The 144,179-nt window shown below is 43.5% G+C and overlaps 1 protein-coding gene across 4 annotated transcripts; it reads left to right on the top strand.

Moving 5' to 3' along the window:
- The first annotated feature begins 44,959 nt into the window (after positions 1 to 44,959).
- On the top strand, positions 44,960 to 95,990 carry N4BP1 (NEDD4 binding protein 1). 4 transcript variants are annotated; one of them, XR_012906713.1, is made up of 7 exons: positions 44,960 to 45,334; positions 56,138 to 57,921; positions 77,722 to 77,852; positions 83,901 to 83,997; positions 86,570 to 86,677; positions 91,368 to 91,552; positions 91,723 to 92,470. XR_012906713.1 is itself a non-coding variant. In XM_075940227.1 (7 exons), exons 1-7 carry the CDS (start codon positions 45,107 to 45,109, stop codon positions 94,441 to 94,443), a joined length of 2,799 nt encoding a protein of 932 aa, XP_075796342.1. In that variant the 5' UTR covers positions 44,966 to 45,106; the 3' UTR covers positions 94,444 to 95,990. The 4 variants fall into 4 exon arrangements, 2 of the variants coding, with proteins under 2 accessions (XP_075796343.1, XP_075796342.1); XR_012906712.1 differs by having other exon boundaries at positions 91,341 to 91,552; XM_075940227.1 differs by lacking the exon at positions 91,368 to 91,552 and adding an exon at positions 94,101 to 95,990 and having other exon boundaries at positions 44,966 to 45,334; positions 92,432 to 92,539.
- The last annotated feature ends 48,189 nt before the right edge of the window (positions 95,991 to 144,179 follow it).

The raw sequence follows: 144,179 nt of genomic DNA, 5'->3' as shown, positions 1-144,179 counted from the left end.
AATGCAGCAACTATTAGACACTCAGCAAAAGTTCACACACAAATTTGGGCACTGGAACTTATTAAAAGGACAACTGGCCAGCAGAATGGGGTTTATTCCCTTTCCCTTCCTGAAAAAGATCTATACAGTTTTTATTCACATCAGAAGTGGGCAAGACTCTCATTTCCTCTCACAACATAGATTGTATTACCAAGTGTCATCATTAATTTGTTTCTTTCCTTTCTCATAACATAATGCTGAAACAAACAATGGGACAATAATACTACACCAGATGAGATCTTAGGTGTAGCCTTACAGAAACCCTACATATAATTATCAATATGAACCAAACTGTGAGCCAGAGTAGGCCAGGCTAACCAAGCAAACATATTCCTGAACAAAGTGGATGGTATAGAAACACCCACGTAACTATGTAAACAAACTTCCAAGAGGTGGTACAGGGACACACCAACCCCTTTATAAAATAAGGATAGGATGACTGGATAATGGATGAGGATATTTTGTGCTAATTAGCAGATACAAGGGGTAAGGATGGTAACTAACACCTAGAGTGTAATACATAACTTGTGTGTACTGATATATAAAAAGAGAAGTAATAAGAGGGGACATCTTTGCACTGGCCTAAGGGACAGCATTCAGATATATTGACTGAACAGGTACCTTGTCACAGGCATACATGTTTTAGCGTACCTGTTGCTCGTATATGGCATTAGTACTTTGCTTTGATGACAATAAACTTGGCCAAGCACATTCAGCACTGAACCAAGCCTGTGTTCTTCCTTTATGAACAACACTCTATGGTAGTGCAGCTAACACCAGAGCTTCATAAACAGCAGCACTAGTAGCACTGACAACTCTAGAACCCTAACAACATGAACAACAGGCCTGAAACACTCTCACTCTGGGACTTGACTGCCTCTCACAGGTATACCTAGGGTTTTACTCCAAGCCTGAAACATTGCTTTGGAATCTTTCTCGTGAAGCTTTAAAAACCAAGGCTCTGTCATTTCTGCATGGACATTAAAGATCTGTAGCTAGGCATTTGTGGGGCCCAAGGCAGCACACTATGGTTGGCTGTGTCACATGGCCAGGTAGCTCCCATCCAGGACAGCGAGTGAGCGTCCAAGCCCTGAAGGTGCAGGGCCCAAGGCAACTGCCTTGCTTGCTTTGCCAAAAAGCCGGACCTGTCCATAGCAGTTTTCCTACTAGAGGGAGTCAGTGGTCAAAATTTTCCTTCCCTTCTAGGCTGTAGAGCATGCTATGTTGCCTGGCACAGCAGAGATTCATTGAAAATAAATGTGTTAGAGGAAAGATTAATATCTTTAACAAACAGCACTATAAAGTATTAAGAACTGTTCCCACTCCACACTTCAAGGGAACATCTGCCCATCTCTAGGCACTGATCCTGCAAACTTCTTAAGCACATGCTTGATTTTAAGCATGGAAGTAATCACATTGAATTCTGGGGCTATATCTTCCACTTAGAGGTTAGGGAAAAAACAAATACATTTTAAAAAATACTAACCTACCCCTACCCACACCCCCACCCCCACCCACAATCTTACCCTGGTAGCATTTTTAATCACACAAGGAAGAAATGCCAGAAGTTCTATGAATCCCCTAGGGAGTTTGCTATTGCTACCAATTTTATAAGGATGATGGTCAGAAATTACAGTGGTGGCAGTATAAAATACTAAGGCTTACAGAAAAGTCAGGCCTTGCTCAAGAAAACAGCAAGCAGCAGCATCTGGAGGCCTTAACAAAGCTTATTGAATAAACAGGCAGCTGTGAACTGTGGGACTCTGATTCCATTGTGAGGGAGGGGAGGGTCTTGGTGAATTGTAAACCATGGAAAAGAAGTTTGGGTGGCTTGCAGAACCTCTCAATAGAATTAAAGCCCCAGAATGTGTACACATTAAAAATAAATGTTAAAAGTTCTTGTTTAACGTAACACACAACTGATTAGTTCTGGACCTTGCATGTCCTAGCTTCCCTCTGCTCAGTTTCCCTCTGGCTGTGTCCAGACTCAGGGGTTTTTTCGAAAAAAAAGCCTTTTTTCGAAAAAACTTCACCTGCGTCCAGACTCAAGCCGCGTTCTTTCGAAATTAAATCGAAAGAACGCGGCTTTTCTTTCGACGGCGGTACACCTAATTCTACGAGGAAAAACGCCTTTTTCGACGGAGATCCGTCGAAAGTAAGTGAGTGTGGATGGGGGGAGGCCCTTTTTTCGAAAATATTGGCCTCCAGGAAGAAGCCCTGGTGGACAATCTGGGGCATGGGTTGCATGTCTGTGGTTCCTGTCTACAGCCATTCCTTAAAGGGACAGGCACCCTCACAGCCACTTGTTGCAGAGAAGGAGCCAGAGCACACGGCTACTTTGCTGCAGCATGTCCCAGCCCCAAGACCATCCTGGCCCTTCCACAGAGCCTTCTGGGGACCCAGCCAAGGGCTCCAAACGCCGGGCACCATCCTGGTCTGGCCCAGAGCTCAAGAGCCTGCTGGAGCTCTGGGGAGAGGAGGAGGCCTTACAGGCCCTCAAAAGCCGGCGGCGAAATGCCGATATTTATGGCCGCATGGCTGAAGCCCTGGCCCAGAAGGGCCACTACCCCCGCACCCAGGACCAGGTGCGCTCCAAAGTGAAGGAGCTGCGCCAGGGCTACGTCAAGGCCAGGGAGGAGAGCTCCCGTTCTGGGGCAGCCCCCTACTACTGCCCTTATTACACCGAGCTGGACCAGATCCTGGGTGGCAGTGGCAAAGCACGCACACCACGGCGGTTCGTCCAGTCTGGATTGGCAGACCCCGTGGTGGACGCTCCCGAGCAGGACCCAGAGCAGTCTGGAGACGGGGACATGGTGCCAGAGGAGGAGGACAGTGAGGAGACGGCGACCCTCACCCTGGAGCCAGTCACCCAGACCCCAGAGGCCTCCCAGGCATCATCTGGCGCAGGAGAGGAAGCAGCAGGTGAGTACAGTGAGGTTGTGTAACACCCGGGGGCGGGGAGGTAGGTGGGTGCACAGTGGGTGATGCACAAGGGAAACCAGTGCGGCTGCTTGACAGAGGAGCCCCTCGTACCTCTGGTCTGGGAGCAGCTGGGGAAGTAGCCTCATGACTGTGTCATGCAGATGCAGCAACAGCTGCAGTATGGTGGTGTGGGGCCACCGCCTGCCCAGGGGCAGCTCTGGCTCCATGCCACAAAAATGGGTCTAAACCAGAAAAACCTCCAGAGAAAAAAGCTGCTGGGGTGTCCCAGGAAGCTGAGCACTCCAAACCAGCACTGCAATGCCTTGCTTACTTCCTCGAGGGACAGCAAAGGCAGCTGCAGGAGCAGAGCAACGGGTGTTCAGGAGTGTCCCTTTAACCATGCGTCTCTGCAAAGGGCAGGCAGGCAGCATCCGGAAGGAAATGCTGCCCCCATGCCCTGGCAGAAGCAGTTCCGGGTGGCTTTGAATTTCGAAAGAGCATGCAGCAGTCAGGACGCTCTTTTTCGAAAAAGCAGATCGATTTTCCAATCCGCGTATTGTAGTCTAGACGCGCTCTTTCGAAAGAGGCTCTTTCGAAAGTATCTTTCGAAAGCGCCTCTTTCGAAAAAAGCTTGCAGTCTAGACATAGCCCCAGTGTCCGCCCCATCCCCCATCTGCTTGCACAAACCACTTTACCTGCTCTCTTTCCCACTTTGCACTCCACTTGGTTTGGCTCCTCTTTATTTCCTGTTCCCGTTGCCCTTTCTTACTGGAGACACTGTGCTTGCCAATCCCAGCAGTCTCACCTCCAGTGCAGTTGGGGAGGCAATGGTTTCCTAGTGCTGGATGAAATTCCTAATGAAGTACAGGCAGTCCCCGGGTTACGTACAAGATAGGGACTGTAGGTTTGTTCTTAAGTTGAATCTGTATGTAAGTCGGAACTGGCATCCAGATTCAGCCGCTGCTGAAACTGACCGCCAGTTCTGACTTACATACAGATTCAACTTAAGAACCCCAGGCATCCCCAAGTCAGCTGCTGCTGAAACTGATCAGCGGCTGATTCCAGGAAGCCCGGGGCAGGGGCTTCCTGTAGTCAGCCACTGGTCAGTTTCAGCAGCGGCTGACTTGGGGACGCCTGGGGCGGAGCAGCTGGGGTGCTGCTGGGTTGGTCCAGTAGCGCCGCCGCTCCTCGGCGCTACTGGACCAACCCAGCAGCACCCAAGCTGCTCTGCCCCAGGCGTCCTGATTCAGCCGCTGCTGAATCTGACCAGCAGTGGCTGAATCAGGACGCCTGGGGCAGAACAGCTGGGGTGCTGCCCGGTTGGTCCAGTAGCGCCCAGAGCGGCGCTACGGGACCAACTGGCAGCGCCCCAGCTGCTGTACCACAGGTGTCTGGAGCAAAGCCACGGAGCACGGGGGCAGCGGGACAGCCCAGACGCGCCGTGGCTGTCCGCTGCCCGCGTGCTCCGCAGCTTTGCTCTGCTTTGCCCCCCCCCCCGCCCCCCTGGTCTGCAGACCAGGGGGATGGGGGGGGCAAAGCAGAGCCAAGCCCTGGAGCGCCCGGCCAGCTGACAGCCCAGACGCGTCTGGGCTGTCAGCTGATCGCGCGCTCCGCAGCTTGGCTCTGCTTTGCTCTGCTTTGCCCCCCCCCCCGTCCCCCTGGTCTGCAGACCGGGGGGACGGGGGGCAAAGCAGAGCCAAGCAGAGCCAAGCCGCGGAGCGTGCGATCAGCTGACAGCCCAGACGCGTCTGGGCTGTCAGCTGGCCGGGCGCTCCGCGGCTTGGCTCTGCTTTGCCCCCCCCCCCATCCCCCTGGTCTGCAGACCAGGGGGACGGGGGGGGGGGGGCAAAGCAGAGCCAAGCCTCGGAGCACGTGGGCAGCGGACAGCCCTGTCCGCTGCCCACGTGTTCCGCCGCTTTGCTTCCTCTCCCTGGTCTGCTGGAGACCAGGGAGAGGAAACCCGTTCATAACTGCGGATCCGACATAAGTCGGATCCGCGTAACTCGGGGACTGCCTGTACAAGAATTCTGTTGCACAGAATGCAGCAAGTTGAACATTGCAATCTCTATGTATCTATGTCCACTCCAGTGTTTAGTGAAATTAACATTACCTTAAACAGTGTATCCACTGAAGTTATTCCAAAGCACCTTATTCTTAGGTGCTGTGGGAATCTTTCAAGTTATTTTACTGCTGGAAGCTTTTTAACCAGTTACTAGATAACTTCATTAGAAGCAGCTACTAAACTTAATTACTTAGTTTTCCCTGAAGTTTTAAACTGAGGGCAGTTTTAAAATGAGGGTGGTGTCTATTAAATAAATTTTAATTACTGTCTCCTGTGTCTTTAGCCTGAAAGATGGTATTTCTGACCAAGGACACACTACTTCTCCATAGAGGTCAGCGATAAATCACCCTTGGACTTATATTCAAATATATTTGGCATTCACCATTTTTTTTTACAACAATTAGTTACTTTGTTGAAAGTCACGACAAATACTAGTAGGAAATGATGGGTGAAAGAAATGTGTCTGGCATCTATGTTTTCAGCTATTTCCACCTTTGTAGAACTACTATTATAAAATGAAGGCAGATAATCTATCAGTGACCAGCCCGATCCCCAGTTGTTGAAAATTCTGTGTAGCAGATTGGTGCTAATGCTGAAGAAAAGAGGATAATGAAATTATTCTCTCAGGCTTGATTTTCTTTTTCCACTGGTTTGCACCTAAATCCCTCCAATGTGCTTCTAAACACACCAATGATTTTCCTTACTCTGGCTGCAGGAAAATCCCAGAATGCACATTTACTGTAAATCTTGTTTTATCTAAAATGGAGACCATCAAAGTCTGATTTCAAAATTCATCCCCAGAGACTGTCTCAATAACAAAATAATTTCCTACATACCAATTTCAAGTCTTTGAGGCTAAAAAACAAATCAGAGATTTCAGTAACATCACGCAGGAAGAGAATTGTGTACAAAAATCTCTCAGGCCCAGGACTCTTTAAACACGGCTGTATACTTAGAAGCATGACAGTAGCAAAGAAGATTGAGACAGACTGGTGACTCTTTAAACGCTTTGGGCTAGCGATGAGGGAAACAGATCTTCACTCTGTTTAGTTTAGTGGTTTAATACAGAGGAAACAGGAGTCTAACTTCAGTCATCATTAAGTCTGACTGAATTGTCACGCCTCCCTCCTGTGGAAGAAAGAAAAATCAAGTCTGAGGAGCTCAGGCCCTTTACATATAATTGGTTGAAGAAAAGGAGCTATCTTCAGCCTTTGCCTATGCAGGTGTCTATCAACATACCATAATCCCAACCTGTAACACTCCATTGCCACCTTGGGCCGCTACTAAGCAAAGACTACCAGTCTCACTGCATTGCTAACCATAATATGCTGCTCTTATAATTTAGACTATCAGACTTTTCACTGCTGATTTGAGATGCATTCTTTGAATCCCAGTTTCTAGAAAGAAGAATGCAACAACAATTCTATGTATTTGTTCTTATTGGCTTTTAAAAGGTCTGCATCTTTTTGTCTGAAATAAATAGCAACATGTAAAGGACAGTGAAAAAGCAGAGTGAAATATGCCCAGAAGAAAAAAATCATCCAACAGGGGGGAAGGTAAAGGAGAGGAGCAGAAAGGGGTGCAATAATCAGTACTGCCAAAACAGGAGGCAAAAAGAGCAGTTGCTCTGAGTTTTGGAGATTCAAAAGGGCTTCAGGGTCCCGGACACTGTGGCAGCGGAAACAGCCAAAGCCCTGTGCCCTTTAAAATCACCACAGGGGTGCTGTATGGAGTACTCTGGGCAGCGCTAAGGGCTGACTAAGGAAAAGGGGATGCAGCACTCTCTGTGCAGTGCTGAGGGCTGACTGCCCACAGCCAGACCCCTCCCAGGAGCATGGAGCCTGAGGGACCCACCAACGCCATCAGCACCCCCTAGCAACAATAAAAAGAAGATAGGGAAACACGTCCTACTTTTATTATCATTAAAGATCCCAATCCTGCCAACAAAGAAAAGGAGGGGATTTTATAAAAGGGAAAGATGTTCTAGAGACTAAGGGCAGATACAGTATCCACCTTTTTCGCCACTTTGTAGAATCTCTAACCAGTATTTCTCAAAGTCATCCGCAGACCCACTCTATGGGTATGTATACACCTCAGAGTTTTGTCGTAAAAATGGCCATTTTTCCGACAAAACTTGAACATCCACTCTGCAATTGCATTCTTCCGCAAGAAAATCGAAAGAACAGAGGGGGTTTTCCGGCATTGGTAATCCTCATTGTACAAGGAAGAAGCCATGTTGCGAAAGAGCTCTTTCACAAAAAGGCGTATGTGGACGAGAAGAGGTAGTTCTTTCAGAAGAAGAGGAAAGAGGAAAAAGCACAGGTGCCCTGGTGGACATTCCGTTTACAGCAATCACAGCTTACATGTGAGAGAGCATCCATTTAGTCTGGACGCTCTCTTTTGAAAAAGCAGATCACTTTTTCGATTCACTTTTGCAGTGTGGACTCTCTCTTTCGGAAGAAGTTTTTCCAAAAGATCTCTTCTGGAAAAAGCTTCTTCTGAAAGAAGCCTGTAGTCTAGACACCGTCTAAGAAAGCTGCTACTGGGCCGCTCCAGTTTGTTACTTCCCAGCTCTGCAGCCAGGGAGACTTGCAGCCAAGGGGAGCTGTAGGAAGCAGTGTGACCAGGGCTGCTGTCCTTGGCCCCATGGCTGTGGAGCTGGTAGGTAAACAAACTGGAGCAGCCTGGTAGCAGCTTTCTCAGAGTGGGTCCATGGACCACTTTGAGAAACACTGTTCTAAACCACTGCTGCAATTGGGGGAAGTAAAAAGGATAGGTTAAGCAGAGAAACAGGCTAAAAATAAACTGACTCAAATTTGGGATGTACTTCATATATCTATGAAGCTGAGTTATCTTTGTTTGCAAGGTAGCATGCCCTTACATTTCTAAAACCTCTTTGCAGAGACGGTAGCCATTTTGTTCTCAGTTTGAGAGCAATATTTTTTTTAAAAATTGAAAAGAGGAGACCATTTCTTGAGGGACTAAAAATAAGATTTTTCCAAAGCACTGAGAGTTGAGGACTGGATTATGCAATTGCTGTGGTCAGGACTGGCCTGCAACCCAGAATTTTGAGATCCCTGATGTAGACTCTGCTAGTGTTCATTAAAGGTTTCTGAGTGAGCTTTAACAGAATGCTGTAAGAAACAGAACTACCTGAAAGTGCAGAGGGGAAGCTTTAGTGTTCACCAGCAGAATCTGCATGGACGGATAACGACCTTTATTTTCAAAAGTGACTTAGGCTCATGTATTTAATTGAGAGTCAACAATATCTATGCTCCTATGTGCCTAACTCACTTTTGTGACTTGGATTTGGGTTCTTGACTCAATTGGGTGCTTTTGAAACTTTTTGCCTAAGTAAAAACTTAGCAATCTTTAGGCTGCTGTATTGGTTTTTTGTTTGTTTTGTATTATATTTTAAACCTTTTCATTAAGTGGTATACAATTTTTAAAATAATTTGGACAGTGACAGTTTTCAAACTGTTCCAGATGTGGTTGATGTCTTTTTTGAGCCTATTATCATATAGGTGTGGTTTGGAATTCTAGAATTCCCACTTCAGTGGGAGCCTGATCAAACCCAAAAATATGAAATATCTTCTGATGTTAAGGAGCCAAATATCTACAGTCTCATTCAAAGGCCACTGCAGTTATGTTACAATATCAGCCATGATGCTCTTTAAGAACATATTTAGAAAGATGCAAATGGTCTAAAATTCTAAACTAGTATGACCAAACCACAAGAACAAGGGCCAAACCCTAACCCTTATTTATAAACAAAATATAAATATAAAAATATATTATATCATGAGCTTTTCTGAGGTAAAACCATGAAAATACCTATGCTAGCTTGAGATATGTTTGTTAGTCTGACACTATGTCTAGACTGCAGTTTTTCGCAAAAACAGCCATTTTTGCGCAAAAACTCACGGAGCGTCCACACCTCAAGTGTGTTTTTGTGCAAGTAAATCAACAGAATGGAGGGGGTTTTGTGCAATAGTTAATCCCCTTCCACAAGCTCTTGTGCAAAAAGGTGGGTGTGGATGGGGAACTACCTCTTTTTTCACACAAAAAAAAACTATCAAAAAAAGCACAGGTGCCATGGTGGCTATTCTGTGAATAGCCATCAGCGCTTTCTTTCATGAGAGAATGTCTATGTAGTCTGGACGCCTTCTTGCGCAAAAGTGCATTGCTTTTTCTATACGCTTTTGCAGTATGGATGCTCTCTTGTGCAAGACGTTTTTGCGGAAGATCTCGTCTGCAAAAAGCTTCTTGTACCAGATGCCTGTAATCTAGACATAGCCTAAGATGCCATAGGACTGCTCATTGTTTTTAAAGTTACAGACTAACACAACTACCTCTCTGAGATCTTATTTATAAGTGACTACTATCTATCCATCAATTCCGTTCACCTACCGGCACATTCATTGAACATTTAACTCATATTTAAAGTTCATTCCTCTGGTAAGTTATAAGCAGCCTGAATGTTTCAAAGAGTCTCACAGAGATTCATGAAGGCTGACAACTGCTCAGATCAGATATCGTTAGGAGAAGATTAAACTTTGTCATACTTTAAATATCACCAGAAAGAATATTACACTAAATTCAGTGGCTAATTAGAATCTAGGTGCAGTATATCTTAAAAGTACAACGAACTTTGGATATGTAGTCATCCTAGGATTACCAATAAGAGCCTTAAAATAAATAAACACACATATCATAGTGTTACTGTTGCTCCAAACAACATAATTAGAGGTCTCTAAACAGCATCTAGCAATAGAGAACATTGCCTTATGGAGAAAAGATGCTGAGCTATGACAAGTGGAGGTTCTGCAGCCTGTTACATGTCTAACAAGCCACCAATTGTCTCTCAAACATAGATGCCCTAGTAGCCTATATGGTAACTTCAGAACACCTAAGAAAGGGTAAAAGCTTTACATTAATAATTCATTCTGAGTAATCTATGTTGTCATGCAGCATGTATCAAGGTGATATTATGTATAATATAAACTTAAAATGTCAGCTTTAAAAAAAAAAGCAAGCAAAAGCTGGTTTTGTTTTAGGTGTGAGCCCTTGAATAATTTATTCATGATACCACAATAAGCTGTCAGCTATACTGACAGCTGAAAATGAAATGTGCTGCGCATCTTTGAAATATCCAGAATTTTTTTATGCTTAAAAAAAGAGGGGGCACGTTCAGAGACAAAGACAACGCACTGAAACCCACTGCCAGACTCTGGATATGGACATAGAAACTTCATTCAGAAGCTACAGTATTAGGATCTGGAACTCTTAATTCAAAACAACCTATCAGAAAAAATAACCTGAAGTGATCTTAGCCTAGCCAAAAATGTTCAACTGTCCTTTTGAAGCCGTGATTTGAGTATTTAAACTCAGAGAAATGTCTTGGTGGAAGATACAAGGGAAAGATCATGTTAGTGGAAAAGAAACTGCTTTAATTGGGTGGTTAAGAGTATTTGATAGGATAATAAAAAGGCAGAACTGTCAGAGTGCAATTCTTCCCTTGGCTGCTGGCCAAACCAATGGAGGCTTTTTTGAGGGGAAAATAAATAACCAAAATGAGAACAACAGCCTCACAGGTCAGTTTGAAAGTAGTTCTCAGTATTTCAGTTTAATTTGCATGCTAACTAGTTTTCACTTACTTTACAATTTTCTTCTGTTTTATTTCAGCCCATATGCCTCTCCATTCAAGACATTTTGGTTACAGCCACTTGAAGACACCTACACCAGTGCAAACTCCTAGTGCAGACACACAGAGCTTCAATTTGCACCAATACATGTTATCCTTGTTTAGAATCAAAATAAATTCCACTTTGAAATCAGGTTACATTCCAGCAATGCAACAACAGCTTTACCCTCTGCACTAGGAACTGCATCAGTTCAACTACATCCCTGTTTCATCTATATTAAGAGCTAATTCCCAGCATAGACAAAACCGTAGAATCAATATACCATGGCAGCTTTGCCTGTCCAAGTTCTTATCTTCTCCCTTGGACCATTACTTTGTCTATTCTCCACCGTAACTCAAGATATTTAAAAGCAATTAATTTCCCTGAGGTGCAAATGTTTGGAATAAGTTAGGGAGTAGATAACCAGTCAGGGAAGATAGAATGTATTTACTCACTCCATTCAGTCCAAACCCCTTCCTTCAGGGCTAGCATTATTTTCACAGGAGTTCCAAAAGAAGAGCAAATAAACTCAAAGCTGAGTGTGGCTACATCTGCACTGCAACGCTATTTCAGCACACCAGAGTATACCAAAATAGCTATCCCATGTCTTCACAGAAAGCCCATTATTTAGGGCTCGCTATTCCACTGCCCCTGTAAACCTCATTCCATGAGGAGTAAGGGATGTTTTGGAATGGCACTTTATTTTGAAATTTGGTGCTGTATAGACAGCACCAAATGACGAAATATCTATTTTGAAATAGCATTGAAATAAGATGCAGTTTGTGTAGTTCAAATTGCATATCTTATTTTGAGTTACGGTGCAGTATAGAGGATGTCCAAAGTTTTCCTTGCTTCTATCAGATCAGCAGGAAGAGGACGTATCCTTCACCTTGTAGGAGCCTTTCTTAGCTATCATGGAGAAAGCCATATTAGAACTTCCCTCAGACCCATACTGAGGAATTTCTCTGAAGGGTGGTGCTTTTTTGTAAATATGGACCACAAGGGTGCAAACTCACCTCCCCGTGGTTCCCCAGATAAGCGTGCTCCAGCCAGCTGGGAGAAGGCAGGAATGGAGGAAGAAAGCCTCCCTCCCCCATGTATTAATATAATTCTAGGATACATCAGACATGATACTTCCAGCAGTGAAAGGTAGGTGTTATTAATATTATACAATGGACCTCATCTGGAATACTATGTGCAGTTCTGATCTCCCATGTTTAAACATTCAAACTGGAACAGACACAGAGAAAGGCTACTAAGCTGATCAGAGGAATGGAAAACCTGCCTTACTAGAGAGCTAAGCTTGTTTAGCCTAACAAAAATAAGACTGCACGGATATGTGGTTGCTCTTTATAAAAATATATCAAAGGGATAAATACCAGAGAAGCAGAGGAGTTATTTAAATGACACACCAACGTTGGCAATGTTGTTTTTACTTGATATGAACAAAGGGATATAAATTGGCCATCAGCAAGTTTTGGCTTGAAATTAGATCATGGTTTTTGTCATAGTAGTGAAGTTCTGGAACAGCTTTCCAAGGAGAGCAGTGAGAGCAAAAAACCTGACTGGTTTCAAGACTGAGATTTGATATATTTATGGAGAGGACAGTGTGATGAAATTGCCTACAATGTGATGGGACACTAGGTGTGGGGAGGGTTCTGAGTTACTACAGTGAATTCTTTACCAGGTCTCTGGCTGGTGGATCCTGCCAACATGCTTATGGTCTAACTCAGCAATTCTCAAACTTTTGTACTGATGACCCCTTTCACATAGCAAACCTCTGAGTGCAGCCCCCACCTCTTATACATTAAAAATATCTAACACCATAATAACTGCTGGAGGCAAAGTGGGGCTTGGAGTGGAGGCTGCCAGTTTGTGACATCTCACCCTCATGTAATAACCTTGCGACCCCCTTTCAGCAAGAGACACTAGTTTCTGGGTTTGAATGAGAGCATTCTAGGTGTAAGGGAAATTCAGTCCGAAAGGACTATTACATGGCTCTTACTTCCAATGGCTATGCTGTAGTATAGATGGGTTATAACTAAATCTGTCCTTTAAATCCACAGCGAAATGATAGTCAAACACAAGTGCAGAAAAATTTATAACTTTCAAAGAAATCATATTTAATAAGCTGCAAGAAAAACCCAAGGGGATGAAATTTAAAGAAAATACACTAATACTTTATAAGCAAATAACTGCAGTTATAATAATACATTTAAAGACCATTGTTAAATGGACTTTAAATTGACTAAATTGTGAAATCTGGCATTAACTTGAAAAAACTCCATTTGTGAGTTACACAGCGAGTAAATTATTACAGATGAATGGCTACTTCCCATGCTATAATTTTCTTCTATTTGCTGGAAGATATTAGGATTACTCTTTTTTTAAATTAAAAGTTTGCCAAATATTGAAATGCTAGGAGGTTTTTTTTTGGTTTTTTTTGTTTTTGCTTCTAAGGGCAGAATGTTCTGCACAGTACTAAAACTGACTTATAGTTCAAGAGTTCTTTAAACATACATGTGGGCTTTTTAATATATATTCATTTCAGAGGATAAAAAACTAAAATTCTAATGTACTTATTTTCTTTATGTTTTGCAAGTGCCGATCACTGATATCAAGTGTTCGCTTGTCTCAATTTATCTTAAACAGAAGTGAGGGTAATGGGACCTACAAAAGAGTCTAGAAATGATAAATTACATCTTATTGTATGAAGTCAAAGGTTAAACTTATTATTGCTCACCACAGGCCAACCTTAACCTCAGGATTAATGCCATAAACAAAAAAGAAAATTCAGTTTGCACACATAATGCATTGGGATAATGTCTCAGAAGAATTACAAAGGTGATATGATGCCCCCTACTGTTCTTAGAAATGTTCTTAGATAAATAGCATTTTTTGGATCTAGGAAAGGAAATTATCATGTAAAACCAATAAACATGTATTTTCAAACTAACTAGTATTCATTAGCACGAGACACAGCAAAGATGATACTTTTCTTTTCCCCCTTTTAATTAAAACACATGAGGAACAGTACCTTACAGAGCAAATTACCCGTAATGTATAAAGATTGGGTGAATGTTAAATCTTTACATTTGTCAGAAATGTTTGGACAAAGAAACCATGCAATTTTGTGAGTAATTTTTCATTTAAAATGTAATACATTGAGTTTTAATTTAGCCTTCATGTGATAATTATATTTTTCAAATAATAGAAATTATAAGATTGATTTTTCTATCAGTAGTAGCAAGGTGATACAATTCACTAATAACTAACAGAGAGCATCTAATGCCTTTGAGTTCTGGATGGACACAGTTCAAATCCCAGCTCTGTTGTTTCGGTCTCAGACCATCACAGCTACTGTTGTAATGAGTTTCTTGATGGGAAGGGAAGGAGAAGGATTATTATTCGAAATACTTTTCAGAAGAAAGAGAAACTCAAATATTGTAGAGCTAGCGTCTGATGCTCGTCTCACTTATTCCAGTTTTATGACAGTGTAGTTCTATTGACATCCCTAAACATAACTCCTGATTTACACATGCTAAGTGAAAAAAGAATCACCACCTTTGTCTTAGTGACTTAGCACTTTTGTAACAGAGGTTGAAATAATTAGAAAGGTCATTCTGGAAAAAACTGAAAGTTGCTGCCACCTGTCCCTGCTTAATGGATAAAAAAGGATGTGGCAGTAAAAGCCCACAGTTTAAAAGTGTTTATGGGAAAATAGAAACAAAATTAAGACACAACAAATACACCAACTTCAGTAAAATCAGGCAAGATACTGTTTATTACAAAGCTTTAAAAGCTTTGTCTGTTTTGGTGGTATTTTAATATATATATATATATTACTACTATCTTGTATCTTTAACTTTTCAACTCAAAGGAGCCTGACATACACACCAGACTTCACAACTGTTGGGCCAGAGTCTGCCTGGAACTTATATGAGCCCTTTCGCAAGGGGAAGGGAGGACATAAAGGGTCTTCCTCACATTTGTGCAAAATAAAGACAGGCCCAATTGCAGCACCTTTCCCCTGGAGAACACAAGGGTTGCACCATTTCTGTTCCTATCAGGGCACAGTTTCCAAAAAAGGCAGGGAGAGGGCATCCTCTTTCCCAAGTCCATGCACTGGCCAGCCACATGGGACAGAGGGAGTAAACTGCATACAGTATGGCTACGTCTACACTGGCCCCTTTTCCGGAAAAAAGCGTCTACACTGGCCCCGATCCTCCGGAAAAAGCGCCCTTTTCCGGAGGCTCTTATTCCTACTTTGAAGGAATTTTTATTTAAATGCCGCGGGGGATATTTAAATCCCCCGCGGATTTCCCTACTACGATAGTTGAAATTAACATGCCCCTTCCGTAAAGGGGCCAGTGTAGACGTAGCCTAGGTGTTTAGTTGCAGGTATTGCCTCTGGAACTGAATGCATCAGCTACTTAATGATGCTTAGGACCAGTGTGTATCTTAAAGCAGGAGAAAGCATGACGAACAATACCATAACCTATTGACACTGCAAGAGGAATTTAGATGCCGACAAGCAGAATGTAATTACCCAAGTACAGAAATGTTAGGTGTCCTTAAGATGGATTAAATAAAAGCAAGCCTGAATGTCAGGACACTTTCTCTAATGGGGAACAAATATCCTGATTCTTTCATGTTTATGTGCACTCGGACCCTGTAATCTTAGAGATGTCACCTCTAATAGCACAATAATCCCTTCCACCATGCTAGGGTTTCATATTGACTTAGGCCCTAGTGATGAAATCAATAGAGTCTACACAAGTATAGGATCAGGGCCTTAGAAATCTGGCATTCATGACTGAGTAGATAACAATTACTTCTTCTAGCAACTGGAATTTCCTTCATGGCTTCCTTTCCAAGTATTGGCTAGAACAATCCCACCTGATTTATGAGATTTTACAAGATCTCAACTCTGCTAATATTATGTTAAAAGCCTAACAATCATACATGCTATTGATTATATCTGATAGTCACATACATTACTGTGTTTCTCCTAAGGCCAAATATATGTGCGACTCGGCGGTAGTGGTCCCCCACTGCCAGGGTCATAGCCCCCGCCTGGATAGGGGCTCGCACACCCGGGCGAGATAGTGCCCACCACCTTTTTGTGAGATGTCACTCTAGGCGTGAGGTTAATCCCTTGGGTTTATAACTGATTGCCTCACCAGCACCCCTGGCTGAGGGGAAGGGATAGGAGGGCTCGGGCCCACCCCCACTCTGAGCCCCAACCCAGGGCGCTAAAAACTGGAGGAATCCCTTTCCTACGGTTCAGTTGGTGGGGGTAACTATCTGCAATGCACCAACCCACAGGCAGTCCTCTGCTGTGCCCTGGGTCACTTCCTACCTCCCTGAGTTGGTCACCTTCTCCATGCTCGGAAACCCTCCTTTGTCCTGGAGAGCTTCTTCCTCGCTCTCTCCCTCTTCCTGCCGGTGACGCCCTTTTGAAGCGTCCCGCTCGCTCAGCATCTGATGAGGGAGGGGTGGGGCAGCCTCGCGTCCAGCTCCAGGCCATTGCTGCACGTGCACGTTCAAGGCGGGCGGGTGCAGACGGGCCATTCCCCGCCTTCCCTACGTCAGTGGGACCCTCCCAGTGCAACCTGCCAGCTCAGCGTCCTGTGCAGTGGGGGGTGGGGCATCTGGCGCTCTGCACTGGATGACCTTGGCACAGGCACGGCAGAGCCAGGGACGCAGCCGGAGAGCAGTCTCGCCCCATTATGCCGGGGGTGGCGCAGCTCCGTAGTGGGGCACTGGAGTGTCCCCGTTACAATATGGCATAGGATAAAATCAGATTTCTAGTCTTAACTTGAAATATTCTGTCCACTGACATTTTGCACTACAGTATTAGTCTATGATCACGCAAGCCAATCTACACAGAAGTAAACATATGTAAGGGGACTGTTACCCCTTACTAAAACTCTGTGGGAGTTTTTTGGTTTACCAGCTTCAGAAGGGGAAGGGTTCATGAGACTGACAGACCCCAGAGACAATGGAAAGCAGCCAACACTCCAGCTCAGCCTGACTGACAGGTTGTAAGTGGGGATTCTTCTGGCTCTCTCTGAGCAAACAGGGAGCTGAAAGAGCAGAGCGAGCTGTGTGCAGAAGAGGTCCTGCAAAGACAGAGAGCTGAAAGAGGAGTACAAGAAGAAGTCCTGCAGCGACAGAACCAGACACAGACAGGCCAAGCAGTGCAGACCCTGTGTTGAGCAGCAGACTGGCAGTGCTCAGAGAGCCAAAAGGAACAGAGAAGCAACACAAGGAGCTGGAACTGGCCAAGCAGCACAGCCTGCAGCTGGATGTGGTGAGCAACTGGGACCTGCAAAGTGTGGGGAAAGGCTCTGGACTGGGAGAGGGGTCTGGCCACTTAGAGACTGAGGCTGTGTGGTCACTGCCAGTGCAAGCGTGTCCAGCCTGCAGCCCCTTGCAGCACATCCAGGGCTTCTAAGGAAGAGACTGTGAACTGTCCTTACACTCTGCAGACTGCTGTGTTGATGTCCCTGTGCTACAGAGCAGGGCTGTGTGTTCTCATTTAACCATTCTCATTGTTTCTTATTCTATTCTCTTTAATCAGCTGATGTTTAATAAATTGTATTTGCTTTGAACCTTATGAAGTGATCACTGGGCCAAGAAGGCCTGCAGTGTAAAGAGAGCACCTCGGAGTGGGGACACCCTAACTCCTGCCCCTAGTGACTACAAGGTCAGGGATTAAGCCCCAGGAAACCTGGGCCCAGCCTTGTTAGGGTTTCAAGGGCTCTGCTACTCAGGAGAGTGAAGGGGGAGCCCTCAGGATCAGGGAGCCATGGGGTAAAGGAAGTGGGAGCGGGGACTCAGATCCTTTCGCTGGTTCATTTCACCGGGGTGGTATAGAAGCCAGGAAAGTTCCCCACAATAGCGGGATCATTCCCCCGCTTACACATACAGCATGTGGATCAGTTTGGAAGATTTGTGCTTTAGTGGGAAAAATTCTACCCATTTGACTACTTTGAGATTATCTGGTGAAAATCATTCAGTGAGCTTCTCAGATAGTGAACATAAGTGTGGTCCCACTGAAGTCAACAGTGCTACACTGATATAAACAAATTGAGGGTCTAGCCTACTATTAGGCAAGTTCTATTTTTTTTAAATCACAGCACAGGTTGATTTGTTAAAAAGCATTAAAACAGTAGATGCTAGATGTATAAATAATTCTGATTAGCCACATTGTCATGTGATTCCTCAATAACATTTAACTCTGTTCAAATATTAACAGATAGATACAGTTTTAGAGATCATTTCTGAGTTCCTGGCATTTGTACGTTCATAATGATCCAACTATACTAATATTTTAGGATGCTCCATTATTTCCTATATAATAAATTAGAAATAACACTAGGAATTAACATTCATTAGTATGGGAGAGCAGATTAAATAACAATTGGAAGTGGAAATGTCATCCCTTTAGTAAAACAGTATAAAAGAAAGTACCTCCAAGTTCTCTCTTTCTTGAATCTGGTCACAGTATTCTTCAATGCCAAAACACACTCCTTATTGTGGACTGCCTTTCCAGTATTCCTATTGGAAGAGACTAGAATGGGATCATAGCATTCTGGTGATTTTTTTTCTTTCTGTTTTTACTTTTGTGAAAACAAGCATGCATAGCAAGGCACTCTAGTTCTATAAATATGCTTTTCTAAATGTTAAAGGGTTAGAGCAATTTCCAAAGGTCTCTTCCTAGAAAGAGCCCTCATCTGATATTTAATTGCACGGCGTTTGCTTAAGGCATGCAGGAAAATACAGTGGAATCAGTATAAATGCATGTTTTATTTTTATGTATAAGTGCAGCACTTAATTCAGTTTTCATGTATACCAGTTTTACACCAGCATAACTTGAACCAGATCCTCAACTTGTATAAATTAGCAAAACTCAAGTGAAGTGTGCTGATTTACACCAACTGAAGATCTAGCCTGAATACTTCAGAAGGGTCCTCCTGATCAAGATCTGTCTGCTAGTTTGATTGAAAACCTGTGGGCTTGATTCTCCAATACTTTGGTCCATGTGTTATCATGTACACCTGTGAAAAGTGGCTGCAAATCACTACTAAATGAGAATGAAAGCACCATGTACTTACTTTGTGCAAGTGTAAATGACTATACAAGGTGAAATGCAGGGGGATTGTCTGTTAAAATACAGAAAGTACTCAGTGGAACAAAGGGAGATACAGAGCACAGCATACTTATTAGACAGAAACTGTCTTCATTAATTAAAAAAACCCTACCTCTTTCTTAACTAAGAATATAAATGAAATGGAATCACTTTGCTTGGATGCTTTAAAAAGTTCAAATTTAGGGCCAGATCTCTCAGAATCTTTCTTCTGAAATTAATCTGTATTCATGCCTACAGTCCCACTGGCAGCAATGACATTACTCACAATAATATGACTATGCATGATTTCATAATTATTTTTTATACTTTTGTGTTAATAGATTATCTAAAGACTTGACATGATTAATTCAGTCACTTTTTCTGTCTCTCTTTGTTACTGCTCAGGCTTCTATATTTAATTACAGCAGAACTATATATCTGGTCCTTTAGAGAGTACTTATTGTTTGTTAACATCAATGTTCACACCTGGCCCCAAAACAGGCGGTCAAATTCTACAACCCTTTATTCATAGAGACTATTATTTACTCATGTCAGCTGTCTAAATCCAGGGAGATTACCCCAAGAGTAAACAATACTCAAATAATGAGACTAAATCTTCCCTCCCTTAACCTTGTGTAGTAGGTGGCCAACAGACTTACTGAAGCTCTACATAATGTGAGAAGGTGGGGGGGGGAACATCTTAGTCCTGGAAGGGGTGGCCCCCCCAGACCTAGGCAGCCTGGAGAGCTGCCCAGAGAGCATTGTGTGGTGCTCTAGCAACAATGTAAAGGGCTGGGGTTCCCACTATCGCTATTGCTGCAGTGGCAGTGGTAGCGGCCGGGAACCCCAAGCCCTTTCAAATCTCCAGGCCCTGGGGTAGTTGCTCACTTTACTCCCCCATTCCACTCCCATCGCCAGACCTGTTGTGTAGTAATTTGCTCCTGGGCTAAGTGAGGTCAAACTACTACATTCTGACATGGTAGTGTTTACATCCATTCTGTGCACTATTTGTACAAGTGTAAATGACAGCACAAGATGTAAAGCAGCAGACATCCAGGGCCAGTGTCACAGCTACAGAATCTTGCCCTTTATTCTGTCCTTGTCAATCATGCATGTGATCATAGTCTTGTCAATCTTTTATTGTGCAACATTTAGTCAGAAGTTGTTTTCTAAAGAGTTTCCACCTTTAAACCTACCATAGAAAGAGCAAGCCACTATCCTCTTATGTGGTCAAGTGCTTGTGATTTGAGAAAGCAAGGAGTGAGACTTTGCTTTAAAATATATATCTGTATATCGATATATCAGGTGCGTCAGTTTCCAGTTGTCTACTTAAATAATTCAAGTTCCAGCATAAGCATGGAAGATGCATAATTATTCCTTGCTATGGTGCAGCCAGTGAAGATTCTGATGAAGACAGGGAGAATTCTACGATCAACACAGCTCTCTTCCTTCAACTATCTCAAATCCCATCCTCCCTTTCCTCAGCATCTTTTGCTACTGTTGATAATCTGAGTGGAGCATGGAAAAACACCATTGGTCCCATTAATCTGGATATTTTAAATGCCAGTGGCAAGCACCTTTTACAGTTGACTGTTTCTCGTGATCTTATCATTACAACCATGTTTCACAGGAAGCAAATTCCCTAATTCACTTGGCTGAGTAATGATGGCTGAACAAAGAAGATGATTGATTACATTATAATCGCTTGTCATTGGAAATCATCCATCAGCAACCACAGAAGTTTACTCCACTGAGCTTGATAACACTGAACACAATTTAGTCTCTGCAAATTTCCATCTTAGATTAAAAAGCACAAGCAAACTACCAGTTGAATTAACAAAAATCTGAACTATCTACACTACAAATCGACAGCATTTGAAACTTCTATGCAGTTGAAATCTTTAAAATATTTGAGAGCTTGCTGGAGTATGTTAAGATATAGATATTCAGGCCTGACTATAAAAGCCTATACTTTAAGAATTTAGGTATATTTGTAACCCATACTCCTACTGGGTATAGTTATAGTTCACTGTCCCATGTAGTGGCATTTAGACCGCTTACAGAGAGAATAAATGAGTTTGCTGTAGAAGCTTAGCTAAGGGCTTTTAGCTCCTGCTGTAAAGGATAATGCACTAAACTCCAGGGCTCTCAGGTTCGGTTCCACCTGTCGGCATTATATAGTCTTACCATTTTGTTAATGGTAAGAACAAAAAAAGCAGAATCAAAGCAGTGTGTGATGGTCTGAGGCCTTGTTCTTAAGTTAGTAAGGCTTTTGGCTAAGCAGCAGGAGCAGCCATAATGCAGTCATATCTTGGCACATTCCAAACCAGTCATATTGAAAGAAGGCAATTTGGGGCTGTGGAAAGGTGATCCAATCTAACACCTCCAAATAAAGGGAGATATAAAGAAAACTTAGGTTGATAGCTTTCTGTCTGGCAAAGACCCACTAAGCTGGGAGGGGTTGTGACTAATCTGGAGGATAGGGTCATAATTCAAAATGACCTGGACAAATTGTAGAAATGGTCTGAGGTAAATAGGATGAAGTTTAATAAAGACAAATGCAAAGGGCTCCACTTAGGAAAGAACAATCAGTTTCATACATACAGAATGGGAAGTGACTGTCCGGGAAGGAGTATGGCAGAAAGAGATCTAGGGATTATAGTGGACCACAAGTTGAATATGAGTCAGCAGTGTGATGCTGTTGCAAAGAAAGCAAACATGATTCTGGGATGCATTAACAGGTGTGTTGTGAGCAAGACATGAGAAGTCATTCTTCCGCTCTACTCTGCGCTGGTTAGGCTCAGTTGGAGTATTGTGTACAGTTCTGGGAACCGCATTTCAAGGAAGATGTGGAGAAATTGGAGAGGGTTCAGAGAAGAGCAACGAGAATGATTAAAGGTCTAGAGAACATGACCTATGAGGGAAGGCTGAAGGAATTGGGTTTGTTTAGTTTAGAAAAGAGAAGATTGAGGGGGGACATGATAGCAGTTTTCAGATATCTAAAAGAGTGTCATAAGGAGGAGGGAGAAAACTTGTTCATCTTGGCCTCTGGGGATAGAACAAGAAGCAATAGGCTTAAACTGCAGCAAGGGAGGTTTAGGTTGGACATTAGGAAAAAGTTCCTAACTGTCAGGGTAGCCAAACACTGGAATAAATTGCCCAGGGAGGTTGTGGAATCTCCATCTGTGGAGATATTTAAGAATAGGTTACATAAATGTCTATCAGGGATGGTCTAGACAGTATTTGGTCCTGCCATGAGGGCACGGGACTGGACTCGATGACCTCTCGAGGTCCCTTCCAGTTCTAGTAGTCTATGATTCTATGAATAGTTGGAGTTTTTTTTATTATGCTCCCCATCTTTCTATTGTTTATCAATATAATTAATTTTGCTGGGTGTAAGCCAACTAAGGTGGTGGGATATAATTGTTTAGATAATCATGTTGCAATATTAGATTGGTTAGTTAAATTTCAGTAAAATGATTAGTTAAGGTATATCTGAAAATAATACTATATATATCAGCAGGACTCGCCAAGCGGTGGCGAGCCTTGCTTGCCAGCCGCGTGCTACCACATGCTGTGCATGTGCAGACCACGCTGCACATGTGCTGTCCACATTGCATGGCTGCGCCGGGCTAAAATCTATTTGCCACGGGCGAGTAGATCATGTTAATTGTCGAGCTCTGTATATTAGGGACAAACAGGAAGAGGGTGGGAAAAGACAAAGGAAAAAGCAAAAGAAACTGGATCCATGCTTGCTGGAAGCTAACTCAAAAAATATTGAATTGTTTGCATCTCCGGACTTCAGGTATTGTTGTTCTCTGTTCATATGAGAAGGACCAGGGAAGTGGGCAGCTAAAGGGCAGAGTATACTGGATCCCCCGGACAAACTTCAGATACAAAAAATAATGGTGTTATGATCATCACTGATCCTAAATAAAGAGCTAAGAAGACTGGATCTCCATTAATACCCTAACTATTATTGGACAGCATCACTTATGTATCAAACTAAATGACACTCATTATAGAGCGATATACATTGACCACAAAGCTTCTATGGAAGCTAAAGCCATCGTGCTTGAGGAAGCTTCTGCCAGAAACAATATCACCTCTTTGTATAAACCCTTGTATGACCTCAATGATGAGAGATCATTCATTCGGTGGGTTCTACACAAGTTCTGATTAGATAAACAATACAGAAAAAGTGAATATTTCAGCCAGTTGCTGATCGCATCCACTGATCACACCAGCAGTTTCTTTAGACTCTGGCATTAAGACCACAGCTAAGTGCACCAGGCCAAATTCACCTACTCTGCACAAAATGATCCTGACCATTTTACTAACAAAATCCACAGAGATGAAAGATATGTAGTGGAAATAAGGCAGCAGGAATTTGTGGAAATCCTGAGGAACTATTAAAAAGTGCTGGACCAATTACTGTTTTTAACTGCACATGCTGATCCGTATCATATGGGGAACAGAGTTGGTTCTGCCTGACTGGAAAAAAAAATACTATAGGAAACATAAGATATCAAACAAGACTGTTGGAACTATTGCAGCATTTTTCTTTTCTCCATTCAGGATAATCTTTTCTTTTTGTCTTGCTGACCTAATATCTTAAGGAGCAAGACAACAATAACAAATTTACTTCATTCTTCAAATCTTCACAATGTGACAGCTTATTAAAAATGCACAAGAATTCACATGCCCTGATCACGTTAAATGTATGGATATCATGGCCACATGTGATTCTACTGACATGGAATCACTTGGGGGGATTATGAAACTCATGGGCTTCTCTTGCAAACTTTGTAGAATTCTTCATCTCCTACGTGATGCCTCCTGAGACTGAGTTCTTGTAAATGGGTAAAGAATCTTCTTCTTCTGAACTGAATTGGGCATTTGACCAGGATACCTTGCTCCCCTAGAACTTTTTAATATTGTCATAGACTATATATTTGATAGACCACGGATGGGCAACCTAGATTAGTGACCGGTCCTCCTTCATCACAGTGGGCCACAAGATTGTCATAACCAAGACAGTCTCCTGGGATAGGGTAGTTTTGCTAACTGTGCTTACATACCTAGAATTTGTGAGCATGCTGACTGAACCATAGTAATGCTTTAATTGGATGCAGAAAGAGCGCCTGGCTCTCATCATCATTGTTGTGTACAGTCAGCACGCACCTCACTTCACATGCTCTTAGCTAAATTGGTGGAAAAGCCCTTTCCATTACAGTAGCAGCAAGCATCTACTCTGTGGCATAACAGAGGCATAACTGCAGCTCTGTAGCTCTGCCACGGTAATACGTATAGTGTAGATGTGACATAAGCAGATAACTTTTAGACATATGCCTGGCAGGAATCAGGGTTGGAGTGTATCAGGGGCTCAGGGCAGGGGTTAGGAGTGTGTGAGAAGTGCAGGAGGCAAGGCAGAGAACTGGGGGTGGGAAGTAGACTATGTGGGGGTGGCTGATCAAGAATTGCACCAATGTCAATTCATCTGGTAAATCAATTGATGAACTTGTTGTGGTACTTAAAGTTCTAGAAAACCAAGTGGCAAATGTTAGCCTGAAAATTAATTGGGGTGAAACCATAATTCTTCAGGTTGGTGATTTTGAACAACATGGCATGCCATAGAACAGGGGTCAGCAGCCTATAGCTCTTGAGCCAAATATGGCTCTCTTGTCGTTCCCAAAATACATGCAACTTTTTTAATTAAAATGAAAAATTAAAAATTGTAAAAATGTGTAATTACTCATGTCAATATGGTCTTTTTTTTGGGGGGGGGGGGGGGGAGGAGAGGGTCTATTTTACTTTTAACCAGAGCTGAAAGTAAGGTGGTCCATCCCAGTAAGAACTGGCAGCACTCCAGCAACAGCCAGCTGGGGCATTCTGCTTGTTTAAAGGACCAGATGTGGGCATGCCATAGGGGATGTGTACATGCTCCCAAGCTGAGATAGTGAGAGGGCCCCAGCTGCAACAACCCTCTGGCCCCCATCTGGCCACAGCGTCCTGTCTCCAGCCCCAGTTCTGGGGCAGGGTCTATGGTCCAGACCCATCTGGCTACAGGAAGGACTGGTGACAGCCCCCCTCCTGCTGCGGCATGAGTAGGAGGGGAGGCCACAATCTGACTGTGGTGACTCTGGCCTGGCCCTCTTCCAACCATTCCTGCCCGGATGCAGCAGCCCCGCCCCAGCCAGATAAAGTAATCTGGCCACAGGGCCTCCCCTCCCCACATACTCTACTTCCCAATCCCAGTGCCCTGCCCTCCTTCCTGCACCTCCCACATACTCCTACCCCCTGCCCGGAGCCCCTCACACACCCCACCCTGACACCTCCACCCTCATATCCACAAACTGCACCCCAGAAATCCCATGAAAAAGTCTGTGAGTACAATGTTTCATTTATGCGATTATTAATCATTATGCCAATTATCAATAATATTACGTTGTATATTTTCAGTCATGCAAATAGGCATTCTTATACTGATTCTTTGTTGACCACTTGTTCTGAATGTTGAAATAGTTTGGCTCTTTGGTTTGAAAAGGTTGCCGACCCCTGCTCTAGCATGTTACTCGGCAACCATGCACAGTGGTTTCTCTTGCATTCTCAGCTGTTGATATCATGAGCAGCATCAAGAAAAAACTTGAAGCCTTCACTGCAAAAGTGTTGTGAGTCATGGAGTACCTCATCAAGAACATCTTTCACAAACTCAACATCCTGGTAAGTAGAGATACAAAACTGAAGTTATATAATGTATTGTCAATATTGTAACCTATAATCCTGAAATATGGTCTCTCACTGTCAAGTTTGAAAAACAGTTGGACACTATTGAGATGAAGTATCTCTGACTGATTGAAGCTATCAAATGGTATGAATTCAAGTTAAATGAAAAGTTCTGTTTTCTAACTAAAAATATCCTGATCTCCAAATCAGTTGCTTAATGCTCTCTAAAGTGGCATGGTAATCTGCTTGGAATGCCTTCCAACTTCCCTGTAAGAATGATCTTTGACTTTGACCCAATGAAAACAGGATGCAAGAGACCTGCTGTGATAATTGGGCCTATAAATTTACCCTAATTATGAGCTTAACTGTAAAAAGTGAGTGAACATTTATAAAAGGTCACAGTAACCTTTAATAACAAAAGTTGCTGGGAAAAAGTCTGAAAGGGATTCAGAAAAACTGAACAAAAAGGTCTAATGATATAATTCAGACATTGTGATACAATCGGGCTTAGTAAAGAACAGTGTAAAAGTAAAAAAAAATCAATAAATCAAAATTGCTGTGTCAGATACTAGGCCTCATTGGTAGGTAGAATCATGAGGAGACAGGTTAGTCTGCCCATTGCTCCCTTTTGGTGTCCATAGTGAAGAGATCGCGGGGGGAAAAATTGCTACTGCAGTGAGCTTCACTATCATGGCTGCTATCTCCATCATCTCCTAGACCCTCGGCCTTTGTCATCCTAATCCTAAGAGACATCTCGACCAGACTGGGTCAGAGAGAGGGATGCAGATGATAGCACCAGCTCTACCCGAGTCCTTAATACCACTTGACATGTGAGACTTTGTCTGTCTCTATCCCCGTGTAGTCTTTTCTTTCTCCACTTTGTTTCTTCTTTTTCCTATCTTTCTCCTTTTTTTTCTTTCTGTCTAATAAGAGTCTGGCTTAGCCAGCCATGACTGCATATTTTCCAACACTGCTGTAAGCCTGTAACCAGAAAGAGATTGCTAAAACCAGTGCCTTGAACAGCCCGATGATGGTGTCACCATGTCTCAGGGAATATCAGATGAGAATATCAGATTCAGGACAAAATACTGAGAAATAAGGCAAACACTCCCCCAAACTGTGGATGTCATATACCTAGACTTTAGTAAGGCATTTGATACGGTCTCGCATGATAGTCTTATTGATAAACTAGGCAAATATAACTTAGATAGGGCCACGATAAGGTGGGTGCATAATTGGCTGGATAACCGTAGTCAGAGAGTTGTTGTTAACGGTTCTAAATCCTGCTGGAAAGGGATAACAAGTGGAGTTCCTCAAGGGTCTGTTTTGGGACCCGTACTGTTCAATATCTTCATCAATGATGTAGATATTGGGATAGAGAGTACGCTTATTAAGTTTGCAGATGATACCAAACTGGGTGGGGTTGCAACTTCTTTGGAGGATAAGGACATAATTCAAAATGACCTTAGCAAGTTAGAGAAATGGTCAGAGGTAAACAGGATGAGGTTTAATAAAGAGAAATGCAAAGTGCTCCACTTAGGAAGGAACAATCAGTTCCATACATACAAGATGGGAAGCGACTGTCTAGGAAGGAGCATGGCGGAAAGGGATCTCGGGGTCATAGTGGACCACAAGTTGAATATGAGTCAACAGTGTGATGCTGCAAAAAAAAAGCAAATATGATTCTAGGTTGTATCAACAGGTGTGTTGTAAGCAAAACTCGTGAAGTCATTCTGCCGCTCTACTCTGCACTAGTTAGGCCTCAGCTGGAGTACTGTGTCCAGTTCTGGGCGCCACATTTCAAGAAAGATGTGGAGATATTGGAAAGGGTACAGAGAGGAGCGACAAGAATGATTAAAGGTTTAGAGAACATGACCTATGAAGCCAGGCTTCATGAACTGGGCTTGTTTAGTTTAGAAAAAAGAAGATTAAGGGGGGACATGATAGCGGTTTTCAAATATCTAAAAGGGTGTCACAAGGAGGAAGGAGAAAATTTGTTCCTCTTGGTTTCTGAGGACAGGACAAGGAGTAATGGGCTTAAAGTGCAGCAGGGGAGGTTTAGATTGGACATTAGGAAAAAATTCCTAACTGTCAGAGTGGTCAAATATTGGAATGAATTGCCAAGGGAGGTGGTGGAATCTCCCTCTCTGGAGATATTTAAGAACAGGTTAGATAGACATCTGTCAGGGATGATGTAGACGGAGCTTGGTCCTGCCTTGAGGGCGGGGGGCTGGACTCGATGACCTCTTGAGGTCCCTTCCAGTCCTATTATTCTATGATTCTATGAAACTGGTAGTTATTCTATCATAAGATATAGCAAGCTAGTAACAAATGTAAATGTCTGTCTCGCCACTCTGGGTAATAAGAAGTAAAAAATGCAGTCTCTTTAGACATTCCAGCACTCACTTTACCCTCCATACACTAATATTAAGATGAGTAATTATTTTAAACCAATTTAATCAAACAAAGGATCCTTCTAATCCCAAGAGATCAGCCACACAGGTCAATATATAACTCAGATCTTACCCAGTAATCACACTATTGCCAATCCTTTCATATCTAATATCTAAAGGGTTATTTACAGGGCTCGACAAATAATACAATCTACTCGCCCGTGGCGAGTAGATTGCAACCCGGAAGAGCCGAGTTTGGGCGATCTGCGCATGCGCAGAACGATCTGCACATGCGCAGATCGCCAGACAGCGCAGCTGGTGAGCAGGGCTCGCTGCGGTTCGGTGAGCCCGGGTTATTTATAATAGAGAACACAAAAAAGGGAATGTTAAAATGGTGAAAGAAATAATGCACATACTTTACAGGGAAGGTTTGGTAATCAAGAACACATGTATGCCATTTTGTAAAAGTCCAAACAACAACATGGACTCCATCTTAGCCACCTTTCTCCCTCTTCCACTCAAGGCATTTTCCTGCTCTTTTGGTGTTTTGGTGGGAAAACTAGGCAGACACAACCTAGGTTCTGCCCAGCAACAGCAGCTTATTTAAGGGCTGCCTCCAGAGTTCCAAGGAGCCAGTGCTTCTATATCCTGGGAAATTTCCCGAATTCTGGGAATTTGAGTAAAATGTGTCAGACACAAAAATAATGCAAGCATACAAATAGGATAATCATACTCAGCCAATCATAACACCTGACATGACAGACGTGTACAAGATTTCTTGTGATTCTCTAACAGTGGCAATATTAATAATACAGATGGTCATGTTTCATTTCTACAGCACCACAGCTAGTCTGAGTTTCCAAATCTCAAGGTGACTGATAAGACTGTGTGCTGGGCCTGTATTTTTCAGTAGTGAGGCTGCAAGTGAAAATTAACACCAGAGATAGAAGCTGCATTTTTTTTTCTTTTACTGTTCTTTGGTGTGTGTGTTTGGTGTGTTTTGCCTCTTGGAAATGGGATCAGATTTTAACAGCAACAGCTTCAGATCATCTGCTAACTTCTTGTTTCCTGAAAGGACGATTATTACTGTTTTTAATACCACCTAAGGCAGCAGTGACTGCTGGAGAAAAACACACGGGGCACTGGCCATATGATCGACCCTCCCCCCCCCCCCCCCATGCATGCTCCACATAGCACTCCAGCCCAGGGAAGGGCCCTCTTTAGGAGGGTGCAGAGCCCAGGACAACCCCCATATGCTCCAAACCCTGCCTCTTCCCATGCCTGCTCCATCCCCACTCCACTCCTCCCCCAAGTCCACTTCCCACCATCAGTGAATATGGTTGTGGGCACAACCCCTGCTGCCAGCACCAGGTCCCCTGCTAGTCTTCCAAGACACCCTGGGCCCGGCGGAGCCCTCCAAAGTGAGAGGTCTGCAATAGTTGCCTCAGGATAAGATGGCTCTGCTGGCTGTTGGCGTCTTGCCCTTCCTCCCAAAGACATTTGGGGGGCACAAGTCTGTTCATGCCCCCTCACATGTCGCTCCTGACCTAAGATACTGTTACACAGCAGGGTTTTACTTCTAAAAGCCTTCTCCAGTTAAAAGGAAAGGGGGAAAGGAATGTTGTTAAAATGGAGACCTTATTTAATACGTTATATTTTAAATGCTTTAACTGTTTTTCCTTCTTTTCTTCCTCTTTTAATAAATATTTAAAAAGAATGCTGTGCTTGCCACTTACTAAGCAGGCTAAACTCTCTGTATATCAAACCCCAGATCTTGATGAACCCTGTTTAATGTTCAACCATGACTGATTTATATTAACACTCTTAGCCCGTATATTCCATCTAAATTAATACAACACACTTAACCCCCACCTCCTCAGAAGAACATGATGGCTAAACAGTGTTAACTGACACCTGTCCATCACAGAGACCTGTTTCATAATGTACCAGATTTGGCTCAGGACAGGACATCATGGAGCTACATTACATGCTCAATGAGATCTATGCTGTCCATGTGATAACATGAGAGCTCACCAATCAATCTTTTAATTGACTAAAATCTGAGCTGAATCAACATCCCAACTCCTATTCAACCACATTTTTTATTTGGAGCTATGTACTTCTTCCCTAACTACTGTCATGGCAGTGGAGCTCATGCTACTCTCTTTTCCCTCTTGCACAGTAGATTAAATTCATGAGACTTATATACATTGTGCCACACCATATTTCCACATAATGATGATTATATGGTCCAACTAAACTGCACATACTTCTGATCAAGGGTAAGTAGATAAAAAAAGCAGCATTTACTCCTTGGACCCTGGAGTTGCTGCATGTTGGGCCTGTTCATAGATAATTGCTTCTTATGACCCTAAAGTGCCAAAATCACAGCCAGAAATCAGTGTAGCATATAGTGTTCTGGTACAAATCTCTGTTTCCTCCAAACACACCCATTGCACCAGTTTACCTGTACTGGAATGATCCTCCAAGGCAGAATACTTCAGACCTAAGGTCAGATTCCATCAATACACCACTAAGGGTGTGTCTAAACTGCATGGCTCTGTCGATGGAGCCATGTAGATTAGGCTGATCGGCAGAGGGAAATGAAGCCGCGATTTAAATAATCGCGGATTCATTTAAATTTAAATGGCTGCCGCGCTCTGCCGACCAGCTGATGATCAGCTGTTTGTCAGCAGATCGGGGCAGTCTGGACGTGCCGCTGTCGACAAGGAAGCCTTTGTTGACCAGCGCAGGTATGCCTCATGAAACTAGGTATGCCTAGTTTAGACACACCCTAAGTGGCCACAATGCATCCAAGTATCTGGCCCAATAACTGCAGCCTAGAGTTTGCAAAGAGAAATTAATTCCTCACCTCTGCCCATTTGAAAAAAAAAATTCCAGTTGAACTGTGAAAATGGAAAAAACACAGTGTTTACTATTCTAAGTCTAGATTTGAATAAATTAGAAGCACAATAAAATCTAAGAATTTTGAACTTCCCACATTACATTTGGCAAGAATATTTCCTTCTCTAACATTCTCTGAAACTGCACCAAAGTGTAATCTTTTTAAACTCCTTTATAGTATAATAGTTAAATTCAAATACTTTTGAGCAACATTTCAGCTAAATTTGTCACAACTACTCCTAAAAATAAAAGATATTTGTCTGCTAGTGACAGCCCAAAAACATCGCTTGTCATTCTTGCAAGTAATTTAATCATGTTTATTTCTTCATAATGAAGATTATATTCCTCCATTATCATTTATTTGTCAACCATTCAAATGAAGCCAGAATATTTGAAAACACCACTGCACATAGACTCAATAGCGTTGAAAACTTTAAACTGGCTTATAATCATACAGTTAAATATTTACATTAAAAAACACTCTTCTGGAACACTTCCCAGTCTCACTAATAGTCTTTCCCAGTACACCTGCAGCTTTTTGTAACTAATTAAGGAACTCCAGCAAACACATTCAAAAATGCCTCAAATATAGATGCAGATGCCATTAATTAAAAAAAAGCTAACACCCAGCTTCAATCTCTGAGTCTGTAATTGGAAAAGTGCCTCTTTTTCTGCCTTTTTAAAAATTCAGTGATTTTCAAATGCTTTTTCCCAACTTCTGGGGAGAAGGGAAGAGGTAACAAATCAACTGCTTTTGAAAGGGAAGGGACAAACTCATCTTAGTCAAAAGAACTATTACTAAATCTTTGAATCATGGTGAATTATTTATATAAACTTGTGCTCTTGGAATCAAGTAACATCACTGTCTAGAGCGGAGCATATCATACATTACGGTCACTACAGTCTAACTTTAGTAATAAGCTCTATGCCGGCAATACCTCCTTGCCTCCAAACCAACAGGCTGAATATGAGCATACAGGTCTGTAGTGAGCTCAGCATGAACATAATTGGAAATATGAATGATGCAGGCTTCTTCATATAGCTCTGTGAGCCCACCACAGTCTTTTTTTTTTTCTTTTTACATTATTTTTTCTTTTAGCTGTTTATTTCTATAGCAATCTTCAATTAATATAAGTCCTTAGAACCTCCCATGGAGGACTTGACAGTGCTAATGGAAATGTGTATGGGTATGTCCACACTGCAATGTTTTGTCAATTAAACTAATGTCAACACACAAAAAACTGGCAAAAGTGAAGTCACAAAAAGGTGTTCACACATGTTCCCTCTGTTGACAAATCATCCATATTGGTAGATCCCACGTTGACTGTGTGAGCAATGCACTGTGGGTATATATCCCAGCGTGCTTAGCAACAGCATCTGTAGCTAGGCATTGTGAGAATGCAGAATGGAGCACTGTGCATCTTGGAACCATGCTAAATGTCCCATCAGGCACTGTTTGGTGTCTCAGCTCTTCAGTGGTTTCCCACTTCCTTTTGCACCATTTTTCCAATTGCCAATCTTCAAGTGGAAGAGAAAACCACCAACTCATTCCTCTTATTCCTCTCACATGTGTGCATGACAAGCAGTGGCTGGAGCTGCTGCTGAGCCCCATCTCCATGCAGGGTTTCCCGTCTTAGTGTACAATTAGGTTCTTCTGGCGGCAGTGGCTACTGGTCTGGGCACGTTATTGTAATGTGCTGTGCTTCTGCTAAGTTGCTCCTAAAAGCAGAAAGTGCCTCGTGTTAGCCTGGGGAGGACAGAGCTGGGGGGGTTTAGGGGAGGTGGTGGGAAAGGGGGAAGGAAGACAGCAGCCCAGGGAGGAGAAAGCGAACTCCTGGGCACTACATTTCTTCCCCTTTTCCCCTGCCTGCCCCACAAGCGGGTCGACAGAATTGCTGTGTCCCTGGGCAAGGTGTGGGAGGCCGACTCCATACTCCTGGAAGGGGTGGGGCCTCAGCAGAAAGTGGAGGGCCAGGGGCAGCCAGCCCTCAGTGCCACCCAAACTGTGTTGCCCCGGGGCTTGAGCTGCCACAGTAGTAACAACAGTGGCCAGTAGCCCAAGCAACTTTTGACTAGCCAGACCCAGGGGCAGTTGCCACCTTTGCCCCCCATTGGTGGGCTTGCTGCTCCAGCTCCTTGCAAGGTAGAGCAGAAGGCGCAGGAAGGCACTTGTCACATTTTTTCTTTCTTTTCTGCTTTTCCTCTCCCTTCCCCCCCCCCCCCCCCCTTTGATCAAGAGTGCCAGGTGAGTGCTGCTTTTCTGGGCACCTTGGCTGGGATATGGAGAGCAGGAGGAGAAGAGGCAGAGTGAGCTTGGCCCCCCACCCCACTTTCCCTAGGGACCCCCTTTTCCAGGACTCTTTCTCCCATCCCCCCTTCTTCCCCAACCCCTCCCCCCCCCACCCGCAGGGACTGCAGCCCCATCATGACTTACCTCCATGAGAAGGGCCCCAGTGGTAGACTTCCCCAAGCCGAACTGGTTGCCCATCGACCAGCAGCTGTCTGGGGTGGCGAGCTTCCAAATGGCGATTGTGACTCACTTCTCTAGGGGAATGGCGGGTCTCAGGTGGGTGTCGCATCATCGGAGGGCAGAGGTGAGCCAGGCACACAGCTCCAAAAAGGTGGCCTTCTGCATGTTTCACGAGGAGTAACGGTAGTTCGGAATAGGACCCTAGTCCGAACTACCTAGTTCGAGCCCCGTGTAGCCGCGCTACACGGGGTTCGAAGCAGCGGGGATTTAAAAATGGCGGCTCCCCGCTTATGCTAATGAAGCCCGGGAAATTCAAATCCCGGGCTTCATTAGCAAGTGCGGTATGCATACATTACCCCGCTAGTTCGAACTAGCGGGGTAGTGTAGACATACCCTAGGTTAGCCAGTCTGCATCCAAATACTCTCTTCCCCTTCCTCGAAAGGTGAACCTCCATCCCTGCTTAGCATTAGCAGTCCTTCTTGGAACAGCTTTCCATGGTCAAAGAATCCAAAGTCCTCCTGGGAACACCATCTTCACAGCCAGGCAGTCAGCTGCAGGTTGCACTTGTCTCTTCCTCGCCCCCTATCTTTAACAGGAAGGACCGAAGAGAACACTACCTGTGCTCAAAACTACTTCACCCATACTTCCAGAGTCCTGTAGTCACTCTTGATCCACTCAGTGTCACACCTTGCAATATCATTAGTGCCCACATGGATGAGTAGCATGGGGTAGTAGTCAGAGGGCAGGATAATCTTCGACAATGCCTCCATAATGTCTCGGATACAGGCCCCTGGCAGGCAGCATAGCTCCCAAGATGTCATGTCAGGGTCACAGATGGGTGCCTCCATCCTCCTCAGAAGAGCTCTCCAAACAACACTACCCTATGTTTCTTCCTCACAGTGGTGGCTGCAGACCTCCCAGCCTTGGATTCTCTTCTGCCTTGTCTCCTGTATCCAGAACAGCATAATGGTTCTCCAGAACCACAGGGGGAGGGATGGGAGCAGGGGTGGAGCATTGCCTGCTGCCAGAAGTGACCAGCTGCCAGTGTACCCCCTAAGACAGAGCCATCTCCTGCTCCACCAGTGATGTACCAGCAATGGTGTGTGTTACATTTAAGCAGTAAACTGGGATACTGTGGGTGGGTAGGAAATGGCAGTCCCCCGTCCAGGGCCCAGCTGGGCCTGATGCACCAGTGGCTGCTCTAGCCAGGGCAGGCTGAGCCCACTGTGCTGTGGCCAGGCCTGGCTTACCGCACCGAGGGTTGGGGGCTACTAGGCCCACCGTGCTACACTGCGAGTGGGGGTGGGGTGGCTACTCCAACCCAGCCAGACCTAACGCGTCGTGCCAGAGGTGAGGGGCTGCTCCAGTCCAGCCTGGCCACAGATTAACCACCTACCTGGTAAGCATCACCTAGTAAGAGTGATGTTTACCCAGAAATCAGTTAACCTTTTGCATCCCTAATTTTCAATGATTAGGGCCATGTTGTTTTAAAACTTTGTTTCGTGCTTGCATTGGCCTCAGTAGGAAGGCTCAGATCATTGTATGCTGCAATATACACGTCTAATATAATATTGATTGTTTTAAATTATAATGCAGGCTACTCAACACGTGGCCTGCAAGCCGTGTGTGGCCCACAGCCCTTTTTTTGTGGCCCATGGATGGGAGCCAAAACAAAAAAATAGTCAATATAATGATCTTGTGTTGATGTGTTTTAGTAGTTAAATTCTTGGACTGTTATGCTCATTAAAAGTGCTGTCATATGGATGGAAATAGGATAAATATTGCATTTTATTAATATCAGCAGAACTGACTTAAATGGGGCCTTTGTGTTGTATAGGCTTGCCTTAATCTTTGTATTCATGCCCGTAAGTGTGAACAAAGCTATTTTCATAGATTTGCGTATATATTTGCATGTACTGTATATGCAACCACACTTAAGTTGCGGCCCTCGGCATGTGCTGTGAGTATCACTGTGGACCCCGGGGCTTTGAAAGTTGAGTAAGCCTGGTATAATACATTGTACATTCAAACCTTGGACCAAGACTTTAAATGCAAAGTACTGAAAACCACAATATGAGAAGACATAGCACAAGGAAATAAATTAAGTCTCAAGAAGGGGCCACTTTATGAAACCTGTAATTCTTTGGTTGTGCTCAATTATCTACAAAATGTACAGCAGATTGCACAGTTAGATACCAAAACATTGTCTAATTCAGCTGCTTATAAATTCCTGTCCCTAATAGCTTTCTGCTTTCCACTTGTGAATATCAGAGCTTGCACTAGCTTCTTTGGAACAGCAGATGGCACCAATCATCTCAAGAAATCAGCCAGAGATGTATGAGGTATAGTCTAGATTAGTTACAAAAAGTAGCATCATGCAGGGCTGGCATTACCATGCAGTGAACTGAAGCAGCCGCCTCAGGTGCCAGACTGGGGGGGAGGGGCGCCACTAGGACCCAGAGTGTAAAAAATTGTATCTGCTGCTGGTGCATATGTATTCTCTCTGCTCTATATGCACAGAGATGGTGGAGTGCTGTGCTGGAGGAAGGAGGGCACAAGAGCTATATCAGGCAGGGGGAGGGATAGCTCAGTGGTTTGAGCATTGGCCTGCTAAAACCAGGGTTTTGAGCTCAATCCTTGAGGGGCCCATTCAGAAATCTGTCAAGGATGGTACTTGGTCCTGCCATGAGGGCAGGGGACTGGATTCAAGGTCCCTTCCAGTTCTATGAAATAGATATAGCTCCATATATAATATATATAAAGGTGAGAGAGAGAAGCCTCTCTAGCACCCCCAGGAGCCTGAACTGATTAACACCAGCTTCTCAGGGAACTTCCTGTTTCCTGCTGCTTCCGTGAACCCACTTGAGGAGAACAAGCAGTCAACTGAAGTAGTAGGAGCCAGTTAGACCCTTAAGATGCTGATATCTGCCCTCACTCGGGCCCTGCTATCAGCCTGCTTATTTGTCCCCTTCAACTGAGTGTTGAGAGCCACTATCGCTGGCACAGAACAGCAGTCATGATTGAAAGAAGAAAACACCCCTCTGGGGGCAGCATTCAGAAAAAGAAAGAAGCAAAGGAAGCTTTTCTATCTAAGCAGGAAGGTGCTCTCCTGAGACACACAGACACAAATGTTCACAGTGAGCCTTCTGGCCCCAGTGAGGATGTGAGTGGTGAGGAGATTCCTGATCTTCCAGTTAGTCAGAGTGCAGGTGACCTGGCACTTACTGCAGCATCCATATCTCCATCTCAAATGGATGTAACCATGCACATTCCTGAAGAAAAGTGTAAATCAGAGAACAGAAAAGAGTGTGGTAGAGGTGCAAGAAACAGCTGCCGCTGAATTTAGTTCCTTAAATCTAGATCATCAGGGACTGTGGCCCACTTGAGCAGTAGCCTGAGGGGACTTCCTTGTACTATATGGGCCACAGCAAGTGAAAAACTTCATGTTCCTCAAGGACAATGAAAATAGAAGTTTCCATCCAACACATTACTGGCATGAAATCCCCAATGGTGACAAAGTAGAGAGGCCATGGCTTATGTACTCAAAAACCCAGAATACTGCATACTGTTTTTGTTGCAAACTCATCAGTCTACTGTTCCAGCCACATTGAGTTCTACAGGAACAAAAAATCTGGCATGCCATGAGACAGCAGCAAATCACAAGAGAGCATTCCATAGGTGGAAAAAGTTTGAGATGAGACTAAGGTTAAAGGCCACCATAGATGATCAGCATCAAGAGAAGATTGCATCAGAGTCTCTTTACTGGCAAAATGTTCCGAAAAGGCTCATTGCCATTGTGAGAATGCTTGCTACCCAAAGCCTAGCACTGCGTGGCACTTCAGATCAGATGTATGTGCCAAACAATGGAAGCTTAAAATTGTGGAGCTGATGGCTGAGTTTGATGCTGTACTCCAGGAGCATGTAAGAAGAGTCACCACCCAAGAAATGTACACACACCACTACCTTCAAAAAACAATTCAAAATGAGATCATACAATTACTGGCAACAAAAGTCAAACAGAAGATTGTGGCAGATCTGAAGTCAGCAAGGTATTAGGCTGTTATTCTGGATTGCACACCTGACATCAGCCATACGGAACAAATGACTTTAATGGTGCATTTTGTAACAACAGAACCTAGTGAAAATGTCCCTACAATGGTGACTGTCAGAGAGAATTTTCTAGAATTTATTGACATTGATGATACTACAGGAGCTGGTATGACAAATGTGCTTCTTAAAAAGCTGAAAGATATGGGAATTGCGATAGCTGACATGAGAGGGCAGGTCTATTATAATGGTGCCAACATGAGAGGAAAGAACAGAGAAGTGCAGAAACAGATTCAAGAGTTAAACCCTCAAGCTTTTTTTGTCCCATGCTGTTCTCATTCATTGAACTTGGTGGTCAGTGATGCAGCATCAGCTTCTAGTGAGGCTGCTGAATTTTTTAATGTAATTCAAAGCATCTATGTATTTTTCTCTGCATCAACTCATCTATGGCAAATTTTGAAGCAACATCTGGGAACATCCTCTCTGACACTGAAACCACTGAGTGCCACATGATGGGAAAGTCGAGTGGAGGCGATAAAGCCTATCAAACACCAGATTGGGAAGATAGATGATGCCATAGTTGCCATTATGGAGGATAATGCTATGACAGGAACTGTTCGTGGGAGAACAGTGGCAGAGGTAAATGGAATCACCAGAAACATACATAATTTCAAATTTCTGTGTGGCTTAGTTTTGTGGCATGACATACTGTTTGAAATAAATCTTGTAAGCAAGAGACTCCAAAGCGTTGTCCTTAATATATCTGGAGCAATGGAACAACTGGACAAAGCAAAGTCATACCTACAGTCTTACCGGTCAGATGAGGGATTTCAAAACGTTCTGAAGAGTGCACATAAGTTGGCAGAGGAATGTCATACTGAAGCTATTTTCCCACCCATTCAAAAATACAAGAGTCACCAAAGAAGAAGACATTTTGATTTCGAGGCATGGGATAATCCCATAAGAGACCCCAAACAACAATTCAAAGTTGAATTCTTTAACTAGATGCTAGATAGTGCAATACAGTCAGTTGAAGAATGTTTCATGCAGTTCAAGGGACAGAACAGTATATTTGGGATGTTGTATGATATTCCAAAACTCCTCACTGTACCTGAAGACGACCTACACCAGCAATGCAGGGCATTAGAAACAGTGTTGACACATGGTGACATATACGATATTCATGAGAGTGATTTAGATGATGAATCACTCGCCCTTTCAAGATACATTTTAGCAAGATCAACTCCAAAAGGCTGTTCTGGAATATATGTGCACAAATAAGATGACTACCCTCTTTCCAAATGCTTTTGTTGCTCTGCGCATACTTCTAACACTTCCTGTAACAGTTGCCAGTGGAGAATGCAGCTTCTCCAAGCTGAAGTTAATAAAAACACATCTACGCTTCACAATGACACAGAAGAGGCTGGTTGGCCTTGCAACCATCTCAATAAAGCATGAGCTGGCCCAGACTGTGGACCTTCAGGAAGCAGTTAAAATCTTTGCAACAAGAAGGCACAGAAATCATCATTTTGATTATTCAAGCAGATAAAAATGCCAGTGTTTACTATGCAGACAAGAAAAGTCACATTTGCTGTTCAGGCGTTTGAAACTTAAGTGTTACTTACAATTTTTGAACAAGGCATTTTAAGTTGTTAGTTCTCCTTTACTGAGGCAGGTAACAGAGCAGTACCACGAGAGGAGTAGAACAGGAAGAAGGCAGAATAGAGATCTTTTTAAGTTTTGGCCCTGAAGCGAGTGGGCATGGGGGCATCATTTGATTTCCCTGCCTCAGGTGCCAAAATGGTGTGGGCCGGCTCTGGCATCATGATAGGAAAATAAAATGCAACCATGCAAGCTAACGGAGAATCCCTTTAGAAATAGCCTTTTTTAGGAGACTAGAATTTCATCTTTATCTGGGTCTATCTGCGTGGGGGTGCTACTACATTTATCTGTTCAAAGTTTGACAAAAAAGTGCTCATCTCTCTACCTGGTGTCACACTTTAAAATATCTATATTTTATATATATTTTTGCCAAGCCACGGGCCGTTGGTCAAAGAAACTTATACAGAGTTCTTCTGAAGAAACTTCCCTCTCTTACCAAACAAAGTTGGCCTAACAAAAGATATTACCTCATCCATCAGATCTCAAAAATCATGAGCACATTTACATATTCCAAGCATTTCTCTGTAACTATGAGACATAGACACTTATTTTTTTCTTAAATAAAAGCTGATATTCAGATGTAATAACATGACTTCAAGAACTAGGATTTTAAAAGGGGAGAAGGAAACCTGCCCAAATATAATGAGTTTCAGAATAAACTCAGGAAGTTGAAGACAATGAATACTTTTCCAGAAAAGGATCCCCTGCACGTGCACCCAATCTCCAGTGCTGACTAACCATTCTCCTTCGTATGTCAGTGCCATTCCTTTCACCAGCCTGCCATGGAGCAAAGCTATGCATCTACCTGTAGAGGGTTTTGGAGCGTGCCCCAGGAAGGAACTATTTCTCAAGTTGCTCTGAGCGAGCACTACTGAAGGGAAAAGCAAAGGCAGGGATGAGTGCCTATTGACATGGCAAGGGAATATTTGATGTAAACTAAGGCACACTACTAAGTTTTTTTGACAAACTTACATTGACACCCAAAAGATTACAAAACAAAAATTGCCAGAGGGTGTTCTCATTTGTTCCCTCTGTTGACAGATCCTGTCCACACAGGGTGCATCATTAACATAAGAACGGCCATAATAGGTCAGATCAACGTTCCATCTAGCCCAGTATTGTGTCTGCTGACAATTGCCAATACTAGATGCCCCAGAATGAGGGAACACAACAGGTAATCCTCACATGATCCCTCTCCTGTCACCCACCTCTAGAGAAACAGAGGCTAGGGATACCATTCCCACTCATCCTAGCTAATAGCCATTGATGGACCTAACCTCCATTAATTTATCTAGCTCTTTTTTGAACACTGTTAAAGTCCTAGCCTTCACCACATCTTCTGGCAAGGAGTTCCAGAGGTTGACTTTGTGCTGAGTGAAGAAAAACTTCCTTTTGTTGTTTTAAACCTGCTGCCTATTAATTTCATTTGGTGACCCCTAGTTCTTATATTGTGGGAATAAAAGTAAATAACTTTTCCTTATTCACTTTTTCCACACCAGTCATGGCTTTATAGACCTTTATCATATCCCTCCTTAGTCTCTTCTTTTCTAAGATGAGAAGTCCAAGTCTTTTTAATCTCTCTTCATATGGGACCTGTTCCAAACCCCTAATCATTGTTGTTGCCCTTTTCTGAACCTTTTCCAATGCTAATATATCTTTTTTGAGATGAGGTGACCACATCTGTACTCAGTAATCAAGATGTGGGTATACCGTGGTGTCGTGAGGTTCGATGTATTTTAGATCCAAGGGAAACCGGGACACTCCAGGTCTACTTAACCACTTTCTTATTTATTTCAAGCTTTAAGCAATCAATGCAGTTGTTTAAGTTTTACAAACCTTAAAAACAATTACTATGCAATTTAAACCTTAAATACTATAAATTCTAAAGCAATTAATACAGCACAAAGCAATGCAAAAGTAATTACTAGAAAATCTACTGTAATAGAATAATAAAGCCTAAGTCACTTGCATTTCACCTGTATGCTACCTCCAGTACCAGGCAGGAGGTTGTGGTTCCTTTTCTTCCCATGCAATGGAACACCATGCACTGGGTCGCCAGTGTGTAGGGACATGTGGGTCAATCCTGCTCATTCCCTCCCATCGATTGTTCTTACTAAGCCCATTTTATGACAAAGCGAGACTTGGTCATTCTAATAATATTTACCAATTGATTACGTAGTGTGTAGGATCTGTAAAATGCCCAGTGCCTCTATTTGGCATACATCTAAAACTATGTGAGTAGTTGACAGTGTCATGGCTTCATTTGTACTTTTGCTTATCACAAACAGAAGTACCAGTACAAGGTTGCTTGTCATCTGTTCTTGACATGGTCTCGCGTACCCTGCTTAATCTGCATTGTTATGCAAAACAATTCCTGACTCAATTCCTTGCCTGCGTGCTTTGGCGCACCAGACTTGAGACAGGCCAGAAATCTGCACTTTGAACAAGACAGACATCACCATTTATTGCCACGGCAGTGTAGTCTAGGCTCCCCTGCACTTGGTTTTACTTAGAGGCAATAAGATATTCTCGGTCTTATTCTCTATCCCTTTTTTAAATGATTCCTAACATTCTATTTGCTTTTTTGACTGCCACTGTACACTGAGTGGATGTTTTCAGTGAACTATCCACAATGATTCCAAAATCTCTCTCTTGAGTAGCTAAATTAGTCCCCATCATATTGTACGTATAGTTGGGATTATTTTTTCTAATGTGCTTTACTTTACATTTGTCAGCATTAAATTTCTTTTGCCATTTTGTTGCCGAAACACTTCTTTTGGTGAGATTTTAGAAGTTCTTCACAGTCTGCTTCAGTCTTAACTATCTTGAGCAGTTTGGTATCATCTGAAGATTTTGCCACCTCACTGTTTACCTCTTTCTCTAGATAATTTATAAATAAGTTGAACAAGATTGGTCCCAGGACAGACCCTTGAAGACCCCACTAGTTACCTCTCTCCATTTGGAAAACTTACCATTTATTCCTACCCTTTGTTTCTTGTCTTTTAATCAGTTATCAAACCATGAAAGGACCTTGATGGTGTGAGCAAAGCACTGTGTGTATCCTGCAGTGTTGCAGGAAGGCAGAGCTGACCTCCTCTTGGGATTCTTTCTGAGTTCTCTCACAGCTTCTTCAGCTGCTGGGAGCAGCATCATGAATAGCTCTGTAAACTCTTGGTGCTGAGGAATGTCAAAGCTGCTCAGCAGCCTGTCCCCCACACCCTGCAGCTGAAGTCTACCTACTGCTGTGTTCCTAGTACAGGGCAGAATGGGCAGAACATTTCAATTTTTTGTTCTTTGTTTGTTCCCTAAACAAAGCAGCTCACTCAAATGTCAAGATACTTCCCAGAATTGGAAAGGGGAGGGGTGGATGCCTGAAGGGCAGCAGAGATCAAAACACTGAGCAGAGCCACCAGGGCAAGCATTGTGGGATACTGGTAGAAGCCAATTCTGTTAACAAAACAAACAGCAGAAGCATCACTGGCTCTTTGTCAAAAATAAGGAGAGAGGAAAGAAAAAAATCTCTTGTAGGGGTAGATGGTTTTTGTCACTGAAACTAGGTGTTTTTCCAGAGAAAAGTCACATCGCAGTGCTTTGTCGCCAAAAGGCAGGTTTTGGCAACAAATCTTGGTAGTGTAGACAAGGATGGGGAAGGGCATTAGCCTTAGTAAACGTGGTTCATAATGATGCTGCGTAGATATGCTGAACATATGTCCCAGTTTTTTCCGGGACAGTCTGTAATTGAAATGCTCTGTCCCAGTGCCCCCACCAAGTAGGGAAATGTCCTGGAAAGCCCCGCCAGATCTGGCTAGAAATGGCACCGCCATTTCCCTCCTCCCCTGCCCACAGAACAGCTTTGCAGATGGTAGTTAGGGTTGCCAGGTGTCCAGTTTTGAACCAGTCAGTCCAAGTATTTGAGCTTTCTGTTCAGGAAACAAATTGAGAAAATATAAAGGAGCAAATATAAATGTCTGGTATTTTCTAAATAAGATGTAATGTAGATTGTAATGTAATCTCAAGTGTGTCCGGTATTTTGGTTTAAACCATCTGGCAACCCTAATGGTAGTGCAGCACAGCAGCAACTCCCTCCTCCCTCAGCAAGTAGGTGGCTCTCTGGGTGGTTTGCCAGCAGGCAACCAGGGCCACTTCTGGTAGGGCGCAGTTTCTGGGTTGGGTTGGAAGCTGGAGCCTTTCCAAGCTCTAGTGCAGTGTGCATCACTTCCTGGCTACCCCCTGCCAGCCTCCACCGCACTACTGCGCAGCCCCCTCCTTGCCTCCCTTCCCCCACGAGATGCCTCTGCCGTGCATGGCCCAATCCGGATATGCCGCCTCCTCCTCCATCCCCAGGCAGCCGCTTACTTTTTGTATAGCAGCCACTGCAGGAGGGTGCCTGGTGGGGCCAAGAGCGTGCCTCATGTGGCTGCCGCTTGACTCCAGCTGTAGCCAGGGCCACCCATGGTGCTATTTTTAATACCATGGTCCCACCTCCGGGAGCAGCTGGAGCCAGGATTGCAGGGGTCCAGGCTCCAGCCCCTGCAAACTGCTTCCCATTTTGAAGGGAGAAGGTGAGGAAAGGGGCGAGGGAGAACCAAGGGGAAGAGGTGAGGAGAGGAAGGGGCTTGTGCTGAGGGGAGAGGAGGGAACAGGGCAGGAGAAGAAAGGTGAAGGCACCAAGGGGCAGAGTGGAGGAAAGACAAATGCCATGGGGTCACAAGGAGACAATGAGGGGAAAGGGCAGAATGGAGGGAGGAGAGGGGAGAGAAGGTGGGGGTGGGAGAAAGGAGGGGACAGGGTGATGCTGGGAGAGGGGATGGACAATGGGGCCAAGAGGGAGGAAAAGGAGAGGGGAGGAGTGGGTGCCAGGAAAAGAGGGATTGAAAGGAGGGGTGGGCATGAGGAAGGCAGGGAAAGGAGCAAGTCACGTGTGAGGCACAGAGGGGCATGAGCAGAACTGGTCAGAGGGTGGTGAGTGGGGTGGGTAGCAGGGAGAAAGCAGACAAGGAGGGAAGGGGCAGTGAAGGAAGGGGGAGGCACCAGGAAGGCACAGGGATAAGGGAAGGTGCAGGTGCCAGGGATATTATGGGGGTAAAGCAGAAGGGCAGACAGGGGAGGGGACAGGCACCAGAAGAGGTGGGTAGAGGGAGATGTTAGGAGAGGGGAGGGTGAGGAGTAGCTACAGGTGATCAGAGTGGGGCTAGAAGTGGACACAGGAGGAAGAGAAGGGCTGGTGCAGGGGAGGAGGGGCAGGACCCCAAAAGGCTGAGGGGAGTGAGAAGGGCAAGAGCCAGCACAACAGAGGAGGGTGGGGGTAGGGCACAGTTGGCACCAGGGGAGCAGATGGGGCGAAATGAGGGTAGGAGAAATGGCAGCAGAGGGTAAAGGGAGAGGTTTATAGGATATTTATTAATAATTTGGGTGCCTCAGTGGCACTCATGTGAACAAGTGCACACGGACTCAATACTGTGCACAAGACAAAATTCCCCAGCCTCTCTGCCCTCACCCCCCCAACAGTTAATGCAATGCAAGCTGGGTTACTGCCATGGCAGGCTAGTAGCATAGGAGGGTGTCCTGTGTTCTTAGAAGGGTCACATGACACCCTTTACTTCTGGTCACATGCCCATCTTGTACTACCTCCAAGGGTGGATGTCTTCTATCAAAGGGCGTGGCTAATGGGTTCAGGGGGTGTGGCTAAGGGGACCAGGGGCGTGGCTAGCGTGTCCCTAATTTTGGTTCCGAAAATATGGTCACCACAAGCATAGGGCCGGGAGCTTGTTTTGACCTCAGTAAAGATGGCAGATAGACGGCTTGCCCACAACAAAAATGGCCGCCTCGCCTCTTTTTTTTTTTTTTTTTCCCCCTCGGGTCAGCGGGTCCCTTCCTAAGAACTTGATCGGCGGTTGAGTGGGTGGAGTCGGGGCCCGCGCCCTGATTTGCGTCCCAGGCGGATGACGTAGCTGTCCCGCGCTGATGATGGCATCCGGGTTTTCCCCGCTGGAGGTGTTGTTGTCGCTGGGGTCCGGAACGATGGGCGGCAATAGCGCAGGGCTCCCCGGCCGGCTCTGATGGCGGCGCTCGGGGCGGCCGACGGCCCCGTGCCGTTGCTGGACGAGTTCACGGCTCCGGCGGAGAAGAGCCGCTTCCTGGAGCGGAGCCGAGGCCGCATTCAGAGCCTGTTCCGGGTGCGGCTCGCCGTGCTGGGGGCGCCGGGGCAGCCCCCTGGCTCGGGCCCCGCCGCGGACAGGATCTGGCTGCGGCTCGCCGGGGACAAGGAGACAGTGCGCAGCGCCAAGGTAACGGGGGCGGGGCGGCTCCTCAGGTACAGCGGCCCCCTCAGCCCCCGCCTGCCAGCCCATCCCCTCCCCTCCCCTCCCCCCGCTTCCCCTGCCTTACCCCCGACGCCGCCCGGAGCAGGCAGGGCTGGCTCACAGCCGCGCTCGGGTAGGCGGGAGAGGCCCAGTACAGCGCTGAGCACGTTGTCGGCGTCTAACCGCGATGCTGCTTAGGTGGGTGAGTCTTTCTTGGCCACGCAGGGAGCCAGTTGTGTGTGGGATGGTTGCCAGAGCTTGGTTATTTTTACATGGGCCTCGAAACAAGGTAGTTGGGGTGTAATGTTTGTATAGGGGTATGGGGTGTGATATATGCGGGTAGTTGAGAACAACTACTTGATCACATACACACACCCTGGCCACTTTGCATTTTTAAAGGGACACAGGAGGAAGGTTGTCCTGAGACCCTGTAGGGGACCAGACACTGAGCCAGCATCTTTGTTTGCTGCCTCTGTCCCTTTAAGAGTGCCAAGCGGCATTGGGGGGGAGAGGAATTGGGGGAAGGAGGGCTCATGCTGAGACTCGGAAGTGAGCCTTTCTCTAACGACTAATTGATGGAAAGTCCATCAACTACTCAACTAGCAAATTAATCTCTACTTAATATCCCTAGCCTACATTTAAAATGTAGGATAACATTAGGGATGTTAATGTGTATATGTGCATGTGGTTAACCAATAAGCATGAGCTCATCGGTTAACCCTCATGGTTACATGCATCCTCTTCCCCACTGCCTCTGATACTGTGGTGTAGGGGGAGGAGGTGGGAGCTGGTGCTTGCCTCCCCCCCCCCCCCCCCCCCCCGCATGTAAATGTGCGATTGCTGAAATTTTCAGCAGTTACTTTAGGGAGGAGTGTAATAAGGATGTTAAATATCTGTTAATTGAGTAGTTGATTAGCCTCATGAATTCTTATAGGTTAGTTGACTATTCTATAGTCCCCGGGCAGCCCCTGTCCTGCGGGTGTAGGGGTCTGAGCTCCTGGACCTGGCACAAGCCAGAACTGAGCCAGGCTGCCTGCTTGCCTGGCTCCTAATACACTTTAAATGCAGAGCCGCAGTGGGAGTAGGTCCAGGATCCAGTGCAAACTGGGACTGAGCTGGGCTGCTGGCCAGCCTCCTAAAAAATTTACAGGTAAGGGGTGGAGGGGAAATGTGTGTAGTCTATAGCATTAACCTATAAGCTTTTGCGTATCAGTTAATCGACTATATTATTACATCCTTAGTGTGTAAAAAGTGTATTTTAATATCCCTAGTTAATATAGCTATGTGTGTTAGGGGTAATTCACACCCTGAATGCTGTAGTTATACTGACTTAACCTCAGTATAGATGGATACTCAGGTTAATTCCAGCTTACAGTGATGAAAGATTAGTGTGTTTGTCACTTTAGGATCACTACCTATGTGAATTATGGATGTGAATGGGTAACTGATTAATCGGTACCCAGGAGCAGTCCCCTACCCACATTCTGCCATGGGTAGAAGGCTTTTCCAGCTCAGCTGGGCCCCCACATGGTGCTGCCAAGAGTTGGCAGCTCCACATACCCTCCTCTACCCTAAGGTTGGAACGCCCAGCCCCCCACCGCAGGCAGCGGCTACTCCAGCTGAGCTGGAGTGGCCCCTGTGTGTGGTGGGAGAACAGCTTTAGTCCAGCCAGGCTGGAGCAGGAACCCCCACCCCTTTAATTGGTTAACTGGTTAATTGTAGTGGCTTGCACTATATTTAACCAGTTAAAAAATTAAACAGGATTTTACATCCCTATTGGGAATAAGGCCCTCTTTTTTTTTTTTTTTTTTTTTTTTTCAGTTTCAGTTTTCGGAATTAAATATTAGGTCAAGGCTACTCAACTTGGAAGCCCAAGGGGCCACAATGATATTCTCAGCACATGCCAAGGGCCGCAAGTTAAATGCGGTTGCATATAAATGCAAATATATATACAAATAGCTTCTTTCACACTGATGGGCATGAATACAAAGCACATCCCACAATGTCCCGGCACCACCTCCATGGGCTCTAGAAACGCCAACACCCTGTACCTGTCTGTTCCAGCCAGCCTGTCCGCTTGCGACTTTCGATGCTCACCCCGCCTGGGAGACGCCTCACTGTTGTGGTGTGTGTTTCCAGTGGAAGCCATGTTCAAGGGATCCCACTCATGAGCTGTGTGTTGAGCCCCATGTAAACTCAAACTGTGCCGTGGGCTGCATGCTGAGTAGCCCTGTATTAGGTGATAGGAGGACTGAGAAAAGCTATGGAGTAAAGAGTATTGAAAGTAAAAGAAGTTCAATGTTGTCACTGTACATTAACAGTGCATACACGTATGCACTAGGACTGTTAAAATGCGTGTAATTAACCATGTAACCGCTGGGAAAAAAATTCAGCGGTTACATGGTTATACATGGGGCAGCAGCCAGCTCTCTGGGAGCCGGTGTACACCAGGAGCCTTTAGCTGACCTCTGGCGCACGAGGTCTCACCTGCCACTTTGCTCTTAGGGAGCCTGCAGCTGCCTCATGCTCAGCAGATGGCTCCCTGGAAACCAGACCAGGAATTGCATTTAGCCATTTGGGTAATTGATAAGCTCATGCTTATTGATTATCCATTTAAATGGCTACATTTTTACTTTCCTAATATGTGCAAGTATGTGTTGCCTTCCTTTAACCGATAGCCTCATGTTTGCATCTAGACTAATGTATTAACGTAAATATTTCTACTCAATGTAGTGCATTGGATTTTCTTAATATATCAGTATTTTCATTAGGGATGTTAAATATTGGTTAATTGAATAGTTGATTAACTAATGAATTCTTATAAGTTATTCTATAGTTCTTGGGGCAGGGCTGGCAGCCAATGCGCTCCAGCCTCACTCCTGAGAAGCACCTTGCTACTCTGTGCTGCTGTCTCTGATACAGTGGCAGCAGCACAGGGTGCCAGGTGGGAGTTGATCTGTGAGGGGAGCCAGGTTAAAACCCAGCTCCCCTTGTGGACCTGTGCTGTTGCCCTATGCTGCTGCCTCTGAAAGAGGCAGCAGCGTAGGGTAGCAACAGCCCCTCTCTGTGGGGTGGTCTGAACTCCTGGATCCAGTGCAAGCCAGAACTGATCTGGGCTGCTGGCCAGCCTGCTAAAAAATTTACTGGCAAGTGCCGGGAGGTGTGGGGGGAGGGAATGCATGTAGTCTATAGCATAAACCGATAAGCAAAAGCTTATAGGTTAATCGACTGCACTATTATATACATGAAAATTAGGGATGTGTGTCTTCCAGTATTCAGACAAAAATCAATTGTCTGAATTACAAAAGCGATTAATTTTTAAACCTGGGCATTTTTCTGTAAAAACTTAACTCCATAGTTAACCTTGTTTTTATACTAGGCTGGCCTATAGTTATGGCAACATAGCTATGCCGCTGTAGTTTCCATAGTATTGACATAGCTTTACTGTATGTTGATATTGGCCTAACACATAATTAGCTATGAATCAGCCCTACCCTACCTCTGATAGCTGTAGATTGAGGATCGGTGTGTGAAGGGAGGAGAAGGAAGAGATTAAAATAAAATACATCTGTATAAAAAAAACTCCGACTCAGACATTGACCTGTCCTAACAAAGTTGATGTATTCATACTGCCAGTGAAATGGGTTTTGTGCCATTGTTTTATAAGTGAGAGAAATAAGGAACCAAAAAGTATGTCTCTGTCAACACTAAAGCATAGTCCTGCTGTCACAATTGTGAAACACGGTTGTGTCCTAAGCAGTTTATACCAATTGCTTCTTGACTGTGCAATGAGAAAAAACAAAACCAGAACTATATTCTAATCATGTTAAATGATGTTTTGGTCAGATGTTTTGCCTGCACCCTCTAGAAAAACTCTGTTATGAAGCGGTTATGCCTCAGCCATATTATACCAGGAATGTGACTGACTAGTTGTTTCCCCCCCCCCCCCCCCCCCCCGTTGCTGCCTCTATCAGAAAGAGGCAGCAATGGAGGGGCAAGAGGAGGGGTGCTTCAAAGTGGCAGCACTGCATGGAGCCTGGGGTCAGCTGGGGACTCTTCCACTGACCTCTGGCTCCATGTGGTGCTACCGCTTTGAAATGCCATGGGGAGCATGGGGCCAGCATGGGACAGTTTCTGTGCCCCGCTGGCCCCATGCTCCCTGCAGAGCTTTCACCTTTAAAGTATAGCAACAGTAGCAACTTCAAAGGCGGAGGTGCCCTTATCGACTAATGAAATAGTTGATGCAAATTGCCAGATAATCAAAATTTTACATCCCTATATTATACAATTATTTAAATATGTTTATTTTCATGACTTTTTTGTAACCCAGGGCTCTGTTTATCATTGTTAAAATGGTTCTTCCCAAAAGAATGCTAATAACTTGACATTGCTCTAATGCTGAAACCTAAATGGTTTCACCAGTTTAGTTCTTAGAATAGGTGACCATTTATCCAATTAAAAAGAAAAAAAAAACTTATGCTAAGCCAGGAAAAGGCAATCTAACCTTTCATGTTCTTACATCTATATTATATATTTAATTTTAGAGAGTTTGTACATTTTTTCTGTTCATCTGTCTGTTCAAGAACTCCTCAACAGCAAGAGCTAGGACCACCAAATTTAGTATGCAGCTTACACTTATCTTAACTTAAAGCAAGGTCAAGGTTTGGTTGTGCCAGGAAAATGGGGATCAGAATGTTTTCCACAACACACACAGAGAGGGGGCTGAGAGCAGGGACAGTTATGCTCCACAATGTGTGATCTGAGCACAGAGGACAGTTATGCTGCAGCTTGACCACAGGGGGTTGGCCTCACCAGAAAGAGAGTAGGGAGGTAAAATGTGGTTTAGAAATGTAACTGTGTAGCCGCTTAAAATCCTAGCGGTTACATGTGTTGCAAGCTTTGCCATATAAAACTTATATATAAGCTTTATACATTAGAGCCTGCAGTGAAGCTACTTCCTTCTCCCTCTCCCGTGAGTGGGCCAACAGCCCCTGCTAGCCTTATTCTTGGGGAAGCATATTGGTTAACATTTAAACTGTTACACTTTTGCATCCCTAGAGGAGAGTGGCCAGGTGGGGCCAGAGCTCTCCATATTACCAGCCATGGGTAAGTGGTCATCCCCCACCCCCAAAACCCTCCCCTGGCCTTCATCTCCAGTGCCAGATGGAGGGAGTGGGGGCTTAGTTGCTTACATCCCTAGTAGATGTACACCTACTGTTTTAGTATGTGGCACAAAGAACCACAAGAGATGCATTGAAGAGCCACTTGTGTCATTGCTCCAAATAAATTCTTGTCTTTTCTATGGAGACTGCAAAAAAAAAAAAAAGCCAGTTTTGATAGAGATGTTATTTGGAAGGTCCCCTTTTAACTCTAACTTTAACTGAGGCAACAAATTCGTCAGCATTTTAACCACAAAGTTGCCTAGACTTGCACTAGGCAGGGTTAAATGACAAACTTGTTAAGTCTTTTAGTTGGTGGATACTGATGATAGTACTTCCTTGGAATAAATTGAGATGCTTATGTGGACACAGCCACACAGGTGATTCTATTGATTTTCAGACTCTGGTTTTTTACTTTAGTTGTAACTATTGAAAATTAATTACCTCCTAGTTCATAGAATCCATGTAAGAGAATTTGCCTCTTAAATGTAAGAGAGCACTCTAGTTTGTTTTGGAAAAATTAGATCCGCTCTTCATAGGTGGAAATTGTCTACAGTTAAGAACTAATTGGTACCTGATATTTATAGATATAGAAACTGGGGGTGTTAACTGGTAAACATACCAGTAAGTATGAGACTTACAGGTATGCTCACTTGTTAACTGACCCTTGCTGGTGAGCTCTGGAGCAGCACTGGCAGGCAGGCAGCTGGATCCCGCAGCTCAGGTCATGGTGGGGCTAATGGGCAGGCCCTAAGTTAAAATGGTTAATCGGTTAAGTGCTAGTATCCCTAACAAATACTTTTGGTTAAGGAAAGCTGAATTTGGAAACCCATTTAATTTTTGCTCAATTCTGAGTAATATATATTACAAAAATGATAGAGGAATTTCAACCCAAATGTTGAATTTGCCCATTGATCTTGGACCTTGTGAGTAGAATATACACAGGCCAGGTCTACGCTGTGGGTGAAGGTCGGTTTAAGATGCTCAACTCCAGTTACATAAATAAGTAAGCTGGACTCAACATATCTTAAGCCATGCTTGGTGCCATCTCTACAGTGGGAGGTTGATGGGAGAAATGCTCCCATCAACTTCCCTTACTCCTCAAAACAGCAAGGACTATCAACCCCAATCGAGGCACCCTCAGCATTCAATTTAGTAGGTTTTTATTAAACCTTCTAAATCAAACCCCAGAAGATCAGTCACTGGAGTGGAGATCATCCGGTAAGTGGAGATGTGGCTACAGATTACACTCACTTTGTGTGCAGAGTAATACTGGGTTTTAGTTGTTATATGCTGCCTGACTACCAAGTAGTGTAAGTGTGAGGTTCATGGTATATATAGCATGTTAGAGTTCCACTATGATAGTCTCCTGCAACAACTTGAAAAGTTGCTCCTGCATTGGATAGTGCAACAATGTAGAAGTCTACAATTTCAAGTGTTGAATAATAGCAAATGGCTAGTATAAACAGAAATGACTGACATTTTTCATAATAGTTCATTAATACTGTAAATAACTGAAAATTGCTAGTATCTATTTGGTCAGATGACTTACAAATTGGAAATGGATACTAGAATGTAGCCCAGATAGGCGATAGGGGATTCTTTTTGTGAAGTACAGAAAAACTACTTGCCTGCTTCAGATTGTTTCAGCAGCAGTTTATACCACTTTGTAGTCTTGCAACATCCTATCCTTGGAAGGTTAAAAGATGTGGTCTGTAGAAAAAGGAAGGGTAATAATTTTCTTATTAAATGGTCTAGAGAACCACTGCTAGAAATAAGGTAAATGTCTGTCTTTAGTGCTAATTATTAGCATAAAATATAGTTCAATAAACATTTGCTTGTCGACTAGCCCTTAACATCCTTAGCTTCTACTATACTGTAAAACCACATCTTGTTTTGGATAGTTAGTCGACTAGTTGAATCCCCCCCTCGCCACCTCTATCAGATAGATGCAGCAAAGGCGGGGGAGGAGGGGTAGAAGGAATATTTCAAAGTGGCAATGCCACACAGCTGAGTTGGGGATTAGCTGGGTGGCGCTGCTGCTTTAAAACCCCAAGATGGCATTTCAAAGAGGCAGCCATTGCACAGCTGATTCCTCGGATCAGTTCTGCAGTGCTGCCCCTTTAAAATGCCACTTCGGCATTTCCCCAGGACCCAGGATTAGCTGAAGAGTCCCCTGCTGACTCCGGGTTCCATGAGGGTGCTGTAGCTTTGAAATGCACAACAGCCCCTGTTGGAGCCCTTGTACATTTCAAAGAAGGAATGAGGAAATGCCTATTGACTATCGAACCATAATTCAACATCCTTAGTAGAAGCTGAGGCTGTGCACTGGGAGACAAAAAGAAAAGATAATTATGTATTCAAAAGATACAAATGCATTTCTGATTACATAGGATTTCTATTTAAACACCTCTGTTGAAAAATAGAGAATTAATTAGATATGTCACTGATTAATTGATTCATACTCTTTTTTTCTTCTGACCATAAGAGTCCCCAAAATTGACTAAATTATTTCATTTTTGTTTAGACCGTCTGGCACCCCTATGTGAAGCTGCACATACTGGATCCCTGTTGTTTTTCTTCTTCTTCCTGCTTCCTCTGACTCTCAGGAAGTGAGCTCTTGCTCCCAGCTGCCCAGGGGAGGGGCAGAGCAGGAACCTTTCCCCTCACTTCCTGAGAGTCAGAGGAAGCAGGACAGAGAAGAAAAGCAACAGGGATCTGGAATGTGCAGCTGCAGTTCCTCTACTCCCTGAAATGGCAGCAGGGAGAGCTCAGGACTGCAACAGTCTCAGATGGAGGAGGTGCCCCCAGTCAGCCCCTTTAACCTGCCTGGCGGCTTGCTGTTTAGCGTGGCAGCTTGCAGGAAGCCCTGGGAGCCCATCTGGGAACGTGCTGTCCCACTGCAGCCAGTTTAAAAATACAAAGGCAGCAGCCCACAGAGCAGCCTCTGTCTGTGCTGAGCCTAGGTTCACCATGAACAGAGGCTGCTCCATGGCAGCCTTTCCTGCCTCTCTCCCACCTCCCCACACTTCTGCCGGCTTTTAAGTTGGCTGCCTCGAGCACTGGCTCCTGCCTAGCTCCCGTCCCCTGCTGTCTCTGTGGGAGGCAGCAATGAGAGGACAGGGGACTCCATGAAGCTAGCTTGCGAGGAGAGCCAACGTTAAAGCCAGCTCCCCCTCCCCTGCTGCCTCTGATAGACAGCAGTGCAAGGAGACAAGCAGCTCGTGTGAGCCAATACATGCATGGAACTGGCTTGAAAGCCTGCTCCAATCACCCTCTGTGCTGCTGCCTTTCTTTCAGAGGCAGCAGCATAGGGATGGGGAAGGCAAGTGGCTCTGTGGATCTGGTCCCCGTGGGCACTGGCTTCCCACACCCCTTGCTGCCTCTGAGACATAGGCTGTGGAGGGAGTGGGGAAAGGAATGTGTGTGTAGTCAATTACATGTTGACATCCTTAGTTTGCATTTCAGATTTCTAGCCTAGCTAGCATTCAATGGCCTTAAGTGCCATTTAAATTTTTTCTCACATGCCTTTATACAAAGACCTTCATATCCACGGTTATCCGCTCTTTATCTGTGGGTGTGGATATTTGCAGCTGCCCTTTTAAATATAGAAGCATAGTACAGTATTTTGCAGATACAGCCTCTGCAGGTTGACTATAGGTCATTTGGCCTGGGATTGTTTAACCCTTTCTAGCCATTTGCCCTACTAGACACAATATTTGTTGCAATTAGAATAGTGATATTAATAATGGTTTTTATGTTCATATTATAATCCGATAACACCACAGGAAAGCAGCAACAAATATATGCAGGTCTGTATGTAGGAACTGAGGATGAAGCCTGCTCAGTGGGCATGGACTTGAAAGAATTTAGCTGCCAGTTCTAACAAGTTTCTACGGGTGTGTCTAGACTACAGGGTTTTTTCGAAAAAAGTAGCCTTTCTTCGAAAAAAACTTCACCTGAGTCTAGACTACAGCCTCGTTCTTTCAAAAGTAAATCGAAAGAACACGGAATTTTTTTCGATCATGGTAAACCTTATTTTACGAGGAATAATGCCTTTTTTCGAAAGTACTCTTTTGAAAAAAGGTGTTATTGAATGCAAACTGTGCTTTTTTGATAGAGAGCATTTGCCGCTCTTTCAAAAGATTCTTTTGAGCATGAGAAAACTGAGGGGTGTGTGTGTGTGTGTGAGCATGAGAAAACTGAGGGGGGTGTGTGTGTGTGTGTGTGTGTGTGTGTTTGAAGTTTATAGCTTGGCCAGATTTGGGTGAATTTTCTTAGGTTATGTCTCTGATATCATAGCAAATCTTTCTCCAGATTTCAAGTCCCTACTCTAAAACATGGAGTCATTAGATCACCTCAGTGAAATAATTATAGTATTTTTTTAAATGGGCAAAATATAGTTTTTCTTTACCTCATTCTTAGAAATGGCTTAAACACGTTAGCTGAAACTTTCAAGAAAAAATTCAGCTAGAGACAGACAGCTTGGAAAATTTCAGCCCAAATGATTAGTTAGTTTTATGAAGCTAAAAAAGCTTTGGGAAGTGTTAAGATTGCTAAATTATGAGTGTTGCCTACCTGTGCCACCTATATTGTGTTAACAAAAACTTGTCTACAAAGGAACAAACGTGCTTGAAATAACTTTTTTTGTTTTCCCTGTTTAAATATAGAAATGACTTAATTGTGGAGTTCTGTCATTATCACTCTTCCATTTGAATCTGTCCTTTTAATCCTGTTCTCTAAAATTGCATTATAAAAAGCATTGATTATTTTTTGTGACTTGCTTTGAGTATAACTGTTTTAAATATCTGACTGATTAATGCAGGTGCCATTTAAAATAATTTAATATATTATTGGGGTAATGGAAGAATCCATAATGGTTGTCATCTGGCTATCATGATCAGATATTGTATGTTGGGACTTTTTTTATGAAGTAACTGCCTATTTTAGGAAAACTAACTTTGTTAAACTTTTTTTTTTTTTTTTTTGGTAACTTGGTGTATGAATTCTGGTGTTTAAATACTGATCTTGAGTGAATAATTAAACAGTACTAAGATTAAATTGAACTTTAAACATTTTAAGATATTACTAATTATAGTAATTCACTGGTTAATTGTCTTCATTTTTAATATGGGAACACTTATCTTTTAAACAGAGATCAAATTTGTAGGTCAAATCTACCTCTCTGATCAAAAACATACATTATTTCATCATCAACTTTCTTTAGAATAGCTTTGTAGTGGCCCAGCTGCAGCTCTGCTCTCACCCCCAGACCCATGACAGAGGCCAAAGCTGGTGGTGGGAACAGAACTGCAGCTGGGCTGCACTGGTCGCAGTTGGATGCTGTTCCACTCCTGACCCTCAGACCCAGGCTTGGAACAGAGCTGAAGCTTGGGGCAGGGCTGGGAGCTGGGAATAGAGCAAAGTGGTGGACAGGAAAAGGCTGGGTGGTGCGCTGTCCCTGAATGTTGCTCCCTATTGTGCCCCACAGTTTGGGCACCTCTGCCTTAGGCTGTAGTTTTACTATTTATTATAGTGGTTTATCATTGGCCTAAACACAAAATATTAACATGGTGTACACACTTGTGATTTGAAGAGTTCATTTATTCTCTCTCTCTCTCTCTTGTAGGAATATATTAAGGGACTTTGTGAACCTGAATTAGAAGAAAAGGAATATTATCCAAAGGACATGCACTGCATTTTCGTTGGCGCACAGAGCCTGTTTCTTAACTGTCTTATTCAGGATACCTGTGCAGATATAACAGTGCAGGAAATAGGATTGCTTATTATTAAGGGTGGTGCAGAAGCTGTTGTAATGGCTAGAAGTCATATTCAGCAATTTGTGAAACTCTTTAAAAACAATGAAAGCTTATTAAGTGACAAGGAATCAAATGTAAAAAAACAATTTAAACAATTTGTGGAAGCACATGCAGATAAATATACAATGGACTTGTTGATCTTGCCTAGCTCACTAAAAAGAGAACTTCTGAATCTTACACAAAGTGATTGTTGTGAAGCAGATGGCAATATTATAGATCTTACTACAGATTTGGTAAGCACATCTGAATTTTCACAGAACAAAACCCCAAAAATAACGATGAGTGGAGATGGAAGAACTGTTGGGGAGGAAGCAAGAAATAAAGCTGGAACCCCTGTAACAGAGCTTACAAAACAAATGGATACAGTGTTTTCCAATGCACCAGGAAGAGGTTTTATTCCTATAAGTGGTGTGACTCCACTTGAGACATCTCTTTCCAAAGAGAGACAGTCATGTAAAAGAAGGTGTTCTGATGCTGAGGAAAGGCTTCCTAAGAAACAGTTTTCACTAGAAAGTGATCAGGAGGGCAGGCCTACACAATGTAGTGAAGATCCAGATGGGAGAGCAGTTGTTGATCTGACTTCTGATAATTGCAGTGAATTGGATGATCCACGTTTCTCTATTAAAGACTGCGAAGACATTAGTGAGGAAATGGAATACAAGATTCTTGTAAACTTTTTCAGGACCATGGGATATTCCCAAAAAATTGTAGAGAAAGTTATTAGTGAACTGGGACAATCAGTGGAACCATTAATGCTCCTGGAAGCAATAGAAAAGGAAAGTACAAAGTTTCAGAAGGAAAAAGAACAGTCACAGCAAATATCTAGATCTGTAAGTGTGCATTCAGGTGGTAATGCAGATCTTTCTCAGCCTCTGCAATATAGAGATTCTGTCAGTAAAAATCAACTTAAACCAGGTCATACTTTAAAGGAGATAAAAAATGTAAAACAAAGAGAAAATTCTCCATGTGCACGTCTTCTGCCAGAAGACAAAATGCATGCGTCAAGTTATAAAAATAAAATTGCTGTTCCTTGTGGTAAAAATTCAGCAGAGCATTGTAAACAAGTACACTTGAATTCTTTTGATCAAAGTCCCAGGACAAATGATATAGAGACTGATGGTCTTGTACCTTCTTCTAACATTTCACAAGAATTCATGAAAAATGGAGCACTAAAAAATGTTGACTTTGTTGCAAGAGGGAGCTCAGACAGAGCATGTGAATCAGTTCAGACTGAAACTGTAAACCAACAAAAATCTACACAGCTCTCGAATACACAGAATAGTCAACCTGATCAAATGGCGAGACCAGGACATTGCAATCCTTCTCAGCTTAGATTCCTCCACCAACCCTCTTTTGATATCCACAAACCTGTTGAATGTACTTTTCCAAACTCTGTATTTCCATCCCATCCACATGCTCCAAATCTAGAGAGGAAGCCAGCTGGACCATACAATCATCATACAGATGCCTCAGTTACTGGGATTCAAAGATTTATGGATTCTCTGAAAAAGCCATACAATTTGGAATTGAAAAATGAACCTGGGAAAGCATCTTTAAAATACATCATTATAGATGGGAGCAACGTTGCAATTTCGTAAGTATTGCTGGTTTGCACTACTTAAAGTGTCAATGAATTTCAAAGTGAAACTGTGAAGAATATAGCACGGCCTGGGTATAAAGGCCTTTCTTGTCAAAAAGTTTTGTTAACTTATCTCCATGTGACCAGTTATTTATTTACTACTCAGCTGAGTTTCCCACTAATCTTTTAGTAATGGGCTAATATGGTAAGAGATATAGGGGTGAATTCTTTCCATTGCAAACTATTTAAGCATGATAAATTTGATTTAATTGCCTGTTAAATTGCAATTCCTTCTACAGTTTTAGTATCTGTATCTTCCATATTCTAAGTATGTATAGCTTTGCTCTTTAAAGGTTGCCATGTTCCACTTAGTTCTTCAGAAATTCTTCTAGATACATACCTCAAATACTGTGCTGATGTGAGTGGTTTAAGAATATCAGTCCCTTTTCTGTGGTGAATGAAGCAGTTCCCATAAGAGTCTCTGTTTGGATGCATGGGGGGAAGGACTTTGACCTTATGCTAAATAGTTACTTTCTTTTTACTAAAACATAGAGATTTTTAGTATTTGATATGTTTTAATTATGATCTTTAATATTTGTAAGTCAATTAAAAGTAAGTACATACCAGTAACTAAGAAATTATATGCAGCCTAGAGTCCAAATTCAAAAAGAGGCAGCAAGCGGGGGGGGAGGGAAGAGGGTTACTTCAAAGTCACAGCACCACACAGAGCCATGGGTCAGCTGCTCCATGAGGTGCTTTTCAAAGCGGCAGCACTGCATGGAGCCCAGGATCACCTGGGGACTCCCCAGCTAACCCCAGTTTCCACGCAGGGGACTCTTGTGCATTTCAAAGCGCTAGTGCCTTTGTGGAGCCCAGAGTCAGTGGGACTTCCTGCTGGCCCTGGGCTCCACACCATGTTCCAACTTTGGGGCTCTTGTACATTTCAGAGGCGGAACACAAGTGCTTATTGACCAGTCAATACTGAATCAATGTAACTTAGGTAGACTTACAGCGGTGTCTACACCACACTGTGTTGACAGGAGACACTCCCCCACCAACTTAACTTCTGCGGTGAGGGAGGGAGTACATTGTCAGGAGAGTACTCAGCCTTTGACTTAGCCTGTCTTCACTAGACCTGCTAAATTGAAGCTGCTGCATTGATCACAGCAGTTGTAAGAATAGACAAGTCCTGTGATGGAACTTCTTAATTGATCTCTCATTTAGTTGATCTAATGCACTTCAAACTATGGAGTTTCCAAGCAAATTCTACTTTGGTATAGAATTCTTCACAACATTGGAATGTGAAAGTATGATCTAGGAGCAGTTTTCTTTATTAGGGAAGTGCTATTTTTCCAGGACTAGATTAGCTTCCTGCTGCTCCACTACCTAATATATGCAGGGCTTGACAAGTGGTAGTGAGCCCCGCTCGCCAGCCGCATGGTTTGGTGCGCTGCGCATGCATGGACCGAGGCTGTGGCACTCTGCCGAGCTAAAATCTACTCGCCATGCGAGTAGATTGCCATAATTGTCAAGCCCTGTGTGTGTGTGTGTGTGTGTGTGTGTGTGTGTGTGTGTGTTGTTTAGATTTCATCTCTGCATCTGAGAGCCAGTTTAGGAATACTTGAACAAACAGAAAGAGCTAAGATCAGCAAATATTTTCTTACCCTAACTTAAACCACGGTCAGGGTTTGGTTGTTCCTGGAAAACTTGAAGTGCTATGAATGGAACTGTTTTCCATAACATGGGAGAGGGCAGAGAGAGGAGAACGCAAAAGGGAGGGGCACAGAGAAGAGGGATGCAATACTTCATGGCTACTGGGGGGCAGCTGCAGCACCAAGAGAATGGCCAGCAGGGCTGGGGCTCTGCAATCTTGCTGGCCAGTACACCGGTAAGTTGTCTCCCCCTCCTCCCTGCCCCAACCTAGAGCCTGCAGACTGTGCGGGGAAGCTGTCCCTCCTTACCCCCATAGGTGTGTAAGTGAGTAGTTGAGTAGTCAGCTACCCAATAAGGCTAAGCTTATTGGGTAGCTAATCAAAATGACTACTTGCTTCTCTCCTCTTCCCCCTCCCCGTTTGCTTCCTCTATATCAGAGGCAGCAGGGTGGGAGGACAGGAGCCGGTGCTGGGGGCAGTCATCTTAAAAGCTGGTTCCCCCAGCACCATCTTGTTTTGCCTCCCACCGCGCTGCTGCCTCGATCTGCTACTGGGGCTTGTTGCAAGCAGGGACTGCTGGACCTGGCTTTTACTGCATTTTAAAATGCAGAGCTGCAGTGGTCCTGGCTCTGTACTGGCTCGTGTGGTTCGGGGACCTACCCCCCATTGCAGTTTAAATGTAGTAGGAGATGAGCGCCCAGGTCCTACTACATTTAAACTGCAGAACCACAGTGGGTTTAGCTCCTGGACCAGTGTGAGCTGGTACAGAGCACATTTTCTTATCAACTAATCATGTAGTTGATACAAATTGTATCGACTACATGACTAATCAGTTACCCACCTCTTAACATCCTTATACCCCTGAACTCTCATCCCGGCCTTTGTTTTTAAAAAAAAATGAAATAAAACATTTTCATTGATTTTTTTTTTTTTTAATTTATTTTATTTTATTACGTCAGTTAAAGATTCAAGCAACACCAGGTACATCTGCTAGAGCTAAGATAAGAAATAACTTTGTATTGAGCAACGAGAACAGAGAAACTGTCTACTAGAACAATACTTGCCTTATCATAAAACTCACCAGCAAAAGGTAAAAATTGATTCTTTAAAAAAAATAACAAAACAAAATTAAAAACAAAACCCTCTGGATTAATGGATTCCTGACAAGCTGGGGGCAGGGAGTAAGCACAAATACTAACTAAAGTGGTATAAAGGACCCAATTACAGCCATAAAACGTCAGTGGTAATCAGAGCACTTTCTAAGGTGCATGGCTATGCAGCTACCTAATAAGCCCCATGCAGGGAGTTGGGGCTGCTGTGCAAAGTTACCACAACTGTGGGAGAGATGCTCTCCCCCAGCCCCAGCGGTAGGGATGTAAGTGACTAGTTGAGTAGTGATTTGACTACCCAATAAGCCTACTCAATTATTTGCTTCTCCTCCCCCCCCTCCCCCCACCACCACCCTTGCTGCCTCTGATACAGAGTCAGCAAGGGAAGGAGCAGGAACTAGTACTGAGAGGAGCTGACTTAAAAGCCGGTTCCCCCAAGCACAGTCTCTGCAGTGTGTGGGGGAGGGGCAGGGAAGGCAGAGGCACAGCAGTCCGGGGACCTGGTGCAAGCTGGGACTGCTGAGTCCCAGCTTGCATCAGGTCCTGGACCTACCCTCCACTGTAGGTCTGTAGTTTAAATGTAGTAGGAGCTTCTTAATGTCCTCATAATCTGATCTGTTCATGATTACTACAGCACCTCCTCTACACAGACACCCCCTATAGCATGTTGTTTAGTGAATACACAAAAATTTGCAACTGGTAACCTATGACTTGTACTAAAAATACCCATGATTAAACATTGGAGTGAAGGGGTGCTAGGGAATACTGTTTCTGGTAGGGGCATCTGGAGGGTGGTGTTTAGGGCTAGTGGCACTTGCTGCCCTGAAATGTGGACCGCAGCTGCAAAGATTGTGGCTGTTTCAGCTGCCCAGGGAACACTGTCAGGAGTTTCCAGAGTGTCAGTTAGTGTAGCTGTCCCACCGGCCAACTGAGCAGCTGGCGCTGGCCTACAGAAGTCCCAAAGGTAATGGAAAGTCAGAGAATCCATGCCTTCCACAACCTTCGTGATCGACACACAACTTTTATGACTTATAGCAGCATTTCTAAAACTGTCGCATTTCTCAAACTTACAGGGGGGCCGCAGCTGGATCTGGGTTTTTTTTGCATTTGTGTCTCCCCGGCATCTCCAGACAGTCCGGGCTCCGTCCAGTCAATTTTCCCCTGCCGCATCTGGCGGGGGAGTGAAGAGCGCAGTAGAATCTAGTAAAGGGTGGTAGGAGGGGGCAGTTGCTGGGTGCCACGCTAGGGGGTTGCTGGGCTGGGTGGAAGCGGAGCATGCACTGCTCTGGCCCACCTGACCAGCAGAGACCATCAGCTGGCCACGTGATGCTTCCCCTGCAAGCTGCCAGCTGAGGCAGATTCTTCTTCAGTGCCTGGCTCTGTGGGGGAAGGAGGGGGAGAGGAGTGGGGAGATTTGATTGGAGCGGGGCTCCAGATGCTGAGGATGCCTGCCTGGGGGGATGGGAGAGTGCTAGGGGGGCCTGGGTCTGACATGGGCGGAATGCACTGGGATGGGAGATGCTGGGGGGCCTGCCTCGGGGTGGGGGCGCTGGGGGGGGCCTGACAGGGGGAGGGGTGGGTGCAGACCTAAACTGGTGCAACTTTTGCTTAACTTTGGCTCCAACCCCTTTTCTTTTTTTTTTGCTTAACAACTTTGGTGGGTGGGTGTGTCACACAAATTCAATTAGCATTTTAGGGGGTCACGGTATCACAGAGTTTGAGAATCCCTGACTTATAGGATTTTTAAATGTTGATTATTTTGTAATTCCTCATGTTTATGGTTTTGAAATCTCTTGTTTCCCTTTACACAGACATACACCACAATAAATTTTGACTTATAAACAGTGAATATAATTTCAAAGTTAGATGTTTGAGGTTATGCAACTTGTCACCTAATTTTCTGTTGTTCAGGTTTACATCATGGCTGTTTTTGAGATTTCTGCTACTGTTAGCTGGACAATCTCATCTGGGTATCCCCACTTCCAATCATATCTTCGGAGTGTACAAAAGTAGCTTTTTCTCTTACTCTGCTGGAAATACTGGATTTGAACTTTATTTCATTCCTTCAAAAAGATACCTTTTGAAGGTAAAGATACCTTTCTTGCATTGGATCAAGACATCTTGGCCAGGATCTTTCACATCACTTTTGGGATTGATGTTTTTGCTTTGTAGCATGTGACTATACATTCATTTGATAAAGTTCCACCACTAATGAACTTTATGCCAAAATGTTAAATAGCAAAAAAAAAATTTTCAGAATAAAAATTCTGCATCTATAGATGTTGAATAGAAATTTCATATTGTTAAATCAGTTAAGGCTCTCAGTAGAAATGTGATTTCAACAGTTGTTGGTCTCATCAGATGTTCTCTAGACTCCTACAGATCATTCTTAATGCCTCCTACCTTCTCAGAAAACAGATTAATAAAAAAGCAATTTGTCAAAATAGCAGCAACTGTTAGTGATGTAATTAAGGATTTGTGTCAGATTCCCAACATGATATGCTACTTTAGGAGTTCATATTGTAGTTAACTGTATTTCAACTGGGCTCAAATCTAGAATACAAAACATTGATAGAGTGACTGATTCTTTAGCTCTCAGTAGGATTGAAAAAGGTTACTAATATAAAAATCAGGATTGATTTGTTTGGAGTCTGACAGACATCACTTTGTGGAATGCAGTGTTAGAACAGCCTATTTGTGTCTTGTTAATATTTAAAAAATATTTTTAAAATGGTCTGTCTAGTGATAAAAACAATAAATAAAATAGAGATACATTCCTGGAAGTACAGGTTCTTTCAAGGCTTTTCAGACATCACAGTACTGATTGCATTACAAAAACTCAGATCTTTTTCTTCAGTTTTTTTATTCCATCTACTTTGTCACAGATTTCTACTTCTTTCTTTTTCTCCTAGTCCTAGCCGGATTAGTTCTGTTTTAGGCCATTCATATTTGCTGATACTTTAGCAGGTCTGATCATGTTTCCAGAACTGGCTGCTATCCTTGTATCTGATCTTTGAATCTTACCAAGGGCCAGAGATTCACTTCTTTCTGGCATATTTGTAAGATTATTTTTAGGGTTTCTTATTGTACCTCCTCTCAAAAGGGTATTTGTGGCTTCCAGCACTATAATGGCTGATCAACTATTTCGCTGACAGGCTTTAAACTCACAGGTACAAAGTATTCATGCTAAAAGTAGTTGCATACTCTTGCAGTCAGAACAAATCTTTCTTTTACTTTCCAAATACAGCTATGCATTTTGAAGAGCAAAAAATGTTGTTAACTTCTTGTGGACTTGTGGACTAACTTGTGGACTTCTTCGTACTCAATCCAGATAAAGTGTGATGGTTATAAACTAAAGGAGATAATTTGGTAGCTGCTATTCTAACTTCGATTTAAGGATACATTGTATCCTCTGAATTAATTTTGATACCAGTCTTAAAAATGCCAGCATGAAAATGGTTAACTGAAGTACTCGATTAACACTTCCTGCCATTTGACTGTTGTTGTCCTGGCAGGTTTTATGGGGAAATTCTATATGACCCATGACTGTCTGACATTAATTGAATAAAAAAGTACAGTGTTGTTACGGTAAATAGTGTTACAACTGAACTATTTCCTCATTGTTCAGATTTTGTTCTGTAGAAAATAGTCATGCAAACGATAAGTCATAACTGAGTCATGATTTATCTTAACCTTTTTTAGACTGATTTCCCAAACTTGTATTGGTGGAAACGAAATGCAAATTGCTCGGGTTATGCAGAAAGTAACAAATCTACCACTTCCTCCTAATATCTACTTTTAGAAAAGGACCATTTTTCTGATGAATGGGGTTTATGTTGAAGTATGAGCTCAAAGTTCTGTCCGAAGATAGAATGCACTGTTCTTTTCTAGCACTCATGACGGTATTGGATGCTTCAGAAAATAAGTGTCCAGGTATATTATGCTTGGTGTGTAAATTCAGAAATGACCACTCAATTAGCAGATAATAAAGAAAATACCTTAGGGTTCTTAAGCCATTGTCCAAAGTTTCACTTCTATACAAACCATTAGTAGTAGGGCTTGTTTTTTGTTGCATTGTTAGCTCCAGGTATAACCTAAGTTTTGCCTCTAAATCAATTCCCATCTATGCATATAGCTTTCTGTCTTGAGCTAAGCAGTCCTTCAAGCTCAGGCTAGTTGGATGGTCAGGGGGGAAGTATGGGTTGAAGCCTGAGAAGCCTAACCTGAGCATCAAAGTAGTCTCTGCACTTGAGAGCTTACAATGGCATAGATGTGTTTTACTCTTGTGAGATCTCTTATCTAGCCGCTCTAGACAGAAAGAGCTCTATTGTTGACCTAATTAAGCCATCCCTGAAGGGAGAAACGCTCCTACCAGCACAGCACTGTGCACTCTGCCACTTATGCTAGCAAAATTTTTGTCCCTCAGAGGGGTGTTTTTTTACACCATTGAATGACATAAATTTTGCCAACATAATTGTTAGTGTAGACATGGCCTTAGTAATGCTGTGAGGATGCAGCATCTGGAGTTGCAACTCGTCAGCTGTTAATCGGATCAATCTGTGCTGCTTAACTGATAGCTCTGAGCAGATTTTGTTTTGGAGCGGTTTGCCGTATGATTAACCTCAGAGCTTGACTGGCTCAAGTAGAGTAACCAGATAAGTTTAGTGAAGAGAAACCGCCACAATATGTCTACAGTGTACCTGAAAGCAAGCCTTCCAACCATGAACAAACTTCTGATGGTGGAACTTGTGCTAGTGCGCTAAAAATAGCTATTGTGACATTGTGGTTCAGACTCTTAAGTCTAAGTCAAAGCAACACAGCTATTTTTAGTGCACTAGTTCGAGCCTCATCACTGCAAAGCTTTAGGTCCAGGATGGGAGGCTCACTCCCAGATGCAATGTAAACCTATTCTGAGATGTTCTCCCTAAACTGTTCACACATCTGAAGAAGTGAGTTTTGCCCACAGAAGCTCATGATACCACCATCTACTTGTTTTGTTAGTCTTTAAAGTGCTACTAGACTATTTGTTGTTTTTTTAAATCATTCCATTCAGTCAGCTGAAAACTTTAATTACAAAAAGTGAGGGATTTTTGGTTTTGTTTCAATCCTCATCTTTCTATGTTGAAGTAGGGTTTGATATTGTCATTTGCACCTCCTCAAATCTTTCCTCCTCCATGTGTCCTTTTCTCTTCTACCCTGAGGTGTACCAACACCCTTCTGCGCATGCAACACATCTCTTGGGAGGGAAAAATGTTTCTCCATTCCTCTTACACTCTAAGTGCACATCAGGCTCCAGACATCTTTTGTATCCCTCCTTGGAGATTTAAATATTTTATTATTTGGTTATGTCTGTGTATATGGGGATGGAAAGATGTGTTTGACTTCTTACTGTGCTAAAATCCTGGTTTAGTCAAGGTGTGGCTTTAACAGTCGTTACTAGTTTAGGTGAACTAGGTTGCCAGCCATGCAACCCAGTTTAAAATGGGGTTGCACCCCAGTTTGGGGTTCTGACTGTTTGAGAACAACAGTTCTAGAAAGCACCATCCCAGTTGCAAATATGCACCAAGCTGGGGAACAACTGCATTCCATAGGACATGAGCATCTGAGACTGACACCCTTTTTACAACATTTAATTGCTGTGTTTTAAATGCCTACCTTGCTCAAATGCCACTTTACACAATTCAGCTTGAAGGATATAAACTGCATGGGAAAATAAGAGTGACGAGAATGGTGATTAAAGGTGGGACCAGTTGACACAGGAGACAAGAACAGAAAAGCTCATACTCTAAGGCTGAGTGGAGAACATTTTCTGGGTTGGGGCCTCTGATCCACAGAGAAATCAGTTGAGAAGCAAAAAAAAACCCAAAACAAATCCTCACTGATGTGGCCCCCAACTAAGAAGGAGAAAGGGTAACGTGGGGAGTGTCTAACACACCACAACCTAGGGGGACCAAGGCTAGTAGATTGTGCTCCAGCCCCATGGAGCACCGTTACGGGCTCCCCAATACTGGGGAGGGGAAGCCCTGAGTTTCAGGTGCTGCATCCAGCCCCTGGACCTGAGTGTCCCACCCTTGCTGTAAGAGAAGAAAAGCAGTATTTCAATTAAATCTGGCTAGACACATCAAGCCAGAGTATCCACATGTAAAAAAATAAACCACCAAACCCAGAAAATGTTAATCCTATTCTAAACACACAGGCAAACCACACAGAGCCTGGCCTTGATGCTGTCACTGTTTGTTGTCTCTGAAAGACTTGAACTTAAAACTCGTGTTAAAGCTAAATATGGGAGTAATAATGCAGAGTTTTTTAGTGTGCAGAAGTTATTGGTGTAAAGGTAAATAGCATGGAGAGACACCACAGCAGATATTACTTTGGTTAAAGCAAGTCTTTTCAGTGAGGAAGATTATTTGCCAGGTTAAAGTGTAACTATTGTAAATGGAATGGATTTATTTAATGGAATCATGGTTGTGGAAGTGAAAAAGCACAATTCCTTCAGATCTTTTAATTCGGAATGATATTAAAGTTTTGTTTAGTCAAGTTTAGTGCCTTAAACCAGTCACAGGAAAGAAATAACCCTGAACCTGTGTCTATTGAGAGCAGTGGTTTGCCTATGGAGGGAGGATGGTCTTCAAATGATTGTGTCTGAGGAAGATACTTCATCCACAAAATAGCTATTTGAATGTCTGTTTAATAGCTTAGAAGTGAATCTGAAATTAGATAAATCACAGGAAGAGCTCATTGGTCAAACTGTGATATCTCAAACTGTCTATTGAAAATAGTGGAATGTCAGCTAAAGAAGAATATTTCTCCAGAACTTCTATGTCTAAAGTAGAAATAATGATTAAAAATGTATCAGTTGTCTGAGATGATATCTGGACATAGCTGAAGTGCAGATTGGAAGTGTTCATACGTTTGTTATAACTGGCTTCCAAGGACCAAACAGTGTTGGTGCTTCTCCTTTTGCCTGTTGCTGATGCATTGTTGGGTAAAGATATGACAGCCTTGTCTGATCAGGTTGATGATATAACCAGCGCACAAGGAAAGCACAAGGTGATTTGTCGGTACTGTCCATTTACAGTGTGGAAACCTGTAACAAGAAGCAAATGATTCCTAAACTTGTGTGTGTGTTAAGCCTGATAACCTGCATGTTGTCACAAGAAGAGCTGCACAAAGGAAGAAGATGATTCTTAATGGTTTATTGGTATAGTAGGGATGTAAACAACTCGGGACTACTCACTTCTCTGCCCCCTTGCTGCCTCTCTGAGGCAGAAAGTGAGTGTAGGGGGGGAGGGGGGAGGACAGGCGCCAGTGCTGGGAGAAGCCGGCTTAACAGCCAATTCCTCACATCACCATCTCCATGGTACTGCCTGCCCCCTCCTCCACACTGCTGCCTCTATCGGGCTGGCTGCGGGCAGGGGCTGCTGGATCCAGCATGAGCCGGTACTGAGCAGTCTCAGCTTGTGCCAGTCCAGGACCACTGCGCCTCTGTTTTAAGTGCTGCCAGGCTCTTACTAAGTTTAAAATACAGAGCTGCAGCGGTCCTGTGCTGGCTCTGGGAGCTACTACCGCTGCAGTCTCTCTCCCCTTATTGACTTATCATGTAGTCAGTACAAATTGTATCAACTACATGATTAGCAAAATACTTGTTCCTTAATATCCTTAGCTGATAGTAAACAGTCTGTCTACTAAGAAAGGTGTGTGGGTATGTAATGTAGAGATGTTGGGTACCGTGTAATTGAATAATTGTCTAACTGCACCAAAAAATATTATCCGTTATACGATTGTTCAATAGTCCCCGGGGGCAGGAGCTACTGTGCTCATGGACCCACTCCCAGGGAGCTCTTTGCCATTCTGTGCTGCTGCCTCTGCATCAGGCAGGCAGGAGGCAGTCTGCGAGGAGAACACATTTTAAACTGTGCACGATTCTCTCTGGGGGTTGGGCTTCTCGCACTCCCGCATCTGTAGGCCAGTCAGGGTCTGTCGGGGGGAGTACAAGAAGTCTCCTGGCCCTGCCCCTTCAACCAAAGGTCATGCCCATTCCAGGGCAGCCCAAGGATTTATGAAGTGGCCCCCTCCCCTTTAAAAATTATTGCCCACTCCACTTTAAAGCATGGTGTCTATGCAAGCTCTACCTAGCTGACAAAGAAGGGACAGAGTTGCCCATAATGCTGGTAATGAGAACACAGCTGGCAAAATCATAGATTGTGGTATGTCCAAAATCTCAGATTTCAACCCTCTGAGAAAAGGAAAGAAGGAAGGCCGAAGTGTCCTTACTAACTTGCCTTACTCATCTCTAAAATACCCAAACCCCAAGGATGCAATTAAACTAACTAGGGGTTTTACTTAACATAGACTTTAAAGAAAAAGCTATGATACAGAAGGACTATTGAACAAACTGACCTAAGAACTGATGTAGCTAAATAAAAAGCTTGGTGTGACCAACATAATTGTAAATGTTACAGTTGTGGTAGAGCTGAGATCAACTTTATTGCTAATTAGGAGATTTACCTGGTGTTGTCTGGGTCCTTTCAGGTCAGGGAGATGGTGATGGAAGGTGCAGGAGTCAGGACAGGGTCATGGGGATTTGGGGGTTCAGGGCAAGAGGCCAGGGACATCGGAGGATGCAGGGGGGCTTCCTCCCCACCCTTTGGCTCCTCCCAGAACCACCAGGGGCTCTCTCCCTGTCCCCTCCCAGGACATGGGGGGGACAGTTGGGGCTATCTTTGGGCAGGGGGGCCCCATGTACCCCCTTTGATAGCAGAGAAGATAGCCAGTCCCAGCTGGCCACTCCCTTGGTGGTACAGCTGCCTGCAGTGGTCACTCTGCTGTATAGCTCTCCCCTGTGCTCGCTGTCCCCACTGTGACTATCCTGTCCTTCCTCTCTCTGTCCTGTCCCTTTGCATGTTATGAAAAAAGTCCTGTTCCCGTCACAACTAAAGCCTGACCTTTCTTTAAGTTAGAAGAGGAAGCTGCATACCAAATATGGTGGTGTTAGCTCATACCAGTTAGGAGGAATTCTTTAGCAAACAGTACCAAAAACTGTAAAAATGTACCATACAAATGATCTTTTGGAAAAACCCTTAAACATGTTAAGAATAGTACTTAAGAACACACTTTGTCAAAGAACTATTGATAATGGTATTTCACGGTTCGTCCTGTAAGCAGTCTTGGGACTTCTCACAGGAGAAAAAAACCATTTTAAATCTAATGTATTGTATGGAAAGGGAAACCAAGGCACACTGCTATATTGCTTTCATGGCTAAATGCAAAGATTCCTAGGCTATGAGGAACAGTAATATCTGTGTTGACTTGATGTTCCGGACATTGCCAGAAGTTACATGGATAAACTAACAGGCTTACCTGTCATTACCCACATCCTTCAGGCCATGGAAATGTGAGGGGAAAGGGTGCAGGAAGCTGGGGGTCAGGGGCCTGTTTTTCTCACCTCTCTCCCTCGCCCGCCCGCCAAGGTGCTGTTTTTTCTCCCCTCTCCCGTCCGGCGCTGCAGCCAAGGGCTGGGAGGGAGGGAGAGTTTGGAACGGGGGGCTACCTACGGAGAGTGCTGGCAGGTCCCGCTGGCCAGTCACTTGGTTGTACAGCAGACACCAAGGGACACTCAGCATCTAGCTCTCCTTTGTGGGCTTCCTGCCCCCAGTGGCCTCTCTCTCAACAGCAGCCCTGCCTTTGCATGTTATGGGAAATTGTCCTTTTCCTGAGGCTTTGGTTGTCCTGGCACAACCAAACCCTGACCTTGCTTTAAGTTAAGCTGCATACCAAATTTGGTGGCTTTAGCTCTTAGGAATTCTTAACAAACTGAGTTGGAGGCAGACACACAGACAGATGGGGTGTATATATAAAATAACTATTTTCTTTCACTCTTGACTAGATCTCATAAGACATACAGAAACCATGCTGCAGGACTAGATCCAATCCACTATTTGTTCTAACTGAGTTTCACTTTGGGTTTATATAGGAGTTCAGTAATGTTGCTGAATATGATCTTGAACCATTTCTGTTATACACTGGTACATCTTCTAACCCAATATTGGATGTAGTAATACAGAACCAAGAATGGGAAGTCCCTTTGTTGCATCCAGCAGTGTCTGGGACACCCCTTTAAGGAAGACTCAGTCTCTTTATTACAGCACATTTTGCCTATCCAGCAGATCCATGAGTCATGAGAGTCCAGAGCTGCTGCTCTAAAACTTCTGCCTGGATAATTCGATTGCGTAAGAGCAGTGGTTCTCAAACCTTTTGGCCCGTAGCTCCCTCACTCAATGCAAACCTTCCGGTGGACTACCAGTTGCTAATGGAAATGTTCTGTTAATTATGCCTTAACTGTTTTGCTAGTGCTTCAGTTAGGGAGAATGGTTTAAATTAACAAGTAAAAATGGAAATTATTAAAAAGATTATGAGCTTGTACTTTGTCATGTTAGTTTACCAAACTTCATTTTAAATAATTGTATATTTTATTTTATGTCCAACACACAAATTAATGGCAGGGGTGGGGAACCTTTTGGGGTTCAGTTAAGGACCACACAAGTGAGAAGCAAAAAAACCAAACCCCAAAACAACAACAAAAATACCCTTTCCAAAAAAAACCCACCCTCACTGATATGGCAGCCATCTGAGACACCTCACTACCCTGATGCTCCAGCCCCACAGGTGAGGAGGTGGGGGGACGGAAGGAGAAATAGAGAGGACTGAGGTTTAGGGCTTCACATAGGCTAGATGAACTCTTCTGGGGTAAGGATGTAAAAAGTCATTAAAAAATGTAATTGTATAACTGCTAAAAAATCTTAGCGGTTACATGCATTGTGCACTCTGCAGCTCACCGACCCTGCTCCTGGGGAGCCACCATATAACCCAGGGCTACTCAACATATCGTCCGTGGTCCATTTGTTTGTGCCCCGCAGTGCGTTTTGGGTTTACACTGGGCTCAACACACATCCTGGGGGTTGGAGCCAAAACAAAAAAGTAGTCTTCTGTTGATATGCATTTTTGTAGTTAAATTCCTTGACTATCATTGCTCATTAAAAGTGCTGTCATGTGGGTGGAAATCGGGTACATATTGCATTTTATTAATCCCACCAGAACTGACTTAAATGGGGCCTGGGTGTTGTGTAGTCTTGCTTTAATCTTTGTATTCATGCCCGTTGTGTGTGAGAAGCTATTTGCATATATATTTCCATGTATATGCAGCCACACTTAAGTTGCAGCCCTTGGTATGTGCTGAGAGTATCATTGTGGCCCCTGGGGCTTCCAAAGTTGAGTAGCCCTGGTGTAACCTATGGCAAAGGGCTAGGCCGGCCCACCACGCCACAGACTGGGGCTGCTCTGATGGGGGCCTGTGGGGCTGGAGCAGCACCCTGCCTGTGGCAGGTGATGAGCTGCTCCAGCCCCTCCTAGTTAACTGGAACTGTGAAGGGTGAGACTGATTAAACATTTACATCTCTACTCTGGGGTTAGGCCAGAAATTAGAGGCTCAATGTGTGGGAGGTCTGGGTGGGAGGTAGGTTGCAGGAGCAGATTGGGAGTAGGGTGTCTGTCCATGGGTAATGGGGCAGGAGTAAAGGAGGGTGCAGGAGCTGGGTGGGAGTGGGTAGGGTATCTGGCCAGAAGGGAAGGTGTGGGAGCAGGCAGCTGTGGTATGTCTGACCCAGGAGGAGAATGCAGGAGCAAGGCAGTTTGCAGGAGTAGTCTGAGGATGGGTAGGGTGGGGGGAGGGTGCAGGAGTGGGCTTGAAGGTGCGGGGTCCAAGCATGAGCAGAAGGGGTGCATTTACCAGGCTTTGTGCCCCCTCTCCCAAGCACCGCTTCCCACTGCTCACATTGGCCAGATTCTGGTCAATGGGAACAGTAAGGAAAGCCTCCAGGCAGCATGTCAATGCTGCTAGTCCAGCTTCTCGGGGAAAGGGAGGGGGGTGTGCGAGGCTGGAGCGCAGCGCAAATGTGGCCTCCCTGTTGTGGGGAGGGAAATGTGGGGGTTAAACTCAAGCTGCAGCCCAGCTGCAGCCCACCTGCAAAGCGGTGGTCCACAGATCAGTTTGAGAACCACTGCATGAGAGAGAGAGAGTGAGCCTTGTTGTTCAAATGCAAGTGGCAAAAGTGCGTGTGTGCGTGAGAGAAGCCTGCCAACAAGAGTCTGTATGATGGGCATGACTTGCAGTTTTAGGAGTTGCTGCCATTCTACTACTTGCTCCATGTCCTACAAATGCTACACTCTTCTAAATTAAAATTACTCTCAACAAAAATAGTCATAAAGTGAACTGCTGTGTTCTTTGATAGCTGGCTTTTGATGTTCAGATCTTTGCAGAAAACTGCTAAGTGCTAAAATTTTCAAGCATAAGTGTTTTTCTTTTTAAATTGCATGTTAAGATGTAGAAAGAAAAGGTTTTTTGTGAGGGTTAACTCTTTATAATTGTTTTATTTTAATGTTGGGTTTTTTGTTTTGGTTTGGTTTTTTTTGTAGTGTGAAGTGCACACACTGTCAACCAGCAGTTGCTGCACTCATAGACTCACTCATAGACGTTAAGGTCAGAAGGGACCATTATGATCATCTAGTCTGACCCCCTGCACAGTGCAGGCCACAAAATCTCACCCACCCCTCTTAGAATAATCCTCTCATCTATGTCTCAGATATTGAAGCCCTCAAATACTTTGAAGGCCCCAAGATGCAGAGAATCCTCCAGCTGTGATCTGTGCCCCATGCTGCAGAGGAAGGCGAAAAACCTCCAGGGTCTCTGCCAATCTACCCTGGAGGAAAATTCCTTCCCGACCCCAAATATGGCATCAGCTAAACCCTGAGCATGTGGGCAAGACTCACCAGCCAGACACCCAGAAAGTTCTCTATAGTAACTCCAATCATCCCTCCATTGACCTATTTCCCACTGATAATTAATGGTCAATTAGTTACCAAGATCTTGTTCTCAAACCATCCCCTTATCATAGAACTGGAAGAGACATCAGAAGGTCATCAAGTCCATCCTCCTGCTCTAGGCAGGACCAATCCCATCTAAATCAACCTGGCCAGGGCTTTGTCAAGCCAGAACTTAAACACCTCTAGGGATGAAGACTCCACTACTTCCCTAGGTAACCCTTTCCAGTGCTTCACCACCCTCCTAGTGAAATAGATTTTCCTAATATCCAACCTGGACCTCTCCCACCATAACTTGAGACCATTGCTCCTTGTTCTGCCATCTGTCACTACTGAGAACAGCCTCTCTCCGTCCTCTTTGGAACCTCCCTTCAGGAAGTTGAAGGCTGCTATCAAATCCCCCCCTCACTCTTCACTTCTCCAGACTAAACAGACCCAACTCCCTCAGCCTCTCCTCATAAGTCATATGCTCCAGCCCCCTAATCATTTTGGTTGCCCTCCGCTGGACCCTCTCCAATGCGTCATGTTCTGCACAAACATGTTCTGTTGCATAAATGGGCCACATTGTTCCTTGTTTAAATTCAAATATAATTAGTCATCTGTCTGTCCTTCATCTTCCCCTCCAGCCTCGTTCAAACAATCCGATCTCAAATTGAAGTAGATTGCATCAAGTATATAAAGCAACGAAGAAACTTTGAGAAAGGAGGTGCTAAATATTACTGGGGATTAAAATGTGGCATTTAAATTAGGGTGTCTACTAGCAGATCATATTTTAGAAGTTATTCAGTTGATCTAAAAGTCTCTAAACTAGCTGTTTAAGGAATAACTGTAGACTTCAAAATGTTTAGGGTATATCCATGTTGCAGCAAGGAAGTGTGATTACAGTGCACTTAGATTAAAGCTACCTTGGGTATTCCTATCTCGCCTGCTAAAAATAGCAATGAAGCCATGGAGGCACAAACTAGCCACTTGAGTGATGCTCCTCTGGGGCTTTGAGTATATATTTGGGCAGCAAGTCCATGCCCATCTCCCTAACTTTTCTGGTGTATTTAGTTTTGATTTAGTGATATCACTAACTCCTCAGGTATTCCTACATGTGCTGCATTACACATCCCAACTGCAGTGTCAATTATATTGTAAAGGATTAAATAATGCAGTACTTTATTTCTGAGCTCCCTGATCTGAAATGCATATGATCTACAGTGTGTTTATGATCTTGTGCAGATCATTTTTATTTTTTCAAATCAGGCAGATACCAAGAAAATGTAAATTTGTGCTGAAACCTTCTGTCCCTCCTCTTTCTATTCGGAGTGGTGTTTCCTCCCTGTCAGTTCAAATTCTGGTGAACCTATTACACAGAGTAGAAGTGGCAAGTTAGACTGTTTTACTCTTCATATAAGTCTGTCTTCTGACTTGTAGAAAAATGTGGAATAAAGTGATTTTTAACATTTAAACTGGTGTTGGTGTTATTTAATCTGTTTCATCAACTCTGAGATTTTGTTATACAAGGAGATCACTAGCAGCAGGTGAAGATTTTAGTCTTCCCTTTGTTAATTTCTCTTACCTAATTCAATTCTTGAAATTGGGTATATTGCTAATTAGCAGTGTAGCTTTTTCATTTGGAAAGTTGAATGCTAACTTGAGAATCAGATTCTTAACTGCCTATTTTCATTTCTTAACTTTCATCAAAACTTGCTGCATAACAAAACATCTTAATCACTGGTATCTTCCATGTTAGGCTAGTTCCATGCATCCTTAGTTTTCTTTCCTTTATTAGAATCAGTTGGCAGCGTCATAAAAATAGGAGGGTGTTACCACTTTATTCCTGTTTATCTTTGTCAGCCGATGGTCAGGGCAGTGAGTGGGGGGGTGTGTGTGTGCGCGCGCTATACACCTGAGACTTCAACTGCTGAGACCGGGGTCCCTTGTAGTGGGCAACCTGGAGGAGGTTGACGAGCGCCCCAGTAAGCTTGCAGGGAGAGCTTATTACACTTCAGACTTTAGCTGCTAGAATCTGTGATTCCTTCGCAGCGGGCAGCCTGGGGGAGGCTGAGAAGTGCCCCAACGGATCTGCCACCTCGGAGTGACACACATCCAAACGCCCAAGCTCTCCCTATATCTGTCCCTTAAGACCGGCTGAAGTTCTTTTAAATTGTTCCTGGTTCTGTTACAGCAACTGAAGGAGTCAGGTTAAAGCTTAAACAGTTACAGGTTTATTGAGGAAGCTTATAAATCATATGGTTGCAATGGCTATTCTATTTCTTAACTGCTAGCAAAATATAGATCTTAAAAATGGTTACAAAGAAGATAAAGATAGGAAAAACAGAAATAATAGTACCAAGTAACAGCTTAACTTTTAAAGAGCTCTAAGTCTGTGTACACTTAAGACAGAGGACCACATCCAGGTACAATTTTTACCCCCTTCTGTGCCTCTCGACTCCAGCGTGTCAGGCCAGGGCCGGTCCCTCAATTCCTAGGAAAGACGAAAATACGAGGTAGGCGTCCCCATTGAACCTCGGGAGGTCAAACACCTAACCCGACCAGCAGGTAGAGGGTAGAATGACACTCAAAAGTGAGTGTGCTGCTGTACCCATCTTTAGACCCAGGGGGTCACGTATTTCTCTTTCTTATCTGTGATGCCAAATGGTGCTGGTCTGCCTTTTGTGAGACCAGTTCTTACAAGGGAGTTGTGAACTTAATTTACACTTGTAAGAGAGAGTTGAGAGGATTAAACTGGAAGTACTGGAGATTCTTTTCTCAGTGGGGGATTCCTCTCCCAGGGACGGCTGTGTGTTCGTATCAACATGGGTGCCAGCCAGGCACTTCTCGCAGCCTGGAGGCCAGCTTATTGCCTTAATCGTTCTCTCCTCATATCCATGTTTTCAGCTTCTCAGGATCAGATGAGCCAGCATAGACTATGCTGATTTTATTGCTCCTTCTCTGCCCTGTATGCTTCAGGAACCTCAGAGAGGCAAATAAGATGGATGTGATTGGGGGCGGCGGGGAGGTCTGTCTGGCTACAATCTGAAGTACAAACTTCCAGAAAGCTTAGTCTCAGAGGAGTTACATCCTTGATCTTGCTAAAAATGACTGTTCCAAAATAAAAAGCAGGAAAGGAGTGAAGGGACTATTGTTTCCCAAACTCAATGGCTGTGTCTAGACTGGCCAGTTTTTCCAGAAAATCAGCCGCTTTTCTGGAAAAACTTGCCAGCTGTCTACACTGGCCGCCTGAATTTCCGCAAAACCACTGACTTTCTACTGTAAGAAATCAGTACTTCTTGTGTAAATACTGTTCTCCTCCCATTCGGGCAAAAGACCCTTTTGTGCAAAGCTTTTGCGCAAAAGGGCCAGTGTAAACAGCTCAGATTTGTTTTAAGCAAAAAAGCCCCGATCGCCAAAATGGCGATCGGGGCTTTTTTTGCGGAAAAGCGCGTCTAGATTGGTACGGACACTTTTCCGTGAAAAGTGCTTTTGCGGAAAAGCGTCCGTGCCAATCTAGACGCTCTGTTCCGAAAATGCTTTTAACGGAAAACTTTTCCATTAAAAGCATTTCCAGAAAATCATGCCAATCTAGAAGCAGTCAATATCTGCTGTTTAAAGGACTCTAACAAGGCATGTTTTGACATCTGGCCCTCCCTGTAAAATATGTTTTGATATTTCTGGAGAGAAGGTAGGTCTGGTCTTTTCAGCACAACACTTGTTTTCATTATAGTTAATTGGACATGGATCATTTTAATTTGTAATTCTTAGCTAATCAGAAAATTAGAACACGCTTCAACTTTGGAAGTTCTTTGCTGGTGGGCTCTTCAGAAGGGCCTAGTTCCTGCCCATGACTGATGACTGTAATTCAGCCTACAAAACTTGAAATGGGCTAACTTACATATCTTGCTTTGAGAAATAGGGGTATGGTAATATGGCAGAAGAAGCACTTCTCCCTTTTTGTACTTAAACTCTTTTCTTTGTATGGATCATCTTGTACGTAACTAGAGCAATAAACATCCTAGACCTTTACTTTTTGATAAATAAATCTAGAATTGATTGATAATAGCATAGTATCTATCTATACAATACTATTGTATTTATAATCCAAGATGTAACTTCACCCCAACACTTTAAATTTCTTCAATGTTCATTGGTTATGTAGAGATGTGCAACAATCTCGCATGTTGTTTTTATAGTCATGGTCTACAGAAGTTCTTCTCCTGTCGAGGAATTGCAATAGCTGTTGACTATTTCTGGAAACGTGGCCACAGAAACATTACGGTGTTTGTTCCACAGTGGAGAACAAGACGTGATCCTAACATCAAAGGTGAGGCAAATAATGTCCTGCTTTCTTTTCTTTTGGCTTCATTCTAGTTAACTCTTTCCAAGTTGCGTAAGATCAGTCATAGAAATGTAATTGATAAGTAACCTAATTTTGAATTGCTATAAGTAACTGACATTCCTGTAAGTTTTACATTTCTCTGACTTTTATAGAATCACTTGACAATATCCAGTTAGGAATTATGTACTTTATTTTGTAATATGGTACAGAAATTACCTGTTCATGAATATCAAAATATTACTTAAATTATTGCAATCCAAAAGTAGTCACGTATCACTGTTCAGCATCTTAAAATTTGTGTAGTTTGAGAAACCTTTCCAAGTTTGCTCACTAGAGTTACAGACTATCCTTTGAAGATCTGAATATTTGTTTCAGTAGGACGCATCTTTATAAGAGATAACAAGGTAAAAACACATTTTCTAACATAAGGTCAAACTTTAGGTGCTCCCATAGTCTCTAACTTTAATTTGTGTGAAAACTACCAACTGCCTTGTCTTCGGTAGGATTTTAATTCATGGTAGTTAGTGTGATTTAACACACCTTTTTTCTTAGTAAAGGCAAGGCCTTAATGCTTAGAAGTCTTCAAATCACCGCTTCACCTTTACGCCACCATTCTCAACCTTTTAAAAAAATCATTCTCACCTCTTCAATAACTTAAATAACGAGTAATCCTGTGGCATGTTAGGCTGTGTCTAAACTACACCCCTCTGTTGGCAGAGGGATGCAAATAAAGCACTTTGCAAGTACAAATGAAGCAGGGATTTAAATATCCCGCGCTTCATTTTCATAATCCCATCATAGTGCTGTTTCGATCAAGTGCCATTTCGAAACAAATTGCGGTTTAGCCATGGTTCTGCCGACAGTGGGGTGACTTTTCGACAGATCCTGTACTTCTCATTTTTTGAAGAGTACAGGATCTGTTGAAAAATCATCCCGCTGTTGGCAGAACAGCAGCTAAACCGTGGTTTCATTTTCAAAATGGCGCTTGATCGAAACAGCACCATGACAGGATTATGAAAATGAAGGGCGGGATCACTGCTCTACAGCCAAAATGCTTCTGAAATAAATGTAGTCAAACTTTACTAATTCTGGGTCACTGAGAACAAAAATTATGCTTAAAATTGTTGATTGGCTCTATTTTTCAAGATATGCTATTGGGTCAGTATATACGACTCTTGACTTGCGAATGGCGGAAGATAAGTGAGTTATAAAGGGAAAGGATCTCAATTTAAACCAGAAATGACTAAAATACATCTTTGACTGGATCTATGAATAAATCTATGGCTGGGTTTGGACAGTACTTGCTTTTTAGGCAAAACAATGAATGATGCAATCTGAGGCTGGTATTGCGTCATACATGATATGAATTGCATCATGTTATTCCTAGAAGTCATGGATGATGCAGTAATAACGAAGCTTACATCACTCTGCTGAACAAATTGCCCTATATCAGCTCTAGAAATCCTATAGTGTCATGCTCTCTTATTTGTCAGTGTTTGATTTTGCAAAGGGACACATTTCTGTTTAGCCAAAGTGAGCAGAAATGCCTCGTACTTGTGTGAACAGTGCAGATAACTTCTGCTATGTTTGTGGTGAAGTGACTTTTGCATCACAAAAAGGCTTTCTTAACCATAGTGGTTATACTGCGCATCACCTTTATTTTGGCTGCAAAATTGGAGATCAGGACAAGAGGTGGGCCCCACACACATGCTGCAACACTTGTGCAACAAATCTTCACCAGTGGTTGAACAGGAAAAGGAAATCTATGCCTTTTGCAGTGCCAATGATTTGGAGAGAGCCAACAGATCACGTCAGCAATTGTTACTTCTTCATTATCCAAACATTCCATCAGCTATACACCCAGTACCCCACGGAGAAGGACTGCCCGTTCCTGATGCACCAGAATCATTCTCACTTGAGTCAGACAAGGAAGAGGATGAAACTTCTGGTCCTGAACCATCAATGTCACAGGACCCACATTTTCTCCCATCCTCCTCCTCTGAACCACACCTCATAACACAAGGTGAACTGAATGACCTTGTCAGGGATTTGGAACTACCCAAGAGTAAGGCAGAGCTGTTGGGCTCCAGACTACAGCAGTGGGAACTCCTGGCAGGTGATGTTAGGGTTTCCATGTTCCGTGACTGTCAAAAGGATCTTGTCCCATTCTTCTTCATGAAAGGTGATCTTGTAGCCTGCAACAACATCGATGGTGTGATGGTAGCCCTCAACATCGTTCATGATCCAGATGAGTGGAGACTGTTTATTGATTCATTGAAGACTAGTCTTAAAGCTGTTTTGCTGCATAATGGCAATGTGTTGCCATCAATTCCAGTTGGTCATGCAGTCCATATGAAGGAAGCCTATGACAACATGAAACAACTTTTGAAGTGCATAAACTATAACCAACATCAGTGGCAGCTTTGTGGCGATTTGAAGGTTGTTGCTCTCTTGCTTGGTCTGCAGACTGGATACAGAAAGTACTGCTGTTTTCTCTGCGAATGGGATAGTCATGCAAGAGATTCCCACTATATCAAGATAGATTGGCCACTCCGACCGTCATTGGAGCCTGGGAGGAAAAGTGTTCAACATCCACCACTTGTTGAATCAAGGAAGATTTTGTTACCACCCTTACACATCAAGCTGGGTCTGACGAAGAACTTTGTCAAGACCATGGACAAAACACAAGCAGCTTTCAAGTACCTCCGTGGAAAATTTCCATGGTTAAGTGAAGCTCAGATAAAGAAAGGTGTTTTTGTTGGTCCTCAGATTCGTGAACTTCTTCGAGATGATACATTTGACCATGCACTGCGTGGCAAGGAAAAGACGGCATGGAAAGCCTTCCAGTTAGTGGCAATAAATTTTCTTGGAAACAACAAGGCAGACCACTACAGGTTGTTGGTGGAAAACCTCCTCAAGGCATACAAAAGCCTTGGTTGCAACATGTCACTAAAGATACATTTTTTGCGCACTCATCTAGATTTTTTTTTTTTCCACCGAACTGCAGAGCAGTGAGCGACGAGCATGGCGAGCGATTTCACCAGGACTTTGCAACAATGGAGAAACGCTATCAGGGCAAATGGAGCCCATCAGTGCTTGCAGACTATTGCTGGATAGTGACAAGAGATGCTCCATTTAATGAATACAAGATTTTTAAAATGTTACATAAACAGGACAGGTGAAATATTATCATGTAAAGCACGATAAACACATGAAAAGACCTACGTTTACAATTTATGATTAAAACTCTACTGTCTACACAATATACATAGACGTAAAATGTAAAAACTTAAATATCTTGGAAACAGTAGCCAATCAGTTGTTTTAATTGTCATATTTGAATTCAGCACATCAAAATACATAATGAATAGCACATTTTATCTCTGAAAGTGCAAATGAAGCAGGGATTTAAATATCACTGGTCTGCACTTTTTTAGAAGTCGTCTGTTTCAAAGTGCTTTATTTGCATCCCTTTGCTGACAGAGGGGTGCAGTGTAGCCATAGCCTCTGAGACTAACAAATGGATCATGAGCAGTGTTCCCTGTAAGATGAGCGCTTGGGCGGCCACCCAGGTGAAATTCAGGTGCCACTCAGTTGATTAGCAGAGCGCTCACAGACGCCCACTGCCAGCAGAATGTGTTTCTATTGGTGGTGCACATCTTCACATGCCTTGGTGCGCATAACACATTTTAATCTGCACATGGAAGTTAAAAATTAGAGGCAACATTGGTCATGAGCTTTCGTGGGCAAAACCCACTTCATCAGATGAGTGGGTTTTACCCATGAAAGCTTATCAGCTAATATATTGATTAGTCTAAGGTGCCAAAGAACTGCTCATTGTTTGTAACTTTACAAACTAACATGGCTACCCCTCTGACATTTGAAATTTTTAAGTTATTTATAAGACTGAGTTAGCTCATCCTAAAGACAATTCTGTGAAGTAAAGAAGCAGTAGCTTCACTTAGGAAAATTAAAGCAGTCAGTTAATGGAGCTTAAAATCAAGCTACCTATTAGATGCCTAACTTAAGCACTCTGCTTTGAAACCTTTTTAGTCTGATGTGCCATATATGGAAAGAGGTTTTAGTGACAGCAGTTCTGGGCTCCAGGGCTGAACAGTCAATGGGTTCCTGATTGTGCCCAGTGAGCTGCCAGCTGTGCTGCTGAGTGCACTCTTGCAGCATGGCCAGGGCTTTCACATGCTCCTCTGCTGCCTTCACTGCCAGTACCACCCTGTACGTGCTAGGAGCCTTGTGGAACACCTGGGCACATGGGTGGCAGGTGTAATAGGCCAGATTTCATTGTAACATTTTTCCTTAATTATGGCCTATGCAAGTTCTGGGGAAGTTGATGAGACAATATGTGCTATTCCACTTCCTAGACTCTGGGAGATTACTGAGAAACCCAGGAAGCTGAGTAGCAAATTCCACCTCCTCAGCTGCCCCATGCAGATTCTGGGTTGTAGCAAACTCATCCTTGTAGAGAGGCTTTTCCCTGAAGCAAAGAAAGCTATCTGGTTGAACATAATTTGTTTACAAATCCATGCTGACTGTTACTTTATCACCTTATCTTTCAGATTTTTGCAAATGACGATTCCTTAATTATTTGTTCCGTTATCTTTTGTGGCACAGAAGTTAAGCTGAGTGGTCTGTAGTTTCCTAGGTTGTCCAAACAAATTGTAAAATTTACTGGAAATCACTTGTCTGGAATCCACCTCTAATTGAAATGCCAAACAACATCCATGGTAAAAGTTCTTCCAGCTTTAACTATTTACCATGTATTCATTAGCAACACAAGATATTTGTTAAAAATCATTAAGATTGCAGTTTCCAGATATCTACAACATCCAAAACAGTTATGCTGTTAATAGAATCCTTTTCTTTTTTTCTTAAGCCATTAACCCTCCAATGTGAACTTTGCTTGAAATGTAACCATTCAAATGTCAAGATCTGGTTCTATCCTCATGCTTTTGCTCCAGTGTTCATTTACTAAAGCTCCAATTCTGCAAATACCTATGCATGGGAGCCCTCTGCATGCAGATCTCTTTGAAGGACCAGTATCTAAGACTAAGATGATGTTTTCATGTTGTTTACCTTGTGACATCAATTAAAAATGAAATCAGGTTTCTTTTAACCTTTGATTTCCTGTATTTCATCTACAAGATCACGCCCTTGTAGCCACATCCCCTCCCCCGCAATGTCCCGAAATTCCAGCAACCCACCAGAAATCTTGACCCAGCCATGAAGCCTGTTTGAGCCCCTCAAGCCCCCACAGAGACTTCTTTCACTAGCCCAGCCTGGGGCTGGGAGAGTCTTCTCTGTCCCAGGCAACTGCAATCCAGCTCCTGTGTTCCACACGCTGCTCCCTGCCTTGGCAGGCAGTCCAGCTGGACTTTGACACTACAAACTCCTCGTCCTTCTGGCCTTGACCTATCCCCTATTTCTCCCATCACCTCCTCTTCAACTTCTGGTCCAGGTCAGGAGGCACCTAATTAGGGGAGCCAGCCTGCAGGGCTTCCCTAGCTAGGTGTGGTGCCCTGCACTCTCTCTTATGCAACAGGCACGTCCAACCCAAGCCTGGAGCGGGAGTGGAGTTGTGACTGGCCCAGAACTCTTCTGTCTGGGAGGGAGCGTCTCTCATGCAGGCTCCACCTGTTGCTTAAGCCGAGATGATGTAAAAGGGTCTGGGGTTCCCTGCCACCTCTATCACACCAATAGCAGTGCTGAGGGCCCTAGCCCATTTAAATAGCCTGGCCCTCTGGGAAATTGCCATTTGTCTCCCCCCACTTCTGGTGGCAGGCCTGAGAGGCACATTAGAATTTAGGAACTTAAGAGCCATTGGCTCCATCCATTTCACGCTTAAAAGCAGTAGTCCATTTCTAAGCTGTAGCATGCTACCTAGGTAGAAAGTAGATATTGTTAGCAGCAGATACGCTGTTTAGTACGTTAGAGACTAGATGTAAATTCTGGAAATAAACACTTTAAAGAGGAAAGCTTTGCCTTTAAAACTAACTATTTGTTTTACCCTTTTAACAGAGCAGCATTTCTTAACACAGCTCCAGGATGTTGGAATATTATCTCTAACTCCTGCAAGGATGGTATTGGGAGCAAGAATTGCTGCTCATGATGACAGGTATGGAGGATAGGAGTTAAACTCTTTACCAGATACACAATGACATTGTCATACCTCTTGACAGTTTCATGTCTTGGAGGTGTTCTCTGTCTTTGTGTTCAAGTATTTAAATGATCTTTACTTCCTTGTACACGTTCTGCTATCAGAATGTCAGACCGATCAGCATTTTCAATGGCATTATATGTAGACAAAACCTTAGCAATTGTAAACTATAATCGTTCATCATTGCATGATATGGTAGCTTTTCCGTTAAAACTTGTCATGGATTATAGCCTCTCTAAGGACAATAGACAAGTTGACAAGTTTTGTGTAAGTACATCTCAACAAGTGATTTATTTATAACCCCTTTGAGTTGTGGAGAGATACACATGTATCGAGATCTGTGCTCATTTGAAATAATATGTAAATACTACTGAGACTTTTTTGACTGATCTCTTTTCTACCTTCCAGCCTCTAAGACGAGGTGGAAGAGACAATAGATTTGCTACCATGTGCTTGAGTTACACAGGTTGCATATGTTCAGATGTTAACTCTGTACAACTTGGTGCATTTGAGGTGATCATAGGCTTAGAGTGCCATATGGTGGCAAACAATCCATAAAGGCTGTTAATGTCAAACTTGCATGCTGATTTTATTTAAAAATGCATGAACAAAATACCGGTTATTTTAAACACCACCTCCAGCCATGAAGTTCTGGGGAAGTCTTTAACCAGATTTCTTACTGTATTACAAGTTGGGAGTTTCTTTCCATACTTAGCTTTCTTAATCATTGCCAGATTTCTAATAGTCTCTCAAGCCCTGGACACTAGTTAGAAGAGCTGACATGCTAGAAAAGTTTTTGGTTTGGGTTTGTTTAGTCGGCTAACCCTTTAAAATTTTGGGAAGACAAGCAGCTAGCCATTTGGAAACTAGCTTTTTTGCTGCATCTCCTTACTTCCCTTGCTTCCTCCTTCCCAGCTGGTAAGAATTCTACCTTTTTTGGTTTTCTCCCAACTAAGAGGATTGCATGTTCTTTCTCATTGAGAATGCCTGATGTTGCTGAATATACAGTTGAATCATTTATGTGCTCAATTTGTAAGCTTTTTAAACATGAAAATAAAATTAAATGCACCAGCATGTTTTAGTTTAAGTAACCAACCCCTTTGCCCCCATTTCTCCCCCCCCCCCCAAAAAAAACCACACTAATGCAAAGTTGTCAGAAAAGTAAAAGGTACAAAAAGTAGGTAATCTGTATCTGTTCTCACTGTAGTTCTTTTGGGCTATATTATATTATCTCACATGCTCCAACTTATGCCTTTAAAATAGGGATGTTAGAAGCGGGTATTTTACTAATTGTGTAGTTGATATGATTTTGTAATTAGTCAATAAGAAAAGGCGTTCAGTCCCAGCTTGTGCCAGGTCCAGGAGCTACCCCCAGCTGTGGCTCTGCAGTTTAAATGTATGTAATAAGAGCCAGGCTGCTTGCCTGCCTGACTCTTATTATGTTTAAATTGCAGAGCTGCAGCGGGGATTGGGGTCCCCACCGGTGCAGTAGCATGGGGAAGCGGCACTGCGCAGATAGTGCTGGGGGAAACCAGCTTTTAAGTCAGCTCCCCCCAGCAGTGGCTCCTGTTTCCCTGATATAGTGCCTGAAGGGGGCGGGGGAGAATGTGAGTCATTAACTCGACTGCCCAATAATTCTAGGCTAGGCTTATCGGGTTGTTGACTGCTCAACTACTCGCTTACATCCCTACTTTAAAATTTAACAGCATTTATTATAATACAAAATACTGTCTACTTTCAGTAGAAAGAATTCTGGTTGCCGTGGAAATCAGAGTATCACATTGAGTTTACTTGTGTGTGTGGGGGAGGGGGGAGAAGCAACTTGAGAATAATTTTATTATTTTATAACTATGTACATCCAAAATATTTCATAAGCTGTGTTTAATATAACAAAGTGGACCAGTTTATTTTCAGAGGAATAAATAATGTATGTACTTTCAAAATGGTTCCTATATTTCTTGCATTAATTTTAATCTTAATTATGAAAAGGCTGTATTACTCATTGATAAAACAGCTGGTAAAATAGGCATGTACAATGGTAGTAATGCAATGGGGCTGAAGTATTATCCTGTTGCTCAAGGGGAAACAGTGGATTAGCCAAAAAGGAATGTCTGGAAATGGACATCAGTTGAACTGTGTAATGATGTTTCAACTTTACTAGTTTATTTTAGACATGCAGCTTTATTTACCTCTACATACACTTGTAAGCCTGTAATTCAGAGTTCTCATTTAGCATTTCTGCAATAACTACTAGCACCAAACCCTTAACTTAAACCTACCTGAGTAAGCAGTGTTGCTTCCAATTAGCTGAGTGTTGGGCTTTGATTTTTTTTTTTAATTGTTTGAGGTTAACCAGTCCCTCTTTTTAAAAGGTTAAAAATGGGTATTTACATTAGTAGGACTATACCGTCTAATTAGGGAAGACTCTTGTATGACTTTGGGTGCTTGTTTTCTAGCTGATGTGAATGACTTTGGTTAGAGCTAAGATGAAAAAATAATGTAACTGTCTTTGAAACTAATTTTGTTGTAGATTTTTGCTGCATCTTGCTGATAAAACTGGAGGTATTATTGTTACCAATGATAATTTCAGAGAATTTGTGACGGAATCGTATTCTTGGAGAGAGATTATTCAAAAAAGGTAATCCTGTGGATTTATTCAAACCCTAAAAGATAGTTCCTAGTCTTATATTCCAGATGCCCTTAATACAATTTTTTAAATAAAATATTGACAAACTTTAGCAATACCATACCCGACATCCTGCTCCCAACAACTCATCCCCATTTTTAAATACTGGGGGCAAAAGGGCACATCTGAAAGTAGTCCATTTTTGGGCTGTTTTAGGCAGAGGTGGGAACAAAATCTGAAGCGCTCACACACTCATCCCGCCAGTATTCCCTCTCATTGAAGATGCATGGTTAAATAATTTGAGAACCTTTGCTAATTTCAGCTATGCAACTGTGGCATAGGGAGCAAGGAAGTTTGTCAGATAAATAGGTCCTAAGCATTTAAGGCTTTGCTGGCCAAAACCAGTAGCTTTATTTGGAATTTCACAGATCACCGACCTCAGATTTTTGTAGTGAGATACTTCATTTATCAGATAGGTCATTACATGTTTAAGAAGCTTAGATTATGGGTCCACTGCAGTCTAATCTTGAAGTGACAAAGGTATACCGTAAATTACCCATTTTGGTGCTGAATTGTACCTAGCTCATTTTGATGGGAAAAAATGCAATGGCCAATGCCATATGAGAGGAGAAAAGCCATACTGCAGGTACAGTCTGGACCTCCCTGGACGGACACCCTTGGGACCTGACTGGTCCCAGATGAAGGGCTTTTCTATACTGGAGAGGTCATTTCAGGCCCCTCTCCTCCAGCTAAGCTCAGCTATGCCCCAACCCCACGCTCCTCCCCTCTCTCCCTCCGCCCCGAAGCTCAGCTAAGCTGCTTGCCAGCTCATAGAATACTAGAACTGGACAGGACCTCAAGAGATCAAGTCCAGTCCCCTGCCCTCATGGCTTGAAGCCCGCTTGCATCAAGCACAGTTTAGATCGTCCCTGATAGATGTCTGTGCAACCTGCTCTTAAATATCTCCAGTGATGGAGATTCCACAGCCTCCCTAAGCAATTTTTTCCAGTGTTGAACCACCCCTGACCGTTAGGAAGTTTTTCTTAATGTCCAAACTAAACCTCCCTGTAGTCTAAGCCCATTGCTTCTTGTCCTATCAGAGGCCAAGGAGAACAATTTTTCTCTCTCCTTCTTGTGACACCCTTTTAGATACAGGCAGTCCCCGACTTATGCGGATCCGACTTATGTCGGATCCGCACTTACGAACGGGGCTTTCTTGCCCCGGAGGTCGAGGTGGCGGATTGCTACCTGCGAGCTCCAGGGCGCGAGAGCCCCGTTCGTAAGCTGCTCCGGTGCCCCTGGTCTGCTGGAGACCGTCTCCAGCAGACCAGGGGCACCGGGCGGGTTCCCGCGCTTCTGAGGCTTTGCCAGAGCAAAGCCTCAGAAGCACGGGAACCCGCCGCCGCTGCGGCTTCAGTCCCAGTGCCTGTGGTCTGCCAGGGACCGTCCCCAGCAGACCACAGGCACCGGGACTGAAGCCGCAGCGGCGGCGCAGCACCCCGCTGCCGCTGCGGCTCTGCTCCCGTGTCCCTGGTCTGCTGGGGGGGGGGGGGGGGGGGCGCAGCTAGTGTTTTGGACCCTGGGGCAGAGCAGCTGGGGCACTGCCGATTGGTCCTGCAGCGCCGCTCTGGGCACTACTGGACCAACCCGGCAGCACCCCAGCTGCTCTGCCCCAGGTCCTGATTCAGCCGCTGCTGGTCAGTTTCAGCAGTGGCTGAATCAGGACGCCTGGGGCAGAGCAGCTGGGGTGCTGCTGGGTTGGTCCAGTAGCGCCGAGGAGTGGTGCTACTGGAGCAACCCAGCAGCACCCCAGCTGCTCTGCCCCAGGCGTCCAAGTCAGCCGCTGCTGAAACTGACCAGCGCTGACTACAGGAAGCCCGAGGCAGAGTTGCTCTGCCCAAGGCTTCCTGGAAGCAGCCGCTGATCAGTTTCAGCAGCAGCTGACTTGGGGACGCTTGGGGTTCTTAAGTTGAATCTGTATGTAAGTCAGAACTGGCGGTCAGTTTCAGCAGCGGCTGAATCTGGACACCAGTTCCGACTTACATACAGATTCAACTTAAGAACAAACCTACAGTCCCTATCTTGTACGTAACCCGGGGACTGCCTGTAATTGAAAACTGGTATCACGTCTCCCCTCAGTCTTCTCTTCTCTAAATTAAACAAGCCCAATTGCTTCAGTCTTCCCTCATAGCTCATGTTTTCTAGGCCTTTAATCATTTTTCTTGCTCTTTTCTGGACCTTCTCCAATTTTTCCACATCTTTCTTAAAATGCTGTGCCCAGAACTGGACACAGTACTCCAACTTTGACCTAATCAGTGCAGAGTAGAGCTGAAGAATGACTTCTCATGTCTTGCTCACAACTCTCCTATTAATGCATCTCAGAATCTTTGCTGCTTTTTTTTTTGTTTGTTTGTTTGTTTGTTTCTGCAACAGGGTCACACTGTTGACTCATATTTAGTTTGTAGTCCTCTGACCCCTAGGATTCCTTTCTGCAGTACTCCTTCCTAGTACTCCATCACTTTCCATTCTGATTGTTCCTTCTGGAGTACTTTGCATTTGTCCTTATTAAACTTCATCCTATTTACCTCACATCATTTTTCTTGTTTGTCTAGATCACTTTGAATTAAGACCCTATCCTCCAAAGCACTTGCAACCTCTCCTAGCTTGGTATCATCTACAGACTTAATAATCATACTGTCTATGCTATCAGCTAAAGCATTGAAGAGATCCAGTCCCAAAATAGACTTTTACGGCACTCCACTTGTTATGCCCCTCCAGCATGATTGTGAACCATTAATAACTACTTTCTGAGAACGGTTATCCAGCCGATTATGCACCCACTTTATAGTAGCCCCATCTAGGTTGTATTTCCTTAGTTTAATGATAAAAAGGTCATGCAAGACCATATCAAATACTTTAATAAAGTCTAGGTATACCAAATCCACCACTTCTCCCTTATCCACAAGACTTGTTATCCTATCAGAGAAAGTTTTCCGATTGGCTTGACATGATTCGTTCTTTACAAATCCAGGCTGGCTGCTATCTATCACCTTATTATCTTCCAGTTGTTTGCAGATGAATTCCTTAATTACTTGCTCCATTATCTTCCCTGGCACAGAAGTTAAACTGATTGGTCTGTAGTTTCCTAGGTGGTTCTTATTTCACTTTTTATAAATGGGCACTATATTTGCCCTTTTCCAGTCTTCTGGAATCTCTCCAGACTACCATAACTTTTCAAAGGTGATAGCTAAAGGATCAGATACCTCCTCTATCGGCTCCTTGAGTATTCTAGGATGCATTTCAGGCACTGTGACTTGAAGATGTCTAGCTTTTCTAAGTAATTTGTAATTCTTTTTTTATTTTGAACTTTTAAATCTACACCATTTCCATTTGCATTCACTGTTAGGCATCTTGTCACCATCAATTTGCTTGACAATAACTAAAACTAAAGTCTTTAAGCACCTCTGCCATTTCCAAATTTCCTGTTACTGTTTCTTCCTCTTCACTGAGCAATGGGCCTGCCCTATCATTGGTCCTCCTCCTTGCTTCTAATATACTTATATGTCTTGTTTCCCTTTATGCCTCTAGCTAGTCTGAGCTCGTTTTGTGCCTTTACTCCTGCATACTTGTTTGCTTATATTCATCCTTTGTAATTTGACCTAGTTTCCACTTTTTATGACTCCTTTTCAATTTTTTAGCTCATATAAGATCTCCTGGTTAAGCCAAAGTGGTCTCTTACCCTACTTTCTATCTTTCCTATGCAGTGTAATAGTTTGCTTTTGGGCCCTTAATAATATCCCTTTGAAAAACTGAAAAACTTCCTTTAATTCCCCCCCCCCCCCCCCCCCTTAGTCTTGCTTCCCATGGGACATTACCTACCAGCTCTCTGAATTTATTAAAATCTGCCTTCCTGAAATCCGTTGTCTCTATTTTGCTGTTCCCCCTCCTACCATTCCTTAGAATCATGAACTCTATGATTTTATGATCACTTTTAACCAAGCTGCCTTCCACTTTTAAATTCTCAACCAGTTCCTCCTCCCTATTAGTTAAAATCAAGGACAGCTTCCCCCCAATAGCTTTCTCAACTTTCTGAAATAAGAAATTGTCTCCAGTGCAGTTCAAGAATGTAGTGGATAATTTATACCCTGCTGAGTTAATTTCCCAACATATGTCTGGATAGTTGAAGTCCTCCATCACCACCACATCCTGATCTTGGGTGATTTTGTTATTGTTGTTTAAGAAAAGCCTCATCCACCTCTTCTGGCTGATCTGTAGTGGACATCTAGCATGACATCACCCTTGTTTTTTTTAGCACTTTTAACCTAACCCAGAGACTCTCAACAAGTCTGTCTCTTATGTCCAAATGTATACATTTTTAATACATAAGGCAACACCACCTCCTTTTTTCCCCTGCGTATCCTTCTTGAGTAAGCTGTACCCTTCTATACCAATATTCCAGTTGTGTGTATTATCCTGCCAAGTCTCTGTGATATCAATTATGTCATAGTTGTGTTTCTTTATTCGCACTTCACATTCTTCCTGCTTATTCCCCATACTCCTTGCATTTGTACACAGGCATCTAAGATACTGATTAGTTTTTTGTCCCCCAGTTCTGCCTTGTCTCTCTTTTATCTCTATTATAACCCATGCTCCCTCCCTTCTGACCCACTCCCAGGTCTCCATGTTTTTCACTTACCTGTAGGCTTTGGTCACCTGCCTCCGATGAACCTAGTTTACAGCCCTCCTCGTGGCATCCCCTTCCCCTCTCTGCAGCCTAGCTGAGCTGTGCACCGGCTCCTGGCGACCCCCTCCCCCCTGCAGTGTGCCAGGACTCTGATCCTGGAACATCTGTGATCATGCCGGACCAGAGAATCCCAGATTTTTGAGGTACAACCTGTATAATATACCAGCATATTTACTTGTAAACAACCTCCTTCAATAATTAACTTTTTGACTTCAAGTCAGTAAACAAATTCTAAAATCTAAATGTAAAATCTTCAATTGGTTGTCTCATATTAAATTTAATTTATACACCTGTTGTTCCATTTTTCTTTCAGGATCTAACCCCAAATCAATGAAAGGAAACCCCCTGGCATCAACAGACTTTTTTGAAACAGACCCTATATTCTTTTCCGAAGCCAAAGTACTAATAAGTAGCTTTTACTAGTTGATGTAAATAGGAAGAAGATTCTTAAATTGTGCAGGAATAATGTCTTTGATTATTTTATTTCAAGTTTTATTTAGTGTATATATAAATGCAGGAATGGTGGTGGATTTGCAACCAACTAACTTACATAAAAAACAATCTTTACACAAGACTAGTCAGCATCTAGTGTCTGTTTTCTGGAGACTGTCTATTATGGTCACAGGTCCCAGTCAGTTGTGTAGCTTGTGGTGATAGTTTGAATATACTGGCAAGGAGGAGGAGTTTCAACAAGTATAATAAAATATTCTGTAGCCCTCTCCTCTTCCTCACCAACTACATCCCATCAAATTCGTTTTGCAGTGGCCCAGACCTTTCCGTTTAAAAAATTAATGTAGTGTCAAATGGGGGGGCCGGGGGATGTCCATATATTCACCCATGAATTCATGATTTTGGAAGGGAATATCATTTTAGCTGTAGCAGAATAGAAGTTCATTGATCAGACTGCACTGATTCTGGCTATGGAATTAGGTGGATACCTGAAGTAGTTCAACATATTGGGCATGGTAGAGAGGTTGAAAAAATTGTATTGATAGTTATTTCATTACTATTTACTGTTGCAGGTTGCTCCAATATACATTTGCTGGGGACATATTCATGGTTCCTGATGATCCTTTGGGAAGAAATGGACCTAGATTAGAGGACTTCCTTCGGAGTGAAGGCTGTTCTAGGTATAGCAGTCTCTTCATTATGCTTTGAGAACCAGGGCTTATGAAGGGCAATAAATGCTTCATCTGAACCTGAAGCAATTAACTTAAAGTCACACTAAAAAAATACACTAAGAGCACTGGCTCTAAAGATTAATGTTCTTTTTTTATTACCTTAGTCTGATCAAAAAGTAGTGATGATGTTACATGCATCTAGCCAAGTTCTCAGAAGAAGCAAGACAAGTGCCTCAGCAACTTCCTCTGAGGTTTCATTGCGACAGCATTCACATAAATGTGGCAGTCCACATACTGGTTTGGTATTACACAAACCTGTTGATGCATAACTAGTAACTATAGTTCATCTGAATTGGTGGGAAACACGTGGTGGGCCATGGGGACTTGCTGGTTGCCGTATCCCGCAGCTCCCATTGGCCGCGGTCTGCTGATAAGAGATGTGGGCAACTGTACCTGTGGAAGCAAGGTAAACAACCTCCCTGGTGGCCTGCCAGCAGCTTACCCTGATGAGCTGTTTGCAGCCTGTGGGCTCCAGGTTACCCACCATTAATCTAAATATATCTTTGATCCCTTACTGATGATCAGCAGTTGGATGATAACACTACAGAAAAACTTGATAGACTTATTAATGGTATATTGTGCACAAGGGAGATGCAAAGCCTTTTTTTCCTATTTCTATTTTCATTTTCTAAGCTACTCAAGTTATTACATCATATTAACAACAATGTCTGCCAAGACTTCTGGAACTAAATGACTTTTTAATCTATTTTTAATCTTAAATTTTTTTTAAATGTATAGATTTTAAATATACTAACATAATTTAGGAAGATATTTAAAAATCAGATCTTCCTTAAAATTCCTGAAAAGACATGATTCCAAAGCTTGGTTTCTCCGTTACACCAGGTAATGACTTTTCTAGTCTCTAAAGCAGTGAAATGAATGCAGCTGCTTGAACAAATAAGTAGTGGTTATATTATCAGCATTTGGAATAGAAAGAGCCTGGATACAAGGGTTCTTGAGAATTAATCATAAACATTAAAATGAAAATACTACAATATTTATATTAATAATACATGCAACTCTTTAAAAAGTGACTTTTTTTAAAGATACCAATATAAAAATAGCTGTTGACTGATTCTCAGATCACGTGTGATAGTTTATGTAATAGACCGTTTTTAGGGGGAGGGGCTAAATCCATCTTGGCTATAAAAAGTAATACTGAAGTTAGTACGTGGCATTTTGTAAAAATGTTAAACTGATTACTTGAATGTTTTTTGCTGTATGTTGAACTCTCTTTATCTGTCTAAAATATGCATCTCAGCCAGTCATATCCAATGTCAATCCCTGTTACTGTCTTTTAGATTTCAGATTTGAAGTCCCCTACGTAGGCTATTGTACTTAATGTTTTCTATCACTTTGGAATCAACTAAACTGTGCATCTTTAATTGAAAACAATCTGAAGAATACTAGAATGTAGGGATTCACAGGCTTTATTTTACCTGTACTGCTTATATCCAGAACAGTACCACATCTTCCTTAATTTACTAGACATTTCACTTTTGTTCTCTAGAGATTTTCCATTATCACAAATAACTCTACCAACTGGGGGACTGCATTCTTCTGGGACCTCACACTTCATGCCAATACCCAAGTCATGCAGTAATAGACAACCTAAGACTGAAGTACGTGGCGGTCCTCCATCTGCCTGGCCTCCGTTGGAACCAAACTTTCCAAATGTACACACTGGTCTTACAATTCCCCCACAAAGATCTTCTACAGAAACAATACAGCTAAGGGAAGCGTTGACAAAAATATTTCCCGATTCTGAGCAGAGACAGAAGATTGATCGAATACTAGCTGAACATCCATTCATGAGAGACCTTAATGCACTGTCTGCCATGGTACTTGATTAAGTATAATACAAGGAGTTTACATTATGATTGATCTATCTAAACTTTGAATGTCAATGTGAAGAAACATGTTGCTGAGTGTCGAGTCACTTTATGAATATTCAACATTTAGTACTTTTATTTGTATAAAAGATATGAACTATTTTTATGCATATTCCTATGGTTTTCAAACAAACATTTTTGGTAACTTAAGTTATGCTGCTATTACAGATTTGTATTAACAATTTCTGCAAAAGAAAACAATTTTATTTGCCTCCTTGAAAATGTTTATTAAAGTAGTAGCAGTTCTATTTAGAATAGTGTATTTGCACTTGTTTCATAATTATCCTGGGGGGAGGGATGTCATATTTGGCCCACTCAGATTACAATATTTATTTTAAAATATAAGCTGAAAATGGCACCTCTTATAACCGTATACTATGTATGCACATTATCTCATTAGCATTAAGTACACACCTTCAGGTAGTTGTTTTTTGCCACCTGATTGGAATTGCTTATACTGTTATAGAATATTACATTTTGCCTGTATTGTAGAAGTAATACCATTAGGTGGCAGCTTGTATCCGTTAATGTATAACAACCAAGAAAAAGATTTATACCCATTGGCATTTCTGAATTTAATCAAAAGAACATACAAGCAAAGAGAACTAAATTGATAACCGAGAGCATGCTACTGCAGTACCATATAGGGAATAAATAGTGAGAGGACCATTTGAATATTATGTTATGACACACAAAAACCTCAGAGTATTGAGCTATTATTGCATGAGGCTAGGAAATAAACAGTAGTCTGTACACATGGGTGGGATTTTACTGCCTCTCTAGTTCAAAAGTAACTTTATTTTTAAAATGAAGTAGCTCACCTTGCTAATTCGAAGTGGGGGTTACTACCTTAAAGTATTCCCCCAAAGGAATGATATAGTCACTTGTGGAGGTACATTTGTTTTAACAGAAAAATTTAAAAGAACCACAACAGTTTGAAGATGCCAAGTAACTGATTTTTTTTAAATGGTCAGAAAGGATCTCTGTGACCAAAACGGGGGGGGAAAGGCTTTACACTATTATGTGCAATACTTCCTATATAAAATGTGCTAGTTATAAGTTCTTTTCAGTTTTGGTTACAAGTATTGTGGTCTCAATTAAAACAAAGCTGTATTTTTCTGCCATGTACCTAATCACCAGTCATCTTAACTAATTTTTTACTTTTCTTTTAAACTGTATTAATTGCTGGGTTGTTGATGACTAGAACTTCCCACAGCTAAAATTATCTGCTCGTAAAATCTTTGGCCTTCAAGAACATGTGGCCTTATTTTGGATTGGTGTACTGCTCTGGAGGCCCAAGAGGTGGTGTCAGTGCACAGACATGGAGCCTCGAAGCACTGTTGAAACAAGTAGCTCTAATTACTCACAATAGCAGCAGCTTGCTTTAAGGAAACGAGTAAGTTTGTTTACATAACTTTTTTTCCCTAGGTTTCTTAAAATTTACATGAATCAACTGAAAGAAAATGTGTCCAATGATTTATTAAAGTTAGCAAAATGATCTTGCTGAAGAGAGTGGTGGTTTTCAAGTCTGAATGCAAAATTACACATTTGATAGCTCTACTCTAGAGGGGGCTAGAATGTTCCACCAGCCTGTCAGAGTAGTGCTACCTAATCTTGTGACTTGTTTGAAGTTTCTCACCTCACTCAACCCTTTGGTTGCCTGCCATTCTTGCCCATCTCCATAGCAACTCAAATCCATTCTTGGAGGAGGAGGGGCTGGAGTAGAGATTAAAGAGCTCAGCAGTTCAGGAATAGTTGGCTCTCTCCTGTGAGCACTGGGGATGACATTCCTATTCCTCACTACTGCACCTGGAAAAGGTGTGGGTGGGGGAGGGGTGAAGAATTGCTGGAGCTGCAGTCCTAGCCTGGAAGAGAGATGGGGAGCATACTGCAGTGTGACTGGCCTGGAAGAGAATGAAGACCCCTAGGAGGAACCACAGTGAAGCTGGAGTGCCAGACCCTCTGGAGCAGTAGTCCCAACCTTTTGGGGCTACCATGCACCCGGGGGGCAGGGCCGCACCCTGGTCACTAGGCGGGTGCACATAAATGCCCCGGCGGGTGCCATGGCGCCCGTGAGCACCGCATTGGGGACCACTGCTCTGGAGGGACTAAACTAATGTGTGGGCATTGAGGAAGGCTGAACTATTGGTGGGAGCACAGGCCAAATTAACCACTGATTGGGGCATGGGCAGATTTGATGGAAGATTATTCACCAGGAGTCAAAATGACTTTATGTTAAAAAGTGTGTAATTAAGTAACTGTAACTACTGAAAATTTCAGCAGTTACATGTGGGGCAGCAGTTTGCTCCCTGGAATACAGAGGGGCTGCAGATAGAGGCAGCAGTGCGGGAGGGGGTACACTTTTAAGCTGACTTCCTGTGTGTACCAGTCCCACCTGCACCATGGAGCTGCTACCTCTAATACAGGTGACAGGTGGTTCCCTGGGAACTAGTGCATACTGGGAAGTCAACTTTTAAGCTGGCTTCCTGCATGTACCAGGAGCCTATGTGTAAAGATTCATTGGTTAACAGCACACACGGTTACACTTTCATGCCCTTACACCCAATACATTTGGGGGAGAGGGTAACGTTAAATGTGTCAGAAGGATGGGTGTGGGAATTCAAAAGATGGACTATAAAGCTAAATCTCATGACTTCAGATCTCTTGATGCTCCCAGCACTGTAAGTGTGTTGACTGAAGCAGTGGATCCTTTTGGGGACTGTACAACCCTTTATAGCAGAATGGAGAACCTTTTTGGGTTGGAGGCTTAAGGCTTGCTCATGGCCTTGAGGCTTGGGGGTTCCTCTTGCCCCCCACATTGAGGAGCCAGTAGTGGCACTCCAACCATAGCACCCCCCTATGTGGCTGGAGTGCCAGCACCATCTCTGGATACTGAAGTGGCTGAGACCCAAGCCTCTTGGGCTGTATTAAGGCAAAGCCACATTCAGCCCAAAAGGCCATTGGTTCCCCACCCCTGCTTTACATAATTTTTAGTCTATTCATGGCATTTTTACTGAAATAGAAAGATTCAGAAAGCATCCCTCCTGACCCTAGTCAGGGTTTTCTTGTTGACTTGGATAAATTCCAGACATAAGATAGACGTAGCATCTGCTTGCATAAACATCAGCTATAGGGTTAGCTGAGCTACTCACATGTTCCAAGAATACAGTTCTAAAATGCTAAATATGTAGATAGTCACAGTCCTTAGCAACTCCGAGCAAAGTCTATTGAGCAAGTCCTGATTAAATATTCCTAAAAATGAGTAAATTCAGAAGCATAATGAGAAACACTTTTAAAATAACACTTGTATGTGCAAGTTCTCAAGAAATCTTGCTAGGTCTGCTATGTGAACTGTAACTCCTATTTGAATGTATGTAGTAGTCTTGCTCTGTGTGGTAACTAATGCTTAATGGGTATACAATTTGGCCATGTTATGGTTCCTATAGCAACCATAGTGAAGTTCTTGTCTGTATTGCTTGTAAAATCTCAGCCCTAACAGATCAGCGTAGTTTGCATTTCATTTCTTCTTTGTGGGAGGTTCAAAAAGCCTTGGCACTATCTTCTACTTAGCCTTGGAGATAGACCAGAGCTATCAGGCAGAGGTAGAGATATAAGCAACTAGTAGTCGACTACCCCAGGGGTGGCCAACCCATTAAACGAAGAGAGCTGAAACAGCAGTGGAAAAAATGCGAAGAGACACACCAGAATTGTTGAGCTCCCCACCAGCCACAGTTGTTGAGCAAAAAAAAAAGGATGTTGCCCCTTTAAAAGCCGTGGGTTAGGCTTTTTGGCCACATCAGGTTCCTGTCGACTGTCACCATTTTGCTGTGCCGGACAGCTACCCTGCACCTGGCGAGCACGGAGCAGGTGCATAGGGCAGCTTTACGAGATGCAGGGGGCCTTTGCGAGTTGCATTTTCAGGGGTGAAGAGCCACATGGGCTTGTGAGGCGCAGGTTGGCCACCCCTGGACTACCCAATAAGCCACTCACTCACTCACTCACTCACTCTCACTCTCTCTCTTTCTTCCCTTCCCCTCTCCCCCCCCCCCGTATCAGAGGCGGCAGGGAGCAGGAGCCAGTACTGGGGGGAGCAGGCTTAAAAAACACTTCCCTCCCTGCACTGTCGCCACATGGGAACAAGGGAGGCAAAGGCACAGCAGGGGAAATGGCACAAGTGGGGATTGAAGCAGCCACAGACAGCTCTTACTACATTTAAAAGGCAGAGATGCAGTGAGGATGGCGAGCACCCTCCCCCCTCCCCTTATCAACTAAGTGAGTAGTCAATGAAAATTCCATCGACTACTTGATTAGCTGATTAATCAAAATTTAACATCCCTAGGCAGAGGACTCTACCTCAGAAACCTCTCACTTTCATCTGGCTCTCCAGCAGCAAATAGGAAAGTGAAGAAGAAAAAGCTTAAAAGGTCTAAGCCCTGAGGATCTGTCTTTAGTGCCAGAGAGGATTACCTTTCTCCTATAATCAGAGGGACTCTATTCTTCCCCACAAAGTGTGCAGAGAAGGCTAAGAAAAGAGGGAAAGCCAGGTGCCATAAGCTCCTGCAACGCTCCCTCTGATGAGGACCTGCATGGAGATCTCCCTATGCCTATTCTGTGGATACCCAGGCCCCTCTGCTCAGGTAGGAGCAGGGTTTCATGTAGCCCCTCTCTCCGCCCCAGATAGCTCACAGAAAGCAGTGGCAGCTTCTCCGCGCCTGGCAGTGGGAGAAACAATGGCCAGGGGATTAGTACAAGTGGCAGTTTCCCTGCTCTTCTCATGCATGGGGGAACATAAGTTGCTTCCTGTTCCCAGTCAGCCAGTGGATCCTGCACTCTCAGCCATGAGTCACTGTGAAGCAGCGTCCCAGGCCGCCTCCCTGCTGTAGCAGCAAGGAGATACTGACAGGCCCACCAATGGGGTAGAGGGAGAAGCAAAAAGGGCAGTTGCCTTGGGCTCTTTAAATCACTGTGGTGCATTCCAGGCAGAGTAAAGTAGGGGGCATACTACACTCTGAGCTGTGTGGAGGACTGGCTGTTCCAGCCCCGCCCAAGGCCCTACACCTTCTGGAAGCATGGAGCGGCTCTACTACCACTTCACCTGCAGAGACACACCCAGGGTAGCCTGGTAAGAAGCCCTCACACCAATCCCATCCAGCTGTTCCACAGTGTGTAATGAGTCCAACCTGGGAAAGGATCTGTCTGATTTACAAAGATACTGAAAACAGGAGTTTCTATCTACCTTTGAGCATCTATGTGAAATTCACCATATCCCAAAGAATCCCTCAATGCCTGTCCTGCTGAGCACATTAACTGGAATGCAAGGGACGTGTTCAGTGAAGTGGGTGTGGATGAAGCTATGAATTATGTAAAATATAAAGATATTGTGTTAAAATGTTTCAAGGTTACCACTAAGTTTTACAGGGTAAAATTTAGAAATTTTAAAATGTCTAAAAACATTTCTTATGTGGAATGTGCTCATAAACTGTTAGGTTTTGTCAGGAAATGGCTTATTAGTGAGAAATCTTGCAGTATTTAATTTGAACAGATGTTAAATTTGGTATTAGCTAAGGTCTGGGCTGCTATATGCGATAGAAAGGCCCGTTCCATTTTGCATGCTGTTGACATTTCAGTAATGCAAAAATGTATCTGTAGTGATGAAAGAATAATCACTATTCTCCCCAACCTAAAAGAAGAGAACGTTTAAGAGGGGGTGCAGTGCTATTCCTGTTAGAAAAGCTTATACTCTAAGGAAGACAAGTGGGCTGCTTCTAGACTGGCATGATTTTGCGGAAATACTTTTAACGGAAAAGTTTTTCCGTTAAAAGTATTTCCACAAAAGCACGTCTAGATTGGCAAGTGCCTTTGCGCAAAAGATTTGCTTTTGCGCAAAAGCATCCGTGGCCAATCTAGATGAGATTTTGCGCAAGAAAGCCCCGATCACCATTTTAGCCATCAGGGCTTTTTTGCGCAAAATAGTTCTTCCCTGTCTACACTGGCCCTCTTGCGCAAGAGGGCTTTTTCCCAAGTGGGAGCGTGAAAGCATTTGTGCAAGAAGCACTGATTTTGTACATTACAAAGTCAGTGCTTTTGCGCAAATTCAAGTGGCCAGTGTAGAAATCTTGCCAGTCTAGACGCACCCGTGGTGTATCATTTGTGTGGTACCCTTGGACACATCAAGCCAGAATGTCCAATAGTAAAAAATAAACCAGTAAATGCTAGTGTAGTTATTCTAAACACACAGGCAAACCAAATAGCTCAGCCCTTCTGCCTTATGTGCAAATGTTGTTGCTGTTATCTCTGAAGGACTTGATCTTAAAACTTCATATTAAAGTTGAATATAGCAACAATAATACAGAGTTTATTAGCAGTGAAAAAGTTACATGGAGAGACATTAATTTAGTATGAGATATTAATTTAGTTAAAGGAAGTCTTGTCGGGGAGGAAGATTACCTGCTATGTGAAAGTATAATTGTTGTAGCTTTAGCTGAATATTTTGTAAGAGTGCCTTTTGCTAAAATTCACATTAAATGGAAAGAATTTGATGGCACTATGATTGCAGTAGCAACAAATACTATTCCTTCAGATAATTTTATAGGAAATGATTTCAAAGCTTTGTGCAGTCAAGATGATATCATGAATCAGTCACAGGAAGAGAATAATCCTGAGCCTGTGTTTTATGGTGGGCAAGTCTTTGCCTATGGAGGGTTCTCCAAATGTCTGTCTGATCAAAGAAGCAGTTCATATGTGGAAGAAATTTCCTAATGTCTTTACAGTGTTTCAGAAGTGAATCTGGAATTAGATGAAACACAGGGAGACATCATTGGTCAGAAAAATTATATCTCAAATTGTTTCAGTTGAAAGTAATAGAGTGTATGCTAAAGGAAAATGTTTCTCCAGCACTGCTTTGTCTGTAAAGCAGACAGAAGAGGGGCCTGTCAGTCTACCATGGCTTAAAATGTATCAGTTGTCTCAAAGTTAATTCTGGACGCAGCTGAAGACTAGAATGGAAGTGTTCATAAGTTTGTGTATGCCGGGGGGATAGTGACATTCTAACCAGGCTCCATCCAGTTGATATCACAAATAGCTTCCAGGGACCAAACAGTGTTGGTGCTTTTATTTTGCTTGTTGTTGGTGCATTATTGGGTAAAGATATGGCAGCCTTGTCTGATCAGGTTGATGTCATAACCAGGGCACAAGAAAAGCACAAGTTGATTTGTCTGTGTTACCTGTTGGAGGCAAAGGAGGAGTAAGGGGAGAGTTAAAATGGTGGTTGTTCTTTCTTACCTGTTAATGTTAGTTGCTTCCCTAAACTGTTGGAGTGTTGTCTGTTAACCCCCTATCCCTTCCCTGAGTGAGTGCAGAAGAATGTTTGAGGTAAACAACAGGAGTAAACAACAATGCAGGGAGTGCACACGGCCCCAAGAGGCCCAGACTCAGAGGCTGCATGTGGCTGATCCATAAAGGAGAGAGGGACAGAGACACAGTGGTGGTTGACCATCAAGTGGAGCCTCCCAGAACGCCCTCTGCTCAGATCGCCCGGCCAGCGGACCAGCTTAGGAGTCAACTTGGGAAGATCAAACAATATGAACTGCCTTCTGCTCGCCTTATCATCCTGGCTGGGACTGTAAGTGTGATTGAGTGTATGAGTGAGATTCCCCTCCCTTCCCAGTTTTAGTTGAATAAACAAACCCTTTACACTCCTGTGTGGTGATCCCCTCTCCTTAGTGTTTAAAGCAGTTGCAATCCACATCCCCTTGCAACATTACCCATGTGGCTAGGTCTACACCAGTGGTCCCCAACGTGGTGCCTGCCGGGGCATGGTGCCGGCCCCAGGCGCGTGGCGCATTGGCGGCCTCTGCCCCGGGCGCATGGCACATGCGCGACGCGGCACATGCGCAGTCCCGCCCCCAGACGCCTGGTGCATGAGTGGCCCCGCTCCCGGGTGCTGGCAGCCGGGAAAGATTGGGGACCACTGGTCTACACTATAGCCTTTTTTCAGTAAAAGCTACTCAAATTGCACTCTGCAATTTGCATAGCTTTTCCAATTGCTTTTCCAGAAGAGGCTTTTCCGCCATCTAGGTGGGGCCAAATGGTGGAAAAGCCTCCTCTTTCGGAGGAGCCCTTATTCCTCATAGAACAAGGTATACAGGACACCCCGAAAGAGCGTGTTTGCTCTTCTGCGAAAAAAAGCGGAAGAGCAAATGCGTTCCCTGAAGGTGGTGGAATTTTTCCGGGATACCCGATACTAGAGATATCCCGGAAAAACCCTGCAGTCTAGATGTACCCTAACAGTGTAACTTGTAACAAGAAGTAAATGATTCCTAAACTTGTGTGTGTGTTGAGCCCAATAACCTGTATGTTGTCAGCAAGAAGAGCTGCACAAAGGAAGATGTTTCTTGTCTTTTGACTGTGCGGTCTAGAGGCTTACCCAGAAGGAGGCTGTGTGAAATTCTTCCTAATGTACCAGAGGTAGCTCTGGATTTGAGTGAAAGCCAGAAGGAGTTTTTGATGTGTTTGTTATACCAAAGTCTATGCTATACGTAACTAAAACCTCAGATGGAATGTGTTGCAATTCCTGATACAGCAGGAAGGCAGGAATTTCTTAGTGAGGTCTTTAAAGTTGATGAGAAGATAATAGCTGTTCTTAGGAGAGGAAAAGGAAATTGCTCCTATTGTCTCTCAATGTGCCATTGAGTCTTAATGCTTAATTATTACTGGTAGTAAACAGTTTCTCTACTGAGACAAGTGCGTGGGTGTCTAATGGGGAAAGTATTTCAAATGATAATGAATCTACTGACTTTCCTTTGGAAAAATCAATTGTGGCTAGGTTAAAGGAAGCTTCATTAACTGATTAGCTCCATTAACTGACCAGTTTGTGGCTCAGGTTCAAAGGGAAGTCTGTATTCCTGGCTTTATACAGCTGAGCAGCCTTGTGAATAAACGCATAGACACTTTGGATATATTAGGGTACGTCTACACTACCACCCTAGTTCGAACTAGGGTGGTTAATGTAGTCAATCGAAGTTGCAAATGAAGCCCGGGATTTAAATATCTCTTCATAGAACGAGGTGTAACGGTAGTACGAATTAGAAAGCCTAATTCGAACTACCTACTCGGTGCCGCGTGTAGCCACGGGCACGGAGTCCGAACTACCAGGGATTTGTAAATGGCAGCGTCCGGCAAGATGCAAATGAAGCCCGGGATATTTAAATCCCGGGCTTCATTTGCAACTTCGATTGACTACGTTAACCACCCTAGTTCGAACTAGGGTGGTAGTGTAGACATACCCTTATTTCTTAGTAAGATCTGATGCATCTATTGCCTTGTGTTTTGCAGATATGGGTGGTTGAAAAACAGGAGAACTGTAGCTCAGAGATTACTGAAGTTGGCAATTGTGTCGGTTTATGTCCATGCAAGCTACCTAACTGACAAGGGAAGGACAGAGAGTTGCCCATAAAATGCTGGTAATGAGAACACAGCTGACCAAGTCATGGATTATGGCATTCCTGCAATTTTAGATTTCAACCCTCTGAGAAAGGAAAAGAAGGGAGGCCAGTTAACTCTTGGAAGGTAAAGTGTCCTTACAAATTTTCCTGACTCATCACTAAAATACCAACACCTTAAGGATACAGTTAAACTGTTAAGGAAAGCCCCGAGGTGTTAAAAAAAAAAGAAGCTACGATTCAAAAGGGGTATTGATCAAACTGGTCTAGCCAAACAAAAGGGTTGGCGTGACAAACATGATTATACATGGTACACAATTATGATAAAACTGATGTTAATTTTATTGCTAACGGTAACTCTTGTAACTAACTCGTGGCTAGTACCAGAAAAGTGGAAAAATATACAATATGAATGTCCTTTTGGAAATGCCCTTGAACATGTGAAGAGTGGTTCATGTAAACAGACTATGTAACAGAAATTCTTATGATCATTCTGTTTTGTTCAATAAGAACACACCTTATGTTAAAAAACCTGGTAGTGTAGAGGTTTCACAGCTAATGCCTATACGTGATTTGAAAATTTCACACAGCAGGAAAAACAAACTTGAACTGCAAAAAGGAATTCTGAGGCATAGTTCCTTCTAAGGTGTGAGCCTGCATGGATGCACACCAACAATTTGATTCCATCCACCTCTCTAGCAAAGCTACGTACTGGCTGCTCAGCTGCTCTGGAGCGAGGCCACATGGTGGGTAGCTGCCCTGCCCTGCTCCAGGAGCAGCTGGGCAGCCACCATGCTCCCCTGGCCCTAACTTCAGCCCTTCCCTAGGGCTGAAACTGCACCCAGGGCAGTCCATGTGGCAGCTGCTGGAGCTGGAGCTTGGTCTGTGGCCTGAGGAGCAGCTGCACTATGGTCCCTGCTCCAGTCCCAGCACACAAGGTAGCCACCTGCCACACTGCCATGCTCCATGCACTGGGACAGGAGCCAGGGCCACGGTGCTAATTTTAGTACCATGGGCCCGGCTTCAGAAGCTGCCACACAGCCCTTGCCCTAGCTGCTCCCAGGGCTGGAAGAGGAGTGGCACATGGCAGGCAGCTGCCTTGTATTCCACCGCTGTAACCAGGGCCACAGTGCTATTTTTAGTACCACAATCCCAGCCCCAGAAGCTGCCATGCAGCTCCAGCCCTAAATGCTCCCATGGTGGGTGGCTGCCCTGTGTGCCAGGACTGGAGTCCAGCCACAGTGCAGCTGCTCTTGGGCCAGGGCCAGGGTACTAAAAAGAGCTCTGACACATGGGGCAGCCGCCCGCCATGCTGAACTGCCCCAGGGGGCTAGAGAGGGTTGAGAGTGCAGGTGTCAGGAAGTCAGAAGGGAAGGGACAGAGGGAGAACTAAGGGAAAGGTGGGGGTGAGGAGAGGAAGGGGCTTGTGCTGAGGGGAGAGGGGGGGACCAGGGCAGGAGAAGAAAAGGGAAGGCACCAAGGGACAGGGTGGAGAAGAGAAAAATACTAGGGGGCCAAGAGGAAACAATGAGGAGAAAAGGCAGGAGAAGGGGCGAAGGGATGGGAAGAAGGAAAGGGACAAGGTGAGGTTGGGAGAGGAAAGGGGAGGGACAGAGAGAAGGGGCAAGAGGAAGGAAAAGGAGAGTGGAGGAGTGGGTGCCGGGAGAAGAAGGGTTAAAAGGAAGGGTGGGCATGAGGAAGGCAGGGGATGGAGCAAGTCATGTGAGGGCACAGAGGTGTGTGAGGAGAACTGGGGCAGAGGGTGGTGAGGGGGTGGGCACCAGGGAGGAAAAGGGCAAGGGGGCAGGTGTTGAGGGCAGGGGCAGTGAGGGAATGGGGAGGCACCAGGAGGGTGCAGGGGATAAGGTAAGGTTCAGGTGCCAGGGGGGTCGTGGAGATGAAGCAGAAGGGCAGATACAGGGAGGGGAGTGGATGGGCACTAGAGGGCAAAGGAGAGAGGCAGGGCAGGTGAGTGGAAGGAGGTGAGAGGAGATGAGGAGGGGAGCTAGAGGAGAGGTGGGCACAGGAGGGAAGGGCAGGTGCAGGGGTCGGAGGATGGGGAGGGGGCAGGTCCCAGGAGGGCTTAGGGTAGTAAGAAGGGCAGGAGCCAGGACAGCAGAGGAGGGGGGAAGCAGCAACAGGCACCCGGGGAGCAGATGGGGTTGGGAGGGGGGGGGGGGAGACATGGCAGCAGAAGGGAAAAGGGAGAGGTTTATGAGATATTTGTTAATAACTTGAGTACCACGGTGGCACATCCAAACAAGCGCACATGACCTCAATATTGGTGCACAAGACAAAACACTCCACTCATGGATGGAGAATCTTCGAGGGAACACTGTTCTAAGGTACAATGCCTTACAGCCTTCATGACTGAATGTGTTCTCTGAAGAATACTGATGTCTATGTTAACACGTGGATCAAACCCTGGAATCATTAAATTGTTTCACAGAGTATGGATTAAATTGTCAGATTGGGCCAAAGGTTATATTCATTTGGATTTACAAAGGATTCAATGTAAACACAGCTCATCAAACTTGGGAGGTTCTGAAGGTTTGTTCAGGAGTTCTCATTTCTCTTTACTACACCAATCTCATGTTGGGGATGAGACACATGGCCAGAAAAGACTTAGGCAGATGGGAGGCCAAATGACCCAGAGGAAATCCTTTAGACACATTTTGGAAAAGTTTGTAAATAATAATTAGGGCCAATCAATGAGAGAGGCTAGAACTTTGAAATGGTAACCTGTATGGTGAGGGAGTAGAAAGTGATATTATGTATATTCATCTATTTCTTGTTAAAGGTTAACAATTTAACCAGACAGTGCCTGTCTATTAGCATAGATCAGCGTTTCCCAAACTATGGGCCGCGGCAAAAAAATACTGGGCCTCAGCGTGGCTGCCAGGATGTTCCGGGCTCCCAGACTGTCCGTGCAGCACCGGGTTCCCTAAGCCCTCAGCCGGGCTGGGCGGATGCAGCCGTATGTTTCAGGCTTCCGGCAGAGGCTGTGGAGGTGGGTGGGGGAGTTGGATATGGGCCACAGGAAAGCAAGGTCGGGGCAGTGGAGCTGCCCGGGGGAGCGGATAGGGAGGGGAACCGGCTAGCGGAAGCAGGGCTGGCCAGGGGGGCGGGAGCAGTGGAGCTGACCAGGGGAGATCACAGGAGGGGGACCGGCTGGCAGAAGCAGGGCTGACCGGGGAGGGGCGGGAGCAGTGAGGCTGGCTGGGGGAGATCTCAGGGCTGGCTGAGGAACCAGCCAGTGGAACCAGGGCTGGTGGTGGCAGCAGGGCTTGCCAGGAGAGATCGGGAGAGAATCGGCTGTCAGGGACAGCAGGGCTGGCCCAGGGCTGGGCGAGGGAAGGTGGGGGAGAAGGGGAGAGAGAATCGGTCAGCGGGGAGCAGGACAGTTCAGGGTGCACGCAGATCCTGACTAAAAATTTACAAGCAGTGCCTTTTAAATATCCCCACTGCTGACAGTGAGGTTTAAAGGCATTACAATGTGTCAGAATGGAGAGAACCTGGTGCATTCACCATCCAGAATGAGAATATGAATAAAAAATGCCAAAGATGGTGTCAGCTTTCTGAATGTAAATGAGCCCCTTTTCAATACACGATGTGATGGTGCAGGTTTTTATCGGATTACAGTCCATTTTTCCAATCCATATTCCCTTGCTGGTAAGAATGTTGTGGGTGGCTGTATCAAAAGCTTTGCTAAAGGTGGCCCTGGGGGCTTTGGGAGGACCAAAACCAACATATTTGCATATTCGTCATTTGCTTAATGAATATGCAAATATGCAAATGAATGTTACTGGTCCTCCGAAAGCTTGTGAGTGGATTTACTGGTCCCTGTGTCAAAAAATTTGGGAACCCCTGGCATAGATACTATTCAGATATCACAATGCAATGTTTATATGTCTCTTCTAAGTTTGAGGTAAGCAATGTGTGAGTTGCTTAATGGATAAATTGCCCTATGCTAATTACCAGGATGTTTGGAAAATAGATGGTTACATCAAAGTCAATTGTTCACTCAGGACTGAATGGCCAAAAGGCTCCTGGGACCTGATCCTTTTTGATTTCAGATCTGTTTGATGTTTTATCAGGGAAAGTTTGGAGCTGAGGATTGGGATCTTCAAGCCTGCTTGGATACATCTGGAAATAATGGATTAATAACTCTGATTTGATTCTGTGAGTAGAGCCATCCTGGGGCACCACTAGGCCCCATCTCACCTCGCTTCTGCCTGCTCCTCTTTTGCCCTGCTCCTACTGCACCACTTTCCATGGCCCACCCCTGCACCATTTCCCCATCAGGTCGCTCTGCTTCACCATAGCAGGGGGAAGCAGAGTGCCCCAAGCTCCAGCCTACTGCTTTCTGCTCCCCCGAGTCCATGTAACCCATGTTGGCGGGAGAGCAAGCTGGAGCCAGGCTGGGATGAAGCAGAGCAACCCGCCTGGGAATGGGCAGCAGAACGGTGCAGTCTGCTGCGTGCGTCACTCCATGGGTACCACCATGATGAGTGTGGGGGGCCTGACCCCTAATGCTGCTCCACACCAGCCCCTCTCATATGATCCTCCAGGGCCCCATGGGTTCCCAGTGATATAAGTGACTATCCTGTCTTTTGATCTTTTAATCAGTATGGCGCACAGCCCTCTCTGCACCTTTCTGAGAAGAGGCAGCGCCAGCAGGCTGGCAGAGGTCGCTGGGGTGGAATAGAGGTGTCTGCTGGGTCACTCCAGCTCCCACGGCTGCAGCCATAGCAGGAGGGGGGGGCAACCCCTCTGCCATCCCATACCAGACCCTCTGGTAATTCCCCAGCTCACCTTGCTTGGGGAAGGAGACTTCAGGAAGGGAATGGAGGTGGAGCAGGGGCAGAGCTTGGAGGACCTGGTGCCAGCTGAGCTAAAAATCAGCTGATCCCTAGTTCCCTGCAGAGCACTGGTGGGACAAGTTCTTAGAGGGGTCACATGACCCATTTCTGGACTGGTCACCCCGCCTGGAACTCACCTGATTGGTCACATCTGCTCTTGTGGTGAATCTATGGGGTCCAAACCCATCCCTATTGGTAGAGGATGGTGGGGGGAATTCTTAGAGGGATCACATGACACTTTTTACTTCCGGTCATGTGCCCATCTTGACCCTAGAAGGTATTACCCCATGGGCCAGATTTCCAGTGACAGGTGGGTGTGGCTAAAGGGGGTTGGGGACGTGGCTAATGTGTCCCTATTTTTGGTTCAGAAAATATGGTCACTGCATCCCTCTGCATGCAGCCTCTGAGGTTGTAATAATGGAGTAAGGCTATCCTAATACACCTGGATGCACTGTATTTTTGTCCTCAGCTGTCAGAGTAGGATATGATAGCCTGCATTCCCAGATGTTGTCACTGTGGGTTATCAGGCCCTAATGTCCTGATTATTGCTTCCAGCTCTTGTTCCCAAACCTCACTACCACTTTGACCTGCTTCCTGTTGCAGATAAATACGCAGTGATGAGAGGGCAACACCTCAAATGTGCCAGAAATGTCAGGCAGAGTGAAGGGCTTCAGAACCTGCCATTTCTTTCTTTCTTTCCACCCCAGGCTTCCTGTGTTCCATAAGGCCAGAACGTTCCTCAGTGTGCACCAGTCAACATCTATCCAGTTTCACTCTGGAAGATAGGAGTTTATTTCCTTCATGGTCAGGAACTCGTAATTTCTAAGGTGGAGAGGTTTTTACCTGTGAATGAGCTTGAACTAAAGGACATGTCATTTATCCAAGGCTATAGCAGGCTCATCTAGCAGGCCTAGTCACCACTAGAAGTGAGTCCCTGAACTTCAGACTTTCCCAGCTGAATTGCTTGAATTCCCCGTACAGTAGGTAACACTGTAACACCAACCCCTTACAGGAGCATCAGCAGTAGGGATCAGACCTGGTACCTCCTCTCTTTATAGCTTTGGATAAGTAGCCTGTTCCAAGCAACCATATCTCAACTCCCTCCTTCACCCATGGAAAAAAAATATGGAGGCCATCAAGCCAAACCGAACAAAGAAAAATAAATATTGTCTGACACCCTATTGCTCCCACATGCCTTCACAAGCAATGCTAACAAGGGTGGCCAAACTGCAGCTTATGAGGTGCACATGGTTCTTTTACAATTAAAGTGCAGCTCACAGAGCCCCACCACCACTACCACCATTCTCTACCTACCTTCCTATGCGGGTGGGAGAGCTTGAGGCTTTTGCCCTGTAGTTGTCTAGGGCTTTCAGGATCAGCCTCATAGAGTACCCCTGCTGGGGCTCAGGGGTTGAAGCTTTTCTCCATAGGGATAAGGCCCCAAGGCTCAGCAGGTTGCTCCTGTGGGGATGAAGTCCTGAGACCCTCCTCCACTGAGGGCAGAAGCTCCTAGTATCACCACACCACAACACGGCTGAAGCCCCAAGTTCTAGCTGGCATGCTTTGCTCTCAAACTTTTTGAAGATTGTCATGTGCAGCTCGGAAGGGCAGTGAAGTAAGTTGGCAACTCCTGAATGCTAACATTTGAAGGATGGTCCTTCTCAATTTCTTATTTTAAAATATTTTTTTTAATTACCTGACCTCTCCCTGATGAAGAGGAATTATGACAAGTGCTTTCTTGGTGCTTTAATATTCAGTGCCAAAGGAACTTACAATAGCTCAGCCTTCTGGAAATGGAACTCGGAAACATCCAAGTCAAAAAATAGATCTCTGCCTTGAAATATGACAGCCCATTCCCTTGGAGCTGCGGCAGCTTCATAGATAGAAGTATCACATTCCTCACACAAGGACATCTGTGAAGTTACCACCTGGTCATTTATTCATGCCACCTTCAGATTCTACAAGCTGGGTATCCAGTCCTCATCTGATGAAGCCTTCAGCAGGTGGGTGTTCCTCCTCTTTTAGTATCCCAGTAGCTATTGTGAAAGGATTATCTGTTCTTTTGCAGCTGTACATAACTGTGTATACAACACACACTCTTTTATCCCAACAATCTGGGTGACATTTGAAACTTTCAGATGATTGGGCATTTTGATAACTAGTAATGTTATTTTGAACTGCACTTTCACATGGAGGACTTTCACTGTGGATCTGGATTGCTAGGAATTTGGATAAAGCAAAATCCAGTACCAGTTCCTATCACCACAAGTGGACACTGCTATGAAAATCCCAATATCATGAACCTGTGGAACTCATTATGAATAAAAATAGAAAAAAAATTATATGTGCCTTATCTGAAAATGTCCTTTCTTGAGTAACGAGGTATGTGGGTCCCACTCATACTGGAATGGTTGTCATTGGGAAAGATATGGTGTATTATTTGGTACTCACTTTGTTACTATTTGGATCCCTTGCTCTGCTCTAGGATTGCTTTATTTAGTCTTGAGTTAATTTTACTTGCCAGTATAGAATGGTTCATTTTCCTAGGTATGGAAATGTCTCAATTGGCAGTTTTTTGGGGTATGGAGCCAGACCTTCCTGCCTCTGACTGATGGATATTGTCTGCTTCCTAGGCTCCATAGAGAAATGAGACTGTCATTGAACCATGGACCTCATTACTCGCAGAAAGGAAATTTTAGGGGGAGGCATGGATACATTCCCTTGTTCCCTTTCTGTTAAAGAAAAAAGCCTCCAGTGTGCAAATAGTAAGCTTCTCATTTAGATGGTGCTCTGTAATACTGCACACAATATATTTAACTAGGAGCTGGTGGCATGGCAGGCTACTATGTCTGACTTTCTCTATATTGCTTTAAAGTTGGGGAAAGGAATACACTCCCCCTTTTCAACTATTACTTAAAATCGCAATGGATTTCTCATTTCCATTGACTTCAATGAGCTTATGACAATTTGTATCAGCTAAGGATTCCCCTCCCCGCCCCCTCCAGGGTCAATGTCTTAGTGCAGGGATGGGGAAACTTTTTTGTGTCGGGGGCCACTGACCCACAGGAAAATCAGTCAGGGGCCACATACAAGTGAGTCGCGGGGGGACTGGAGCACCAGCGCAGGTTCCCTAATGCTGGAGGGGGGGACCCCGAGCCTTGGGGGCTGGAATCAGGCAAGCCGGGGGCTGCCTCCAGCCCCGTGTGCCTTCGGTTCCCCACCTCATTCTTAGTGCCACAGAATGTAGCATGCTGTGTGCTCAAAAGTTAAACTGAGCCTGCTTTCTAATATATACACTGTCTGGGTCTGGAGAGGGTAATCAGAAGGGTGTGCATTTTTTAGAAGTAAACTCACAAAGAGAGGCTCATCATTTGAATTCCTTTAACTATAACCATTAATTATACCCGACTATCTACATAGTCTGAAGAAGTGGGCTGTGCCCATGAAAGCTCGTGATACCATCTACATCTTTTGTTAGTCTTTAAAGTGCTACCAGACTATTTGTTGTTTTTTAAGTTTTTCCTGTTACAGACTAATTCGGCTGCCCCTCTGAAACTTTATCTATTTTGCAAGAATTCAACATCTATTATTATACAGTTTGGGGTTCACTTTCATTGGCAGATGGGCAGATCCTTAGTTTCTGTAAAATGATTTAATTCCGTTCAAGTCAAAGTGCTTTATTTCTGTAGGTTCTTGGTGTCCACACATGGACTTGATCAGTAATAGCTATTGAGCTTTAAATTCACACCCTACATTAATTCAAAACAACTTTCAAGTGCAGACAGGCTGCCCAAAGTAGTTTTCTAGCTCACTTGACATCAAAGCCAACACGCTTTTCCCTTAACTGAGAACATTCATTCTGATAACTTAATGCAGGCAATATCCAATACTGTCAGTGAACATCTGTGTGTGTCTGATCTTGTCTCTTGTGGTATGTGTCCATCTTAAAACACACCACATACACATGCCTGCTTTCATGTGCATTCTGGCTCCATTAACTTCAATCTTTGGAGTGCTGATGCGAAGAACATAGCACCGTTATGCAGATACATTGCGGTCTCTTATCCCTTTGTCCAAATTCATACTTGTCAGCATTTGAAAGCTGAAAAACAGACATATTTACGGCATTAGAATACTTTTGAGGAAGAAGTGAAGGTAAGTGTGACGGGGCGCTACAGCCCTGCACTTTAAAACCCCCCACGCCGGCACTGTACGGAGAATGGTGAACTGGAGCACGCATGTGCGCGGCGTGCTCGGATGCCACCAAACAGTTCGGGGGGGAGGACGTCACGTGACATGACGTCCCGGGCATGGTAAATTCACTGGCGGGAGTCCGGGGGCAGAGGGGGGAGGCATGTAGGGAGACGTGGTGAGCGGGATGAGACGTGACGTAAGGAGGCAGGGTTTGGAATGGAGCCTTTGGACAGAGGCACCAGGAAGGAGAGGCAAGACGCCTAGCCCAAGCGCAGGTGCTTTAAAAGGGAGGTGAACAACTGTTGCAGGCAAACCTTAGGTAAGGAGGAGAGGAAGCAGCCCAGGGCAGGGCAGTTGGAAAGCCCGTGGGCTGGTATGTTTCGGCGGGAAGCCCCACCAGCCGGACCAGACCTAGATAGGTCTGTGTCCTTAGGGCCCTGGGCTGGACCGTCCTTCTCTCCATCGCCACAAACGGCATTGTCAGTTGACTCCTCAAACGGAGTAGGCTGATCCCAGGGGAAGACTGAGGTCAACCACGGAAACTGTAAAGACACTTGCACCGGTGAAAACACAGGACTGTGGGGGAGGGAGGAAAGGGGCAACTGGGGCCACAGGGTGGCGAGAAGAGTAAGGTTAGCTTCAGCAGGTAGCTGAGTTAGTCTGTACAGGATAAACTTTACAGAAGGTAAGGTTGTCTGCTACACTTCCAGAGGGAAGGGGCTAAGACTTGAAGTCACCTTTGTGCTTTCCAGTTCAGAGCTATTCCGATTAAAGCATCCGCTGGTGTCCTGCAGGGACGTCTCACAGTCTCCACAGAACTACATTTCACTCCCCACTCTAGTATACTCCATCTGCAAGAGCTGGGAACAATCCTTGGAAAATAGTGTCTGGCTGCATTCATTACTTCCTCTGCTAAGGAGTTCTCTCCTGAGCCATGGTAGCTGAATGCCTTGACTTTTTGAACCCTGGCTTTTTCGATCTTGCTGTTGTTGCTGAGAAGTACAAATTAATGTAATATTGTATGTAACAAATAAGAGAACATGGTACCTGTCTTGAAGAGTTCACAGTCTAAGGGCTGATTATGTAGTATCCAGCCTAAGCCATGGAATCATGATCTGGCTCTAAATCTCTGCCTTTCATTCAGTGCTTTACTCAGGCTACTGGAATTTGTCTCTAGCTGGCTTTTGGTAAAGATGTACATGTCTGAACTCCCCCTTCTGGGGAAGGACATTAACTCAGACAGTACTTTGCGACTCTCTGATGTGGTCTCTGTCTGGTTCACAAGCTCACAGGCTGCCGTTCATATGAATGCCTCTCTGTCACTGATGCTTTTCTGCATGGTGTGCATGCCTGATTTATGTTCTGAATGGTCACCTCCCCCCTGTGGTGGTGTGTAGTTCCTTCTACTGCAATGTATGCACTAAGTCATAGTCTTCTAATAAAAAAGCTATTTGACCTTACAAGTTTTTTAGGACCTTCTAATGTGCTGTCAACTGAATAAGCTGTTATATTCTATTGAGCTATCCCTCCCCCCTCTATTGCTAAATGACTTCTGATATGTGGAAGAACCTGCTTATAAAACTAGGCACATATCTGATATGTTCCCTTTTCTACCTGCTGGCAGAGAGCATAAACCTAACAAGCCTGTACCTGTACTATAGAACTCTCAAGGATGTTTGACTTATTTTTCAGGGCAGTCTCTACCTGACCTCCATGACTGTGTGTGCAATTTTGTACATATGAATTTTGGTATGCTAATTTCTGTGCACACAGTTGAAAGACTACAATGCCTGAGCATATTTGATAAACTGTACAAATGGGTTTTGTGCATGCAAATTATTTCATCTACATGTGCATATGTATGCTCAAAACAAAAGTGTTACATCTTACTCCTAGAACACTGAAGCTATATAGAGTACAATCCGTGTAACTTCTCATGGAAACCAACCAGTTTTACAACCTTAATTACAACTGAGTAAGTGCTATTATACTATTTCATTACATCTAAAATGATTGCATCATCAATGCAAAAATAAGACACTTTCTCCTTAAAAAATCTATATGCTGCAGGCCAAAAGAAGAAAAAACAGCTTGTTATGAAAATGATTAACTGAAAGAAAACAGACTGTAGTACCTTTAGTTTAAAACACCCCCTATTAAGAAATCTCTGTGTTGAGAGAACTGAAGTAACTGCAGGGGGAGCCAGTAGTCAATTCTTTCAAAGGGAAGTGGAAAAGTTGCAATTTCTCAGCCATTATGAAAAAATGCTATGTGGGGATGTGTGATCATAGCAAATGTTTGCATAGTTATTCAGACATAACACTGACGTTTGTTTCTTTTTCCCATTGTTTCTTTGTGCTCCCACATTGCACTGTCAGTATCCCTCTGATGTCTCTTGCACTTTTACTGGAGTTGTAAACTTTTTAGGGCAGGAGCCATCTTTTCCTTTCTCCAGTTTTGTATCATCCAGTTCCTTTCAATGTAAGGTACTTTCTCCATAAGTGAATTCCCTAGATAACATGTTTTATCATCTAGACCAGGCATGTCCAAAGTCCGGCCCGCGGGCCAATTGCGGCCCGTGTTCCGGTTTAATACGGCCCCACAGGTAATTTGGCAATATCTATCTTTTATGGCCCCCAACGAATCCATATGTATTGAGATGAATACATTGTAAAATCTCAGTTAATGTCAGTTGGTCTAAATCAGTTATAAATATATTTGGACACAACATGTATACTTGGTGTTATGTTCCTGTTCATATTTTTTTAACTTAAAAGTTGACAGACAGCCTTTATTACCAATAATATGTAATGTACTTTACAATGTTCCTGACATATATTTCAGCTTCCTGAATTTTTTTTTCATCTGGCCTTCAGATATGAAAGGCAGAGTGATTTAACACCTGTTTAGATTTGTCATCCATGTGACGAAATGAAAAGTATTCTGTTTGCAATAAACTTTGCATAAAATAGTTAATTTGCATTTAATTATAATGGTTCAAAGAATGTCAGGCAAAATGGTCGGCCCTCACGCATGTTCACTTCATCAAATCTGGCCCTCTTTGAAAAAAGTTTGGACACCCCTGATCTAGACACCTACGCACCAGTTCAACTGTCTCAAATATCAGAATAAGAAAAGCAGTTCAATGTGTATGCATGTGCAAGTGTGTGTGTGAAATGAAGTGTAAAAATATAATGTAAAAGGCCAAAAAGTAATTTAAAGAACAGCTAGTCAAAACTTCAAAAAGTATTAGCCAAAAAAAAAAAAAGTTTAAGTACAGCAGAAGCAGAAAGCCTGTTAAACAACCAGGCCATGTCTACACTAGGAAATTATTTCAAAGTTACTAAATTTGACTTAACTCCCAATTTAACAAATGTGAACAACCGTGTCCACACTACAGGGAAACCTCAAAATTAGTCCAAGGCAGACTCCGTTAATGTGGATGTGCTATCTCAGACTTAGAGCCCCAGGAAACACTAGAAAGTAATTACTTCAAATTACGCTGGGAGTAATTATGTCAAAATAACAGCACCGGAGTGTCCATACTACCTTAATTTGAAATAACTTTTAGAATTAGCGTTACTCCTGATGAAAAGCAGGAGTACAGATTTCATATTCCGTGACCTGTTATGAAATAATGGGCATGGTAGTGTATAAACTCGACCTGGCGGGGGGTTATTTCAAAATGAAGTCCTCGTGTATACCACGGCCTAGTGAAGCCACTTGATGATTGAGATGCTAAAGGAGCATTCAAAGACGATAAGGTCATTGTGGAGAAACTAAATTAATTCTTTGCATTGGTCTTCATAGATGAGGATGTTAGGGAGATTCCCAAACCTGTGATATTCTTTTTAGGTGACAAATCTGAGGACTTGCCCAAGTTTGAGGTGTCATTAGAGGAAGTTTTGGAACTAATTAATAAACTAAAAGTAACAAATCACCATGACCAGATGGCATTCACCCAAGAGTTCTGAAAGAACTCAAATGTGAAATTGCAGAACTACGAACTGTGGTTTGTAATCTATCCTTTAAATCAGCTTCTGTACCAAATGACTGCATGATAGCTAACATGACACCAATTTTCAAAAAGGGTTCTAGAGGTGATCCTGGGAATTATAGACCGGTAAGTCTAACCTCAGTACTGGGCAAATTGGTTGAAACTATACTAAAGAATAGAATTGTCAGAGACCTAAATGGACATAATTTGTCCGGGAAAAGCCAAGGTGTTTCTGTAAAGGGAAATCATGCCTCACTAATCTACTAGAATTCTTTGAGGGTGTCAACTAGCATGTGTAAAAGGGGATCCAGTGGATAGAGGGTACTTAGATTTCCAGAAAGCCTTTGACAAGGTCACCCACCAAAGGCTCTTAAGCAAATTAAGTTTTCATGGTATAAAAGGGAAGGTCCTCTCATGGACTGATAACTGGTTAAAAGAAAACAAAGGGTAGGAGAGAGGTAACCAGTGCTTTTTTTGTGATGGTACACATCGGTACGGCGTGCCGGCACCTTTTTTGGGGAGCACATGTGCCGCACCGCTTTCCCCCGGCACAGCCCCCAGCTTGACTGACTCCTTCTGAGGGAACAGCAAGATGAAAAATTTGCTTTTCACTTATGCACATGTGTATGTTGACATGATATGGAGAAAGGGTGGGAAAGGCATTTTTAAATTTACTTTCTTCAAGAAATGAGTACCGGCATCTTTTTTTTTTTTTTTTTTTTTTTTTTTTTTAACAAAAAAAGCACTGGAGGTAACTAATGGTGTCCCTCATGAGTCTGACCTAGGACCAATCTTATTTGGCATATCCATAAACGATCTGGAGAAGTGGATAAACAGGGAGGTGTTAAAATTTGCACATGACAAGATAAACTGCTCAAGATAGCTAAGTTCAAAAGCAGACTGTGAAGAGCTTCAAAAGGATCTCACAAAACTTGGTAACTGGGCAACAAAATTTCAGATGAATTTTAATGTTGCTAAATGTAAAATAATTTGATAAATGCAAAGTAATGCATATTGGAAAACATAATCCCAACTGTATGTACAAAATGATGGGGACTAAATTAGCTGTTACCACTCAAAAGCTTCAGACATCTTCATCATTTGGACCCACGGGAAAGAGACGCTTTAAGAATTTCACAAGGATTTCAACAACACCCCACCATCAACTTCAGCCTAGATCAGTCCACACGAGAAATCCACTTCCTTGACACTACAGTACAATTAAATGATGGACAAATTTCCACCACCATATACCAGCAACCTACAGACTGCTACACATACCTTCATGCCTCTATCTTCCATCCCAGACACATTTATCAATCTATTGTATACAGCCAAGCCCTAAGATACATCTGGATTTGGTCCAATTCCACAGACAGAGACAAACACCTACAGGATCTATATAGAGCATTCTTAAAACTGAAATACTCCCCTGGAGAGGTGAAAAAACAGATTGACAGAGCCAAAAAAATACCCAGACATGAACTCCTTCAAGACAGACCCAAAAGAGAAAACAACAGAATTCCACTTGTCATTACCTACAGTCCACAACTTAAACCCCTCCAACGCATTATCAAAAATCTACAACCTATCCTGGAAATGACTCCTCACTCTGGGTATGTCTACGCTAGCCACCCTAGTTCGAACTAGGGTGGTTAATGTAGTCATTCGAACTTGCAAATGAATCCCGGGATTAAAATATCCCGGGCTTTATTTGCATGTTCCCGGGCGCCACCATTTTTAAATGCCTGGTAGTTCGAACTCCCTGCCTGCGGCTACACGCGGCACGGGCTAGGCAGTTCGAATTAAAGCTTCTAATTCAAACTACCGTTACTCCTCATTGCTGTGTAGGACTCTCAGGAATAAAAGGCAAAAATATAGGCCTGCAGAGCTACCATAGACCAGCAGCAACTTATTCTTGTGCTTAACTTCAAATGCCATGAGTAGACAGTCCCCCTTTACCATGTATGCATGTGAGTAAATGGAATTTAACAGGGCTTAATGTGCATAGTTTCTGTTCCATTGGAAACACAGGAAAACTAACACATGCTTAATCGGGTGCTTAATGTTAAACACCTGCGAAATTTGTTGCAGGATTAGGGCTCTAGGCACCAATCCTGTGGAGCAACTTGTGGGATCAAGGCCATATTTCTGTCAGTAAAATGAATATATAGGATATTAGGTATACTCAGGGAACAGCTTTGAGTAAAAATGTGCTATTTTTACATAGGACTTGTCTACATGATGGCTTAATCTGTGCCAGCTGGGGTGTAAATTCCAGTGCACACCAATGTGTTATGCTTTAACTGGCTTATCTGAACCCTATTGGTGTGCAATAAAAATTCCCTAGTGTGGGTTAATGTATTCCTGCACTAAACAGTACTACCTTAACCCACTCTAAGGCTATTTTAGCAGGCATCTGCAGCATCCATACTGGAACACATGGGAGTTTACACCCCATCAGATGCAGACTAAGCACAATATAGACAAGCATTGTCCCTTCAGTCAGTTTTCCAAATAGAATCTCACTGCACATAAATGGTGAGTATCTCTTGTTTAAAGTAAGCAGGCCCTTTCAGAGAATGACAGAGGCCACTTTGAGTTTAAAGGGCCCAGCCCAGCCTCAGGCCCTCCAACGTATCTAACTTCTCATCCACAGGGTCATACTAAAACCAAAAGAATATATGAAAATGAATACTTGAGACATTTATTTATTAACAATGAAGTCATTATACCACTAGCATGTATATTAAAAATGTAACTTTAATTGTGAGTTTCCACTAAAGCAAAACTCTTGATTTTAGAAATGCTTTTCCGGGTTTGTTGTGTGCAAACTCCTTTATAATTGAAGAAAAATCTAATTAGCAGTGATGTTGCACATAACTGTTAAGCATTGTGAGCCCATTCAAACGCTCTTGTCCAATTGTAGAACGATGATAGTTCTTCACTTGTTTTAACACATTGAGGCTACGTTTATACTGCAGCCTTCTTCTGCAAAAGCTTATGCAAATGAAGCGCAGAGTGGAATATTGCCACACTTCATTTGCATAATTAATTAGCAGCCTTTTTTGCACAAGAGGCTTTTGCACAAAAAGGAGCTGTGTAGATGGCTCCTTTTTGCACAAAAATGGCCTCTTGCACAAGAGCCGTTCGTCCTGAAAAAATGAGGAAGAACGGCTCTTGCGCAAGAGGGAGTTTTTGTGCAAAAAGGAGCCGTCTACACAGCTCCTTTTTGCACAAAAGCCTCTTGCGCAAAAACGGCTGCTAATTAATTATGCAAATGAAGCGTGGCAATATTCTACTCTGCGCTTCATTTGCATAAGCTTTTGCAGAAGAAGGCTACAGTATAGATGTAGCCTGACTGTGCATTCAGCTGAAGACACTGATGCAGGGAGACTCACAAAAATACATAATGCAATTGGAAATAAAGTGATATTAGGAAATATAGTCAACAGGCCAAGATCAAATATTTCTTGAAGCAGTTGTTTTGGATTGCAGTCCAATTTAAAGTTGGTAGAATGTATATATTTCAGGAAGACGATCTTGTCACAGAGATCTCTTGAAATTTCATTGTTGTACCTTTGTTGAAACTGTTCAGCCACTGAATACAGGTCTTCATCACTTATTTCTTTGAGCTCCCAAAGGAATCCAAAAAGGATACAAATTTGTTGCAGGGACGCAAATTGATGGAGTCAATAATAATTTTAAAAAATGACTCAATAGTGCCTTTCTGCATCAGATTGAGATGCTAGGCTGTGATTGATGGAAAATTCAGATGAAATGTCAATACCCTGTGCCACTGATTTGGACTCAGGATTGCGTCCCACTGATCACAAATCTTTTTAAATAAAGGCAGTCCCTGGGTTACATGGATCCGACTTACATCGGATCCCTACTTACAAATGGGGTGAGGCAACCCCGCACTAGCTGCTTCCCCCCAGCAGACCAGGGAGACACGAAGCTAGCGTGTCCCCCCCCCCCCCAGAAGACCAGGGAGACGCGGAGCGGCTTTTCTCAGCAGACACCTCAGCTTGAGAATAAAGGACTGAGGGAAGTGAGGTGTGGGAGAATAAAACTGAGCTCTGGAGAAATGTTTGGCTAGAGTTTCCCCTACAATATGTACCAGTTCCGACTTACATACAAATTCAACTTAAGAACAAACCTACAGTCCCTATCTTGTACGTAACCCGGGGACTGCCTGTATCTTTAAGAAGTCATTCAGTGTTATCCCTCTCAACATCTAATGTAGCATTGCATTCATCCATTACAAGATTAGTTTCGTGGATCATTTTTAGCAGCTTCATCCACATGGATGACATTAAAATGCATTCAAATTTGGATGTATACTTCTCAATTGACTTAAGCTCAGTGCGAGCCTGTGCTGTGAGAGTAAGAGATTCAAGCTCACTTAAAGCCTTTCTCACAGAGTCCAAATGCTCTGCAATTGGTTTAACGCCATCAGTTCATGCTGACATCTCGTTTTCAACATGCTGTGAAGTGAAATAGGCGGATGCTGCTTCAGAATTTCCCACTTTCTACACATCTAATTTAAAGGTTAAACTCATCCTCAGTAAAATCACTTTACAGTAACAGAATTATGACTTTTGGAACCTCAAAACTATGCAGACTGTACACAGCATTTCATAACATAGAATCACTAATCATAGAAGCTACTCTAGTCTCCAGTCACTCAGATGAAAATTCAGATGTGACCGAAAAATTGACGAAGGCCCAAAGTCCCACAATGATTTAAATCAGTTTTTTTACAAGTTGTCTCTTGTTGTCTCTGTTATAACCACAAGGGCTATGTCAACACTGCAGGCTTCTTGCACAAGAACAGTTTTGTACAAGAGTTCTTGTGCAAAAATTCTGGCACAAGAGCACATCCACACTGCCATGTGCTTTTGTGGAAGAGATGTGCATTTGTGCAAGAGCGTCCATGGCAGTGTGGATGCTCTCTTGCGCAAGAAAGCTCTAATGGCCATTTTAGCCATAGGGCTTTCTTGCACGAGAAACCCCTGTTGCCTGTCCACACTGCCCTCTTGTGGAAGAGTTCTTGCGCAATAGGGCTTATTCCTCATGGGGAGAGAAATAACTCTTGAGCAAGAAGCCCTGTTTTCCTACACTTTACTGTAAATTTACTTTCGTAAGAACGCACATGAAGTGTGGATGCTCTGCAAGTTTTTGCACAAGAACAACTGTTCTTGCACAAGAAGCCTGCATTGTAGACATAGCCATTGTGTATAATAAATGGAAATGACTTGGTAGAAAAATGTCAACATTTGAGGCCGCTTTGTCTTCTGAGGCCCGGGCCAAATGGCCCTCCTGGCCCCTGCACCCTCCCCAATAAGGCCTGAAAGTGAGCTCCACACTGGCAGATCCCTGCACTGGAGCAGAGCCTAGTGCAGGATTGGGATGTGTCCTCTTCAGTGATTTATGGTTTCAGATTTCAAAGTAAATTATAAAATGGTGTAAGCCCCCACATTTACCAGTCTTCAAACTTGGGCTATTGGAGAACATTCTCCAGTTTGAAAAACATTCACCACTGAAAAGGCAACAGAAAATAGCACTAGTTTTTGTGAGGATCAATATTATTTGATCCATATAATAGTGCTGAGGCATTTCAGTTATGGACCATCTCTAATCCATGCAGATATGTTGCCCAGAGCTGTGCTCATTCCTGCTGTCAACTTTTATTAATCTAATCCTAACACAATGAAACTGGCTAATTGAAGAACCAATGTTATTCTGAAATAACAAAGAGTGTGTCTATATTACAGGCCTTTATTTCGACATATTGTCGAACTGGAGGACTTCTTACTCTGACTCATGGTAACCCTCATTTTACAAGGAGTAGGGGAAGTCGAAGGAAAAATGTTCTTCCTTTGACTTCCTGCTGTCTAGACAGTGCCAAAAGCCAAAATAAGCTATTTTGATGTTAGCTACGCAATTGACATAGCTGAAGTTGTATAGCTTACTTTGACTTTAGCCCTGCTGTGTGGACATATCCTAAGAGAACAGAAATTAGGCTCATATTTTAAGTACAAAAAGGATGTATTTGTTAAAGAACAAAAGTGTCAGCACAAGTGTCAGCCACTATTTTAGAAGTGTCAGCCAAAGTTTGGTGGAATTTGTCACTGTTAAGGGCTTGCTTCTGCAAATATTTATACAAATAAGTAACTATTGAGTTACTTTTATTAAGGTACACAAGTTATGAACATGCTTAACTAGCTGCAGGATCAGGGTCTGTACATCCAATGTATAGCATGGTGGCTCCTAAAATGGCTTTAAAATATCAACCATTATCTGACTTAGAATGATTTGTAGTGTGAAATAACCTTTTATTTGACGTTTCTCATCATTTAACACAAATAACTTCAATTTAAGGATTGTATGTGATGATTTCACTTTCTTTGTATTACAATAATGCCTGAAAGTTCTATCATCCCAGCATCATGTTAGGTAGTCTGTGTGTCCAGAAATATAACATAGAAAACATGTATTGTATCCTTTGGTATATATGGTTGTGACTACTTTCTTCCACTATTTGATCTGAGGAAGTGGGTCTGGCCCACGAAAGCTCATCATCTAATAAACCATCTTGTTAGTCTTTAAAGTGCTACATTGTCCTGCATTTTGATAGAAAACATGCACATTCTTAACTTGACACACAAGTGATCCCATTAAAGTCCCTTTGCAGTCTGTTGTTAAGACATTGGCCTGGGACTTAGGCATATGCAGCTGGTGGGGGAACCAACCAAGCAACCCTTAAACTATCTATATTTCAGCTATGGCAGCCCCTCCTGGTGACACATTTAGGTTGTTTCAACCTTGCTTTTTTTTTATCCATTCCTCTTTTTCCCCTTCAGTTTTTTAAATGTCATAATCAAGGTTCTGACTCACCAAAACCCTCTAGCACTTATATAAGTGCTTTTCTGAATCTGGGCCAAAGAAAACAAAGGTACCTCACAGCCATTGGGGATTCGCTGAACACTCCCACAAGGGTATTAGAGAATGTGAAATCATTGGGGTTTGCTTCTTCAGTGCTTTAGACAAGTGCATAGTCTCATTAAAATTAATTGAGAAAGGTCTGCAGGACTGGGCTGCAGCTGAGCTATATGACAATCAAATACTCTATGGTGTACTGGACATTTTTAGTGAATCTCTCTTTAGAAGTCTGTGCCATAGATTCATGAACAGCTATTTCAATTGCAGGTGAATTACTTGTAGAGACTTTCTCTTACCTAGTTTTTTTATTTATTTTCTGGCATATTCTAAAAAGAAAACAATTGCAGTACTGTATATAGATTTCAGTTTGGTCTGAGGGTGTTGGCTTGACACTTTACATTGATCACCAGGCAGACTTGCAGTCTTTCTCAATGAACTCTTAGGCTTACTCACCAGATAAGCCATCTGGGAAGGTTCAGCAGCAAAGTAGCAAATGCCCTTCCCCCAACCATATGCTCTCTCCTTGACCATATGCCCTCTGGGACAATTCTGGATTAACCCAGTGTGTGTGAACTCCTGTCCAGCAGATGGCATCTCTGCAGACCAAAGGAATAACTAATGAATGGAACCTCAGCTATTTTTTTAAAAAGACTGCTCGCCAGCAAAAGAACGAGTAAGCTAAGAGCTTTTCCATCCCGTTTTTCCCAATATTATCCCAATACTTTGATTTCTGTGCCAGAAGCAGTAGAAATCTACAGGCAGAAGAAACATCTGGCATAAACTTAGAAGATTTGTTTTATATGATTTTTAAAATAACATAAACACCCAGTTAAGGACACATCCCAAATATAACTGATGAGGTAATTGGAACAAATTGCCTGATCATAACAGTTTAATCTTGCAAAATCTGGCATCAGAGAAATGACACCTTCAGACTTTCCTGGGAGTCACACAAGTTTGCAGATTGGCTCTCTTTCGGGTTTTTCTTTACCCTAAATAATTTCATTTAATGAATTATAAGAACAGATATTTTCCATATTCTGATTGCAAGTTTGTTGGTCACAGCAACATAATTAATTGACTCACTAACTTTAAAGGGGCTATTTCTGCATGATCACTTTGTGTACGACTCTCCCCAAGACAAAGATTTAACAAAACACTTGTGTAATCTAGTATTAATACACCAGATTTTTGTGGGATGGGGGCAGAGCTAATAAATAGAGACAGCTGCTTAGAATTCTCTGTGGTTAAACAGACCAGTCATCTCTTCATCACTATTTAAATACAGAGGAATTCCCAAGGAGACAAACACTTGTAAGAGGCTTACTTCACAACTGTCAGTGCACACAGATTAATGGCATGGCAGTTAGACCAAAAATGTTGTGATTGTTATTTTACTTTTATATAAGGCTTTCATTGCCTGTGGTATGCTTTTTAAACCACAGTTTCTTTTTTGAAAAATAGCTTGTGTACAAAAGTTTCAAGTAAACACTTATGGGACAACATTAATAAGAGGAGTTATTGGTGGAAGATAAAGTAAGGCTTGGGAATAACTGTGAAAGCAAAAACATGAAATATTTTGGACGTATGTCAGGAGCTCTTTTGGGCCATTATGCATTGATTTCATACCAACATACAATCAAACCTTCACATGTCAGCTAGGCTGACAAATCAGCTAGGCTGCAGCTGAGAGGCGTCTGGAACAGCCATTTGGTGTATCATCATATCATATAATCATAGAACCATAGAGCTGGAAAAGACCTCAGAAGGTCATCAAGTCCAGCCCCCTGCTCTAGGCAGAACCCAACTAAATCAACCCAGTCAGGGCTTTGTCAAGCCAAGACTTAAACACCGCTAGGGATGGAGACGCCACTACTTCCCTAGGTAACCCATTTCAGTGCTTCACCACCCTCCTAATGAAATACTTTTTCCTAATATCCAACCTGGACCTCTCCCACCACAACTTGAGACCATTGCTCCTTGTTCTGCCAACTGTCACTACTGAGAACAGCCTCTCTCCATCCTCTTTGGAACCTCCCTTCAGGAAGTTGAAGGCTGCTATCAAATCCCCCCTCACTCTTTGCTTCTGCAGACTAAACAGACCCAACTCCTTCAGCCTCTCCTCATAGGTCATATGCTCCAGTCCCTTAATCATTTTGGTTGCCCTCTGCTGGACCCTCTCCAATGCATCCACACCCTTTTTGTAGTGGGAGGGGGGCCCAGAACTGGACACAATACTCCAGATGTGGCCTCACCAGAGTTGAATAAAGGGGAATAATGACATCTCTAGATCTGCTGGATCTGCTGGCTCCTCTTAATGGGTATCATGCACGTACCCATTGTGCTGCAGGGGAATGTCTGTCCTTTCAGAATGATTTTTAATAATTTATAGCAACACAATTATACCTTTTGCCAAGTTGCCACAACAGAATTTATTTTATTAACACACTGGAAGACTTACCCAGCATTGCCCGGGTCCTTCAGTGCAAGCGGCTGGTGGTATGCAGGAGTAAATGTAGAGACTTAGGGAATTGGGGAGACAGGGCAAGAGGCTGGGATATGGAGGGTATAGGAGTCAGGGTGGGGTGTTGAGGGGCTCAGGCCAGGGAGCTGGGGATGTGAGGAGTCGCAAGAGTGAGGGTTGCGGGTTGAGGAGAGACTCAAGGTGGGGGGTACCATCTGGCAGGGCTTTCTCCCCCCCTCCCCCCACAGCCAGTGGGGCCATTTCTCCATTCCTTTGCCTCCCAAGCTGGCAGGGGCCTTCTCTCCTCTCCTCCAGCTAGCATGGGTCTTCTGTCTTCTCCCAAAACCCCAGCTGGATGGAGTCTTCTCTCCCCCTCAGCTCCTCTGGCCAGCATGGGCCTTTTCTCTCTTCTTCCCTCCATCCAGCAGGGGCCTTCCCCCTCAGTGCTGAAACCAAGGATGGAGGGGGGGAGCTATTTATGGAATCCTAAGGTATAAAAGAATACTATTAATTAGGGCCATTCATTAATCTCAGTTAACGCATGTGATTAATCAAAAATTAATCACAGTTTTAATCACACCGTTAAACAATAAAATATCAATTGAAATGTATTAAATATTCTTGGATGTTTTTCTGCATTTTGAAATATATTGATTTCAATTACAATATAAAATAAAAAAGGTACAATGCTCACTTTCTATTATTACTTTTGATTACAAATATTTGCACTGTAAAAATGACAAACAAAAGGAATAGTATTTTTTAGTTCACCTCATACCAGTACTGTAGTGCAATCTCTTTATTGTGAAAGTGCAAGTTACAAATGTAGAGGGGGTTTTTTGGTTACAAAACTGCACTCAATGTAAAACTTTAGAGCCAACAAGTCCACTCAGTCCTATTTCTTGTTTAGGCAATCACTAAGACAAACAAATGTGTTTATAATTACTGGAGATAGTGCTTGTCCACTCTCTATTTACAGTGTCACCTGAGTGTAAGAACAGGCATACTCACAGGACTTCTGTAGCCAGTATTGCAAGGTATTTATGTGCCAGATATGCTAAACATTTGTATGTCCCTTCATGCTTTGGCCACCATTCCAGAGGACATGCTTCCATGCTGAGAATGTTCATTAAAAATAATATATTAATTAAATTTGTGACAGAACTCCTTAGAGGAGAATTAGATGTTGTCTGCTCTGTTGTACCTGCATTCTGCCATACATTTCATGTTATAGCAGTCTTGGATAATGACTCCAGTTCATGTTGTTCATTTTAAGAACACTTTCTCCGGAGAGCTGATAAAATGCAAAGAAGGTGCCAATGTGAGACTTCTAAAGATAGCTCATTGGTACATTCATTTGCATTCAGCACTTGACCCCAGGTTTAAGAATCTGAAGTGCCTTCCAAAATCTGAGAGGGATGAGATATGAAGCATGGTTTCAAAAATCTTAAAAGAGCAAGCAACACACCAATGTAGAAACTACAGATCCTGAACCACCAAAAAATCAAACCAATCATCTGCTGATGGCATCTGTCTCAAATGATGAAAAAGAACATGCACTGGACCCCACTGCTTTGGATTGCTAGTGAGCAGAAATTATTATCAGCATGGACACACTGTCCTCTGGAATGGTAGTTTAAGTATGGACATATGAATCTTTAGTGCATCTGGAATGTAAATATCTAGCAAAAAAAGTGCCATGCAAATGCTTGTTCTCCCCTTCAGTTTATGTTGTAAACAAGAAGTAGGCTGCATTATATCCTGCATATGTAAATAAATTTGTTTGAGCGATTGGCTGAACAAGAAATAAGACTGAGTGGATTTGTAGGCTTTAAAGTTTTACATTGTTTTATTTTTGAATGCAGCATTTTTGGTACATAATTCTATATTTGTAAATTCAATTTTTATGATAAAGAAATTTCACTACAGTACATATAATGGGGGAATTGCCAGATATACTATTCCTTTCGTTTTTTACAGTGAAATAAAAAATAAACATAAGGTGAGCACTGTTATAATTAAAATCAATATATTTGAAAAGTACAAATGCAGAAAACACACAAAATCATTAAATAAATTGTATTTTTAGTGTGATAATTGCACAATTAATTGCAATTAATTTGTAATCATTTGATAGACCTACTATTAATGCATTTTGCTTATTTTATGAGGGACATAAAGATTTATTAAAATAGTTCTTTGTTTATATTTCTAGACACAGGTACATATCCACTCTCTTTGTCAGATAAGGATGGCATAATTTAGAATGAAAAGAATTTTCTATTTAAAATAGCACCTTCACTTTGGTTTTTCCTTGGATAGAATGCAAAATATACTTCTTCAATCCAAAGTTTACTTTAATTTTGCTGATTCATCACCTGTGAGATAGTCCTTTGTATGCCTACATATCAGGAGGTAGCTTTTTCAAATTATTAAGCACCTTATTTTTCTTTAGCAACTTATTATGCCCATTAGCATTCCAGGAGACAATTTTATAAGTACCAGAGATCCTTTTTTATGTAGGAAAGTAGATAAAATAGAATTTGACACACACCCAGTACTCGCCTAACGTATGTGCTCTGAAAGAGAAATAATCTTCCTCATGCAACATTTGACCATTTGACTTTGATTTGGCATTTTTAGAATAAATTCAAAGAGTGTGTGTGAGCGAGTAAGAGAAAGAGAGAGAGAGACTGACTGCATTCTAGCAGTATATCCTGCCAATGAAATCTTGCTAGATATCTAAGGAGAACGAATCAACAGGAAATCTCATGAAAAAAAATCCCACCAAAAAAACTACCTTCCCCACTATACACACTGTGTGAGTATAAATTTCCTGTATTATGTGCTTGGGTAGTCAACAAGGTGAATCTGAGAAAGAGAAGATTTTAAAGGTAAAACAAATAGCAAATTGTATCCAACTGGCATTCCACATATTAAGTTCTGCTTTCAGTTCATACTTTTTTTGAGACATTCTTTGCTGCCTAGTGTGCTGCATTTGTTAATTAACTCCATCTGCTGAAAGACTGGTCTGGCACTTTAATACTATGAAGAGATCCTTTATTTAAGAGTCACGCTATAGGGTAAGCTTAGAAATTCTACTTGCCTTGCAAGAGCTCCTGTACAGTAGTAACAAAAGTAATGTGATCAAATACCAATTTGTATTACAAATGTCCAATTTTTGCCAGTGTTGAGGAATTGCAGAAACTCCTGGCCTAAGACATAATCTTGTCTCTAGATATAGGTTTTACACAGTACAATCCAACATGCACATTCCTGTACAAGATGGGACATTTAAATAGCTAATCTTAATTGCAGGAGCAGTAATGGGACAAGTTAGACAGTTGATTGTGATAAATCAATTACAGTACTGGAAAGTGAATATTGTAAAGAAGACGACATCTACAGTGTGTTGAAATGAACTGGAAGAGTAAATGGCCCTTGAATATTAGAGCTTCTGAGTAACAAATGATTAAAATAAGCTGTGAACATGCTTAGTTTGGCAACATGTTGGGGAATTCTGATTAATTGCGAAACAAGGAAAATGTTGTTGTATTTATTTTTTTATGTATGATAGGTTGTAAAGTGCAAGACACATCCTTATTTCTATAATAACAGATTGAAGCTGGGAAGTTGGCTTGGACTCGATTGATGAGGAAAACTCAGCCTTACTGGAACCAGATGCGGCTTCATTCCTCTCAGTGGAGATATACCAGATTACAATGGGGCTGAATTTGTTCATGTAATTTAACTAGCTTCAAATTGTGCCCAATAGTAGCCTCACTTACGCAGCATATAGACTAAACTGACAATATGTTTACTTGTGCATAGTATCTATGACAGAACTTTTATTGTTCTTGTTATTTTTAAGTGTGTACCAATGTTCCCTCTAATTTTTTTTCCATCTATGGGTGCAATAAATTTTGTTATGTGCACTAAAGTATGTGCGGATATGCACCACCCGTAGAAACACATGCTGCTGGCTGTGGGCACTGTGGGTGCTCTGCTAATCCACTGGGCAGCACCTGAATCTCTATTGGGTGGCCAGCCAGCAACACACAGGGAACACTGGTGTGTACCACTTATCATTGAAAAACACTTGACCAATTTCCTAGACTGTATGGCTCAAAATCATTCTCAACATAACGTACTGACTGCTCTGAAATTACACCAGGGATAAATTTGAACCCACCTTGATTTAGTAAATGTCTCTTTAAAGACAAACCATGGGCCACACCATAAACTGCAATTACTAAGTATGAATGAGAAAAGGAGTCCAAAAACAATTAGTCTGGGAGTTTTAGGGTATCACCAGCACTGAATTTTTCATGAGAAAGAGCAGACCCACCTTAGTCACCTATCTCCAGGTTCATGGCTGAGAATCTCAGATACAGAGAGGCATCTGCCCTCCAGTTCAGAGTCAGACACCTAGCTCCTTTTAAAGTGTGAGGCTCAGGCCACAGCTCTCCTATTGGCATTCCATAGTGGCTAGCAGGCAGCTCCCTGCTCGGCATGCTGCTTTCTGTGACCCCCTAACTATCCCCATGCATGGTACCAGGAGTCTGGGCACCAACCCAGGGCTGTGAGTTCCATGAGGTAATAGGGTTCCTAAATGTCCACCTTATAAATCTGTCCCTAAATGCCTTTTTGCATCTGTAGGTGCCTCGTAAGACTGTTACATGATCACATTTTGCCTTGTTTATTGAAAGTATTTTCTTGACATCTGCAATTTTGTCTTAAGAAAAGTTTAAAAGATTGTACCATTTGTCCAACTTACTGCCTGAAACTTTAAAGGATGTGTAGCTAAAAGTCTGCAGGGCTTGGCATTGATTCAAATACTGTAACAAATGAAAAGCAGTCTGAGCAGGCCTGCCAATGGGAGGGAGAAAAAGAGGGCGACTGCCCTAAAGCCTGGCAATTCAAAGGGGCCCAAGGCTGCTGTGCCAGAGACGATGGCTGGAGCCCTGGCTCTGTCAATTGTCATCAGAGCTCCACGCAGCATTCTGCAAAGCCCTGGATGGTGCACTCTGGATGGCACTGAGAGAGGAGGAGGCAAAGCCTCAGCCATGCCCCTTCCAACCAAGGCCACGCCCCTTCCAGGAGTGTGGAGCCGCCCCCTCTCTAACTTGTCTACGGGCCTGGCAAGTCTATTGACTGGCCTGAGTCTGAGGGATGGAGATATAGAGCTTTAGATAGAAAACCTTCTTTCTGAGTGCTATTTAATCAACCATCTAGTATTTGACTCCGTTTTTGAAATAATTTTTAGTGTATTGTAGAAATATATGGCCAGAATGTTCTTTTGATCACCTAGGGAATGCAAAGAGCCAAGAAAAACATAAGGCCAGAACTGAGTTTGAAGCAGTCATCCTAATTCGCTACCATTTTCAAAGGAGACTAGAAGAGCCTCACTTCTGTACTTAAGGAGATAAAGTAAAACCTGAGAGCAGGTCTACACTTACCATTGAAAGGTATTTATATGCCAGCTGTACTAAACATTTGTATGTCTACACTTACTGGGAGATCGGCACTGCAGCGATTTATTTCCCCCAGGTGTCTATTTAGCGCAGTGGTTCTCAACTTGTTTCAGTCCACGGACCACCAGGCCAATCAAAAAATTTTCTTGGACTACCTCCTTTTTGAGACATGATAAAAAAAGAGCAGACAACAAACATTGTGGTTTGAAATTTATTTCTTACTTCAACAGATTTTTGGATTCTCTTCTCACTGACAAGCTTTTCAATGTTTGGAGTGGTACTTGATATAATGCACAACAAATACCGCTTTCCACTGCAAGCCGATTCCTCTGTTTGGACTTAACGTGCAACAAACACAAAAATCCAGTCTCACACATATAAGTTGATGCAAATGGCAAAAAAAATCGGACTGCATTTGCTGACAGATTTGGGTAACTCCCGGTCACGCTGGCCCAAAATTTCTCTATGGTAGACTGCTGGTACATGTCTTGAGCCGCAAAATCATTTTTCAGATCCAAGAATTCCTCCTGCAGATCCTCTGGAACATTATTAACATCTGTTGTAAATGCATTCCTGATAAAAGATAATCCATCCCTTGTCCTGTTCACCTCTGGAAAGTATAGTTGGAATTTGTCTCGTAGCTTCCGTAAATGATCAAGAATTTGCGTCCGAATTGCTTCCTTTTCCCCGAGCATGGCATCCACGTATGGAAATTTAACCAAATTATTGCTTTTGACTCTTACGATCCAGAGTTCCAATTTGTCAAGAAAAGCCTTGATGATGCTTTGGTGAGAGAACAGTTTTGCACCTTTCCCTTGTAGCTGAAGATTCAGTTTGTTCAAGATTCCAAAAATATCTACAAGATACACAAGTTCTAAATTTGACTGCATCAGAACATTTCGGAATTCCTCTTTCCCTTGAGCCTGGAGAAATAAATCCAACTCCTCTCTCAAATGAAAAATTCTGTTGAGTACGTTCCCTGCTGACAACCACTATACGGAAGCAACACATCAAAGTTGGAACCCATGTCCAGGCAAAATCTTTTGAACAGACTGCTGTTCAGAGCCAATGATTTGATGCGATTCACCATTTTCACCAACCCTTTGAAAACAGCGTTCAGTTGATCAGGCAATGTTTTTGACACCAAAGCTTCCCTATGAATGAAGCAATGAACTACAGTTACCATTGGAGCGCGCTGGTTCATCAGTGTTTGGAAGCCTGATCTTGAGCCCAGCATGGCAGGTACACCATCAGTGGTGACACCCACAAGATTTACCCAATCCAGACCATGTACTTCAAAGAAATTGTTAACAATTTCCATCACATCCTGAGCCTTTGTGGTGGTATCAAGAGTCTTACAAAAAAGAAACTCGTCTTTGAAGTCTCCCTCAACCATGTATCGTGCGAACACCAATAGCTGAGAGCATAATGCAACATCAGTCGATTCATCCAATTGTATGGCAAATAATGGAGATTTCTTTATTTCATCCACAACTTGTTCACTGGTGTTCTGTGATATCTCATTTATCCGTCTCGATACTGTGTCATTAGAGACAGATATATCATTCAGCGTCCTTGCTGCTTCCTTGCCAAGAACAAGCCTAACCATCTCTTTTGCACGGGGGTTTTCGAAAAAACTCAGTTTAAAAAAAAAAGCAGCAGCCATGTTTGTACTAATGAAGTGTGGGATATTTAAATCCCTGCTTCGTTAGCAATTTCGATGTGGCTAATCTACATCTTTCTGTTGACAGAGAGGTGTAATCTAGACACACCCTAAGTGACCATGATTGCAAAGTTAGTCCAAAACATAATTCCAGATTAACCAGTTTCTACAACAAGGCCAAACTATGGCAGAATTATATTTACGAGTTCCACTATAGACTAGGTAGCGATGCTGTAAAGAACTATACTATCTCTGCTGATTTGACTCCATGTTTGCTGGCCAGAAACACTCAGGGGCCTCTTTAGCTGGTGTAATTTAGGGTACGTCTAGACTACATGCCTCTGTCGCCAGAGGCATGTAGATTAGGCTACCAGGCATAGGAAAATAAAGCAGTGATTTAAATAATCGCCACTTCATTTAAATTTACATGGCTGTAGTCTGGACGCGCGGGTGTCGACATCAAAGGCATTTGTCGACCACCCAGGTATTTCCTATGCCTGGTAGCCTAATCTACATGCATCTGGCGACAGAGGCATGTAGTCTAGACGTACCCATAGAATCATACGGTTAGAAGGAACCACAAGGGTCAGCTAGTCTAACCCCCTGCCAAGATGTATGATTTGTTATGTATAACCAACCAAGACAGATGTCTATCCCAGTGGGGCCAACAGCCATTGGGGTTCCTTGGCAGTGTTCCTTCTAAGCTGTGTGGCAGCACAGCTTCCCAGGTGATTGATCAGCCCCACCCAGTCAGTCAGGTCTATGCAGGAGCCCTGAGCCTCTGACTAGGCAGGGCGGATTAATCGCCTGTGAAGCTGTGCTGCAGCTTAGAGAGAACACTGGCCCTGGGCTAAGGTGGGAGGGGGGGGCAGGCTCTGTCCCCCAGAAAGGGTGGGGCCTAGGGTAGAAGGGGCGGGGCCGAGGGCAGTCACTCCTTCCTTCCCTTGCACCCGCCAGCCCTCAGAGCCATGTGGAGTGGTGCTCTGGTGATAATTCAAAGGAGCCGGGACTCAGGCTGCCACCTCTGCTGCAGTAGCAGCAGTGGCTTAGAGCTCAGGGCCCCTTTGAATCTCTGGGCCCTGGGGAAATTGCCCCTTTCTCCTGTTCCCCTCTCCCTCACTCCCCCATCAGCAGACCTGGGCTATCCATCATAAACAGTTTCCAAATTTGAATAAAGCAACAAGGTTGGTGTAGGAGCCTATCAAGGAGATGATCACTTATAATGTGGAACTAGATAATTGTGTCTAACCCATTGTGTGGATACGGTGTGAAATAATGTTGAGATTGAATATGTCTCTTGTTGTCTTTATCTTTGTTCTTTTTTTATCTCCGTGTTAATAAAATGTAGGATCTGTTAAGGCATGACCAGAATAATTGCACACATCTTAAAGCTAGTTAGGATACATAGACTAGTCACTCGTCATTTGGCTGCGTGTAGGAAGAACGGATGTTTATGAGGGCGCAGAAAACTTTCTTGATTTTAATGTTATAATCATACACTCTTAAAAATTAGAGATGCAAAAAGCCTTCTAGTACACCCCCTCCCAGTGCATACATTTTTAATTACTGAGCTCTGGATTCAGTACAGCTTCTAATTGAATTCTAGACTCATTTCAACCACCCTGCCTTGCAGGGCAATCAGCAAGACAAATGTTGGGTTAGGTTGTTTCATGGGTATTTTGGTATGTCTTGTTATATTGCACAATACTAGCAAGCCTTTTAAAGCTAATTGTGATATATATTGGTGTGGAAGTGGTGAAGACATTTATCTTACATGACTGTATACGTGGCTGTTTCCTCAGAGAGCTAAAAAGAAATCAGAGTGATTAGAACTATTAGATATCAGTGCTTCTGAAAGAAACTAGTTCATTCATTTCAGAGCTTCTGAAAGAACCTAATTCAGCAGCTTTTATTCTGCTGACAACTTTGCAGGAGAAATATTGACCCACTTTCTCTCCCAATCCCACACTTTGTGGCTCCCAAAATATTGTATTCTGTGGCTCACCAGAAAAGACTCTATGGGCCACAGTTTGGGTACGTATACACAGCAGCATTATTTTGGAGTAACTGACATTTTTCCCAAGTAACATAGTGCGCATCTACACTACAAGCCTTTATTTCTAAATAATGTCAAGCTGGAAGACTTCTTACTCTGACTCCTGTAGTCCTTATTTCACAAGGAGTAAAAGAAGTTTAAGGAAGAGTGCTCTTCCTTCAACTTCCTGCTGTGTAGACAGCACCAAAAGCCGAGTTAAGCTATTTCAATTTAAGCTACGCAATTTACACAGCTGAAGTTATGTAACTTAATTCAACCTTAGCCCTGCTGTGTAGATGTACCCTTTGAGAACTGTTGTTGCAAAGGAGGAGAAATCTAACTAAATTTGCTTTCAGTTATATCAAAGAATTCCCTCATTAATAAATCAAAATATGTCATATTTAAACAGATGCAACACTAGCAGCAAGTATTCTGTTTTTAAATTGGGTGTAATTAATGTTATAGAGAGAGAACCTTGCAAACACCTTAACAAAAGTTTGTAAAATTCTGAACATGTTTCACTTTTGTAAGCCTAAATTTCTCATGCTGAGGTCCAAAGGCTGACTGAAGTTTATTCATCCTCACTATTTGAGAATTGAGGGAGGAAGGAGGGAAATACAGTTTCTTTTTTGTTTTTTGCTAGCTAAGGGTATGTCTACACTTGCCCCCTAGTTCGAACTAAGGAGACTAATGTAGGCATTCGAAGTTGCAAATGAAGCCCGGGATTTAAATATCCCGGGCTTTATTTGCATCTTCCCATCCGGTTGCCATTTTGATATTTCACTAGTTTGGACTAGCTGCCCGTGGCTTCACGCAGCAGGGAGCCGGTAGTTCGAATTAAAGCCCTAATTCGAACTACCTGTTATTCCTCCTGCAAGGAAAGGTAACAGTATAGTATGTTAGACTTAAGTGGGCTTAAATTGAACTGTCAGAGTGGTTAAACACTGGATAAATGGCCTAGGGATGTTGTGGAAACTCCGTGTCTGGAGATATTTAAGATATTTAAGAGCAGGTTGGACAGACATCTATCAGGGATTATCTAAATCATGCTTGGTCATACCATGAGGGCAGGGCACTGGACTTGATGACTTCTTGAGGCCCATTCCAGTTCTAGTATTCTATGATTCCATAATTCTTTTGTAAATTCACTGTAATGGAAGAACAAAGAAATTGCATGTGTGTGCTGTTTGCACTGATCATTGTTAATTACCTTTGCACTCAGGTAACATGTCTGGAATATAATTATAGCTACAGGAATAAATATTTAAATGGACCATATAAGATCGTGGAAATGTTTAGTTAAACTTCTCTTATAAGGATTATAGGTAAATAGCTCTCTGTATCTGTAACTTGTGATAGGTACAGACATACAAGGAAAGTTTTGTAAGCCCAGCAGAGAAATGATAAGTTTTAACAAAACTGGAAATTTTAGGTACACTCAGCTGGCAAACATTTTTAAATGGTTTAAATTAGCTATTGAGACAGTCAGTTAGACCCACAGACTCAAGACATTTGAAAATCCATTTGTTATAAATAACTGGCTGGAAACTGTGGAATGGGGAACCTTAACTGGTCCAAAGTTTGGTCCATTTTCCTTTTTGTCATATTTACAATGTGATAGAGGTTGAGAAGGCAGAAAGGTAGAGCATAGGTCAGGACTCTGACAAGGGACACTTGCTTCTTAATTTATAAGCAAGTCATCTAGTACATGCAGTAGAAAGTCAGACTGCACTATGTACCTGGTGGGATAGATGGGGGACACATTCTCTTTCTCTGCTTCCTGTGACAAGCAGGTATAGCCTCCTACCAGCCACTGAGGATACAGCACTGTGAAGCACTGTAAACAATCAAGTTCACTACCAGTTTACTAACAGCTTCAGAGGGGTAGCCGAGTTAGTCTGTAACAGGAAAAACTTTAAAACAACAATAGACTAGTAGCACCTTAAAGAATGATACCATCTACATGTTTTGTTAGTCTTTAAGGTGCTACTAGTCTATTACAGGCAGTCCCCGGGTTATGTACAAGATAGGGACTATAGGTTTGTTCTTAAGTTGAATTTGTATGTAAGTCGGAACTGGCTCCAGATTCAGCTGCTGCTGCTGAAACTGACCAGGGGCTGACTACAGGAAGCTGGAGGCAGAATTGCTCTGCCCCCAGCTTCCTGGAATCAGCCACTGATCAGTTTCAACAGTGGCTGAATCTCGAGCCTGGGACAGAACAGCTGGGCTGCCAGGTAGGTCCCTGCAGGACCAACCCAGCAGCACCCCAGCTGCTCTACCCCAGGGTCCACAACAAAAGCCTGGTCTGCTGGGCGGGGGCGCACTAGCTGCGCCTCCCCCAGCAGAGCAGGGACACAGGGAGCAAAGCCGCAGCGGCGGCGGGGTGCCGCGCCTCTGAGGCTTTGCCAGAGCAAAGCCTCAGAGGCGCGGGACCCCTCCGCCTCCCCGGCTTTGCTCCGGGTGTCCCTGGTCTGCTGCAGACGGTCCCCAGCAGACCAGAGGCACCGGGAGCAAAGCGGCAGCGGCGGCGGGGTGCCACGCCTCTGAGGCTTTGCTCTGGGTCCCCAGCAGACCAGGGGCACTCGGAGCAGCTTTTCTCGCCCCGGAGGTCGAGGTGGCGGGACCGCTGCGCTCTGGTCGGTCCCGCTGCCTGCGAGCTCCGGGGCAAGAAAGCCCCATTCGTAAGTGCGGATCCGACATAAGTCGGATCCGCATAAGTCGGGGACTGCCTGTATTATTTTTTAAGTTTACTAGCAGTTCTGTCCAGCTGAGCTAGGGAGTATTTCAGTGCTTACCTGCACCTATCCACTTCAGTGGACACACATAATATCTGGTCCTTTAAAAACACACACGACCTTGGTCTTTCATATTGGTTTAAATTAGTGGGATTGATTAGCAAGTTGTTCTCCATACTCAGAAGAGCCCATTTTGTTTGGATGCCCCTTTTTTCCCCCATTGTTCTGTGACTGTGGAGCATCCTGCTGGCCTCTGCCTCTCTCACTTCCTTTAGCAGTGGAGATTATGCTATTTGGTTACAGCTCCTTCAGTATTTAAAAGAACAGCAGAGTGAAGTCAACATGATCCCTGCTGCCCAGGATTTTTTTGTTTTTTGTTTTTGTTTTTGTTTTTTTTAAGAAGAATCATCACTGGTTTCTTTGCTTATGCTGTAGAAGTGGAAGAAAAAAGTCAAGTTGCACAGAATGTGCTCTAGTAAATAACAAGTGACAATAAAGGCCTTGTTTATTCCAACAGGATCAGATGAGAATGTCAGTAGCTGTTGCTGAATTGTCATCAGCATTCCATATTTATGTAACAGCGATTTTTGGCTCTCTCGTAGTGTGTTGTGCAATCTGTGGGGCTGGGGTTTGGCTTTTGGAACACTAAATTCACATAACAGTTTCTAATCCAACCTCTCCTCCCTGGCTTGAAAGAATATCTTCATGAGGAATTTTCCGTAATAAAGCTTCCAGATTCCTGTGCAATTGTTTACCAAGATAACAGAATCCTAATTCTTAAAGAGAACAAGTGCATGGCTGGTTTTGTTTGTATATGAGGCTGCTATTGATCTTTTAAATGACACACCATTTTGTTGTTTTCATATCCCATGTGTGGGATGAAATAAATCTTTTCATGCCACACTGACCACTGGGGCCTTTTACAAGCAGAATCATCTTAACTGGTACTGCTGGGAGGAAAATGGTTCCTGCTAACAAAGACTGGTGATCATAGAGTCCTCAGAGGCCTTGCACAAATACTGTAGAGTGTGAGAGATTCACTTTTCTTTCAAGCTATGCTAATGTAACCCTTCCGTTGGGTAGGCCCAGCAGCAACCACGGCCAGGTTCAATATTTAGGGGTCCATTTTACTCAGAACTGACTCAAGCCCCCACCCAGTAGCCTGGGAAATTCACACACTCCTGGACGCCTCTCAGAGGCAATGCTTCCCCACTCACAAGCAAAGTCTGAGTGTAGAAAATAAACTTTTAATGACAGAGAGAGAGGTCACATGGCATTATCTTGGGAAAATACCACAAAAGAGTTCATAGCTCCCCTCCCCCACGAGTAACTGTCCCAGCTCAAAAAGGATTGAGCAATGTCTTTTGCCTATCTGGCTCACTAGTCCACCAAGGTAAGGTGGACTAGTTCCATTTGCTTACCCAAACTTTCTCCGTACCCCACTTCAGACGCCCCACTTGCAGCTCTGTCCAGTCAGTGCAGACCCTGACACATCATCCAGATGATTCCCCTCCTTGAGCCTGAGGCTAAGCCATCTTTGTGCTGCCCCTGTAGTCCACTGGCCGTTCCCACCTGCCACCACTCCTACTGGCCGCCCGCCAGTCATTCTAGCCAGCCACTCCGCTGGCCGCCTGCCGCCGCTTCTGCCGCCGCTCCTACCAGCCACTTTTTATTCCTGCCAGCCACTCCGCTGGCCGCCTGCCGCCACTCCTATTGGCTGCCTGCCGATCATTCCCACCAGCCACTCCACGGGCTGCAATGGATCTGGCTCCCGGCCAAATCAACTCTTTAGCCACCACCTAGTCTGGCAAAAGATTCCAGCTTCCACTGGACTAGCAAAAAGACTTCTCATGAAGTCTGCTTTAGGTCTGTCCTTAAAACCAGGGAAAAAGGGGTGCGTTGAGCCAGTTTTACAGCTCACACCTGGCAGGCATGAAGCAGGCTGACTCAGCCCTCAAGCCCTTTCCCTCCCAACTCAGTTTACTCAACTCTGGCAGCGGGGAGGCTTGTTCCTCTGAGACCTCTTGTAATGATGGTGTCTCTCCAGCAAGCACTGGTGTCATATTTTACGGTTCCCACATTTAGGGGTAGCATGATTTGTGACCCCCACAACAGCCCCAAATTAGTTACAATACACCACATTCCATTCCAACACTGATCCTCCATCAGCCCTGGCTGAATTGGATTTACATAACCACACCTCGGCTTCCTTCCCCCTCCTGACATGAGCTGTATTTACATATCAACAGTTAACAGTTAATTATCTTGCAGAGCTAAACGATTGGAGTGAGCACACCCACCCCCAGGGCAGCTCTCTCCTTCTAGTTGGATGACAGCAAACAGCAATTCAGCCCCTGCATACACTTATGATAATACAGGTCCCAAACCGGCTGCCACTGGGGACTCCCATTTCAGTAAGGGAGGCCATTGATGGTATGTTCTGCCACAGTGCTGCTGTGTGCCAAGAGAGCTCTGTGGTAACACCTTAAGGGCTCTGGGGAACTGAGATGTATTGCCACTTTGGGGTATGCATTCTTCCTGGTTTTACAAGAAACCTTCGTCCACGCTTCTCTAACTCCTTCACAGCTCACACCGCCAGCTCCTGACTGACTTTTACAGGAGTGAATACACCTTACTCCTTTCCACCTTTGCCCCAGCAGCATGCTATAAAAATTTGAGCAAGCAAATGGCAATGGTCCCACACTTAAGCCCAGCTCCTGTTCTGTCATGTGTCCAGTTAGCTACAGACAGTTGTTGGGATGCTTTATGCAGTCACAAGAGGTTTCCCCAAGTGTCAGATAAGTTTCTGCCGCCACAGAGTTAAGCCACATCTTCACTTGCCAGGCCAGAGACTGATCTTGTCTTTGATTTAAGGCCTGCTAAATTGAATGCTGAGGGTGGCTCTGGTTGGTGCTGGTACTCCTTGCAGTCGTGAGGAGTAAGGGAAGCTGATTGGAGCATTAGTTCCTGTTGGCCTCCCTCTGTGAGGATGGCGCCAAGCTCGGCTTAAGGTAAGCTGACTCCAGGTACATATTTTACAGAGCTGGAGTTGTCTACCTTAACCTGTCCTTCCAGGTCTAGTGTAGACCTGGCCTTAGTGCAATTACTTTTATGCTGCCTTTTCCCTTAGTTGCTGAGTTATGGGGAATAGCTTTAGGAAAAGGGTGCATGGCTGAAGCCTCCTGGGAAGCTAGAAATGGGAAAGACATATTAGAGTACCTTTGCCATACCTAAATTAGCCACTCCATCTCCTCTGCACTAGGAAAAAAATTCTCACAACTAGTCCCTAGTTTGCAGGGCCACAATTGCTAGGTGACCAGCTTTCAGGCAGCTGGGGCTTGACGTGCAGAAAATGCAACGTGCCATACATTCCCCCCACGCTGTTGTCACTGTGTTGTTGGGGATCAGTGCCTCCGCGAATCATTTTGACACTGATGAGTTAACATTGACAGAAGTCTGTGTGATATTTCGGGGATTGAATACGTGCCATCGCTTCAGAAAACAGCTGTTCAGCATGACTTGCATGAAGCTACAAGAAATCTGCTGCCATAAGTGATGTCTGCAGCAATAAGCAATCATGCTGATTTCCTTTCTCGGAGTTCCTGGCTTTTGAAAGTTCTACGTGCTCAAATTCAAAGAGCTTCAGTGATTTTAAAGCATGAAAAACGTTGCTTGAGGGAAAAATCCTTTTAATGAATAGTGAGCGATGCCAGAAGGCAAGTCATGGTCTGATGCCCTCTATTTATCTACAGAATGGAGACAGTATGGGCAGTAGCACTGCAGGCTTCCTGCACTCCCTTGCCAATGTGTGTCAGCATGCTGGTATGTGCTTTGCTTTCCACAATCTGAGTGCATTCCAGCAATGCCAACAAAAACAGGTGCTATACATGAAACATCCCCCTATGTATGAGATCTTCCTTCCCAAGCCCTCTCCTCTCCCCACATCCCACCTGTGTTACTGTTGACATTCCCCTCCCCCTTCCTGTCAGTTCAAAGCACAAACCAGAGGTAATCTTCAACCCCTTTTTCTCCCTTCCCCCAGACATCTGGACTGTATTCAAGTCTTACCATTTCTTCCTCCACAGCATTTAAAAGGTCTGGCCTCTTCTTTCTGTCCCTAGAAACTCATTCACTCTCATCAACTCACACCTTGAATATTGTAACTGTCTTTTCTATAGCCTCCCTGACATCCCCATTTTTCCCTTCCAGCCCTTCAAGAATATTGCCGAAAAAGCCATTTTCCTCGCCCTTCACATGGGCCACGGAGCATCCCTCTTCTTTGGATCCCTCTTCTTTTTTCCTATTTTCCACCACACTGTGCTCCAACTCCCTGTCCTCACTTTCAGGGTTTTGCAGAATTCTATGCACACAGAGAACAAATCCCATTTCCAAAATCTGTGGCTAAAACCTTCCCCCAAGTCTGTTGCCAGCATTTCATTTAAACAATCAAAAGGACTACAGTAGAATTGCACCTGGACTTCTGTGGCCAACAGATAAAACCCTGCCCACCCCAGAAAACATCTGGGTGTGATATTAGACTGAAGTTTGACATACCCTCAGCACCTGAAAATATCCTTGACAAAAATAAAGATGCATGTAAGCCTCACCCAGAAACTGCCAGAAACAACCTAAGGAGGCAAGTACTTAGGACCTCTTCATTGACCTTCATTTATTCTACCACAGAGCTCCCACACATCACTCATCAATTCTCAGCACTGCCATATGGATTATAATGGGCACAGTAAAACCAACACTACACCATGGCACATCTACCTACCACAAGGGAATTATCCTGGAGTTTATCATATTTGAGAAAATAAGGATCTTCCAATACAAGAGGGCCTCAATAACACACAAATATTGTGACTCAAATCTAGAAAAACTTTTTTGGCTTTCACTGCAAGTGCATGGAGACTCACCTCCCCCACCCTCATCACCAAGTCTAGCCAGGACACTCCCAGCATCAGTCTGCAGGAAGGCAGGGTAGCAGAGGACGACGACAGCCAGGAGAAGGAGGGCAGCCAGGCAACCATGCACACCAGCCAGGAGCTGCTCCTCACTCTGGAGCTGGTCCCCTCCTCCTATGATGTCTCCCAGGCTTCAGAGGAATATGGGGAGGGCACTTCAGGTGAGTTCTATAACATTCTCTATCTACATAAAGAGTCAGGCTGCAAGGGGCTACATGCTCCTCTCTTGGCTTGCTCGGCCTGGGAGTCACTCAACAGCATGTTCACATAGGTGCACATGCAGCGCCAGTCCAGAGCACTCAGCTCCATGACTCTCTCACACAGGGAGCCCCTCAGTCCTTCTCACAATAAAGAGTTCTATTTTTTCAACAAAAATGACTTTATTGTTTGCTCAGCAAGAGGGGGGAATCTGGGAAGGGAGGGCAGGGGAAAGGAGGATAGGGGATGAAAGGCACACAGAGGGAATTCAGGGGCACCTTGAGGAGAGGCATGGAGGAGAGTCTCAGAACTGCCCTTGCACGAAACTCTCCCTCAAGACCTCTTTGATGAACACAGCCCCTTACTGTGCTCTTTGTGTGGCACTCGTGTTCAGCTGCTCAAATTCCCTTGCCAGACGTTCAGCCTCAGCCCCTCACCCTGGCAGAAAAGTCTCCCCCTTGCTGTCACAAAGATTGTGGAGCGCACAGCAGGCCACCACCATGAAAGGGATGTGTTGCTCGCTAAGGTCCAGGTAGGCAAGGAGACTCCTGCACCTCCCCTTTAAACAACTGAACACATATTCAATGACCATGGAGCACCTGCTCAGACTGGCACCTTGCTGGGGTCCAGGCTGCCCTTGTAGAGCTTTGTGAGCCAGGGGAGTAAGGGGCAGGCTGCATCACCAAGTGCAGATGATGATGAGCATCTTCACCTCCCTGA

This window comes from Pelodiscus sinensis, chromosome 12 (assembly GCF_049634645.1).
Source record: "Pelodiscus sinensis isolate JC-2024 chromosome 12, ASM4963464v1, whole genome shotgun sequence".
In the NCBI taxonomy this organism is placed as follows: Eukaryota; Metazoa; Chordata; order Testudines; family Trionychidae; genus Pelodiscus; species Pelodiscus sinensis.
The sequence above is the reverse complement of the archived record's forward strand: the minus strand, read 5'-3'. Positions and strand labels throughout refer to the sequence as shown.

What these genes read in the sequence shown, in the direction of transcription:
- N4BP1 (XM_075940227.1), top strand. Translation starts at nt 45,107, where the DNA reads ATGGCGGCGCTCGGGGCGGCCGACGGCCCCGTGCCGTTGCTGGACGAG. An exon ending in GGGAGCAACGTTGCAATTTC is followed by an intron (nt 57,922 to 77,721) that starts GTAAGTATTGCT and finishes TTGTTTTTATAG; the next exon opens with TCATGGTCTACAGAAGTTCT. An exon ending in ACGTGATCCTAACATCAAAG is followed by an intron (nt 77,853 to 83,900) that starts GTGAGGCAAATA and finishes CCCTTTTAACAG; the next exon opens with AGCAGCATTTCTTAACACAG.